The sequence below is a fragment of the Centrocercus urophasianus genome, unplaced genomic scaffold (assembly GCF_019232065.1).
Source record: "Centrocercus urophasianus isolate 14NV4802_14NV808 unplaced genomic scaffold, USGS_Curo_1.0 seq_16, whole genome shotgun sequence".
Lineage (NCBI taxonomy): Eukaryota > Metazoa > Chordata > Aves > Galliformes > Phasianidae > Centrocercus > Centrocercus urophasianus.
In genome coordinates, this window is record NW_024884711.1 from 19,875,902 (window position 1) to 20,020,080 (window position 144,179).

A 144,179-nucleotide genomic window follows, 5' to 3' on the forward strand; every position below is an offset into this window, starting at 1 on the left:
ACTGTGCAGGTACTACAAAGAGATGTATGGAGGTCTCAGGGATCAGATCACCCCTTTTTGAGGCTAAATATGCTCAGAAGACCTACCAAAAAAAGGAAAAGAAAAGAAAAAAGAAGCCTTTTGCATTATCTCTGGTTTGTTTGAAAAATCAGGGTGGAGCAATCCTTCACCTTGAGGAGTCTACATAGCTACATTTACCTGCAACCACGGATGGCAAATGAGGCCATGCCTACCTGTCCCCTCTGCTTTGCTGGGGGCTGGCATGGGTAATGCACAGTGTCACAGGCATCCTCAGTGACTTCCAGCAGGTAAACCAGGCACACTATGCATGCTCCAGAGATTGTTTTAGGGACATCCTCTGCTCTGCAAGCTCCTCTAAGTAACGCACGCAACAGCAGACTCTCCAACGCTAAAGGGTTTTGTTCTGCTCTCTTCCAAAGCAATGTATTTAAAATACAAGGTGATGCTCATTAATAAGCAATTCTGCCTTCAACACAGGCGCTTCTACATCCTCTCACACTCTGCCCTAGGGATTACCATCAGGTCCAGTAACTGCTGTCTATGAGAACTGTTTGTTCTGATGAGCAGTGATAAGACCTGCTCTCCTGCCTTACTTTCACGAAGGGATCAGGCTGTTATCAGGAAAGCACAGGCACAGCCTGCCAGCCCCGGCTCACCCAATTTCAGCGCTGCGCATCACCTCCAAGCTCGGCTGTCCAACACCAGGCTGCCAACAGGAACCATCAGAGGACATATTACCTTTCCAGAAGTGCTGCAAGAGGAAGCCATTACACGTAGCCCTGTTTCTTTCTATTTCTGTGCCATTTGAAAATAGATAAGGAGAAAAAAAAAATGCCTACAGTGCAATTGGAGATTGTACAGCTTTCTATTGAAAATACACCCCGAAACTCGCCCAGAAGAAAGCAGGCATCTGCCACCTTCGGGCAGGAGCTTCCCAGAAGATGCGTTCTGTCAGCTCGCGGCAGCAAGGCGGGCAGGCACGGCGCTCACCTCCCGCTGCAAGGCGCGCCCTGACCCCGCTCAGCTCCTTTGTGCGGCTCAGCGCGCCCACACGGGGCTCCCCGCAGAGAAGCACTTGTCTCAAACCCTCGCAACAACGGAGCCAATCCCGCTCACTCGCGCCGGGATTCCCCTCCGCAGAGCCAAACGGGGCCTGGCAGGCTGGAGGCCGCCCGGCCTGGGCTGAGCTCTGGATTTCGACCCCGGAGGGCCGCGTCCCCGCGGCGACAAACCCGAGGCGGCCGCCTCCCTTCCTACCCCGACCCACGCACCGTGTAGAGCAGGTTGAGGGCGCAGAGGCAGTTCTTGGAGCAGGCGAAGCCGCCGCACACCATCGTGCCGCCGCCGGGAGCCTCGCCGCGGGAGCCCGCCGCCGCTCCGCCCCCGCCGCCGGCAGCAGGTGAGCGGGGCCCGGCGCCGCGCCCGCTGGTTGGCCGCTCCCGGGTAAAGGTAAAGAGATGGAAATGACGCGAGGAGCGGGCTGGGAGGCGGCCGCTCTCCTCCGGGGCTGGGCTCTGCCGCCCGCCCACCCACCTCCAGTTGGGCTGACGGGGCTCGCGGGACCGGGGAGGGGGTGGTGGGGAGACGTGCCCTCGCAGCGCCCTCAGAGGGGGCGAAGGGAGGATCTCATGTACCTGAGGGCGATGGCGGGAGGTCTGGCATCTCCTCAGCCATTTTGTTGTTTGGGAAACTGTGGAGATTCCTCCCTTCCTTTTCCATGTTTACCTTTGATGGCTTAATTCCTTGTGTAATCAAAAATAATTACTCGGGGATTTGTTTTTCCAGGGCGTTTCAGCATTACAAGCAGTTTGTCTGTATATTTCTTCTTAAAATTATTATTGATTTTTTTTTTTCTGTGCTTTACTTTTTTTTTTTTTTTTTTTTAAAAAAAAAAAAAAAAAAAAAAAAAAAAAAAAAGTTAACCTGTGTGTATTTCCTTCCCTTGACAATTAAATACTTTTTTATTATAGGTAGTCTGATATAGAATAGAATAGAGACTGATCTGTCTCTATTGCACCCTAGCGGTTTTACCAATGTTCTAATGCTCTTTCCAGTGGACTGGAGTACTGCCACTGCTCACTGGCACTCTCTAAAAGCTTGTGCCTGCTGTAGAATCATAGAATCACTAGAGCTGGAAAAGATCTTCAAGGTCATCTAGTCCAAAAGTCAGCCCATCCTCACCATTCTCAGTGACCATGTCCCTCAGTGCCACATCGACATGGCTCTTGAACATCCCTAGGAAAAGGGACACCCCACCTCCATCAGGCAGCCTGTTCCAATGCATCACTGCTCTTCCAGATAATAACTTTTTCCTAATATTCAGCCTTAACCTCTCCTGACATAACTAAAAGCCATTACCCCTCATTCTATTGCTGTTACCTGGGAGAAGACACCAACCCTTATCTCGATCTCTTTTGAGCAATTATTACGAACTGCTTTGGTGTGTATACCACTGCAAGATTAGGGTCCAAGACATATTCTTATCTTTTTTGGGTTTCACAAGGAACATAGGATTCCTCCAGCCAGGATCGCCTTTGATGTTTGTGCTGGTACACAGCACCGCAGTCTCACTCCATCAGGGTTTGGTTCTAGAGAAGTTGCTGGTGGTGGTTGGTTCCTGGTCAGCAGTGGAAGCTGCATCTCCTTTCTGGTGAATTCACAGCAATTCTTAATAGGAACTTGTCATCAAAACAATTTAAGAAGGAAATTCTAAAAACATTTTGTTCTTTGTAATTTGGCTGGCAGCCGTCTGCTAAGGAAAGCCACAGCAAGCTATCGGTCCCTGCCAGCAGTGAGACAGAGAGGCTGAACAGCAGCAGCCTTTGTCTTTCCTGGGCTGTCACTCAGATCTTTTTTGGAAACATCTTTTTTCCCATGCTCTTTGATATTTTGCCAGACTTCTGCAATTAAATAAAACACTTCCCCCTCCCCTCCCCCCACCATCATGCAATGATGAAGACTGGTGGCTCTTTTGCTGATGTACTTCTATCTCTCAGCTGCTAGCCAGGCAACAAATTAAAAATTCTCCGATGTTTGTGACCACAAATTAAATCTGAATGCGCAACAGCTGCTGAAGCTTTCTGTCTGTTTCTAAACTTGTCAGATACAGCCCATCTCTGCTGCTGGAGCTTTGCAAGGTGACGGGTTAAGTGAAAAATACTTTGTGTTTTCTTTTTCCTTTGCTAATTAAGCTGCTTTGATTTTGAAGGCAATTGGGCTTACTGAGGATGCACATTTACTGACTTGAGTTACTGGCCTTATTGGGCTACCATTCTGTTCTTTTGGGCCCAAACTCGGCAGAAGGCAAAGCAGGTAGAATCACTTTCTTGGATGCAGTTTCCTTTTAATTTTGTTGCGAAGACCAATTTCAGAAATGGTTTGTTGCCTTCTCAATAGGAAACACTACCTCGAATGTATACCCTTTCCTAAACACAAGAAGTCATCAGCCTATCAAATGTTTTTGTTGGGTTTTGTTGGAAATACTCAGGTATAAAGTTACTGTACCATTGTTCCTTTTGTTATCAGGCTGAATTATTCAATACTATCAGCCACTGCCCTTCTTCTAAGAAGAACTCTTTCCCTATTAATTATTAAAAGATACACCTCCATGTTGTTAATTAATGCCAGTATTTCTTACTAAGGGACACAGCTCTTACAGTACTGCCTAGTACAAGATTACTTCTTCAGATCCAAGTAGGCATCCAGCCATATCCTCTGCAGCTTGTTTTGTACCCACTTGGGGCAGTTATAAAATCTGCAGGGCATATCACATCTGGTACAGGTCATCACAGGCTTCAATTAAGTAAATAGAGCTGTGAAAATGAATGTAGCCCAGGCCTGGGTTTTTTCCTCCCTTCACCTCTCTGGTTCTGTTCACAAGTTTTAGAACAAACTTGGAACAGCATGCTTAGATTTAGCATACAACTTGCTGTTCCATCACTGAGCGGTGCTAAGTGCTGTCACTTCTGGTGGTGGTCAGAAGTACATCAGTACTGCTGCTCCTATTAGGTTGAAACTTTCTTCGCATTCTGGCTCTGGCCAGAACTAGACTGTCTTAATTTTTTTTAAATGGATAATTTCACATTGTTAGTTTCAAAAGGGCTCTTCTGCAGCTGGGGAAGAATCTTTCCTTTGTAGAAAACTTCTACTTGATTTTTATCTTTTTAAAGCTTAGTATTTAAACAGCTGCTCCAAATGAGAACTCCGAGTATTTGTCTCTCCAGCCTTTTTCTCTATAGGGGACAAATATTGCACTCCAATGCTACAATAATCCAGAGCTGCCTGAAACAAGCAAGAGCAGAGTTTGTCCTTTCCTGCTCTTCCCCCACGTTTCTGATGCCTATTCTCCACTTCCTTGCACTCTCTTTGTTCTCCTGCCCTTCTTTGCTGCCTTTCAATGCCACTGGCAACAGGAGGAGCAACAAGCAGTGTGAATTGGCTGTTCTTTCATGGGAAACTGCAATAGGGGATTGTGCACCACACACTTGCGATGCTGCAATCCTCACAGATGGGACAAAAAGTAGTGCTCCCAGAGAGAGGGGGGAGGGATTCTGCAGTGCTACCAGGGCTCGATGCCACTTCTTGCAGTTCAGCAGAGCTTCAAACAGAGATGCTTTGGTAGTTCACTGTCTGTTTCTATTACAGACTGTGGTAATTTCAGGGAGGCTTCCTGCTTGGGGCCTTCTGCAGAAACTCAGTGAGAACTGAGCCCTTAGGGAAAAAACTTTTCTGTTTCTACTGCAATCCCATGTTCTTGTTACTGCTTTGTTTTATTTACTATGTGCGTGAAATCTTAAGATCTGTGTCACTTCTGAGGTACACATATGAAATGCAGAGGCACAAGAGTGTCTTAAAGTACATACCATTGACTTAAAACATGGTGACCCTTTCTCTTGCTCCCTGCTATTACGGAGCACCTAAAACATTACAAGTGAAACATTGTTTGCAGAAATTGATTTTTATCGCTTTATTTTCCCCAGGTTTTCAATGAGTACTTGACAGCACTGACTGGTTCCTTTCTTTCTTTGTCTCACAGTCATTTTTCTTCCCCTGTTGTTTGTATAAAGTCTCTCATGCACATCAAAACCAGGGAGGGGAAAAGCTGGGTAAAGTGAGCCAGGTGTTTGCTGGAGTAGGAATGTCACATGTGATATCTGTACCGTAATTAGTATCAGTTAGCATTCAGTTTGACTTTCTCTTCTAAAATGTGTAAACAAAGGGCCAGCGATAGTAGGAAAAAAGCACATAGAAAACACATAGTGAGTCTAAATGATATCAGTTGTGCTGCAAGACAATCAGGCTTGTTAAAAACCATTGCTAATTCCACTGGGATTTTTAAGGAACATGAAATGCCCCTTGTGCAACTTTTTTCTTTTTTTTTTTTTCCACTGTGTTTGCCAAAGTATTTCTGTTTGCTTTGTTGTGTGGTTTCTTCTTGCTTTATTTTTATTTGTTCAGCCTAACATCAGTCTTTGGATTTCCTTTGAGGGACTACAGGATGACTGCAGCTGATAATGTTACAAACAGTAATATCACATTTGTCAACATGATGATGCAGTATCTTGAAAATTTCCCATATTCCTTTCATACACACAAAGTGGTTCCATAGGATTGTTTTTAAGGCTTTCTGCATCAGCCCTAAGAGGAAGCCAAGCATCTGCAGTCTAAGTTGTATTCCTAATATTTACTGTATGCAGCTGATATCTTAAATTGTTAGTTTTAAGGTGCACACATGATCAAGGCGATGAGCTTCCAGCTAGCTTATCATGGGATATGCAAAGGGCTTATCCTGCCTTGGCAGCTGGCCATGACAGCACGTCCCTGTGCTTGGCACATAACTGTAGTTTGTGGGTAAGTGGCGCCTGTGCTATGGTCAACAAAAGCCTGCAAAGGAAAATGATGTGTATAATCTGTGTGAGTTCAATTGTGCCTCACCATGGTAAGCAGCATGTCCCTGTGCCTGGCCATTTCTCATCACTGTTAAAGGATATTTGAGTCATCTTGGTCACCTGAACCACCTCAATTATTCAGTCACGTCAATTAGTCACCTTGGTTTCCAGTAAAGCACCAGGAAGAGTATATGGAATCAATAAAGCATGCAATTAAAATGTTGTCTGCAGCAAAACAATTCTAAAGAGCTGAATCCAGTGCCAGTGTCCGGTGTCCACATCCTAGATATTTACTGTATTGTTTTGCAAGGAATTCACTGTACCACAATAGGCATTGGCATGCAGTCGTGAGTTTCTTCCTGGAATAAAACCAGTTTCCTGGCAGAACTACAGTACTTATGCCATTCCACCCCAACCTCAAGGCAGCCCTTTCTGGCACCAGGCAGGGAAGGACCACATAGGCAAGGCTTGCATGTTGGAGGAACCTTTGCTGTACTGGGAATGCCAGGCACAGACACACAAGGTGTTGCAGAGGTGCTGGCAGTGATGGGCATTACAAGCCAGAGGCAAGGGAAGCTCAAATCTAGCATATAAAATAAAATAGCTTTTTGGAATGGAAAATTCTTCTCTGAAGATAAAAAGCTCTTTGGGACCCTTATTTATTTATTTTTAGTGAAACACTGTAGACAGAGAAAGGGAAATTAGGACAGGAAAATATGCCACTGTAGTACAGTGGTTAGAGCAACCCACAACTAGGTCAGAAATCAGCTCCTCCTAAAGCACAAAGATGTAGCAGGTACTGGGTTTAGTAATTCTGGCAAGCAGTTACAAATGACAAACAATGAAATAACAGTTCAGTCTCCTTCGACTGACAGATGCTAGGTGTATTCTTCAAGAAACTGTCTGACCAAAATCACAATGGCACAAAGCTCTTGAGTTAAGCCTGGACAGTTAAATCACTGTTAGAAAGCTCCTTAGACTGGAATCTTTTTGCAAGAGAAACAGTGACAGGCAGGTGTGAAGCCATTGTATGGGACTGAGCCGCTGGGTGTCCACTCACTGTCTAAGCCTTTCTTTAAAATTCCATGATCTGCCATGCAGGGGGTGAAAATAACATTTGAGTGTAATGATAGCACATCTGCTTGTTAATTCAGCTGATACCCATTTCTTTTGAATTGTCCCATGAATGGTGCTTTCCAGACAAAAGATGGACTTGGTGAAGTTTGTCCCTGTTATGCTTCTAGACAGGTGAGATTTGAAGGAAAGGAAAAAAGAAAGAAAGGAATAACTCCAGGACTCTGATTTTAAAGGGAAAGTGTGTTTCAGAGGTCAGTCTTCTGAAAGTATTAAAAGAGGCAAATATTTAATGGATTTATAAACAGTCCTTGAGATTTTCTGAAGCTCTTATCTTAATTGTAAGAATTGCCGTTTTCTGCACATTTAAAATTCTTTCTGAATTAAGATGATAGAGGATTAGGATAAGGATAGTTTGTTACTGCTAATGTATTAAAGAAACAAGTAATCAGAGGCTGAAAATAGAGGTGTAACGGCATTTGGAATAGTAACACTTCAAAGGCATGAATAAGCTCATTCCTTCTGTCTGAGGTCAGAATTCAGGGACATCCCAGAACAGGCTGATCTCAGTTTAGTGGGGAAGGAAAAAAGGCAGAATTCTACACACAGGCAGCTGAATGCTCTAATGCCTCCTGCAGCCAAATCAGAAATTTCTTATGCCCTTAAGCATAAGGTATTTGTGCACCTCTCTGCAGGTGCAGGCTTGCTGCAGAGGCTCCCTCTTGGAGACAGTGCTCTTTGTGCTCAGCACCAGCAGGAGGTGGGGGGAATCATTGGGAACAGCGTGGTGTGCTGGCACCAGATCCCTGTGACATTCTGTTCTTCAGGTTGGAGATAAAACCAGCAAACTTCGGTGATAAACATAAGACAAGACCTCCAAGGTTAATGAGACAAGTGATTGCCTAGGACTAATAGTAGGGTGGAAGCAGTGGGGAGTATAAGCAGTTGTCAAATTAATTGCAGTTTTTATTGGTTTTATGTTGCGTCTGCTGCAGGTTCTCATAATCATCACATCCTAAAGATTTCCACTTTATCCGGTTCAGGTGGAAAACATCACCACTTGATTTGGTTTGGAGAGGAAAATGAGTACCATGCACTGTGTGCCTTCACCGGTGATTCCCTGGGAGCATTCCCAGAAAGCTTCAAGTAATCAAACATCATACGCTAAGGAGCAGAAATCTAAAATGTTTTTGGGGAAATGGAAAAGCAGGAAGGCCTGAGCAAAAGGCTTTGTGCTACATGAGCAGATGGATGGGGAGAAAAGCTTTGCATCTCAAATGAAAATTCCAGCATATACACTTGATGCGAGCTGTGTAAGTGCTTGTCACTGGGTCTGTCTGTTGCCTGTGTCCCTGACCATTGCTTGTTGCTGTGCCTGCCACAAAACCATGAGAAAAACCAGTTGGAAAGGACCCCATAGATCGTCACATTCAAACTGCTGCTCAAAGTAGGGATAACTCTTACGATGAAACACTGTGACAGGCCTGCTCTAGGCCAGGGTCACAACTTAAAAGTGTAGACAATAAAAAAAACCAAATTGAATGCTTAGTCTAAGAAATGTATGTATTTGGTTTTGGGAAAAAAAAAGCAGCCATTGCACTTCAGCTTCACTTCATTCTTTCAGCTGCTCTGCGTCATGCTCCAGATAAGCAAGTTCATTCCAAAACGCACCCAACTGATTTTTAATTTCTCAAGGGCACAAGCTGCCAATGAATGCTGTGTTTTTCCCGAGCACAAGGCCATTTGCTTAATAATATTCAGTGAATATATGTTTTGTTTTTCTTTATTCAGGGTCAAAACAAGCTGAGAAATAATAGAAAGGGAGAAGGCAGGCAATGCACAGGAAGATGTGCAGCCCTGTATACATCATGCATTCAGAAGGCAGAGCAGCCCTTATTTTTTTTTTCCCCCTACACCTTTATGTGCTGACATTTTCTTTGACTTTCTGCTCATCGCTTGTGAGAGAATGGAGTTGCTTGGCCCAAACTGCAATCACCAGATGAAAGCAATTCACAGAGAGAGTAGAAAGACTGAATGAGAAATCATAGTGTACCGTGTTCTGTTTTCTTTGTGATTTCTGCAAGGCACAGTCAACATGCTCACCCGGCTCCACTACCTTGGCTTACTTACATTAAAGTTACTGCACTCACACTGTGATGACGTGAGAATCTCTCAGAAACAGGAAAAAAACAGCATAGTTGTAAACAAAATCTTGAAAATATGAGCAGCAAATGGCTCAGAATTCAGAAGGTAAATTTAAAGAATCCAATTTCCTTCATAACATCAGTCTTAAGCTAGTGACATTACTCATTTAGACACTTGATGTACATTTTGAAGCAATTAGTACAGTAATAAATACTTGGTCTCTGCCCCTTGCAGTTCATCTTTCTTTAAAATACCTCCTTAATAGAGCCACTGAGCTTCTTTTCTTGCAAAGAGGAGCTGCTAATAAGCTGAACACAGTACTTTTAAGTATGCATAAGGAGCATATAGAAAAAAGCAACGGCTGTTTCCTCTCGTTAGCCAAACAATCTGCTGCTGCCAGCCAGTTCTGCTTAATATCCACCATCATCTGTGCGCAAGCTGGGAAGCAGTTCCATCATCTGGCCTTCTCTCTTGAAAGTATTGAATGAGTATCTGGCTCTTATAGACACACGGTAACACACGGTAAAAGTGCTCAGTATGGTCATCTGTTAGCACAGCTTTCAGTGGTCTTCTTGCAAGCAGATGAGGTTAATAGTGTGCTAAGTGCCAAGAAACTACCAAAGAGAAGAAAACACCTCTTACAGTTTGCTACTTGGAGCATCCGCTGACACCCAGAGTTTGTGGATGAAACTGCAAGCTCTTGCACTTACTTCATACTCACTTCTTCACTGTTGAGATGCTTCTCAGTAGTGTACAATATGTACCTCTGCACATTACAGGCTAACATAGCAGGGAAAGACAGCTGCTGAGCAGTGAGTCAGCATAACTAGAGGTTCAGTAACTTCCCCCAAACTGGAAGGAGTTTCTGCATCCTGGAGGAATACATGGTTTCCCATCATTCCCATTTCATGGAGTAGAATAAGTATCCTTGAGAATTCCAGGATATCTCTATGTTTCTGATACTGTGATTTCTTGAGAGAGCAGCAAGCATGAATTTTATCATACAAACAAAATCACATTTAAATGTAACCTACAGCACAGTTCAGACCCTCCCGTTGTTGGAGAACTTCAACTGGAAGGCTGTTCCTCTGCTGTCACTCTATCCTTCACGTCTGTGGTGCTTCTGTGCTTTCCCTGAGTTTACTTTTAGAGAAACTGAATTTGTCCTTCATGATTCTTCCCTTGACATGGGACAAAGCTGTACTTTTTTTTCCCTCTGAGGATTAGTATTCCCAAGAAGGCCAGGCTTTTCCTCTGTGCCTTTTTCATGTTCAAAGTCAGTTGTTTTGCAGCATCAGCACCACCCTGTGTTCCTTTTCAGTCAGTAGCCTGAAAGCTGTCAGTGGATACAGATCTCTTCTGGGCTCTGTGGAAACCATCTGCATTCTGGGCTCACGAGAACCAGTTGCTGCAGCACTTCTTTATTAGAGAAATTCACACACCTTTGATTTATCCACGCTGATCTTTCTTGCCCATGTCTGATTCTTGCCTTTCCTCTGTTCTATTTAAATTTAGAAGTGCACAAAGCTGATTTTGAACCCAGGCAGAGCATAAACAAGTGCTGTTTGCTTTTCTAGGCTTTCAGGGGAGGACTGTGTTATTTAGGCTTAAATGAATCACTCAGGCTTGTGCCAGTAACATTTGATCTGTATTTTGCCCTTAGAACTCTTCAGCTAAAGGAGCACCATCAGCTGCTGTTTCAGGATGGATTCTCTAAAGAAAAAAGATTTCAGGTACAGTGACAGCCACCAAGTCATCACATAGATACAATGACACATGTTACATAAATCACTTACAAAAATAATAGAACTACCCACACAAACAAAGCTAAGGAAACATGTAAGGGAAACTGAATCTCCATATGGACAAAAGAAGTTGAAAGCTGAAACAAAAGGAAATAAACAGAGATAAAGTTACTGTAACAGGACTCTGTGGCGTGACTATAAAAGCAGCATGTGAGTGAACCTATGTGGTGAAGAAGGGACAGCCCATGACCTCGATTTACACAGCTATTTCAAATTATTTCTGTTCTTCTTTCTGTGTCCTATGCTGCTCTCAGGAGTAACGCTGGGTGCTCCTTCTCTCTCTCACTTGGCAGCGTTTCCCGGAGTTGACTTTTCCCTTGAGAAGACACAGCCCCATTTGGGATCTCTAGAGGCTGCATCCATACAAATCTGATCGCTGAGGGTATTTTTGTGTTTGACACAGATTTTCCAAGCAAGGGACAAAGTGTGCCAACAGATGTGGTCCGTGTGCTCAGCTTCCCCTGGGCCCTGCCAAGGGCTGTGTGCATGCTACAGGGACACCAAGGGGAGGCCAAGGCAGTGCTCCTGCCTCAGTCCTCCCAGCAGCTGGCAGAGCCAGAACCTAGGCTCAGGGACAACATGCTCCAAGCCTTTTTGGAAATGTGGGCCAACCTGTAAGGGTGAGTTACAAGAGTTACCATAGGTCAGAAGTGATCTGACTGGGGGCAAAGGATGCTTCATATTTGATTTGTTCTTCTATGGTTGATCTTATTTTATTTGAAGGGACAGAGGCCGTATCCTTGGATACATCAACAATACTGTTTTATAATTCTTTCTGCTAAAATGTATGGTTGTCAGCATTATGCAAATGTCTCAGCAATAATTAGTAATGATATGGAGAAAATTATGTTAGCCTGTCAGAAAGCTTCATTAGGGAAAAATAAATAGAAACATCTCAGGCAGCTGATATACTGAAGGAGTGCAACACAAATGTATACTATCAATACAAAGTAGGCGTGGTGTTGTCATTTACTTGTTCTGGGTTGTTTTAATTTTATTTATTTTTGTATATGCTCAAAAATCAGAGAATGTCAGAGAAATAAACCAGGTTTATTTTTCCCGCAGCAGATCCTCTGTTTGCAGTTTCTTTGCAGCCCCATAGGCTGAATGGTACCAGGTGGTATGAAAGCAATTTCTCAAGTCCTGTAAAGCCACCAATTGAAGTGCAGGTGCGGAGTACAGGATGCAGGGGCAGTTGTTAATGCTGAACTGTTAAATGAGATACTTAGGTGGAGGTAAATGAGCTTTTGGCACCCAGAAGCCATGTGAGTGACAGATTCAAATACCAAAATGCTGCTGTCAGCCTACGGTGTGTCAGATCAGTGGCCGCAATGCCAGCCTCTTTCTTCCCGCTGACTGGGAGATGGTGGAGGAATCTGGGGCAGACAGCAGGGCTTCTGCCTAAGTGCAGACACGTCCCATATACTGAATATGGAGTAAGCATTTTTAAGAGTTATGTATTTTATTTATCTTTCAAAGTAATGTTCAAAAATAGTTCCCCATTTTCAAGTATTTCGACCAGACGATTAACGGTCAGGGCATTAATCAGAAATAAGTTACAATTCAGAGTATCTATTGACTGAACACATGTGACTCTTCACAAATATCTCCTGGGTTCATAAACTGTTAAATATTAACAGTGTAGCAGGCCATTATTTCTATGTATAGCCAGTGGATTAACATGCATTACCTCAATTGCAAGCTGCGCTTTTTTTTTTTTTTTAAACAAAACTACCAAGGTGGGGGAGGAGCCCACTCTGTGTAAGGCTGTGGTGCAGTTACACAGAAGCAGATATACTGTATCAATGACTCCCAGATCTCTAAGAAGGGCTTTAACTGAGAAGACCACAAAACTTGACTCATTGAGTGCAGGTAGAATACATTCCCTCTCCTGAAGAGCACTTGTATGCTGGAAGATTGTTTTAAAGCACTACCAATGGCTTTTTGCTTTGGTACCTCAGTATGGTCTCAGAAGAGAGGACCAGAAGAGGGGAATCACCTTCAAACTCAACAATCTCAATTTTAAAGCGCATTCTATTGCAATTTATTGCTGAGTAAAAGAGGTACTTACAATTCTGGTTCCACTGACATTTCAAAATTAAATGCTGTATGTTACGTGAAACACATTTTCTATAAAGTTATTTTCATTTTAACTTCAGATTTGAATAATATATTTAATGAGGACTTCTCTAGAATTACTAGACAACTTCTCCTTAGCAGAGAAATACTACCTAAGGTTTGTGTTGAAGAACGGCTTAGCATTGGGATTTTTAAAATTGAGATTTGGACTCTGTGAAGGCTCTTATATAGGGATGCTTCACCTGAGAAGCTGCAGCACCACCTCTGCCCAGATCCTGTTTCAGGCTTTTTGCAAAGCCCAATCATCGTATTTGTACTGAAATTCAGCCCGATGGTAGTAGTTCTGTTTGTAGTTGCACCTTCCTAGCTGACCTTCCAGCACATGTTCCAAACACAATTTAAAAATACGCAAGTCCACAGGTAAACTTATCTCAGGCATTATGTTGGGAAAACCACTGAAAAATAGAAATACAGCCCAGAAACATATGCTTTGTTGGGGGTGGACAACTGAAAGGAGCTTCCAGTAGCTTAGCTTTAGACATAGACATGAACACTGGAGATAAGGGGTGCTGAGACCCGTATGGCTGAGAACTTGACAACTCCATCTGACACAGGCCCTTTCTGACCCCAGTGAAGTCCATGCTCACTGCTAGTGTAGTGCTGCAGATGGCTCCTCCCTCGGTCTGAAACACAGGCCTCAACATGGTCAGTGGTGCCATCCTGGAAGTACCCATTTATCTCTGACCCAATCACAAAGAGATGGAGACAATCACATCCCACAGCTGTGATAGGTGCCTGGCTTCTAGGAACAAAGCTTCAGTGAAGCACACCCTGCTGAGTGCAGTGGAGAACTTTGTCTGTGTCTGCTGTACACTGGAGGCACAGATGCATTCACAACTAGCCAAACTCTGCCAGAAAGCAACATTTGCTAGCAATGTTTTTCCTTTCCAGCAGATGGCTCAGGCAGCCTACAGCCAAGCACATTGCAGCAGCCCATAGTGATCTCACCCACAGGTGTATGTTATTGTGTGCATTTGTGCATTAGTCTAGATTGGCTCCTTTGAACTGAGCTTAAGTTTCAAATTACATGGAAATGTAATTTTACATACACCCAAGTGAATCTTCATGCTACCTCTGAAAAAGAACACTTCTGAAAGCAAAACATTCCCAGCAATAGCAGCTCTGTCATTAACAAATCGATGCTATCACACTGCAGATGCACTGAAGAGATCCTCCCAGGGCAGCAGCGCCTGGCAGATTTATTTTCTGTAATAAAAAAGACTGAACTGGAAAGCATCCAGTTAATTCATCAATTCTACTTTTAATATGACTGCCCTACTGTCTGCCCAGCACTGCTACAAGTTACTGGAAAGATCCACATAATGTATTTCCTCTTTCCCAAATCAATACCTGTACAAAAATAAATATTGTTCTAGATGGAAAGCTGGCATTCAGCAGCACTTCATTTCTGCTTGATGTATGCTGCTTCCTGTAAAACCAGATGCTTATTTAAAGCCACATGATCTGTGGCTTACTACGTGCTGACTTTTCCCATCAGAAAAATCTACACTGTTGGATATCTTATTGGTTTCTAATTACAAGACACACCATTTCATTAATTAATTATGTTTTCATGCTCTCCCCCGTAAGTACATAAACCTCCTCTTTGTAGTCCTTACCAATCCATTGCTCATTTATCATAAAGGGAATGACACAGAGCATTTTAAATAACACGTTCCTCAAGAGAAGATGAAGTGGAATGCTGTGATGCAGGCAAAATTCACTGCCCCAGTCATTCTGGGCACAGCAGAGGGAGGAGCAAGGCAGAAGATGCAGAATAACTTGGCCTGTGAAAAGTGAAATGGCAGCCATCTGCCGTCTGGTGGACTGCTGTAAGACAAAAAAGTGCAAACCAGGAGACTGTGCTACATCACTGCTCAGCTTGCATCTGTGAACTCCAGCAGCTCTGATGGAGCATCAGGTGAGGATTCCCTCAGTGTCAGATCTCAAATTCTGGGCTTGAGGCTTGCATGTGTGTACAACACTGTGCACAGGCTTTGTGTAAACATCCTAGCCAGGTCCCAGGCACTGGAGTTGTAAATTACATCACATCAAGGCGTAAGGGAATATTAAAGAAAGCAGGATGGATCTCTTGACAAGTCTATACATTCATTTGCATATTTCAGTCAAACATCTCATAACCTGTAACATCACACAGGTATAAGTACATCTGATTTTACAGCGTCTTCTAGTCACACACATTTTCAAATTAATGCTTCTAAAATCAGGTGCTTTTTCTCATAAAACTTAGCCATCATCAGTACCTGAGTGCAGCCTGTACTGAGAGCACCATATTATTCTACTTATTTGCATAACTTGTTTTTACAAGCAAAATTAGGACTGCAGAGATTTGTTTCTTTGCACTGCTGCAATTAATTGCAATATCAGCTATGGAATCTCGCTCATCTGTCCATCGATGCCAATTAACTATTAATGTTGATTTTGTGAATAAGTATGAAAACCATTTCTTAACACTCTCGTGTGTAATTTTCACTTGAGGAATTGCGAAAGTTTGGTGAATTTGTAACACACACACCGACACCACAGAACTAAGATATAAAAGCCATTTATTCAAAAAAATGCGGTGGTGTCAAATCACATACACAAGCCAATATTGAGCTACAAACACAGACCAAACAGTTCTATAAACAGAAATTGGAGTGTTCATTACCATAGTACCTGAAAAAGACCGTTAATAAAAAGGAGTCCATAAGTATTTTGTTTCACTTTTCTTATATGGCTCCTTGATGAATGTCTTTGCCTAAGTTAGAGTACAATGAGCCAGAGGTAGAGTCCCAAGAAAAGCATCTAATGCCTCAGGGCTCCATTAAAAACCTTTATTCTTCTAAACAAAAGGAAAGCCTAGCCTAAAATTTTCTGTATGACACTGAAGTAAAGCCTCTTTGCTTGAACATTATGGCATTCCCAAGCGCATTTGGCATTAACCTAGATTGAGTCTGTGCTTGTTGAACCGTCTTAGTTCTCCTCCCCTTCAGATTCTGATTCTAGAAGAGAAGAAAGGTATTTCATGTGGGTTGCTCAAGAATAGTGATGCAGTTCTATAAAAAAAATAACCAAATATCCTTCCAAAATTCAAATGAAAGTTTTCATCACATCTAGTACCTCATAGGGAAAGTTAACAGATCACAGGATAAGTCAAAGAAGAGTAAGATTCAGACGGTCAGGTTCTACACTGTTACACTCTATAGGGTAGTTCTTGATTGTTACAAGTTATCAGTTACTGTGAGTTTCACTGGTTAATGTTCATGCATTCCTTCCAATTCAGGATTCCTATTTCATGATTCTTCAATTCTAACTCATCTGAGACACAACCAATGACTATCTGAGCAGAATTTAATGAAGAATTAGCATCATTTTCTCACTCTTTTAATCTCTGCAAGTAAACTGTAGTACTACTCTTTTAACTATTTGCTCTGCTAATATCAGTCATTATCATCACACAACGTATTAGTCTACAGCAGGAGATACAGATTTCCTGCTGTACAGATTCCTTATGTAATACAGCATTAAAAGCAACTTATAAGTATGAACACTGTTTTTGTCACCTAAAGCTACTTTGCATCATATTGTATTTCTGTGCATTCACCTGACAGGAAAGGGCCTGTAGACACAAACATAATATGTCAGATCAGATTTCTCGAAGCAAATATGATCTACATGTTTTAAGTACAACACTTTGCTTTTAGTAGTACTGAGCTTTGCAATTAAGTACATCTGTGAGATGAGCTAGGCAAAAAAGGGTAAAAATAAAGAGGAACAGAAAGACACACAAACAGAAGGGGAAAAATGCTTAATTTGACCAAGACTGGTAGTCCAAATTATGAAAGGAGCTACTATTTTTGTATTTCTACACGTATATGTGAATTACTAGTCTTACCTGCCCCTTACAATTACTATGTATTCCACTACGATTCTACTAGAATCTACATCAAAGGGATGCAAATGAACACTAATAACTATATCCCCATCTACTACTCATGGATGGATTATTCCAACTGATGCAGATTTCCTTTTCAAGGCAAGATGATAGCCTGTTTGTACAGTACAAAGAAAAACAGTTATGGACCAGAGAAAGCAGTTACTCTCCCCAATAACTGCTTTAAGGCAGTAAACACAGATCATATACCTTAGCCTGAGCTTTAAGATAGAAGCATTTTCAACTGCAGAGGCATGGGCAAACTTCTGTTCGTGCAGTCAGTGATAAGAGCAAGACTGGTATCGACAGAGAAGAGTGCTAGCCATAGTGACACACATCAGCACATTCCACATTTGCACGGTCATTTGGTTACGTAGATATGGCTAAATATTCTTTCCTTCCTGTAGAAGCTTTAAGAATATATCTACTGACAACCAGTGCTGATGATTTAAGGAGTTATAAGAACAACCTGAATTAACAGGCAGCAAGTGTTGTTAGGCTTCAGCATGACTGCAAACAACACGGAGGAGACATGTCTGCTGCTTTCCATTCCAAGTCTGCATACTTCATATCCTAACACAACTCAAATCTGGAAAAAAGCTCACATTTGATTTGCCAGGAGACTACCATATTTCTTTAGACATAGCCATACCTTCTTCAGCATTTTGCAGCCACTCAACAAACTTCTTCATCTGGTCAAGAAAGACGCTTTTGCCTTTAGCAACATGTGCTTCTTTATACCACTTGAGAATTGCTTCTTCACTCAGAACATCAGCTGAAATAGAGATAAGTGTTTGTACAGTCAGTATCTATTTTGGAGGTTAGAAGACAGTGAAAGAATGATACTGACTGTTGGTTTGAGTTTTTTTTGTTGATTTTGTTTGGTTTTGTTTTCCAAAGGCAGCACAAAAATAAGTTGGTATGATCACAACGGAACAAGCTTTGCATTAACTACATTAGGTTTCAACTACAGAGTATTTGATGGACATTAGGGATTCCAAATGCAGCAAAATGTGTTAGACTTAAAATCAAGTACCAGATATTATGCTTCCGTAAAGGAAAATTCTGTGCTCATCTGCTTTAAGTGCACGACAGAAGACAGTTGATTAGAAATGCCAGAAATCAGCCTGCACATATTAGAAGTCACCACAAGAATACAATCTTTTTTCTTGCTGTTGGATCACAGAATTGTGCACAGTTTTAGAAATCTGAAGTAATGGACACCACTTGGTTGCAAAATTTAGAGAACTAATAGGGATTTCTGACATCATTATCACCTAAAGCTTTATAAAACGCATTAATCAAAAAGAGTCAGACCACCATTCACTCAGACTGCCCATTTTAAGGAACTGCTCAGATGGACAGCACAGTTGACATTTTTGTCAAGTATCAACAACATAACTGTCAATGAGGGAACGTGAGACTGAATAAAATTCAAAACAAAGAAATCCTAACAAACAGCAAGGACACTTATTGTTTCCAACAGATGTAAATTTAGGTCTAGCAACAGACCTCTAGCCTCGAGAACAAAGCTTCTGTGATCCAGCCAAGCAGCCAAATATCTCAGTAATTTATGGCTGTGGAGACAAAATCTGGGATCCACAATGGCATTTTGGCAGTTATATAATGCAGGGGGGAAAGAACAAAAAAAAAAAAAATCAAACTGTATTTGTTCTATAAAAAGACTAAAGACAGCTTTCTGCATCTCATTAAAATTTCCATTCTTCTTGTCTTTGAAGAAAATTACCCTTCCTTGCTCTGCAAAATCAATACATTTATTTTGAATACTTTCCTGCTTCCTCAAACTCTTTGGTATCATCCCACCAATGTGGCATTCATTTGCTTAAACGTGGACCCTGACCACCAACTTTTTCTGTAACCTACAGGTTACAACAGATGTTGCAGTGAAGACAATGTGGGAAACTGAAATAAATGACACCAAAACTCCAAAGCATCTGACTGAATTGGACTGAGAGTAGTAGTATTCAATAGCACATGTGCTGTTGAATAACAAACAGATGGAAGCAACCTGGGATACATTTGAATTTCATCAAAACTACCCTAAGACATCCCACAATAACTGAATACAAAACACCTCCCTGAAAATCTGGATTTCAGTCAGTGCACGGAACTCTAAGTTACCTCATCTCTCAGACACTTCTCCAAAATAAAATCTCTTCTGCAGTTTGCTGTAATTGACTGTAAGCTGAAAATACAGGGAAAGCAAGACTGCACCAGCTGTGTGTTGTTTTTCACTACATCAACAGTGCACTTAGAGAACTCTACCAGTGACACAAAGCTGTATCTTTCTGAAATCCCGACATGCCACAATGAAGTTTTCCTCAACATTAAAAGAAACAGAGGAACTACGAAAGGTTTCTACTTTGCATTGAATACTTGCCAGCCATCTTTAACAGCATCTCAAAAGCACTATGGCATTTAAGAAAGCCAGATTTTCACTGAGCAAGCTTAGAATGCATTTCACAAGGACGCCTGTGAAGCTGGAACTTAATCCCTCTATGTAAATCCTTTTCTTGATTTACAGCCTATGAGCTTTAAGGGTATGTTGCCAAAGAGGAAGAGGAAACCTTACCTCTTCCCCCTGCTCAAACCCAATCTGATAATAGCAGCATACAACCTTCCAATGTGCCTTGAGGATTAAAACAATCTCAGTCATGTGGATGAAGAATTTGCCTGTATATTACAACTCCATAGCAATGAGCCTCCTACACTAACAGAGGAGAAAGCTTTCAATAACAAAAAGGGCAAATGCAACTCTCCTTTCATTACTGAGCAGTATTACCTGAACTGCATTCATGCCTCCAGTGCTCAAATAGATGGTATTCTCCCGTCAGCACTAAGATGCTCAACTAAACAATCAAGCAACAAGGTGAATTAATCATACCTCTAGGTTGCTGTGAAGCAATAGGAACACGGAGGGGGATAGAAGGTGGAAGGGACTGATTTTAAATTTGTTATTTCTTACTAAACTCAAATATAGATAGATTTTTAACAGCTGAACCTGAACTCCTGTGGTTTGTGGGCATGTGCACATCAGTTTCACTGCAGTCCTAGGTGATATCAGCTCCAAAGAACTTGTTCTCCTGCACATGCAGCCAACTGCCACATCCATTGCCAAAGCCTTCAGGCACAGCCATCTTGAAAGGCACAGTTGCAGAGCAGAGACTCAAGAGAGCCCAGAAGTAAAGTGGAACGTTACTTGAAGTTTAGGTCATGACTTTGGACTAAATCACCCAACGTGAATGCACTTCTGTTTTTAACTATATAGCTGCATGCTTTCAGCTGCCAACACAATTCACAAATTTCAGCTCAACTCTACTGCAGATAACTCAGCTGGCAGGACAGTCTTAAAGCAAGAGCTCTTTCAGTACAAGAAATGTCACCCGCTGTACAGTCATGGTCTTTTTTTTTCCCCCGGGAAAATTTTGTACTTGGCATTAAAAAATGATATTTGAATAATGAAGATTAAAGATAATTTTATTAAAAAAAAAAAAAAAAACCCTACCAAAGCCTGCCTGTCAAGTGGAACTTGAATATTCAGCTCTTTTAAGTGCAAGATTCCTACTATTCAAGATGACAATCTACGTATTTTATGATGGAAAATTGGAAGGTTTGAAATGGAAGATGTTGAATGCACTCTTAAGAATAGTCACAGAACTAAATTTGTCAAAGCATGGGTGGCATTTAGTGCCTAACATCACTGATGATCATCTTTATGCCCAGGAAACACTCACTCGTGATGAGAAATAGGCAATAAACTGTCCACATGCTTGCTGATAAATAGCTGCACTTCTGCTATCCATCCACAGATTCTCCAGATGACTCCATTTGTTACTAGAAAAAAGTCACAAGGTACTCTGAAACCTCTCCAGATCCTACACAAGTCACCGTTGAAGCAGAACAGGAAGGGCAACACAAGCATCTGCTGTTCCCTCACTGCCAACATAACTATTAATAGCTTTTAGGGGCTTCCTTGACTAACACGAAACACAAGATATGCTATCATCAGCAAAGGATCTATGGTAAAGCATGTGTCTCTAAAGGATCTGGATGGCTTGTTTCTAGTCGGTAGGTTGGATCTGGAAGAAGGAAAGGGTGAGAATCACCAGCATCAGAATGAAGCAGAGGCAGGCTTCAGTCCCCATTTCTGACTGATATCTTCCTTACAGCTCTCAACAAACCAATCACGAGCAGCTAAAGCATGATAAATGGGGAGAAATAAGAATGGGATGACTAGTGTTCCCAGAATCTTTCCTGGTTAATTCAGAAGTACGTCCTGACCTAAAGGACACAGCTTACTTGATTCTAAAGTTGACCTAAAACAGATAGACTTTCTTATTCTATCCAGGCTCAGAGAGATCCCACTGCTATTGGCTGTAACATCAAGCTTGCAATTGCTAGTAGGCAACAGTATATCTACCAATCAGCAGATAAAACAGCCTTGAAAAAACTTACAAGACAATTCTGAAAGGAGTGCTATACGAAATTATTTGTTTCAACCATCACTCACTGTTCAAATGCACAGCTGCTGCAGTGCTCATTTGCCAAGCACAAAGTAAATTCTCTTTTCCAGAGAGCTCAATATTAAGTACTTGCAGCAAGTTGTACTCGATTGCTGAGGCCACAGGATATTGACGTAAGGATTGAAATAAACCTCTCATTCACTTGCTACACCTTCTGAAGCCATCAAATTATTTTAACAGTCCGAACTTGTTTGCCTTGAATGTGTACTGGATACAACAGAGTGAACTAAGATCAATACTGGGCTGCTACTCCTGCTGATTTTTCTCCTTCAACTATTTATAGCAAGAATGTCAGAACAGACTGTTCAGCACTCACCCATTATACACAGTACAAGATCATTAGACTCTGACAACCTGATCTGAATAGACTTGCTAAGAAAGTCAATTTCACAATTAAAAGAAATAAATCCCTCGCTATGACGCCTGCAAGAAGAAAATGGAAAAAAGTAAAAGCATAAGGAAAGCTATATTCTGGCAGAGGGAATAAAAAAATCAGAAAGATCTTCCTGCAAAGAGGATTTTACTCCACCTAAATTTCTTAAAACCAAGCTTCAATATTTTTATGCCTTATTATATTTTATTATTAGTTTTACAGCTGCCAGAAATTGAATTTTTTTCATAGTCCTAGTTTTCTATTAGGACAAAAGCCCACTCAGACTGCAGACACCGCTGAGATCCTGCTCATGCTACTTGACTGCAATAAAAATGCAATAGAGAAAGAAAGGCTTGATTTGACTTCTCCTGCTGCCACAGGCACCTTTAAACTAAGAAAGCCTACAGTATTTCAGAGTTCAACATAATCATTGAGCATGCAGTTACCTACAGCACACCATTTCCTTTTACATCACAGGTGAGCAGCATAAAGAGCAACTATGCCACTGGATAATAACTTATGAGTTCAAAATTAAGATCTACCTACAAAGGAGATACTCAAGGGATCTCTTTCTGACTAACTGCTTCTAACAGTTCAGTCCTGCCTGTAATGCATGTCCATAATGTGCTTAATGACTTAGTTCAATGTGGTCAAGTCAGTGCCAGGCCCAATGTCCATGCAACGTACATAGCAGCAGATATATACTTTTACCTTTATAAAAGAGTACCACTATCTTCTGAAAGGCTTTCATGAAGTGGATGTTGTCATAACAGTACTCCTGCACTTTCTGGAGAAGGATCAACTCCGACTGGCCTTGAGTGCTGAAGACAGCAAGCAGAGGGGCATATTGCTGAAAGGAGGACAAGGTAAGACAAAATGCATGTTATGTTTAAGGCAACATGAAAATCATTTTTCAGAACTGAAGGGAAGATAAATTACCTATCTTCAGATCCACTGACCAAATATATGTTAACAGTACTATTTAAAGTGTTCTTACACTGATCAGATTCGTCCTTTGTTTTCAGAAGGAAAGTTGGGCATTTTTCAGCTGGATTTGCAATGGATTGATAAAATGGGGCAGACCTGTGATACTAGGGCTCCCAACAGATGTGACTACAACATAGCTAACACAACAGATTGAGTTCTTCCATTTCAGGCAGGTATATGCACATTTTCAGAAACAATTTAATATTTCGGAAAAAACAGGATGAAATTCTTGGAGGCTTTAGGCAACACTTTTCTTTTTCCCCTTTTGGCTCTTTACTCATCCAGCTGTTAGTTGATCAACTTGTAGGGAGGCAGGGCAATACACACTGCAGTTTATGTCCATTTAGTAGCAGCAGCAGAGCCCAATTCCATCCACAGATCTGTGATCTGCAACTGCCTGTAACTGTTAAGAAATGTATTTAAAAAAACTCCTAACTTTCCAGTTTAGAAAGAAGAATTCTTCATATTGCCACATTTGATTGACTTGCTTCACATTCCTTTCTAACTCAGTAACTGGTATAGATGTGCAATTGAAAGTCTCAGTAGCACCCAAATAACTAAAGTAAAAATAAATAAAATTATATTCCTCTTATTATTGGAAGATAATGCAGCTTTCCTTGAGGCAAATGGCTAAGTTATGTTGCAATGGGTCAGCAGCTTCAGTGTCACAATGCCGAGACCACAATTGTGTCTGTAGTCTGAAACTGTCTAGAGAACTCTCCCACCCACGAGAACGTCTTTTCTCCACATCACAAGTGGCCTAGGGGTTAACAATATTTAAACAAGGCCAGCACTGTTTCTCCTCCCAGTATTCAAATATTCCAATGACATTTGTAATTTGCCCTGCAGTACTAGATAACAATCAATAGATACCTTCTTACAGCTCAAGATCCATCATTACATCAAAAGAACAAAAGAATATCTCCCTTCTGCAAACTCTTATTCTTTCTACTATTACTTGAGTCACTGTAGCTGGAAAAGACTACAAGGCATTCAATTTTACCATTAAAGACTACACAAGATCTCAAGTGACTACATTTCTAGCATGACTGTTGCTCTTGAAAAACCAAATTCATATGAAAGGACATTAAGTGCAGGGGCCAAACCAACATGGGAACATGGTTCAGATGTAGAAATCCATCAGTACAAAGAGGAGGAATTCTGTCAAGCTTAACATCCATGCTGCCATAAAAATAATGGTACTGATTGCTCTGATTGTTTCTGCCTTTGGGTAAACATTTGCAGTTCTGGATACGAAGGAGCATTCTTTCGCTCATAGCTTAACAGCTTAAATGGACTAAATCTGCTGAATATCTTCTCTTCCCTTGTTCTGATTTCAAGTCTCTTGCACTGCACAATTCTTTCAGATTTGACTGAAGAACCATGAATACAGAGTAATCAGTCACTGCTGTAGTTCCACACCCACCTCCCTTGGGAATACGAGCTTTTATATCAATAAATAACTGATATTGCAATCTGTTATCTGGCTTTCTGTGCATTCAGTTCTCCTATCCAGAGTGCCTCACTTAAAGAATAACCATACTATACAGTGCAGAAACTCTCAAGTCAGTTCCTGTCTTAATAGTTTAGAAGTAGCTACCCAGCTCCCAGGATCAACACCAGCAAGACACATTTCATAGGTTCTGAACTCAGCAGCCCTGCATGGATCTAACCAGCTTTGTGCAAAGACAGGTGTCTCTTCACCATGCTCCCAAAATATCTTTCCTTCCGGCAAAGACACTGCAAAGAATTCCAGTTGGCTTACTAATCAGGTCAGTGCAGCTCGGAGTCTCAACAACTGTTCAGAACCAAGCCCTAGGCAAAGAGCCTCAGCATGCTGAGAACACAATGCAGAGGCACTCAAGCTACAACCACCTCAGTTTGCCCTGGTTCCCTACACTTAGGAGACTGAGTACAGCAACTCATAATTTGAACAACCTCATTTTTGCATTACTGCGACTGAAGAAGGGACATGACACTCCCTTGTGTGGTATCAGTTAGCCCTGAGGACCAAATTTCCTGGATTTAAACAGTTAGAACTTGGCAGCTATAGAATGTATTCTGTTATTTCTCAGCGAGCCTTTCCCCTCTTCATTCATGCACGCACCTTTAGATGTTTGAGGGCTTGCTCTGCAACCAGCTCTTCTTTCTTGTTCCATTCCACAGCATTCATTACACAGGTCCACAGGAGACCAATCACTGCTGGCTCAGGCAGCTCATTTCTTTTCATTTCCTCTTTTACATAAAGCACCATCTGAAGCATGAAATACAGTTTAGCAACATTTCCAGTCAACCAGTAGAAACTCTGCCTTATTAAGTACTTGCAGCCATTTACAGACAGCACATTTGTATAGAAATAACAAGAATCAAATTTAGAACAAGAATAAAAATGAAGCACTTAGAATGCCTATGTTTAGCAACATTACTATGGAGTATAAGTTTTCTCCTTCCTGCCCAAACTGACAGTTAAGAGTTACATGAACTACTTTCTCATCAAGCAGAACTAAACATAAAAACATAGCTAACTGCATTTGTAAACCCACAGGGTGTTTTCTTGCCTTTGTCTGTTGAAACCACTGACTGAGTTTACCAATAAATTAAAATAATATAAAGAAAAATAGAAGTAGACTTTGAGGTATCCACGTCTGTTCCTCTCTACTTACTGTGTATTTTCATCTTGGACTATGTTTATACGAATAGAAGTTGTAAAACACTCTTTACCTCCTTAATTGGGCATTCCTGAGAGAGACGTTCTTGTAGCTCTTTTTGAAGTTCTTTACGAGTCCCCAGTGACTGCTGAACTCTAAGAAAATCTGAGAGCTCTTTTAGACCTGCTTCAGTGAAATACTTGGCAAAATGATCCACATTCTGCCGGTTGGCAGGAAATAGTTCCTAGAAGTACAGGAATACTCTGTGTTAAATAAACCACAAATGAGGGCTCTTGACAAAATGGAAGGAACGATTTCAAAGAGTGAACACTGTATCACCAGTTACTGTTCTATTAGCAGTAGAAAAGTCAACACTCCATTCACATGATTGTATCGTTATAGCAGAGGAAAGAAATTATGGTCAGTTATGCAAAAAAAAAAAAAAAAACAACAACAACAACAACAAAAAAAAAAACAAAAAAACAACAGAACACAACAACCCAATACCTGTTCTACATTAAGGGCACCTACTTACAAAGAGCCATCAGCTTAAGATATTGAGCATTTTCCAAACTCTGTGAGTCTTGGGAAGCACAAATGAATAATGAAAAAGCCATTATATGCTAAGCACGTTTACTGTGTCCTCCCAGGGATTACACACGTTCACTCTCAGAAATACTTAACTGGCCCAGGCACGCTAGCCTAAACACTGCTATTCTGCTGAGCAATGATTACCATGAATGCATCACTATCTCTGCTAGGTACACTGCTAACATTACCTCATCTACACATTTCTGGCTCAAAGAAACTGCGTATGTATGATTTGTTAAGTCCAGCTGCTTTGAAAAATTAAAATGTTGCTTAAAAACTGCTAGAGCATGCCCCTATCTTGACAAGGATTCAAACGTATTTGCTTACATTGTAACTCTTGTGGAATGAACAGTAGTCTGTTTTTCTCCCCTTGCAGGGGACTAGAGACCCTGTATCTATTTGTTTACCGAAAAGCAGATGAAGAGGAAACTTCCTCAAGGCATCTATGCTAGGCAACAGCAACTGACACTTGACAGTTCTTTAATACAGCAGTGTAATGAGAGCCAACAGCTGAATGCTTTACTCAGTAAATTTCAAAATAGAAATAAGACAATTGGCTTTTCTCCTTCTTCTCTAATAAATGGTGTAATTTAGCTCATTTTCCAGCTTCGCTGCAATTTATTTATCATTTAGACTGAAAATTAGATACAAACTGAAGAGAGGAAGGGGTGTGGGAGGCTGCTTTGCTTTTGAAAGATTCTTACTTAATCATACAGTACTGCCATAGAACCAGGAAACAGTGCTGAAATTCTCTAGACAGTGCTACACAGGATACAGCACGTCTGATAGGATTATCACAGCAACCTTTTTGAAGATTAAAACTACTGATCTTCAGAAACACACTAGCAGGGAAAGGCAGGCGACATCGCTCCATATTACACTCTAAACACCGCAGGCTGCTGCTACAAGCCCAGAATGCAGGTTTTGAGACAGAAGGCTGGAAAGCTTTCCCTGTGCTGATTCCACTAGTTCTGCTGGCAGCACTGCAGGACCATTTATGCTACCCAGAGGGCTGCTGCTGTGCAAGACTGGCTTACTCTGCTGTCTTTATACTATTCAAACACCGTCACCTTAGAAAGCTATCTATGAATCATTTTTTGGTTAAACAAGCTTCTTACATATTGTTTCCTATTTACAATGGTGGAAAAAACATTACAAAAAAAAGAAAAAACCTTTATGCAGTCACTGGTGGTGTTGTTAGCAGTGGTTAGAAAGAAACAACTCCCAAGCCCCCCACAGTCAGCCTTTCAGAAGGCATTTAACTACGGGAAAAACAGACAAAAGGTGGATATACAGTATTTAATGCTCCTGAACGTGTTTCAGTGCAACACAGCCATAACAACATTGCCGTGATTCAAAACACTTTGAAAATGCGAAGGTAGTTAAGGGGAGTAAACATGCTTACTGCAAACTATCACCTGCATTTTATTTCCCTCCCTTCCTCAATAGGAGAGAAAGATGAATGAAAAGATATTATACTTACTAGCAATCTCTTATCAAGGTTGGCTTTTCTTAAAGCAGAGGTAACAGAATTGGCATCTTTCTCTGCCATCCACGCTTTAAAAAGTTTCACAGCAAAAGAAGCTGCAATCCCTGTTTGAGAAAGTGCAAAACATGTTTCAGCAACTTTCAACACAAATGAGAAATTGTTACAGCAATCCATTATGGAATGAAAATACACTTCTGACAACAGGACTAAGCATGTGGAACTGAAGTGCACTTTTTCTTTAATGCAATACTAATTTTCTGAGTATGTTGCACTGCCTTAAGAGCTTTTTTTTTTTTTTTTTTTACCTATTCACATTTAACTGTGGAAAGACTTTGCCTACAATTAATTTCTCTACCTCTGCGTCTTATAAACGATGTCTAAAAAACCAGAAAATTTTCTGTATTAAATCAGCTAGGAAATGAAGGCATGTAATAATAAAGGACAGGCAGGAGTAAGAAACAACTTCACAACTTCAAGGCAGCTGATTGTATCTGTACATCTTCCCACACAGTATTTAATAGCTGGTAGGACCAGGTAACAAATGCTATTTTAAAGAAAAATCCCTTCCTCAAGGCACACCTTAACATTTTCTGTATCAAGTCAGAAGAAAACCCACCACCACATCTTCATTTCGACAACCTGTTTTTGCCAGAGGAACCTAAGCTAAGCACCAGCCCTACACCTCTTGCTTCTTTTCAATGTGCATTTCTCATGCACCTCCACAGCTCTGCTCCAGCTTCTCAGCCAGTTGAGAGGGAGCTGCAGTGCTGGGAGCTGGAGACACAGTTCTCCCTTAATGATGTAGTCTCCTGCAGGCCAGTTATGCTTCTCCATACTACATTCACACCAACACAGTACTACTGAGAGCAGCCCAGATCATTTTTTGTTTTGCCTCCAAAAAGTCCTGAAATTCTACGAGCTGCACAGCTCCTCCTGATGCAAAGTAGCTTAGTCACTCTTACCCACTTAACTGATAACCATTCTTTTTATTCTTAGGATACACTGATTAAATGAGTCACCAAACAAAAATGGAATTGATTAATCCCCAGGCAGCACTAACTTTGTTAACATTCACTACAGATCTTGACTGTTATGACAGTTTTGCCAACCTTATTTCAAGAGCTCAGTAGTGAGGCACGATCCTTGGAGAAGTACTAATGCAACTCTGACGTGCGATGGCATTAAAGAACAGCTGAAAATGCCACTTTGGCTCATTCACATATCGTGTAGAAGGTTCTAAATGAGATGAGCATGACTGCAAAAGCTATGAGCAACTAGTAAAGACTGACAAAGCCTGTTTGACTAAGAGGGAACCTAAGAATAATGTTCACCTGTAATTCTAACCTGCAAACACCATTCAGACTATCTAAAATGAGCATCTGCATTCTACAGCTGTGGGTAAACTTGATGAAGACAAAGACATTTGTAGCGAGAAATCATTATCCACAGCCTATATGTACTACACAGTACTTTTACAGCTGTGATAATATAACCTATTCGTATCAGAGGGCAGATAACACAAACAAAATGCCCCCACAGCAGCACCTCTCAGCAGGCAGTGCCTGGTAGCACACATATTGAACTTTGGCTTGAAGCACTTATTAGATGTCAGTAATATCCACACTACAGCTTTTTAGGTCACATACTACTTTCTTACGAAAGGATGCATGGAACAGCAGAAGAGTCCAACCAGCTGTGGAAGAGCACACCACTAACAGAAAAGCACTCATTCTCAGACCACTGGGATGGTGACCAAACCAAATGGAGCTGTCTTTGCCACCAAATACCTGTGCCTTATGTCCTTCTCCAAGTCATTTTTTCACTATTCACATGTTGCCACTAGCTTTTCCTTTAAAATGGCTGTACTGTTTTTCCAGGGTTTTTTTTTTTTTTTTAAATCCATCATCTATCCCCCGCTGATAGAAAGCAACTTTATCCATTCATTTTATTGTTTATCCCCAGTGTTTTTTACTTTTGCATTAGTGTGAATGCACACTTAGATACACAGACAAAGACAACTAAATACTGACAAATGTTTAGAGCTCTCCCAAAATACCATTTCATGATATGAGTGCAGTTTTTCTAGCATTTTTGCATGAAATATTAGGTATAAAATACAACCAGTTACTTGAGCATTAAAAATTTGAGATTCCAGATGCATTGTGTTGCCATATCTATAAACAGAATTTGATCTAAAAACATGGCACTCCCATAACACTAAGATGTGATTAGTACTTTTACTTGAATTTTTCTCCTACTTTAATTCTGCTCCCAAAAGCTGTGGGCGATGACAGAGCAAAACAGCAGCTGTGGCTTTTCTTTCTGCAGCATTTAGAAAACAAGCACATACTGCATGCAAGAATGGGAAGTTAGAATCTTTTTAAGATTAGATTTAACTAATAAGTAACTTTCAAAAAAGATTTCATGAAAATTGTGCAACGTTGACAGTGCATCTGCAATTATTCCAAGCAGTCAGGAATTGACAAGAATTATTATTTTTCAAATGTTTGTCTGATAGAGACTCCAAAGTAGAAGAGTATAGATGAATAATAGAAACCTTCTGAAGCAAGGAAACACCATCCATCCCCTTATTCAAAAAAGCCTGCAACGAAACAACTCACCCAGTCCCCAACCCCCCTCGCTCTCAACACCAAAAAAAAAAAAAACCAAAACCTCATTGCAAAAAGGCATTAGTATCCTAAGATTGGAAGATTTGTTACTCATCACATAGTAAAGATGAGTCCATGGGAGAAGCTATCAAGAAACCATTACTCAGCATGACTGAGGGCTTGACCTCTGCCTTTCTGCAATGTCCATTTGGGCTTTATGTGCTCTCTGTTCCATTTCATACTCACAGAACATCAGCATTTGTAAACAAACAAACAAAAAAAACAACAAACCAGCAGTAGCCTATGTAAGGAACCGACGTTAATTTCATTCTTGTATTTGTGTTGGTTTTGCTTTTTGTTGTCATCCTACTTTTCATTGCCCTAGTTAGATCTCAGAAAGTACACTGGCCTTTGCTGTCCATATGTTCTTCTGCTTTATTGAACAGCAACAGGCTTCCAACATACAAAATATGGCACAACAGAATACATCTCCAATTAAAACTACTATGAGATAAAAGGTCATTTAGAAAATTACCTTCTTTGACTATGTTGTCAGTGAAGAGGCTTGTTAAAATGGTAGCAGGAAGAGTCCCATTGGCTAAAAGGATCCCAGAAAGCATCGCCAATTTCGTCTGTTCGGTTTCAGAGAAGGCTTTGAGGAACAGCAGGAGCTGTGGGTTAGATAAGATTAAACAGACACACTTGAGCCACTGGCAACAGTAACAGGTAGAGATGAATATTCATGCACAGTTAATTTTTTTGTTTCTTAACAAGTCCCAGTGTAACTTCAAGTAACCATATCAACATCTGTTCTGAAGCATTACAGTGCCATTCCACTGAGTAATTAGATTTTCCATAAGGATACAAGCATGTGGAATACTGCCTTACTCGATGACACAAGGTCTGTCTTCAGCAAGTAAGCGTTACATTCGTGGTTAAATAAAAATGCTTGCTAAAGGCTTAATGCTCACTGAAATTAAAAGGACCTATTCAGAAACACAGGCTTGCTGATTTCAACAGGCTGACAGGAGCCTGCCCATTCACATCATTAGATTTCGGAACAGAAGGAACTACATTATTGCTCATGCAAATAACACCACGAGAAAGTTCCACATTCTTCCTTCAGAGAAGAGAACACAGCACATTTCTGGGCTTGAAGATGAATTTACTCTGCTAATTCCATTTGTCACCACACCTTTTTTCCTTATCCAGAAGGCAAGATGCAATCAAAGCACAGGAGCTGATTTTGATGGGAAAATTGCACCCAATTCCCACGTTAATTGTAATGAATTAGTAATATCTATGGATACAAGAGACAGAATATCAGATATGTCCCTGTACTTGTATGTTACTACAGACAGTGACAGCTCTTGGACCCAAAGAGTCCATCATTAACTGTAAAGATTTGAGTGCAATATTTTAAAAGATCCATGTAACGAATGAAGTGAGTTCTAAAAAGACACACGTTGTATGAACAACTCTGCTCTGCATCAGCAAACAAAACAGAAAAGCTCTTACTCATGTGGCAGTGCTTACATCAGTTTTAAATTATAGCTTACATGAGGCTGAATGATTCAGTCACAGACGTGTCAGTTGGCTTTTTAAGTGGGATGCAGCCAAATGACTGCAATAGGGTTTCAGTCCAAAAGAAGAAATATGAAAAGATAAAAATCTTAAAGCACAATTTTATTTCAACAAACTGTAACTCAACCAAAAGAAGGGATGCAGACAAATGGAATTGTTATTTCTAAATACAAAGATAAGAAACAAGTGTTATGCTGTATTTTCAAATGTAGAAGTCAACTCCCATGTACATTAAGGGAGCTACTCTGAATGGAAAAAAAAAAAAAAAAAAAAAAAAACAAAAATAATCTCCAATAAAATTAAAAATAAACCTAACCAAAAAAAAAAAAAAAAAAGATGACTGGAAGCTCAGGAACTCAAGTTTTCTTTACACAAGCTTTAATCAGCAGCACTGTACCAAAAAGATGACTTCATGAGAAAAAAATGTTTAATTAGACCTTCTGATCTTTACTGTAAGCACTGATAACAACACTGACGGAAGAGGGAACAACTTTGCTGTTTTGTATAGCCCGCTTAACTCTTACTCCTGCTCCCATACAAGCAACAGATAAGGATTTGGATTAGTGGTCATACGAACTACTTTAATGCCACAAATCAGGTCCTGATTAATTCCTGCTGCATAACCTACATTGGGCAGTGTCAGTAACAAGCAGACCACGAATGGAGTTGTACCGATCTATGTCAGATTATGAAAGCAGCAGCACCAGTAAATCCAACTGCAAAGTGAGATACTCCACACAAGGTACAAGAATATGCCAACAGAAGAGCAATTTATCCACTCCAGTTTTGAGAAATCTGTAACTGTTCAAATGATCTGGAAGATATGAAATCTTACATTTATTTACAATTTCACATTTATTTATTTACAAGTTATTCACATTTATTTATTTACAAATTCACAGCCTCCACTTCTCTTTTCACTGAATTGTGCTTCTAGCAAGTTTCTTAAAATGAATTTAAATTATGATGTTCTTTGAACTCTACCCAGTGGCAATATCTTCTGAGCAGGAACAAGGCCTTCCATAGGTCCCTCAATGCTTTAAGTACTGTTGGTGCTAGCAACATAATTGGTTTTACTATTTTTGAAAAGCAGCTCTACTAAACTAATACATGCCATTTTCTGCTGTTCAAGGATATTATTCCATACTCTCAAGTAATTCAGGAGAAAACTGAGTTATGAGACAAATCAAAGCCTTCAACTGACCCCCTCAGAAATCACCTCAAAAAAATAGAACACTTAACTCAATGCAGCTGTTACAGTTTTTCATTACTGATTAAGAGCTCTTCTTTTACCATCACTATTAAAACCTGCGCAGGAAAGTCACAGAGCATTCAAGTTACCTCAGAACAGTAGCAAGCCACCCACAAGATGTTCCAGGCTGATACTTCCCTGCTATTACACAAGTGCTGGTATTACTGCTTTTGTTACACTGATTCTAAGCATGAAATGCGCAATTCTGGCCCACAGTTCTATAATTTCTAGCATAGTTATAAGAACTCCTGCCTATTTTAGTGGGAGTTTAGAATACCTAATAAGCACAAGACTAGACCTAATATGCTGCTGTGTTGTTTTTTCTTTTACAGAGAAGTCTATTAGTCACAAATTCTAAGCATAAAAATTACACACAAGCACACAAGTAAAGGTACACATAACAAAAAAATGGCATTCCTACTCTTCTCTCGCAATATTAAAATCTTAATAGTGAAAATTAAGGAATTCTAGACACAGCAAACAAGATAGCTTTTTATATTATCATTATCTGAAGTGGTCTGTTGCTTTTGTGTTTGACAGTTTGTTGCAGCTGTAGACAGCCTTGACAGCAACTGTCAGCAATGGGAAGGCATCTAACATCATAGTACATACCTGATGATTGACTTTTTGCTGGCTAGAAGCCTCTATATTTACTCCACATTTGGTGTCAAAATGTTATATTCCTTTTCCAAATCAATTCATGCTTATTTTCATTAGGAAAACAGGAACACAAAGAATGAAGCTCATCTCTCCCAGTTCTTTGGATATCCCAATGTGACTCAAATAGTACAAGGGCTGCTGCAAGAGTAATGCCTCCTATTTTATTATGATGGCCTACAATATCAGAGGCTGATGTTGGTCGTATGGCAGTAGAGGTTCAGCCTTCCTGCCAATACCCCTCTGCATTTTCTTGCTGCGTGACAGATGGCAGCAGAGGAACAGTCTGACAGAATGGCACCTGCCATGGAAGCGTGTATGAAGCAAAGGTGTGGAATTGAAATCCTCCATGTAAGCACAATTGCACCCACTGACATTCATTGATGCCTGCTGAACACTTTTTGGAGAGCAACCAGGGGATGACAGTAGCAAGGCAGCGGGTGGTGAAGCACCAGAACAGGTCACCTTCACTAGTGCAGATTCATAGGAGCATGGCATTCAAGCTCTTGTTCATCCCTATTGCCACTGGTGCTGCCTGTGTTGAAAAGAGCATTTTGTAACCAGGAATTTGTTCCATCAAGCAGTGTAACTGTGCTCTTTGGATCTGTTGTAGTTATCATGGAAATAAACAGGAGGTGTTACTTTCAGAGCAGCCTACGTATTTACCAGCACTAAGACTAAAAAATACTTACCTGTACCTTTACCACAATTTTCATAAAAGCAAGAACTACATCGAATCCTTCTTGAAAATGCCTAAATAGACAGCTAATAATACTGCAGACTTCATCTACTCATCTGAACAGAAATTTGGAACTGACAATTTTACTTAAGTTACAGTAAAACACTGTCAGAGGTCTAAGCAGGAACAGAGACTGAACAGAACTCGTATGAACTCAAGATGGCTACATTAAAAAATAGCAGGTGAGCAACCCTTAAACATCACCTCCTTCTGTTGAAATTGCTTAATTTCAATAATTAAGTAATTATGAAATAAACGTTTGGATATACAGTTTGCTTATGTCATTAGAAGAAGGAACAATATACAGTTGTGAGGGAAGAGAATTCAGAAAAAAAAAAACCTGAAAGCTAGAAGCAAGGCACAAAAAGGACTGGGAAATAATGCTGCTCTAAAGATAAAATTATGAACTAAAGGATATATAGTAAATACTGCCATCTAAGACAATCCCTCCTAAAAGAAGTCCCACTGATACCACCTGCTTCAGACTGAAACTGCTGGTATGGCCTTGTTTTGAGCACAACTTTTTCTGTGAGAAGAGCTCATTTCCCCCCAAATACTCTACCTGCCTAATGAATCTGCCAGAAAAAAACAAGTCATTGCTGGGACAGTGACCATGGGAACAGCATCCAGTAGTCACTTTCGCTTTTCTAAGAGCTGTGAAGGTGCAGTAGCTTCTGAAGGTGTAGAAATCCCTTCCAGAAGTATTAATACATCTACATCTATGAGCATATAACCCTCTTTATGGGCAGCTACTCATGCACATTAGTGCATATGTTGATTAAAGCGCTAACCAGGTAAAAATCCAGTACCATCATCAGGAGATGGACACTTTAAGTACGGGTTCACAAAAGCAGAGGGAGGAAGAAGATAAGAAGGCAGCTACAAATAACATCTATGAGTTTTAAGTCAGTGACAGTGAAGGGGTATTACACAAGCCCAAAACTACATTATAACCTTCCCAGTTTTTAATTCTGCAACATGGAGTATTAAGGGACACTTCCCCCCTCCATCCTCAGCAACGGCAGCTAAACAGCATCGTGTCCAAAGTCAAAGAGCGCAGAAGCCAAGCTGAGATTTGCACAAGAGCACAGAGCTAAGGATGGCAACTGAGGGACAGGCAGGAAAATTCAGCCCATTATAATAGGGCCAGTGTGCAAACCCACTCATGTGGTCTACTGCACAAGATGTAATCTGATGCTCAAAATCATATACAAAGTGCATATATAACACCGAAGTTTGCAGCCTGTAAGCTGAACAAGCCCTCTCTGAGCCCCACACTGTCAGAGCCAGGATCCTTCCATCAGCTTTACATCAGATTTCAGGACTCCAGCCAAATTGTACCTCAAATTACTGCTTTGCCTTAAAACTAGCATACAGTTAATCTTTAGATTATTGACATTTATTCCTCAGTTGAAGAGATGAATTATTATATATTAAGCATGGTTTCCTCTTGTCAGTACTGTGCAAAGTGAATTCTCAGCAACTCAAAGGACTCAAAAATCTGGTTACAGGAGAGCGAGGAGGCGGCCTGAATTGACATGACATTTGTTTAATATGCAGAACACTCTGAAACTTGAATGCTGTGAGTCAGCGTTTCTCATGTCAATGATTATAGTAATTAAGAACAAGAACATCAGATTTGTGTGGGAATGGAGGTAAATTTAGGTCTTCAGAATGATGTATTGAGTAACCAGAATCAGTTAAAAGGCATGCTGGTCACAAGTGCAAAAATAATTTCCTGCATGAGCAAGAATGTATAAATAACAGCCAAATTCATTCAGCCACAGGAGGTGGTGGTGAGGCATCACACTCCAGACTTATCCTCACTTGACCCCTGCAGCGATCCTACTGATGTTCAGATTGTAGAAAAATATACTTTTAACAGGGCATTTCACTCACAAGACAGGTTCTGGCAATACCAGTGTGCTCGTTAACTTACAACGCAGCACAGTTTGTCATTTACTCAGGCCAAATTAAAAATAGAATAAAGAAAGAATTTACCTCTGTTACCAAGAATTTAAAGCACTCTAGATACATTTGAAAAAAGAAATATATTTCTACATATGTTTCTCCTGTTTCCTTACAATTCAATACAACACAGAATCTACACCCACTACATCCAGTCGACCATAACAGGCAAATCCCGAGAACTCTGCAAGTGCAGTGATGACTTCTCTTGTACATATCTGTGGCCTCAAATACTGAAACTAGTGGTTAGGACACATTCCGTAACATAGAAGCAATTCAATACTCATACATCAAGTGCCATTTTGCACAGCACATCTGCATTTATTCTATAGGGGGAAAAAAAACAACCAATATAGACACATTATCTATTAGCAGGATAGTAATACCTACTCTTATTAAGAACTATACCCAAATCCTGCATAGAAAAGCCTAGAATAAAGTAAATTTAGTCAAAGCAACCAAAGGAAGCATTAAGTAAATTTAGTCAAAGCAACCAAAGGAAGCATTAATTCAAAACTACCCTAGATCAAGCACCACCAGCAGCATTCCCACGAAGCTAAAGTTGCAGATTAAAGCTGCCACCCCTGCCAACTGTAGATTCCACTCTCTTTTCCAGCAGAGCTAAATAAAATACACAACAGAGCAGAACTTACATACACAATTATATTAGAGTAAAAACAAAACAAAACACAAACAGTAACTCAAAAAAAAAGCCTGTCACCAACATTACCTTTTTGATTTCATCTTCAAATGCTTTCTCCAGATATTTGTATCTCCTGATAAGCTTGTTGAAGACCTAAAGGAAAAACCATGAGATAATTAAAATGTTTAAAACAACAACAACAACAACAACAAAAAACTTAGCCCAAAAAAGCAAAAAGAAACAAGTCTACCACTGCTGAATCCAAGAAAAATGCATGGCCAAACCATGACAAGACTTCTCATTTTTATGCCTCCACAACAGGAGAGGAGAAAGTAACACAGGCGGCTTACATTATAATGTTCCTTTAGATATTAATAAAGACTTTGTTTCTAGGAAATAAGTAGCCAGCAGTGTATTTCTGCCATCATCTACCTCACTGTATATCGCATGACTTACCACCAAACATTCTCAAGAGTGGAAAATATGAATTCTGCAATTCTGATATATAGAAAAATGCCTGAATCACAGAATTTACTACAGCTTGAAAAACTTTTCTTCTTCTTACTTCTCAAAATATTATTGCCACTCTCCTTTATGCCCTTATCCATAGATCAGAAGCAGAAGAAAGTGGGAGGAGGAAGAGGTTAACACACAGAAAATTTGTACTTTGTCCCCTTCTTCTGATAATGCAGCTCTCTGAGGAAGCTGTCCCACATATATCAATGGAGTGAGGCGGTAATGCTGGTTATCTTCATTGCAGACAGGATCTCTATTAAATCCACTAACATGAAGACTTAGAATAAAACTCACTACCGCCAGGGAAGAAGGAAGAAGCTTCCACAAAGCTTTTACAACTACTATGTTCTTGGAAATACTTGTTCTCCAGTTTTCACCACTTGTTCCTCATCTTGCGACCACAGATTATGAAAGCAGAAGCAGCACAGGTGCAGGATGGAAGAAGTGAGAGATAAACTAAATAAACAAGTAACTGCTCTCACTACTGTACAAAGGGCACAAAAATATGACTCACTGTCATATATAAAAAGATTTGTATGAGGAAAAATATGACATATCATCAAACTGGATGGGGGAAGTAAAAGGGGAAATGAAGTTTTCAGTCATTTTTCAGAGAATGTAAAATACACTCAGACATTCTAACAGGTACTGTTTTGGCTCTGAACAAGGAAAACTGAAATATCAAGTTGCAACCATATTAAGAGGTAAAAACAAACAGAAGTCTAATAAAATAAGACAGAAAAGACAAATGTAAGCCAGGATTTTGTTCATATTTTCCAATAACACGTATTTTGTTAAGTCCTTCTAAAATGACATAAGTACCTGTTATAAGCAAATAATCTGCTAATGCATCATCACTATCCCTTGCTTTTCCCTTAAAGACTTTTCTGTCTTTGTTTCCACAACTAGAAACACAAGAAGCAGCCACTCTACTAGCTCATAGGAAGACAGATTAAGAAAGTAAGAAGCTCTGAACAGCATTTTAGCCTAACTTCACTTTTTCATAACGCAATACAAGCTCTATTTCCAATATGCATGAAAACTGGCAAGGTATATAAAAAGAAACATCCTTTCAGGCATTAATTACAACATCCTGCCCTTTGGTTCAAAATGCAGAAAACACATTCAAAATTCTAGTGCTTCAGATCCTGAAACTTCTGTTTGCCAACAGCCAATATTTTAATATTAAGTTTGTCCCTAGAGACCTTGTACTGCCAATTTTTATTATCAAGTAGTTAAAGCACTAGAACAGAATTAATGCTTTTATTAATAACAGACTTTCCTAGAGCAGAATACCCTATTTTTAAGAGATGATAAAGGTAATACAATGAACATAATGATTTCCGTCCCAGAAGTTTGCATAGTTCACTTCTCCAGACTATCAAGGATGTATTTTTAAAGGAACTTTGTTATTTAGCAAGTCTTTGTTGCTGATGGAGATTCTGATCCCAGCATCCTTTAGAACAACCATGCAGCCGTTCAGCCACTTGTCGCTCTCAATACCTTTACAGGGATAGCAGCCTTTATGCTTTTGCTTACTATCTTCAACACCCCAATAGCAATTTGTTATATAAAAGAACGTACTTCTGATATCAGATTTTCAATGGTAAAAAATCTTTTTTTTTTTTGCTGTATTCAGAACTGCATATTGGCCTAAAACTTTCAATTCTTACTGTATTTTCTCATGTACATCTCCTAATGTAACACAACATTAATTTCCCTTCAATAATGCTTTAGAATACATTATTTATGCTAATTTCATACACACCAATTTGTGCAGGCCATGTTTTAATTTGAAAAAACTGTACAGCACGTATGTAGGAGAAATTAAAGTTCTCAGTATTTTTTCCAACATTTGCCCAATTTCTAACTAGCCATACAACTACAGGATGGAGGCTTGAGATGTGCATTTTTGTCATTCACACTTCATGTGTTTCTAAAAATATGTTTCTGCAAATCTTTAAGGCTGTATGTAGAAAAGGCCAACAAAACTAGTAAGAATGATGTATAAAATAATACGAACCCAAGCGTGAACTGAAAAAAAGACTTTTTTGTAGAAGAAAGAGCTCACAGGCATGATCAGAAAATCTCAGGTATCTTATTCTGTTACTAAATAGTTATGGTAGGGCAGACTACTGGTTAACTGAACTTTCAATTATCCTGAAACCAGCCAAGTGCAGCCTAGGCAGTCTGCAGATGTTCCACTATAATCCCTCTTGGTTCATAAACAGAAAACAGTAATCAAGCAGCCCTTTCTTATCCTGACCTGAGCATAGTTTCGGATGGCATCGTGATCTTCTTCTGCAAAAAATACACAGTGACGGGTCATCTTGGTCTTGTCATTGTCATCTATGCGTGTGCCTCCAGGAGCTAAAAGAAAGCAAAGGCAAAAAAGTATCAGTACAATTGAGTTAAAAGGAACGAGTGAGGGAGAAACCCATACAAGTGTTGTGGAGCTGTAACGCCACCTGACAGAAAGGACAGCTGACTGATGCTGCAACTGAGATCACAGACCTTGAAGGACTGAGAAATTCAGGTCACACTAAAGAATCTCAGCTGCTTTTGAGAGCAATGAGCAGGATCAAGAAAGTGTAGGTTGAAGCATAATTCTTCCATTTACTTTAAGTGCTACTTTAAACACCATAATAATGTAAATAACTTCCAAAGATAAAAGAATTAATTCTGTTACTAAGTTAAGAACTTAGAACATTTTCCTAACTCCATGAAAACATCCAAACAGTGCCACAAAAGCCTCCTCCTGGGTTATTTTGTTTGGAGCTTTTTTTTTTTTTTTTTAAATAGAACTTCCATTGGCTTTTGTTTCCTGCGTTATCTTAAAACTTTCAAAAATATCTTTGCTTCTAACAAAACAAAGAGCAGGAAGCAGTAATCAAACCAGTGCAACCGGTAAAAAGAGCCAAGTTATCCAAATTCAGGGGAAGGAACAAGTTAGGGAATTTTCCCATGCTGCCACTGATGCCTGGGGAAAATTCCCTATGAACATGCACAAAGCACTACTCGTTATCCTTCAGCTCCTTTAGCAACCTTGTGTTCCTAGGTCTACAAAGCAAACTTCGCAGCAGCTAATCACCTAGAGTGCTGTATGACACCTCCTTAAGCTCATACATTCCTGTTTTCCATAGTCAATGTCTCTCATTTTGTTTGCTATTGCTTTTATGTGCTCTTTCAGCTCAGCCTGAAGGCTTCACAGACCACTACACATTTTTTGTTATATAGGCAGGATGCCTCCTGACATTGTCAAGTCCCCAGGTATTTTGGTGACTAACAATAGGATAGTCTGTGACATTATATCCAAAAAGTATTTAGACAAGTACCATTCTAATGCAGTTTATAATTTCCACTTTCTAAAGGAAAAAAGCATCTTCAAAGAAACAGGGCTAATCCTCAAAATTCTGCATCAGGTACACTGCAACTTACCAAGCATGCTGCCAGCTACCAAAATATCAAAGAGAGTGTCAGCATAGCGGCGATAATCAAGCCGTGAGCCTGCTGAATCCAGGAACTTGGCTATGGCCTCCAGGTCACTCCCAGCTTCATTGAGACCTTGGACAATAGTATCCCTGAAGACTGTGGGTTCAAATTTCTCTTTTTCATCTGGAACAGGAAGGAGAATGTAAAGGAGAGATAGTTTCAAAATTCTTTATCAGCCAGTGACTCAAAATAACCACAGCACCTAAATGTGTTCTTCCTGTTCTGGTCAGGGCAGTACACAAAAGAGTGTTCAGTTGGCTTTTATTGCCTTTGGAAGTCTTGCTGTGTTTACCCTCGCTTTCCTCTCTCATTCATAGCCTCAAAATACCAAAACATATGTGGGGGACAAGGAAATACTGAAATTGCTTTCCAATTTTGTACTCTCACTGGAGATATTACTAAACATATGTGCCACTATATGTTGTTAAATCTGGTATCAGAATAAATTATCTGTCAGTTTTGTGTAAGTAGCATAACTATAGTGATATTATTTAATTGCTCATGTTTTCCTTTAAATAATTACAGTTACATATTTCAAAGGGACAACCTTTGGGGAAAGACAATAAGCTATTCATGAAAACAGCTCTTCTGTAAATATTTAGTATTCTACCACATGGTTTAACCAAGAATTTATCTTTTATTCACCAACCTGAGCTCTAAGGAAACAAATGCAGTGCTAACACCACACTTTCTACAGTCATTCCTGGTTGAACTCAGTTAAGGAACATCCTGAAACCCCACACAGCATTCCTAATGCCAAAGCCACCACTCCCAACAGATGCAACCACAACTTCCAAGTAAAGCTAGATGTTACAGATGTTACACATCTCCTGATACTATTCCTTGCAGACCAATAATAATAATTACAACATACAGAAGTTTCTGAGTAAAACAGGTCCTGACTTTACACAAGGGCACACACGAAACATTCATTACCATTAAAATAAATCTGAACTTCAAAAACACAACCAGAAATTCCTCCATAACACTCAAAAATACTATAAAGAACACACTCTGTTACCACTTGCTAATAAGCATGGATTAAAAACTTTAAAAACCTACGCTTAATGTATCCTGAAACAAATACAAATATAGAGATTTTAGTTACTAAGACAACTAGGTAAAGTTTCTGCCCAAATATGTCCTAATGAAATCAGAAATGGCTGAGATTCTCTCAACTCCATGGATACTCAAACCTACGGTGGTTACCTGTTCCCAACCCCAGCTTGTCACGTAGCAACGAACACCATCACAGTACCATCCTAGCCTCTCTCCTACCATACTCTCATCATTACCACACTGTAAACCTCTCCACTGGACTGAAAGTAGCTTTTACTTCCCCCCAGACTTTGAGATCTTCAGAGTATTTTGTTGTGTTGCCTCATTTCCTAGCTGTGATGAAGACTTAGAGTCTGCCATAGTCACATAACTGTAGTGCTGGTTCTGCCCATTGCAGATAAACCACAGAGGAAGGGAAACTGAAGGACATGTCTTTGCTCTGGGAAACTGTCCGTAGGTAAACACTCCCAGGAATCCAATTGGAGCTATCAGAACAGTTACCAAATACTTGCAGCTCTCTTCTAATGTGAAATAGTAAAACAACTTACCAGCCACCCACAAACAAGCTTTTTTATTTAAGTGTAAGTACTTCAGCATGTGTACCTCAGGCAGTTTTATCTGCACACTAGAAACACAGCTCCACCTATAAATATGTATCTGAAAACAATTCTTTTACAAGCTACCACATATGCAGTATTTATATAGTTAAAAAGCTTGATGACTCTTAAGATAGATGACAATTTTGTCTTAAGAGTTAAGTTAAATAATTGCTATATTTTGTCAAAATATTTAAGATGCTTACGTTTAAACTGAAAAGTTGTGTTTTGCACCATGTCCTCAGTAAAAACAAAAATTGTGATTAATATTTCTTGCTACTTAAAAAGAACCCTCTACTGCCCCAGAAACACTCCTCTCATTTGGTGCACCCTTCTATTTTCTTGTCTATGATAATCTAAAAATTTACACGGGAAGAGGAGGTGAATTCACTGCATGAAAAATGGTTTATAATTTTACTGAAGCATTTTTCTACCAAACTAACGCACTGAAGAATATGCTGACGTAGTACAACAGAATGAGTAAGAAGCCATCATCAAGAAGTGGTGACAGTATGCTGAGCTGTCAAGTACATAATCACTGAACAAGCACAGTTTCTATCAGGGCTAGCAAAGGCAGGTGTAGCTTGCAGATGTACTGCATACAATATTCAAGGCAGCGGTGCTATACATAGCTTTTCATTTTCATCAGGTCCCAGATCCTTACTTCCTTGTAAGGAAATCACAAAGTACATCTGTACCTCCCTCCTTAAGAATCTGTTCCAGCTGCTCAAGAGAAAGCCCACAGCTCTTTTTTCTAAGGAAGATAAATGAGCTGCCCTATTTAGTCCCTTTTCCGACTTCACCGTAACACTGACTTTACTCAATAATTCTCCTTCACGAAAGAAACTAAAATGCACAGCTTAGCTCAGCTCCTTCTTATGCCACCATTTATGTTTTTGCACAGTTTTTCAGCTGTTAATAGCTCTGCGATATCTATACCATGGGGACAAACATGGCTGCCAGGTAACGTCTATCAGCTTACTAGAACAACACTCACTGGTTGTTTCCATTAACATTTAATGACATTTTTTGTCCTTAGGTATTTGTCAACTGCCTGGATACGTACATTTTCCTCACTAACCACTGCCACTTTTGTTACTCCTATTTCCTCCCTTTCTACATCAGACTACACAAACAAGATGTAATGAATTTGCATGCATGCAAGTACAGTGAGGTCAATACATTTCCCATGTACCTGCACATCAAGCACAAACTGTGGCCAGACAACAACTACTGCTGAGCCTCATCAAAAGTCTTGTAACTGACAGGTATACAGATTATTCCTGGAACTAAGCATACCACCATCTTCATTCGGATTGACAGAAACCCGATAAGGATCTGCCTCAGAGGTTTTTTCCTTTACAACGTTAGTTTTCTTCTTTCACATCTTGGAAAGTGACTTCAATATGTGCCACTGTATACACTTCAGAAAAGCTTTATATTATATGTATTATATATATAATATATATACTATATTCTATGATTCTGTAACTCTTATTAGTTCAACTGATAGAAATGGAAGGAGGGGGATTTAAAAGTTGCTATCTCAGACTGCTCTTTTTTAAAAAACATTTTAGTCTCTGAACACCTTTTCAAAATTTAAAGGAAAAAACAAACAAACATTGTCATCTTCCTTTATTGCCTTCTGAAAGCTCAGAAATCATTCACATCTGTAGACTAGTTGCAGCTAGCTGAGCAGCAATGGACTTCATAGTGACAAGTATTTTTTATTAAACGTCTGACCACCATGCCACAGCTCACTTTCTACTCAGACAGCAGCATTCTTGGGAGCTGCAGAAGGAGAAAAGTGCATCCTCTGAAAATCAACTGGCAAGAAGCATTATCCATAATTCAACCAGTTTCCTTCAGCATTTGCATATTTCAGTCCCTCTTAACGGTCTGCCTGTCGCATACACCAGAAAGTCTCTAATGACTGAAATGCCAGAGTCAAACCATACTCAATGCACTCAGTCACAGAGTGGAAGTCAGAACAGAAACAATTAGGATTTAGATTAGAAGATGCTCTAAGTGCCTGCATATTAAGAGTTCAATATTCCAAATTCCATATAAGTTATCTCCTAAAGCAAACACCTCCCTCAGTCTTCCAACCACTGCTCCAAGTCTTTTCCTTCCATACAGTTAAGAAAAATATTACTTATAATTATTAGTGGTAGCATAATAAGAGTCAGAGTACCAAATCAGTGCCAGGACCTCATTGTGCTACATACAATACCAAACAAGGTCTGAAAAGAATGTCCTATCAAAAAAGAGAATGTTCTGAGACAATTTTAGTAAGTAAAATAACTACCAGAACTGACTGAATTAGACTTAACAATACGTATAATCAATCCAACGGTACACATACCTGGTTGATTTGACAGCATTACTCTTTAGGAACTGTTAATTCCATTGCTCTAATTACACCTCTGCTGTTGCTAGCTAATGCTGTTTCGAACCATACTGACAGAAAAGTTAATCTCACTAATTACTGGAGCACTATGACATTTATTTACAAACACCAAAGGTTTCTTTTTCAAATTAGTTATACCTGTAGACATTGTATGTGCATAAATAAAAAGGATATTTTCAACTGAAGAGGTTCCGCTTACTTGTATGAACTGTGCCAGCTAAGACAACAGAGGAAGCAATGCGTGCAAGGGAGGAAAGTTGAAAAACCTGGAACTGCTCTTTAACAGAACTGCAAAAAAAGCTATTTCACAATTCTCACCCAAGCTTCGTGACTTTCCTAGATTTTAATACATTCACTCAACTCCTCAGATTCATGGTAGAATTAGCAGCTTTCTGAGGAAGGCTACAAACTCTTTTTGTTTCTTCCATCCACAGTGAGAAAATGCTCTTATTCACATTATCTGTCACAACAAACTCAGATCAGGTGACAGCTTTTAATGGGAAACAGGAAAGTCAAGATGGAAAAAGTCTGTTACATGACAGATAGGAACTCCATCTGTGCATACCAAAAATCAGCTACTGCAACTGCAACACACTGAAATCTTCATTTCACAAATCAGACATTATCTTCTGAAAAAGTTTATTTTATTATCAATATTTTGAGTGTGTGTATACATATGTTTTTTTTTTTGTTGTTTTTTTTTTTTGCTCTCATCAAAGTGTCAAGCATTCACTTGTCTCAGGCACTCAACCACAGAAAATGAACTCCAAGATATGAACAAGCATGTTAGAAGGACCTGAGCATCCTTCTGGACAAAAGATTGGCCAGGAGCCAGCAGTGTGCCCTTAAGCCCAAAAAGGCCAATGGTTATCTTGGGGTGCATTAAAAAGATTGTAGCCAGCAGGTCAAGGGAGGTTACCCTCCCCCCCCCTGCACTGTGCCCTGGTGAGACCACATCTGGAAAACTGCATGCAGTCCTGGGCTCCCGAGATGAAGACAGACTTTTAGAGAGAGCCCAGTGGGGAGCCACAAGGATGTTTAGGGGCTGAAGCATCTCCCTTTTGAGGAGAGGCTGAGAGACCTGGGACTGCTCAGCCCAGAGAAGAGAAAAATGAGAGGGCATCTTATCAACGGTAATAAATAAGAAAAAAGTGGAAGGCTAAGAGGATGGGGCCACTCTTTTCAACAGTGCCCAGCAACAGGACAACGGCTGCAAACTGAAACACAGGAAATCCCATAGAAGCATGAGAAAAACCTCCTTTAAGTGTGACAGAGCACTGGAACAAGTTGTCCAGAGAGATGGAGTCATCCTCTCTGGAGATGTTCAAAACCCACCTGCACATTTTTCTGTGTAACCTACTCTAGGGACCTTGCTTTAGAGGAAGGAGTGTGGGGGTGGGAAAAGATATTCCATTTCCAGAAGTCCCTTCCAACCCTTACAATTCAGTGATTCTTGCTATATAGGATACTTGCATGATCAGTACAATCAGCACTATCTGTCTCCTTTAAAAATGGAATATATACAGATTGGTAGCCATTTTTGAAGAAAAATCAGTATTACAAAAACGGGGTTCATGTCATGGCAATTAAGTGTTTTAACAATCAGAATCAAACTACACTAACAGAGTAGAAAAACATTTGTTTTTTTGTTTGCTTTTGTTCTCTGTTGTCTTTGAAAAGAGCTTTCTGCTAAAGCAAATGAGTCCAATGAGATTATTTGATGTTATAATGGAACAGAATTTCCTTTTCAGAAGTGAAGGATTCATTTACAGAGACGGCGTAAGTTTGAATCAAAGAAATATGCATAAAAACAAGAACAGGCAATTTATGTAATCTTCACATAAAAGCTCACAGTTTGCTTTCTTAATCAAAAGGGACACATTCAGAAACAGCTAAGACAAACAGTAAGTTTTCTTCATAATACATAAGCCTACTGTAAACTCAAAACCTAATTCTTAAACAATCTCTGCAAGATTTAACAGCAAAGAAATCCAAACTTAAAAGTATCAATGAAGTCCTGAAACATAAACAAAATATCCAAAACCTTACAAATAAGTTACAAATAACATCTATATTCTTAACATAGCAAGGGGAAGAGGAGAAAAATCTTAATCCTATTAAATACCAGACATTGTATCTATTGTTTTTATTCATTTCTGCATGTAGGAAAGTAACAAAATGCAACATAACATACCCCTCTTCCTAGTTTTGAACCGCTGGCCTGTTAGCACCGGCTTCTGATTCTTATTCATAAAATTTCTGGAGAAAAAAAAAAAATATATATATATTTTTACAATGATATTTACAGACAACAGTTTACCTAAAGGCAAAAAAAAACAAAAAACAAAAAAAACCAACAACCCAGCCAAACATTCAATGTTATAAAATCCTGGTATGTGAAAGAGAAAACAAGTTCTTAGTATAATAATAATAATTAGTATTATTCAAAAGATTATTAAAGATACTACTGCACCTGTTCCTCTGCCTCTACCTCCTGTCTTCCAAAGAAAAAACAAAAAAAAAAAACCCAAACAAGAAAACAAAAGAGATGGTCAGCAAACCCAGCTCTCCCCACATGAGAAACAGTTCAAATCCAAGCAGGAACAGGAAGGAAGAAGCCTCTGCCTTTAGTGCAGGCACCTTGCCAGCCCAGAGCACCAGGACAGAGATGGTCCCATCACTGGAGTCACAACTGGTGCAAGGAGCCACCAAACTGACAGCCAAACAGAAAGAAATATTGCAAAACCCTACAGTGTGTCCCAATGGTCCTGGCCCTGTATCACTGCTAGGCTCTGCCAGTCACTGCTGCACACCCTGCAGGTCTTCAGGTCGCTGGCATGGACAGTTTGCTCATCCAGAGCTGAGCTTTACCATACAAGAAGCTTCATCCTTTGGATGTGTTCTCTTAAGAAATTTGGTTTTACATAAATCTGTATTTATGTTTCTCCATCAAGGACTCTCTAGCACAAATTTCAACATGGTATCTAGGTGAACTGGGCTGCAGGCCCATTCAAAAGTATGTCCCTTTGCAAGCACTTGCTACCACGTAAAAAGAGAAACTCGCTGGCTAGAAAGATGCCATCAACCACACATTATTACCTAAGCAATGGTCTCCCCTCCTCAAAAGCTTACACAGCAGTTAGCAGTGCTCTAAGAAACACTGTTCCCATTCACCACTCTCTCCTAGTTGCAGTGTCACCAACAAGCCACTTCAGTAGTGCTTCAGATGTGTAGCTTGGCAAACCACTGCTCTCTAGGGTAGCCCTGTGATTTATCAGCAGTCAGAAAACACCAGCATGCACTGGAATGTGCCAAGTCCACAGTCAAGACTGGTTTTGCTTTCCTGCAAGTCATATGAAAAATAGCAACCAAGCCAGTTATACTGAGAGGCTGACATTCATAACCGTGATTTAAAGCTACTGTCTTAACAGAGAGTATTTCAGAACAACCAGCACACTACACTGCCTTCTGGAAAACACTCCCACACATCTGCAAGGAGAGAAAGAACATCATACTGCAATACCACAGGATCTTCTGAAGTGCTGTCAAATCCCAGTCCCTCTTCACAAGGGAGCTCAGACACCTCTTTCCCCCCACGCAGCTGTCTCAGAGGCTGAGAAGAAGTAGGAGGTAGGCTCAGGAAATACACCATAGCCCTGAGCAACAGGCCAGACTTCAGCCATGGACCAACCAGATGTGACACTTACCTGCTGTGACCATTATTCATAGAAGATGGGAGTACAAAATAAACCCAGTGAGAAACACCTGGGAGAGTGTTTTGTCCCCCAACGCCTCAGCCCTTGCCCGTGAGCTTTAGACAGTTTTAAGCAAGTTCTTGCAGCCACTGGACAGGTACCAGCACTGTCTATTTCCTCAGTGAAAAAATTGCAGCTTTGAGAGCAAAGAACTGAACAAAGGCATCTGACCTCAGCCTAGGAATACTTACTATAAAAGACAGAAATGCATATGCTAAATTTCTACTGTTAGAGTTCCTCTGTAACATTGCTAAGACTGGAAAGATCCATCAAGTCCAACCACTGACCCTTCATCACCACATAGCTAAGTCACACCCCTCAGTGCCACATCCACATTTCTTCAACACCTCCAGGGACAGCGACTCCACCACCCCTTTGGGCAGCCTGCTCCAATGCATTACCACACTTTCAAAGAAGAAATTTTTCCCTAATATCAAACCCAAATCTCCCCTTGTGCAACTAAAGGCCATTCCCTTTCATCCCATCATTACTTACACAGGAGAAGAGCCCAACCCCCACCTCACTACAGACTCCTTTCAGGTAGTTGTAGAGAGATGCAAGGTCTCCCTAAACCTCCTCTTTTCCAGACTAAACAATCCTAGCACCCTCAGCACCTTCTCATAAGATCTGTGTTCCAGACCACTCACCAGCATCATTCACCTGCTCTGAACATGCTTCAGGATCTCAGTGTCTTACTTGCAGTGAGGACCCAAACCTGAATGCAGTACTCAACGTGTAGCCTCACCAGGGTTGAGTACAGGAGGATGGATCACCTCCCTGCTCCTGCTGGTAACACTATTCCTGAGACAAGCCAGGACGCCACTGGCCTTCTCGACCACTTCTGATGTATTTTTAAACTGCTTGAAGAGTAGTACACAGCTTAAGGTAGGCTATCAGATTTTAAAACTGTTCATAATTAAAATAATAAAAAATTACGACCTTTAGGACATCCGGGAACAAGAGAGAAAAAGGAAAAAGCAGTTAATGTAAGAATTGCCACTTGCGGCAGACTAAATGACTAGAGGTCAGCGCAATAGAAGAGACTCTCGAACAGTTAATTACTAGGAATGAGAGCTCTGCCTTCTATATTTAGCTTTAAATACACTGTGCTTTAATCTGTTTGAGTGAGGGTCAGGCTTTATAAGGCACTCCCTAAGGCACTGGCCCAGCAAGAGCAAAGGCACAGTCACCAAGAGGGAGCAGGAACATGAGCCTGAGCAAAACGAACCCAATGATCTCTACAAGCCCAGAACCAATCTCCAGTGCAAATGACACCAGGTACTGCGAGCAACAAAAGCTGCTGCCACCACAACAGGTACCTGGAATGATCATTTAAAATTTGAAGTGATTGCAATGAAAAACCAAAAAAACAAAAAAAACAAATAACCAAGGATACACTGATAACCAACTCTGAAGTGATGGCTGAAAGCTGTAAGTTCAGCACGGTAGTGTAAAATCTGCACAGAGCATTGCATTTGATAGACATGCTTAATGTGGTACTATCTGAGGTCATATAGTTCTCAAGCCTTGCAATCAGAAACCTTGAAATTCTACATATGTTTTACTTTTTGAAAGATACAGGATAGCTCAGTGCAAAGGCAAGTTTTGAAATGCCAGCTAGGTAAGTCAGAATGGTTTCTGAGGCATAGATTCAATAAGGATGGATAAGGGTAGGATGGAAACACTGCCAAAAAGAAAGCCTCAAACACTCATCCTGCTGTCCTGAAGTCAAACATCCTCTATGATTTGTATCAGTTGTTAGCAGGAAATAGAGCAACAGATGTGGAAATGACAGCTCCTTACCCTACTTCTTACAGACTCCACTCTGCTACAGCAGATGGGAGAAGCTCTGCAGAAGCCATTTCACTGTTCATTCTCTTTTGTATCTAGAAAATCTCCAGCAGAAAATTCATGTTCAAACTGCACATCCAGCTTCCCAGTGTTTAAGAAGCAGGACACAGATAGCACTGCTATCACACAGCCTGGTACCAGTCAGAATGGGTCTGAGACTTGCAGCTATAAAAGTCAATCAAAAATTAAAAATGATTTGACTTTAAACAGTTTCTCAAACTGCACTTCCACTTTCCTTGAGAGCCTCCTACAAAACAGATTCATACTTAAGAAACACTCAAGTTGCAAGAGTTGGTAATACAGAAGATTTTATAACTGAACAACCCTTGCAATAGAATTATGCATGCCACAGGGAAATTCTTATGATGATTAACTCCTCAATTATTTAAAGCCTCAATAAGGCTGATGTTTCTGCCAATCTGTAATACTGAAAACATTTGGTCTTGGAAATACATACCTCAAACTGAACGTATAAATACTGCAAATTTTTATCCAACTAAATCTATTTTTCTAAGCACCATTTCACACCTCAACAAAAATTTCAGAATCACTTGAGATTCTTCAAATGTGAACACATTCATGATGAATTCAAAATCAGTTGCTTCATAGCAATGAAACTTCCCTGGCAGACATCATGCCACACATCAGCAAAAAAAAAAAAACAACAACGCCACATAAAGGTAATATTTTTGTTTTAAAAAAAAAATTAAGGTCAAGCCTTTCCATACATTAAGAGGTTTTACTGGGTCTTCTTCATCCAGGAAAGCAATTACGCATTTTCACCTTCTCATCATTAAGTCTTAGGCTTAGATTTTTTTTTTTTTTCTTTTCTTTCAGCAACAAGACTACAGATACATTAAAAGCCAATTAAATACCTCACTCCAGCAGCAGGGAAGAAGGGCTGACATTCGTGCCCAAACAAGCAGCTCCCTTCACTGCTGGGAAGGCAGCAGGGGTGAGCCAACAGAACCTGAAGGTAGAAAGCCCTTAAATCATCAGCAGTGCAGAGGAACAAAGCATGTAACGGGACATTAGGACAGAAGGAAACAACGCAGCCTCAAAGTCTTGCCAAATCCTTGTCAGGCTTCCCACTTTCCACTGCGATGCTCAGCCCCTGATGAGATCTCTCTGCAAGTGTTTCACAGCAGCTGCAGGTGGCAGAGGAGGGTGGGAGCACATAACACCAACCCCACAACCCACGTGCTCACCTCACGACCACAGCGCCTTCACTGCTCTAACATGGTTGTCACCCTTGTGAGAAATTCACCTTGGGAGCCCATGTATCCTGGATGTGGTCAGCACGAAGAAGCACTGAGCTTACACCTGAGCCTGGATGGCAGCTTGCCAGGAACACAGCAGCAGCAATACTCTTCTGAAATTCACACTGACACAGTAAGGAAATAAAAGGCTCTGCCTGCCGATTCCAAGGTCCCACGTGCAGAGGATGTAAAAGAAGATGGGATACAGAAACATCTCCTCAGCCTCTTTTCTCTTGTTAATCACAACTGTGTCTCAGCCCTAAGGGAGGGGCACTTGCTGCCTTTCCACACGTTCTCTTGATTTGGGCTGACTTGTACTGCTTCATCATAATTTTCCTACTCTTGCCTCCACTCCTACAACACAATTCTCTTTTTCAAAAGGACTAAATACCTGAAAGGCTGTAACTTCATCCACGAGGTGAAAGAGCCATGCTGGGAGCTGCAGGCTTTATCTTGATACTTTCCCTGCAAAGACCACCACTAAAGTTACAGCATTGAGGAAGCCTTTATCTCAAGGACCTCACTCATCACAAAGAACCAGGAAAGCAGGAGCCAGGCCCCAGCCAGTTCAAAATTCCCCCACAGCTTTACTCCAAGTATGATCTTAATGGCTACAGGCTGGGATTAATAATTAACTTACAGTTGTGTGACTGCTTACCCACCTCCTGTTTCAGTATTTATTTGTAAAACAACACTGTTAATCCACACGTTTATTGCAGGAAAATACATCTTCTGTTACGGATTATTTTTGCTTACGATATTACAGTGGTTGAAGCAACCAGATTCTGACCTTTAATCTCATACTTGGAAGCATGCCATAGTTAACAGCAGATATCATGTTTGGCATTCTTAATATAGTGTTGTAGCAGGTATTCTACAAGAGCACTGAGTACACTCTGCCTTTCCTAAAAGAGCCTTCCAGAAGCTGTGAAGACTTGCCTTGGTTTTTTCATTTTAAATCACAGGACAGAGTTTTTCCACACCAGAGTAAGCACCCGCTGCCATAAAAGCACTTATTTCTTGTTTCCTCTCTTCCATTAGACTTAACAAAGAGCAACTGGAACTTGTTTCATTCTGTAGCAAGTACTCAACTAGTAGAAAACAAGAGTCAGAACAGAATGAAATCACACTAAAAAGAAAAAAATAAAGAATTGCACTCATGCAAAAATTAGTCCAGTCAAGAATTCTGTGTGATCTGTGATTAGTTACCCAGTTGACAAGTACAGAAGTGCAGGCAAAAAAAAAAAAAATGAGAAGACAAAGCTCACTGGAATTTGCATAAATCAGATCACCTAACTGCTAAACTGGGATACACAGAGATATTCTCAGAGAAAAAACCCAAGGAGCCCCACAGCTGCTAATTAACTCACAATCACAGACTGAATTAAATACACAACACAGTGCATGTATCCAGTGCATGTACTGCAGGCTTTTATTTGGTCACTAACCAAGAATGTCTCAAGAAGCTGCTCAGTTGAATAAAGAGGGGAAAACAAAGCAGAAACCTCCCACAGTGAAGCACCCCCAAAGTACTCCACAAAGTCAGAGAATTGCAAATTGAACCACTAAGGAAATGGTTTGAGTCACATCAGCAGCCACATGTAATATGCACAAGTCATGGCACAGTCAAAAAGAACAGAAAAAGATTCTTAATCACTGACAGGTAAAAATACAAGTCAAGCAAATGAAATCATACACTTGGGTTGACACACACAAAAAGTTATCTTTCAGTAACAAGGCTTCTTTCAGCAGCTAGGAGTCAAATACAGTTCTGAGTAAGGTATTATGGGAACTTTTGAGTTGAGAGCTCCCTCCCACTGCTGTGCTTGAACTCAAATACTCCCAAGAAAACAGAGATGATGTATTGCTACAGATCACTTTGGATCTGAATATCAATTTTAAGGTGACGGTATTCATCCAACTCAAAGCTTGCCAGCAGAAAAATAGAGGATAAAAAAGGATTGGCAGAGATTAGAATCAGGTTAACATAGAAAATGAGCAGAACGTAATACTTCTCCAAAGTTAACCAGTATTTTGTTTGTTTGCTTTAATGCAAGATTCCATTTTCAGTGGAATGAGTAGATGTTAAAACAGGACTGATCAATTCACAGAAGCACTGGCCGTGCTATTTGTCTTGGAGAAATAGAACCATCTCAATAGTCACTGTAATGACTTTGCTGAAGGAAAGATAGCCCAGTTGAAGTTTGGCAAAAACATAGCTACAAAGGCACTGCTGCCTCAAATTAGCTCAATTCTCCAAGCAATGTCTAGTAAGCTGTACTGTTGTTCACAATACACTGAGAAACAACCATTCACTGGAGCCACACTATTTCATGCCTTTGCACCAACAGTCTAATTTGCAACAAACCAAAATCTACAAGTATACAGCAGAAATCACATTGAAAAGTTATCAGAGAAGCTTCATTGCTAGCATGAGGCTCGTCAGACACAAGACAATGTAAGAACAGGTTGGTAATGAAGGCAAGTCCAAGAAGAGCAGATTTGTCACATGCAGAGCCAGTCCTCCACTCAAGTCCACCCTGTTTCTCTTTTTTAGTGCATGGTGGCAGCTGAATTTTCCATGTCAACCCTACTCATACAGCTCAACAATCACAACGGTCAAATCAGAGACGTGGTGGTTCTCTCTCTCTTGCTGTCTTAGAGTTTTGAGCAGCAGTGAGAACCCAGGAGCCCATCAGCACCTGCAACATACAGCACTGCAGGATTTGAAAACTCCAAAGCTGTTGTCAACACAATAATGGCTGGAATTAAATACATAAATAAATGCCAAGTGTCAATTCTGCAGAAAGCCATGCCTCCCAGCTGCTAACAGTATAGTATTTCATGGACTAAATACAGCAATCGGAGGAAGAATGTATTAATAGTCGGCACCTCTTACAGACTTGCAAGTGGTAAAGGCCTCAGCTTCAGCAACAACTGAATTTTTAATATATAATTCCCTAATTATTTCTTCAAAGTTTTTAGAAGAAAAGTAGTTCTCCAAGTTAACACAAGACTTTGGGTAGCGAATGAGCTTTCAGATACAAGAATTCAGGCATTTCTTGCTAAAAAGAGGTGGCACCAAGAGCCAGCAGGAGAAATGCACAATGCTTTGCACCATGTCAGCTATTCCAAACACAGCAACTAATGCTGTTAGCAGCATTCACTTGGACAGCAAACAAGCCTGTAACGGACTTGCATCACTGCATACCCAAAGCCTCCTGCTCCCTGGGGTACTTCCTCCTCCCAGCTGACTGACCCCACAGCACACAGTTATTGCAGGGATCACTGAACTCCTAAATGGGTGACACAAGCACTAAACATCCAGGCACCTTCCATATGAAAACAGATAACTGGCTTTCAGGCAGATTGATACAATCCTTGCAGTCTTAGCTAAGCTAATTCTATGGCAACATCACCCAGCAACAGTGAGATACAGAGCGCCTAAATAACCCCATTACCCTTGGCAGGTCAGAAAAATGACAGAAGAAACTGAAGTAGAGAGGGTCACAGCAGGTGCTATCCTACAAAAGTTGGCAGCCAACTGAGAGCTCTCAATCTTACTTTAGAACATAATTTCTTCTGCTGTGCACAGAAACTCTAAAGCTCTTAAGATGAATTCATGGAAGAGGCCATTCAAGAGATAGGCTATCAAGCACAAGGATGATACAACCTCCTACACTGAAAATTGCTGCAAGTGTGACAAATGTATTAACTGAAAACAAGCAGCACTCCTATCTGTTTATTTCTATACACAATATATATTAAAAACAACAGAAAACAACAAAACAACTCACCCTATCCACCTACCATGGGCCATTTTCAGGGACCAGACTCTGGAACAAAGGCCAACTTGTCTCAGTTTGTAAATCAAGCATTGTCAGGAAAGTTACAGGGATAATCTATCCCACATAGCTTCATAACATTATTCCAAGAAAGGCTGTCCCTTAAACCCATAAAGGCATAGGGCAAGAGTTAAACCACCACTGCAGAATAATCCGCTTGGGAATACTACACTTCAGAAGTACAGGGAGCTAGGTGACAAACCAACAAGGCCAGAGAGAGAGGAAAACAACAAAATTTACAAGCAAATCATAAAATCATTTGAGTTGGAAGGGTTCTTTAAAAGTGATCTAGTCCAACTCCCCTGCAAAGAACAGGAACACCTACAACTAGATCAGGTTTCTCAGAGCTTGACGGTCTCCAGAGATGGGACATGCACCACCAAGCTGGACAACATGCTCCAGTGCTGAGAACTGACATGAGTCAGCATGTTGTATTACTAATTTTGTAAGAGGATGTAAACTTGTTTCTTTTAAGAAGGAACACATTTAAATTGATAGTTTTCATTATGAAAAGACCAGAAGCACACCAATGTTACATACATACTTGCAGGCAGCTTTACTCTAGTTCCTCTTTCTCCTACTGTTCCATGTGATGTCAGTCTTAGCATTGTGACATCTGAATTTTCAGAATTGATGTCAGCATCATAAGAATATATAAAGATTAAAGAGCAAAAACAAACTCACAAAATAAAAATATGCCAAACCAATCTAAAGGAAAACCAAATTCAAGCAACCTCTCAAGCTTTCAAAATAGAGAGAAAAGCAGAGTACACACAGAGATGGATAGGCTTCCTACTCATGCTTCAGAATTTTTTTCTCCCCCCAGAAGGCCTCTGGTATTGGGCATTCAAATAAAGATCTATGGCAAGAGCCCTTTTTAAAAGAAGAAAACAACACAATGAGAAGTCAGAGCAATTCAGTTATGTTTCTACCTTCATTAAAAACACAAATCTACACACCTACACCAACTGCTCACACATCAGAACAGATGGAGGTCTGTCTTGGCACCTCATCTTCTCTCATTTCAAGAGTTCAGATTCTCCTTTCAAATTTTTTTTCACACGTTGTATCGGACATAAATGTCACTATGCTTATGTGACAATACATACGTATAAAACCAAGAATGTGTCTGTATTAGTAATCTGATCTTCCATTCCTTCAATATTCAGGAGACTTGAACATCAATCACAAAATGGCCAAGGTTGGAAGGGCCCTCAGAATCTCCAACCCCTCTGCCACATGCAGGTCCACCAACCTCCACATTTAACACTAGACCAGGTTGCTCAGGGCCCCATCCAACCTGGCCTTGAACACCTCTAGGGACAGGGCATCCACAGCCTCTCTGGGCATCCTGGGCATCACACTGTCCCAACAGCACTACAGTGACAACTATGAACGCTGTGTGTATTGATAGTTTTGCTCCTCAAAAAGAATCGTTCATGAGACATTCCGTAATTACAATCAGGTGATTCAAAGCTGCAGGCAGTGTCTTAAAGTTACTTCAGAGTAACTTTAGAATTAAGCACAGTCACAAAGCAGTGGCTGCTGTACATAGTATGAATTGAGAGTTCTGACTGTGGAACAGCTCCCCAAACTGCACCTGAAGCGTTGGGAAGAAATAATCAATTTTGCTCTATCAAATAGAACTCTACAAATCAATCCTACTCTACTCATCCTGGCATCACACAAATACCACACTGAGCCAGCTAGGGATTTCCACCCATGAGCCAGCATGCTGTCAGATATAAAACCCCATTCCACCATATAGACAGAAAATCCCAGCTGAGGACAGGAACAATGACACTGCAGCTGCTCCTGAAGCTGCTTTACGTCCACACACCACAGCTGCCAGCTCTGCTTGGAGCAAAACACAAGGAAATCAATGCCATTATGTGTGAGGACCAGCACCTACTTCACTGTTGATCACCTCACCAGGCAGTCACCAAACTCATACCCACTCTCCTGACTGAACAGCCAACAGTAAGACCTCAAAAGTAAAAAAATAACCAAGAATGAACATCTGAGTGTGACCTTGCAACTCTCGGCTCTTTGCACTATCAGTAGAAAAAAGTAAACATTTCTAGAAAACAGTTTGTCTAAAATATTTTGCTTGTCAACCTTTGGGTAAGATCTAATGCAGTCCTCCATAAACAGGCTTCAGCTTTTTGAACTGGATCAAAGGGACTGGGCCATAAGTTTCCAGCTTCTTTCATCCGCCTCTACAGCTCTACAGAAGTTCACATCTGCCCATTTACAGTCCAGAAGAAAACCCATAGCTCAGTGACAGGTAAAAGAATCTCAGAGCTGGAGTTTCAGTATACAGTCAAGGTTAACAACAGTGCAGTTGCTAATAGCATACTCTCACTTCTATAGGTAAATCAGTAAACTTCATTGCTTGTATTTCTCAAGTGATTCACAGAATTTCCACTGTGTGCTAAGAAGTTTCACAACCACTTCACCACAAACATTCCCAGTGAATGGGCTCAGCGTGAGACCACAAGCACCCACCCACACCCAGCTCACTTTCCTGCCACCAACAGCTAGCACAAGAGTTACTCATTTCTAACCCCTGCATCACAATCACAGGAACAGGTTTAATAACTTTCTGAATGAGCAAAAACCACGCTAGCCAGCACTGCTTCCTCCAGCAGCAGCGTGCACCCGGTCTGCAGTTGTTTGACCTGTATCAGTGTCAGTTCGGCACAATGGTACTTGACACTATTAATAGGGAAATCTATTTTATTGTTTGGAGTATCATTCTTCATGCAGTAGAAAGACCAACATCGGCAACCTACTTCTGCAGGTGGCATAATGAATATTCCACTGGGTGTATATCTGTAGGCATATACATGAAAATGAATCATTGGATGGCCTGGGTTGAAAAGGACCACAACGACCATCTAGTTTCAATGCCCCACTATGTGCAGTGTCACCAACCACCAGACCAGGCTGCCCAGAGCCACATCCAGCCTTGAATGCCTCCAGGGACGGAGTATCCACAACCTCCTTGGGCAACCTGTTCCAGTGTGTCACCATCCTCCGTGTGAAAAAATTCCTCCTAATATCTAATCTAAACCCTCCCTGTCTCAATTTAAAACCATTCCCCTTTGTCCTATCAGTATCCACCCTCGTAAACTGCCATCCGCCCTCCTGTTTACATGCTCCCTTCAAGTATTGGAAGGCCACAATGAGGTCTCCCCAGAGCCTTCTCTTCTCCAAGCTAAACAATCCCAGTTCTCTCAACCTTTCTTCATAGGAGAGGTGCTCCAGCCCTCTGAAACGCACATGGAAGTGAATGTGAATAAAAAGTTACACTAGATTTGTACAGCTGATTCCCTACAGGAATGCATGACACTTAGAATTTAGAAGGTTTCTTAATGAGATAGCTAAAGGATTTCTTGCCTTGAATTGAAAAAAGATGATGAAAGGCTTGGCTTGTTTCTCTGAGGACTTCATAAAGACAGACCAATTAACCCAGGGCTCCTCAACACGGATTTCAGACATCTAGAAAAGTTTCTATGAATTACATTAACTTTCAATGAAAAACAAGCACACACCATATTTCAGTGCTACACCTCATGACTTAATGAAAGAAACAGAAGCTTCTCCAAAACAAACCAAACAGTTAAAAGCCACTGCATCAATTACACTACGAAGGAGAGGAAAAAAGACAAAGGAGACTTTTCTAACTTTAAAAAGTGATCTGCTGCTACAATCCCCAAAGTGTAGACCTGTTCAGTCATGGAGACAGTCTCCTCACGCCACAACACCACCTTTGACAAATACCAAATCAGAATGCAAACCTACTTTGATCAAAGAACTTGTCAGCAGCTGTTAAACACAAAACACAGGGAAATGGGGAAAGGAGCAGCACCCAGGAGGTAGAGGAAACCCATGGAGGGCATTAAACTCCCAAGCTGATCTTCCGACCAAACAAATTTTATCTGTGTTGGCTAACACAGAAAGGGCTGCAGACCGAGCAGCATCTCGTAATCTCCACTTCTTTTCTAAAGGGCTCTTCTCAACCATTTAAAACAACAAATATATTTTGTTTATCTAACTTTGAAGGCAAACAAGTGAGTAACCCTCTGCCTACCACTGCTCAATAACATGCTGCTAAGATTTCACATCCTATGCATTATCAGAAGAATAACTTCAGTGGACCATTTCTAGAGAAGCAGAGGACTTTATTCATAGAAAGAAAAGCTAAAAGGAAGGGACCATTTAAGCCTGCAAGTTGCAAACTGTTGAGGTGCTTAAACCTCTTTTTCTGCATGAAAACATACCTCAAAAAGAACGAAGTCCACCAAAGCACATGAAACAGTGGTTATTACAAGGAACTGCAACCCCAAAGCTGTATTTAATTGTTTCATCTGGAGTAGCTGAAGGAGTTGCAGAAGGGTGTAGCTCACTGCGATTTGAGACATCAGAGGTTTCCTGCTTCTTCCCCCAACTGACCTTTCTGTTCCAGACTGTACTGAGCATTTTTCCTTGCACGTCCTGTCTGTCCTCAATTCTAATGCTCACCAGAGATAATCCATCCTTCTTACAGCTGGCTGAAAGCAATAATCTTGTCTGCTACTATGAGTCTGCAATAACTGCAAACAATTGCTGTACAAAATGTCTGCAACTGACATTAGGAGTAACTCAACACAGAGCAAATGCTTCTACAAGACTCCAACACACGCCTACATATGAAATAATCAATTTTAAATACTGTATAGAACAACCTCAATGCAAACACTGCTCCTAAACCACATTTCTAATTTAAAAGCTCTAAGAAGCATAGAAACAAACAGCTGTTACAGAGTCACTGTTATGGTAGGAATTACTACTAAGAAGTTTCTTGGAAATGTTTTCCTGCTTTCCAGGAATTTGAAAAACAAAACATTACTTTTAAAAAAAAAATAAATGATATAATGTATTTTACACAGAGGAAGCTTTTTGGTTATGTTCAAACATTCTTGGTGATAAAGGCATTCCTAGAGACTGAGTGGGAGTAAGACAACAGGAACAAAGCTGCTACCTACCATATACACCAGCCCTTACCAACATTCCAGCTTCCATGCCTGCTCATGCCCCACTCACCTCCCAACTGCTTCTCTCAGCCTAGGAGGTGCACCAGGGACTCCCTGCCTTCTCCACCCCATGGCAAAACTGTGACCAGATAGATTCTTCTGCTACCTACAAACAGGACTGCCCCATTTTTGCAGCATGCAGCCACACTTCACAGACCGTCAGAGCTGTTACACCAGTCAATGTTAATACTTCTTGTCAATTAATACTTCTTCCTCGAAATCTGAGCATTTCACTCTGCTCTCAGCTTTATGGCATACAGGAGACTCCACATACATTATGCTGCTTTAAGTACAAGCACCACACCACTGCTCTTATTCTCTGGTCACTTGATTCTTGTTTTACTTTAGACTAGCTTTGACCTCTGCAGCCTTCTGCAAGATCTATGCTTTGATTTAAGCATGGCACAGTGAGGCCAAAAGGCTTTTCAGGCACCACGCTCCACACACTGCTTTCTATAGGAAAAAGCAATAGACTGTCCCATTCGTCAGTTTTCTTTTGACATACCAGCATTACCACTGAGTGAACCTTGAGTATTTTAGTCACCCTTGAAGAGATAATTGCTATTTTAAATTAACAAGAGCATACTGTAACAGCTGAGTGGAGAACTCCTATTTAATCACCACGGATCAAGTGGAAAAAGAAATGATATCAGTAATCAAATCCAATCTTTAATAGGTAACCAGGGCAGTTCACAGATGAAATTCACTATAGATGACATAATCAGAATGGAATTTTTTTTACCTCCAGGGTTGGGCAGTGAGACAGACATAACAGCAGCTTATTACCAGATGCACAACACAAACCTAAGAATTCTTAAATCTGAAAGGGAAGAATAAAGTAACACAGGCTGTAAGCGCAGCCACGACAGAGGAATAGCAAATCCTAGGCTGCAACAAGTGAGGTTATGCTCAGTACAGCAGCCACAGAAACAAGGGAAAGAATCTGCTTACCCTTGGAAAGCCTCAGGTACACAACAATCACCAGTGAGATACCCTTGCCTCCACTGCCAGCCCTTACGTGAGGTTGGGGAAGGGGCGAATCCCGACTCCACCCCTGCTGGTTACTCAGAAGCAATATTGCATGCACCTGAGCTGCCCTGGGTTGGCCCCCCTTTCACATGAGGTGCTCAATCAGTGGTTCAAGCTGTGACTTAGCAATTCCACTACAAACGAGAACAGAAAAACTGAGAAATGAAAGTCTCTCTCAAAATAATCAGAACTTAATAGCACATGCCTATTCAATACATAATTGTGCTCATCTATCCTAAACAGTCACCTCAGGCCTGCCAGGTACAGCCCTCTAGAGATGATTAATATGTAAGCAGAGTTTAAATAATCTTAGCTAATAATTTATTTCTAGATTACATCTAATTAGATACTTTTACATAGATGCCTCCATCATCACCATTCTTCATCACATAAAAGGTGACTGAGAGAAAATAACTTGGAGTCTTTACCCTGCATCTGGGTGCACACAGAGGTTCCAAGGACTTTGTTCTTCACTGTTCTTCTACACAAAAATGTATTTCAGTTTTACATAATCATACTTTAAATCTCTAGAATTCTGAATTTATTTTAGCAGCACCAATGTGAAAAGGCATCACAGATCTATTCCTACAGAAGCTGTGGTATCCTATAATAGCTTCACAAGGCATCAGGTGTAGAGCTTAAGTGGGAAAGAACTTAGTTTTACAAAAGATGCTTTGCTGTCTGTCTGATATACATAACCCTTGTATGTAATTCAGAGCTTTTCAGCATATCGTTCGTTACATGTGGAATAAAATTAAAGACTCTACCCACCTGGGGAAAAATAGATATACATATATATGAAACAAATTACTTAAAGGCTGACTTTCTCTTAAAAAACAAAAAACAACAACAAAAAAAAAAAACCAACAAAAACCAACCTTGTAAGTTGGATAATAAAAATTAAAAAGTGATATACACAGTTTGCTCAGATGATATATCAGGTCCACCCAGAGGAAACAATTGAGTCAATCCAAAGTAGAGAAATTAGTTTGGTATAATGCCAAACAATTGTTGATTGTCCATTATATAATTGTAGATTATATAAATGCAATAGGAGGTACACAGAACTGAAAGCAATTTTGATTATTTTTTTATAAGAATCTTTTATCCAGGCAGTAAGTGTGTATTTATCCATGACACACACATTGCTCTCATCATCACCTCACTTCTGCATCTCAAAATCCTTTCTATGTACACTCCCTTCCCAGGGAAGACTACATGGGCTGACCTTGCACGATTTGCAATTACAAATACACCTAGAAATAAAAGCATATATTAAAAAAAAAAAAAAAAAAAAAAAATGCATTTCATGGCCAACACAAGCAAATTTGTGAGAAGTTTTTCCAAAAGAAACCTCTACAAAGATGGTAGCTATGCTACCTGTATTATGGGAGCAAAAACACCAGAGCTGGCTCTGCTCGGCCATATCAGGTCTAAGGGCAAACCATCACCAGACTCTCCAAGTCACACTAATGTGCCCTGTCAAAAGGGATTATACCAGTACATGAACCTTCAAGTCTCAACCTGATACTTTTGCATTGCTCTGTCCAGAGCTGGAAAAATACATCCAATAGTTCAGATCAGAAAGTCTGTAAGCACATTTTGGTTTCCTTCTGTCCTGCATGCTTGAGAATGCTTCCCAACAGCTGGAGTTCAAAACAAGATTAAGCAAGTGCCAGTCTCACCTTGGCATGTTTTGGATACAGCTAGATTTAAGTGCTGGGATTTGCTGCTAAATTTCTAAGTGTACAGAAGATCCAACTTTGTGCAAGGTGTCACAGGGAATTGGTAGCAGGCAGACATCTCTGTCCACGTCTCTGGGTACACCCCAGCTATAGGAATGCACTGCCCTTCAAAGATCTAGCTATTCTGTTTGAGTATATATCATGCATTCCAGCCCATAGCAGCTTTCAGTCAAATACCTTTGAGGTATTTTTGTAATCTACCTTTGGTACAAAATAAGTCTTAGCAGCATTGACAGATCAAAGCAGATTCAGCAGTTGTCATGAGATACAAATACAGAAGAAACCTCAATTAAAAGCATTTACAATCAAAAATATTTAAGGAAATTGAAGTTAAACAGTGCCAATCAAGTAGGAAAAAAAAAAAAAAAAAAAAAAGTAACATATCCAAAGTTAGAGAGGAAAAAACAGAGGATATTTCTAGCAAAAACAAAACAAAACAAAGCCTTGAACCTGCATCAGCTTGAAACGATCTAAATGAATAATCCTGTTAGATACTGTTCTCTTTGGCAGGATATCATTATCAGGATTGGAGTCAGTAGGTCCAGAACTCAGCAGAGATTCATCTCACAGGATCAGCCCTACTTTAAGGAGATTCCCCACAGCACAGGCTGTGCAGAAAGAGGATCCATTTTATGAAAGCGGACATGAGAGCCACGTGAAACAGTTATTACAAAGGAATGACTACACAGACTTCATACTTCAGGTTGGGAAAGAAAAAAAGCCCACAATGGTGTGGGATGATACATGTCTTTCAAGCCATGACTGCCCATCAAGGGTGAACAGGGAATAATTTTTTCATAAACTCTCAAAAGAGGAACTAGGATGCGGGAGAAAAAAAAAAATTGCAGCCATAAAGTGACAGGTTTAAAAACAAATAAAAGGGAATTTTTTGCCTTCTTTTTTTTTTTTTTTTTTTTCCATGCAACTATAAAAGGATGCTGCCAATGCAGAGTTTACATACATTCCAAAAAAAAATCCCCAAAAACACAACAACCCACAACACCACTGCAGGCTATCAAGTACAAAGGCAAAAACAAAGATACCACCCTGTGTTTAGAAGGTCCTTAGATACGACCCTGCAGGATGGAAGCCAGGAGAATAAGCTGTGGGAATACTTGTTTGATTTGTTATTATATTTTTCCCTAGATAAAATGCAGTGGGCCAGTGCAAGTTTCTGATCATCTGGCACAGAGAGAGGGTATATGACCTCTGAGCCAGCAGGAGAGCAAGAGAGGACAATCATCAGAATTCAAGCAAGCCAAGGCACAAGTGATAGTTACTGGACAGAATGGAAGAAAGCTTGAAACCAGTGAAACGAGTTCAGCATCTCCTTTTTCTCTTTCACACCCTACAGCCATTTCACAGCATACTCTCCAAAGAACAGAACAGCTTCTTCTGCCCAACCTTGATTCCCCCAAAATTCCTGTATATCAAAACAGAATGTTACTAATACTCAACCAAAGAAATCCTTGCTATTTTCTTGCACTAATCTCACTCCTCACAGTTGCAGAAAGCATCAGATGCTTAGGATCATCTATGCATTCATCACAATAACCATCATACACACCTCTCAAGAGCAGAAATGCGCACATCAGAAGCAGCAAAGTGGAGGGGGAAAACATGTCACCATTTGTGCCTGCTTCACAAACCAAAAGCATCAGACATATAAATAACCTGATAAGAGAATACAGAATTTCCTATATATGATATATGCTTGAAACCTAAACAACAGGGCATTGCACTGAGGATAACATTTGCTTCCCTCTCTGTAATTCTTAACATGAAATTATTATATTATTTACACAATACCTACAACTTCTATGTTATTTAAAAAACTGACAAAGTTTTTTAAAAATCTAAAAACAAATACATTATGCAGTAAAAAACAAGTGTTCAGAGCTTACATTTTCAGGTTCCAGTTCCCTGCCCTGACACAGACTTCCTGTACTGCTGTGGAACAGTCATTTGATGTCCACACACTTCAAATAAAATGTGCATAAAATGGAGGCAGTAGTACTTCATTTCCTCAGCAGGATATTGCAAGAATAAACAGAAGATTGTGAAATATCTGCTTACCACTGGACTGGAAGTCACAGAGAAACCTTTAATAGGTAAGAGAAAGAAACATTCTAAGTTACTCAGCTTGCTCTGGAAATAATGCCTCCTATTCATTTCCATGGAAACTACAAAAGATACAAAAAGCAAAATAGCACTGTTTGATAGAACAAATTCTCAGCTACAAAACACTCTTCTTCCACACAGCACCACCATTGGCTGTGCATTTTCAGATGTGATGAACAAATGCCTGAATGCCACATTCCTAGAAATTGGCATCCAGTGGAGGTGACCCACTGTTTCACGGTACAGCACCACCCACTGCCTCACTGTGCTCACATCCATTCTTTTGTCTCTATAAATGTTCAGCAAGTGCCCACGAGTGTCAAAAGCTGCCACTGTTTTCACATGGAGGAATTCAATTCCACACCTTTGCTTCATACACGCTTCCACATCTGACGCCATTTTGTCAGACCGTCCCTCTGCTGCCATCTGTCACACAGCAATACAATGTGATGGAATACTGGCAGGAAGGTTCAATCTACTGCCACACTATCATACTATTTACCTCTGACGCTGTAGGCCAACACAGCAAAATAGGAGGCATTATTTTCAGAGCAGCCCTCATATTATGTCTTTTCCTTTTACAGAAAGAGCACTTCCAGCCTCAGCCACCCAATGAGCTCCAGGGAAGAAAAACTTTTGCCTGTTCACCCTGTGAACGAAGTTGCTACGACTGTAAGAACATTATAGCACCAGGAGAACATATTCCTATACGTCATTAATGGTATATGAAAGGAAGCCAGCACGCTCTTATTTTTATTAGTAGATTATCAGAGCACAACAATATCACAAGATTTGTTCACAGAAGGTTACATCAACACCCTACAGCAAACCGACAAAAGACTACTTAAACCCCAAATTCAGCCCTCACGGTGAGCCAGTGACAGCCATCTGTCTACACAGCACAGGGAGATCTTTCTGGACCAGAGTATAAAAAGCACTTCTGCGCCAAGGGCATTTCCTTCAGGGTGTTTTTGGTCTCCCACAAAAAGCCAAAGGAACCTGTAAAACCCGGAGCACCGGTGTAAGCACGCAGCCCCTGCTCAGTGACACGTGTTGATTCAACGCCGCTCGCTGACAGCGCCGTCCCCATCTTCCCTCGATTTTTAAAGCACGCGGAGCTCAGCCGCTTTGTTAAATCACACTGCGCGGAACAGCCGCGAAGATATGGCAGAGCAGAGAGCGTGCTCGGCTCCGGGTCAGGAACCGGCCAGCACCGCTTCTGACACGCACCGAGACACACAGACAAACGCGAAATACAGAACAAGAGCAGTATGTCAGAGACAGTCCACAAATAAACACGTAATAAGCGGCCGGGAGATAACCCGCAAGCGCCGGTCAGGTGGGTGACGAGGACACATGCCTCCGAAAGCCACTGCCGGGAAGATGAGGTCCCTCAGAAGAGCAGGGCGAGGAGCGGGGCAGGGCCGCCCGCAGCCCCACGGGACGCCGCGCCCCGGCCGAGGAGCGGAAAGTCGGAGCCGAAACAAAGCGCGCCGCTGCTCGGGGCTGGGATTTCAGAAAGGCGCTAACAAAAGGCGCGGCGCGGAGCGCTCCCGACGCTCCATTTCCCTTCGAGATTCACGCAAGCCCGCGTCCTTTCCGCGCCCTCGCCGCTCCGGCAGTGGGGCGAGGAGCCGCTCCCGCGTGGGGCGTCCGCACGAGGCCGCGGGACGAGGCCACGAGGCCGCCCGGGCGCGCTTCCCCACACCTGCCACAGCGGCCGCGCCGTCCCCGCGCCCCCCCCCTCCGCCCCCCGCCCAGTACCGCGACCGGCCGCGGGGCGAAGCGCTGCCCGCGGGCCCCCCGCACCTGTCGGGTGGGTGCGCGCTCCGGGAGGGCAGGCGCGGCGGCGGCACTGGCAGCGTCAGACAATGGAGGAGTGAAGGACGGACACATTGACACACGGCGCCGCTGCGGCCGCCCCCTCCGCCCGGCCGTGCCACTGCCGGCTGCTTGCGGGGGGACGGGGCAGAGGGAGAGGGGTGGAAACCCGAAGGAAAGGGCGAAATGCAGAGGAAAGCCGGCCGTTCGGCTTTTATAGCGGGAGCAGAGAGGGACGCTGTCTGTTCTCTCGGCCGCGCCGAGTCCGGACGCGGGCAAAGCGGGAAAGCGGGAGCGGCTCCCCCCGCACGGCGGTACGCGTAGTGCGGCCCGGGGCCGGAACCCGGCGGGCGGGCGGCGGCGGTCGGGCCGGGGTTTGAGGTGCGGCAGTGCCGTGCCGTGCTCGCCTGGCTGGGCGGCGCCGCCCCGAGCCTGCCCTGAGGGCTTGGGGGACCGTCATGGCTCCCCCGCGGAAAGGCGAGTTGAGCCCGGAGGAGAAGGATTTGCTGGGAGTGATCGCTAAAGGTGAGCCCGGCCCGCGCGCTGCCCCGCGCTGCTGCGGGCCTCGGCGGCGCCGTGCGGCTGTTCCCCGCCGGCGGGCGAAGGGCGGGCCGCGTCTCCCTGTGCCCGCCTGCGCGGAGCGGACTCGGGCCGGGCCCGGCTGTGTGGGGAACCTCGCGTGGTGTGTATGTTGGCGTGACTCGTGTGCATCGGCCTGGCTGATGCGTGCTGAGAAAGTGTCCTTTGAAGATCTGCTTGTCTCTAGCCTCTGGCCTGTCACGCTGGCATACGGGATGTCTCTACAGGCAGAGCCTACTAAGATTAACAGAACTTGCGCTTGGCCGGGGTGTCCAGCAGCTCTTATCACTGACGTAGTTTTATTTTGTGCTTCACACGTGAGTTGCTGTTTCCCCACATCACACTGCCCACATTTTTATTGCTGGGAGGGTTTTTCTCATGTTGGATTTCATGGGCCTGCACAGATAATTTACAGCCCTGTTTGAACATTTGTACTCAGAACGCTATTCTGGAAGTTGTGAGAGCTGTTAGCTGGAGGTAAACTGAAGACACCCATGTTACATGCACTTGTGTGTGTAGTTCTGAGCCAGTCTTGTTAACGTGTGCCTCTATGTCAGAGACAAACTGAAGTTCATCACTGACTGTCCTAATGTGGTTCAGGATCAACTGATTGACTCACCAATCAATAACCAATGTGAAACCTTAAGTCTTGCAAACGCTCTATCTTACCACATGCTTATAATTAAGGTCATAGAGGAGTTCAGCTTGGAAAGGACATCAGGAGTCTCCTGTCCAATCTGCTGCTAAAAACTGTCCAGCTGTGAGTCTGCCATAGGTTGCTCAGGGCTGTATGTGATCAGGCCTTGAAAACCTCGAAGGATGGAGACTGCACCATCTGTCTGAACAACCTCTTCCTCCTGGGCTTATAGTTAAATGTTTTTCCTTGCAGAATCATACAGTTGTTTGAGTTAGATGGAACCCTTAAAGGTTATCGAGTCCAACTTTCTTGCAATGAACAGAGACACCTACAGCTGTGTAAAATCATAGAATCCTTAGAGTTGAAAGGGACCCTTAAAGGTCTAGACCCTTATGTCTAGAAGGAACCTCTCTTTCTTTCTAATTCTGCCTATTGTCTCTTGTCCTCCTATCACACAGCATTACGAATGGCTCAACTCCAACTTCCAGAGCTAGCCGACCCTGGAACTGACATTTGCCAAAGTTTAGTGCCCTGTTTGGAAATCCTCAGGTGATTTTTCATACAGAGCTCTGAATTTGTAAATGCAATTTTGCTTTGTATTATCTGCCCAAAAGTATGCTTTGACAATCATTTCTTGAGGATTTGCTCTAACAAACACCTGTCCTGTTGCTAAAATATTCTTCTTAAAACCACGTCAGGCCCTAAGAAGCTTCTTGTACGTTAAGGAAAAAATTGTTTGGGGGAGCAGGCTAGTTGGCAGTGCCCTCACCTTCAGGCATTGTATTTTGCTGGATTGTCATCCAGGTGACCCAGATTACTGGCTCTTTTCCCTCAAATAATTAATTTTCAGCTAGGAGTAAAACTGAGATTGCAAAAACTGCTGAAAAGTTGCTGAATGATCACCTTCTTGTGATGTAGTGAAGTTAAACGTGAAGCCCTTCGTTAAATGAGAGATATCGGGCTTATTTTTATTAAGCAGGCCACTGTTAAAATAGTTTTACTTTACTGATCAGAATTGTCTGTCAATTGGCAATAAATTAAATTTCCCAGTTTGAGACTCAGCGTTCCTTAGTTTCTATTTGCTTGAATGGCTGATGCATATTGAAGAGACATTGCAGGACTCTTCAGCAATGTCAGCGGGCTTTGACTGAAGTTCTTACATCTTTAGTTGAAAAGGTTTTTGTAGTAAAGTTTGATTTGTAAAAATCAAACAAGGTACAGCCCATTCTTTTTCCTTGTACAGATTTTTCAGACTTCAATCTACATGTGGATTTGTTTTTGTTTCCTTTTTTGAAATGTCAGTGATCAAGTTAAATGGTCCTTGTACTCACTTCCTGCCTTTATTCTGTGTTACTGTAAGCAAATTTCATCTACATTAATGGACTTGTGAGGTGGGAAGTTGCAAACCCTGAATTTAAGCACTAAGGGAGATTGAACTTTAAAACATATTTCATTCAGACCAAAAAAGTGAGATGTGATAATTTCCTTCTTTTAGATGTAGGAGATGTAAGGCCTCCAGAAATATGGAATGTGTTAAAATACTCAGTATTATTTTATTCAGTTGTTCTGATACAATTTATGAGGAGATACGTCCTGTTCTTGAGTGTGTGTGTAGATCAGTTACTTCAGAAAAATGAATGCATACTCATAGTGCACTCTTTCAGACTACTCTTTTAAATTGAGACCTTGGCCTTTAAACTTCTAGAACATAATACTGTTCATTCCTATGCCTCTTCACCAGGTGTGATGGATTTATTGATGCTTAGTTACAAAGGTTTTTATTCTAATCCCAATTATTCCCTAACATTCCCAAATGGGACTGTTCTTTGTCCCCTAATTCTTGATTTCTTATTCTCATCCCCTTTTCTCTCTTTCTCTTTTTAATTAAAGGGAATGTTGAAGAGGCTGGAAGGCTGCTGGGCAGCAAGAATGTCCATGTCAATTGCTTGGATGAGGTATGACACAACTGTGCAAGCGTTGTACTGGCTTTAGCAATTGCAAGACTAGGTCCAAAGGCCTGTCTGGTGTTAAATAACTTTGCAATGCAGACTCTTGGAAGTTAAAATTCCTCTGAAGTTTCCAGCCTGCAGCTGAATAATGAACCTTTGAAGAGCTCTAAGCTTTTTCTAAAGGAAGTTTAATGTGACTTTGTGTAGTGCATGCTGTGTATTTTCTCTGAAGTTACTACGTGAGCTTTGGTGTCTATAAGGTAAGTTGAACAACACTGCAGCAAGATAAATGGAGGCATGCCTGGCTTCTTGTCACCCCCTGCCTAACTGTGCAACCCATCTGTTTGTGCAACAGCAGGCAGTGTGAATAAAGAGTAGCTGTCCTTATTTTTTATCCATCTCTCATTTGCACCTCATCTTTGCAGAACCATAAACAGAAAGAGCAAGCAGCTAGGTCAGAAGTGGAAAACGCTGTCTTTTGCAGAGACAGAGGTGATAGTTTGTATAAAAGACATAAGTCTAAAGTGTGACACAAAGATGGGAGGAAATTCTTGAAGAAAAGTCTCTTGTGGCAGATTCATGTCTATTTCCTCTTCTTTCTTTTTACAGGGTTGTTCTAAAGCATACAGCATGACTGAAAAATGTAACATGAAAGCAGAAATGTAATTGTCCTGTATGCATGTTGGATCCCTGAGTAGTTTATTAAATTTAAACATCCAATGGCTTGTGTCTGTTCTTGATTAGGTACTTCATATCATTTTGTGCTTTTCCTGACCTTACCACTTGATGAGATCACCAGTGAGTTTAGGCTAGAAAAGACCTCAGAGCTTAATCTCATTGTCTCTTGCCTTCCCACCACCATAGGTGAAGACTCAGGCTGCTTTTAGGTCCCCTTAAAGCCATCTGCTCTCCAGCTGACCTAACCCAATTCTTTCAGCCTCTCTTCACAAATGCTCCAGCCCCCAGCCTGGGAGCTCCTACCATGCCTAGGTGGTAACTCTGCTGCACTTGCTGCAGTTATCCCTGCCTTTGTTGTAGTGCAGGGCCTGAAACTACAAAAAGTATTCAGGATGGGGTTTCATGAGTGCTGAGGGAAATGATCTCTTCATTACAATGATTACCAGTATCATAAATTGGTTATGTTCCTGGGATGCTATTAGCATTTTTTGTACTAGTGACAGATCCATTTTCTGATTGTTTTTAAATACAGTTTACAAATAAAATTTTAAATGTTTATGAATTTCAAAAGCTTCTGACAAAATAATCATGCTCAGATTTACAGTAAATTTTAGGAATCCAAGATAAATATGTTTGTAAATGTGTTTTTAATTTATGAATTTACACAGCATTTATTTTTGTGCAGTAGCTGAAGTAGTGCACCCATGATGCATTATTAGTGCAACATGTAGGATTACTGCTGAGAGGATATGGTTTATTAATAGGCACCACAGCTGAGTTATGCCTCAGGATATTGTTAAAGAAGAAACAGTATGTGCCTGGGGTATATTTAAACAGCTCAAGCCGTGGACTTCCTTCAGTCTCCTTCCTCCCTGCATCCCCAGCAGTGATAAATGTAATGATGCATGTTCAGATTTATTTAGGATTTTCAATCCAGCAGTTGTCTCATGTCAGCTTTAAATTTTTTTCTGTTACAAATTGTTTTGCCTGTAATGTGTTATTCTAGTAACTGTACATAAATAGTGTACGAAATACCAACTGAACATTAGCTTTCTTATCCAAGGTCGCCACAACTGGAGACTGCTCTGAATGCATCGGTCTTATTTGCTTCCTCCACTGCCCTCGCTGTTATCCTGAACTTCACATTATTACTGTTTTACTGCTGTTATTTTTTATTCAATTTTATTAATTCAATAAGTGAGGAATTGGAGCCTTGACAATCAAATGCTTAGATACTGAAAGGAAAGCATAATTTAGTTGGGAGCTAGGAATTCATTTCCTTCCTCACAGTTCTTTTTCACATGAGAGAGTCCACAGAATGAGCAATTTTCTGTTTGCATTTACAGCAAACATACAAACACAATTTATTAATTTCATGCTCATAACTCACTCTTTGATTTAAAAAATATATATTAATACATAAGACAGTGTCCTGTTAACTTCTGGTTTGAATGTTTCTAGCTTTGTATTCCAACTGCTTAGGTCTACTTTCTTTTAGATTAAAATTACTGGCAGTCACCAGTCTTTTCTCTGGGTATCTTTAGACAAGGGCCAAATCAGATTTCAGTACCTTTAGTCTGATTTCAGTACCTTTAGTACACTGACTTTCAAAGTGTCATACCTAAAGTTGTGCATCCTCCAGTAATTGAGCTCTCTCTGTTTCCAGAGGGGTTTGACCTGAAAAGGCTTCACGCTTTTTCCTTGTTGAAATAATGTTAAGGTTGTTCAGAATCGTAATACAGAGTATGCCAGTGACGTTGGCTGCATTACTTTTTTTTTCTAGTTTGATAATACTGCTGTTCTTCCTACAATGTAACACGTGTCTTTTACAAACAGTCTGCATCTCTGTGCTAGCTACAGAACTGAAGAATTGATTGGAATTGCAAAGGCAGCTTGCCTGCTAGTGTATTCTCTCCTATTAGTTATCTTCTATTAGTTATCTTTGCAGTCACTCTGTCTTGCTACTCCAGTGTGAATTTCCACATTAGCAGAAAAATTTTCAAATACACGGCTTTCATTCAGGAGAAAAAGTTGTGTCTTCTGATCTTTTTATGTAGTACTTCAAAATCCACAAACTGAACAAAATTCAATATGTATTAAGCATTCTGCGATTTTAATGTAGGACTTTGACTAGCACAGAATTTAATTTCTCATTACTACTGTTAAACAGTCAGAAATGTAATGTGTTACACATGTGAAACCAACAACTCAGCAGGATGGCTGAGGAGGAGGAAGAAGAGTGTACTATGAGAGGTATCTGCACTCAGTGAACAGTATTTCATGTTAGAATTAGTTTGTACTTAGCTGTAGATAGAATGATTCATTCATATATCTATTGACTGCTTTCCAGATCCAGCTTGTAGCATATTTAAGTGGATAAGGAGGATCTTACTCAAAAGCTTTAAGGCTGGAAATTCTGAAGGCTTTCACTGAATGAAAGTTCCAGTCATACACTTGCCAAAACCAGGACACAGGACAAGCAGCTTTTCGTGCTATTTCTGTTAAGTCAGAGGCATTTTTACAATTTAATTCAAGTATCTAGCTGAACTGGGCGTCACCAAACTGGCCTCTACAAAGTTTCTGTTTGTAATGTATTATGCACAGTAAGATAGAATGCTTTTCTTTCTATTACAGGACCACAAATGAAACCTAACAAAAACAGTCACAGATTTGTTTCATGAATGCCTCTCGCTTCTCTAATAGCAGTTTGTATTGCAGTGTGTGAAAATATTTCAGATTACTAAAATAAAGTGCTGCAAGAATTGTTTTTAATGTTTTCGTTTAGAGCAGGGAGTAATGAAATTATACTGAAAATTGTTGTCATAATTTTAACTTGCTTGATTTCTCTCACCTCTAGGATTTATTTTTTATTTTTTATTTTTTTTTTGGAAATGCTAATTAAAAATCTAACTTTAGGTTTTGTTCTACAGAAATAAAAATACATTAAGGTTCAAACTGACTATTTCAGAACATCACATCACCCTGCATTTATGGAGCTGTGGTAATAGTGTATAAGAATGTAGCTGTGCACGTTACCCTGACCTGCAAGAACAGGGAAGAAAATGTCAGTTTGATTTCTTTATGGGACAGACCAAATCACACGTCCGTGTGTTCAGTGCTGGAGAATGTTTTTAGGCAGTTACTGTGTCTTGGCTGATAACTTACGTCCTGACTTGGCATTAAGTGAAAATAAACAGCACATTGGAAAAAAAAGTTTATCAAAGTTGAAGAACGTGAATGTAATTCAGTTTTCTCAAAAAGAGCTCAAGAAGATGCTCCCTGCTCTTTGAGAGTAGGTCTGTATTAACCATTCTTCACTGTTTGGAAAATTTCCCCTAGGACTTGCCTGCCTTTGCATTGGTAATTACATGATAACTCATGGCCTTTCCTGCTCAACCTAATCATTTTTGCTCTGGTGTGGTTTATCAAAAGGCAAGAATTGAGGCTGTGTGGTTGTTAAGGTCTAGTTAGAGCTAGGCACAGCTTTATAAAAGGCATTTAGGGCTCTGGCTGATGTAGGACTGCAAACACAGTGCCACCAGAAAGATAAGTGGGAGTCAGGACAGTACAGTTACCAACAACATGACTAACCAAGGTGCGTTTTAGAAACCACAAATCTTTCTAATGGCAAAAACAATAAGACCCTATTCCTAATTTTACTTATCATTTAATGCAGGGGGAAAAGTAACAGTTTAGGAGCGTGACAGATTTTCTAAAACAGGCTTCTACTGCTATGACAAGCACTAGTTGTCTATGATGCTCATGTCTTACAAAGAAGACTAATGTTTAATTTGTGGGAAATGGTTTTCATTTTTTTAAGACTTGTCTGTTTTCACACGTATAACAGTATCATCAGAAAACAGTGACACTATGGAAAATGGAAATAATGCTGCATGTTAGTAACCCCATTTCTTCATCGACATTTTGTGACCTTTTTTGTTCTTACTCCCTGAAGATACACGTGCTTTGGCAGGAACATGCAGTATGTGTGAGCAAGTGAAAATTATCAATGGCATGAGAAACAAGAGATACAACTAATTCTTTTTGCGTGCTTCTTCCTTCCTGTTTTTAGCATGGCATGACTCCTCTAATGCACGCGGCCTACAAAGGGAAAGTAGACATGTGCAGGTTGCTCTTGCGACATGGAGCCGATGTTAACTGCAATGAACACGAACATGGATACACGGCCTTGATGTTTGCTGGGCTTTCAGGTAACGTAGTAAGGAATTTATCTCACTGAATTTTGAGACATTGGTGTATACAGTTTGACTTAATAAGTTGAAGGAATGCGTTGGCACCTTGGTTTGATTCAGGCTTACTGTTACTTACGTGGCTCATGTTAGTGTGTTGAGAATCATCAGGACAGTGCAATAGAGGAGTTGCTGTTTTTTTCATACAAAATTTTTCTTTGTTCAGCTTTTTGAGGCCTATGGCATATCTGTACTTAGTTCTGTTCAGTCACATGTCTAAATTCACTCTGTAACCATTTTAGTGTACAGTAGGATACATTGTTTAATTATATTCTATTATACTGAAAAGGATACTGCACCATGCTGCCTTCCTTAGGACTTTGTGTCAGTAGCTTTTAGTGATACATGCAGCTTATCCAATCAATCCAATATTTTTTCAAACGTTGTCTCTCTTCTACTCTCTTCTACATTATTTTTGCAACTATGTTGTGAGATTATGCAAATTTATTTGTTTTAAAAATATGGTTTTTTTACTTTTTTTTTCTTTCTATTTCTCATCCCTTTTTTTTCTTTTTTCTTTTTTTTTTATTTCTTTTTTTCTTTTTTCTTTTTTCATGAGAGTGCTTATAGTAATATATATCTTCTCCCAGTTCGGGTGGAGCTTTGCAATGTTCCTCTTGCCTTTCTCGTGTTCCTGATGCAAAGAGCAATAATTTTCTCAAGTGAGCAAAAGGCATTACATGAAGACAATGTTTCTTCCAGAATAAGAGTTAGAATTGGAAATGCTATATTACTTTAAGTATCTTTTCTAATAGGCCACTTACTTCCCTAGAACCTCCTGTTTGGGAAGATGTAACATTTGTTATCAGGTAGAGTTTAAACTCTGCTTTCTTTCATTGTAAATTCAGAAGAAAAGGAAAAAAAAAAGGCTTTGATGCCTTCACTGGCTCAGGAGGCTGCTCAAACTTTGGTAAAAAGATTTCAGCATTTTGTGGCATTGAGCAATATCCAAAGTGCAGCAAGTAAATAGGAACAAACTGTCAGGGGCTGTTAAATGCCTGCAGCTTTATTGAAATTGCAGGATTTTTACCATTTTCTCCCAGCTGTGATTTTAATCTGCCATCCTGGGTTTTAATGCTTCTTAATGTTGACTTTAAGATCTGATACCTGTGAGTGCAAAAGGTATATGAGCACTATTGACACAAAGCCTTTCTTTTAAAACCAGAAATATTAATTTTTGTCTACCAGCCCCTTCTTTTTTTATATTGAAATTTTCTTTTCAGTTAGCATGTGCACAGCAACTGTTAAAGCAAAAATAACTTTGAAAAGAGAACCAGCACAAGTGGTGACAAGTGTCCTAAATAGCCTCTAAGGGCACCAATTATGTCATATAATCTTCCCATCAAATTTTAGCTTCATTTTATTTGGTATTTAGCCCAGTCTGAACACCCAGTTCCTGCTGAGGAGAAAGGAACAATCTGTTCCCTTCTCTAAGCTCCTGCTACATAACAGTACTGAGTTTTTTATTCTTAGAATAGCAAACGTTTAGTTGAACTGTCAAACGAGATTAGTAGAATTTGCTTCTGTAGTGCCATCCAGGGGGACCAATTGTTAGTGGAATTGTATGTGTGTGACTCCCATAAGCTCTACAGGGAGCTGAATGTATATTACAGAGGGCAGAGTTTTAACCTGTGTGAATTTAGTTTCTACTTTGATGTAACCCTGTGGGACTTTAAAGAGGGCGGCAGCAGTGTGCATTTCTCTTAGTTAATTCTTAATGTACTTAAAATTATTATTTTTCCTCACTGTTACACATATTAGGTCTTAGTAAAAGTTTGATTTTGCTCTGACATGAAGAAATACAAGTTCTGGTTTGTCTTGCCTAATTCTCCATATCCTCCCCCCCAAATACAGGAAACAAAGAAATCACCTGGATGATGTTGGAGGCTGGAGCTGAGACTGATGTTGTCAATTCTGTGGGAAGGACAGCAGCTCAGATGGCTGCTTTTGTGGGTAAGCTCAAAGTGTGGCATCATTTCCTAAATCCTTAAAGTAAGATGTCAGATCTTGGTGCTTTTTATTGGAGAAATATTGTTTAATGACCTGTTTTGAACTAACACCATTATTCATCATTTTCTTTTTCACATCTCATCCCCTTACCAGAGTCAGTTTGTGTTTTATAAATACCCAAGTGACGGTATCTATAAGAACAAATGCTGCTGTTCTCCAAGTGTGCAAATGTATGCAATGTCATCACTTTTCAAACAGAGGAAACTGGTCACATTTATGGTTAGTCACTTCCTGCTCTTTTCCCTCTGCGTGTGTGAGGGAGAAATCTCAGGACCTGTTCTGAGATAGGTTGGCACTGATTGATCAAAACTTGGTTGCAATACAGAAAGCGTTGTCACTGCCGCGTGCTAAGTGATCCTGGGCACAACATGCAGCCAGGCTTCTTTCTGTTGTTGTGGCTCATTTTTCTTTTCTTTTTTTCTAAACTCCTTTTTAGTTCTTTACCAACGTTGGCACAGTGCTGGAGATTCCTGGCTTAATATTCCCAAATATAACCCAAATGTAGTACTTTTTATTTATTTCCAGCAAAGTTGTGTGATAAAATATAACCTGAAAAAGCAGTGTCTTTTTCAAAAATCAACTATTGCTTTCCAGATGACCTCCCCAGCAACTAAAAATGAACATGTATTTCCATTTGAACCCAGCCTTCTCATATTCTTTAAACATCTGAGAACTCTCTCAGAAGTCCGTTAGTTGTTCCAGAAGAAGCTTACCTTGACATTTCCGTTTACATCCTGTAACAGTGAGTTACTGGGGTTTAAATTTAGATCATATCTGCTTTTATTCCTTTTTGGAGAAAAAGATTGCCAGTACTTGCAGCAAATCCTTAACTATGTACTTAATGTGCTGTAGAAGTCCACTTCTATACTTGGAATTTGGAGAATGGATATTGTTTTTGAATGTGTTGTTGTATTGGTGAATGGGTAATGATGACTCCAACATAATTTTTGAGAATTCTTTAAAAACTCATTGATCACCTCTGTAAGTATTTCCACACATACTGAGGTAGGCTGAGCATTGGAGTCCATTCTCTTTTATTCTCCGTCCAGTCAACTTTAAGTCATCTGTCTTTGTGTGGGAAGTGAGGATGTTCCCCCATCATTTGTTTGACACTGTGCTCTGTTACCTTAGGACATCTCTTCTAAAACACTTAAGGATTTTAAATGCTGGAATTTGGTTGGTTGTCTTCTGCTGCTGATAAAGGGAGTTAGTGCCAAGATAAATCAGTCAGTTTAAAGAATGTGGCCCTGAAGTACAGAAACTAAATGCTATTTTCTTTCAGCCTAGTAATCCACCATTTTGTCAGATGCAGAAAACAAGAAGAGGATGTAACTTTTCTCATCCTATTTCATCACAGTCCTTTTTTTCTGTTTTTTTTTTTTCCTAGGACATTTTCCACATGTTCTGTTCTTCTGGTTAATACACTGCTCTCTGAAATGTATCAGAAGTCACAATACAATTTTTTCGGACTACAAAGCGGACAAAGCTCTTGAGAAATTTTAACACCTATGAGATGCTATTAGGATGGTTGTACCTCAGAGTCAAAATACTGACTTTTCTTATGGCTTGATTCTGAAGACAGTGAATGACTTTGATAAACACTTATTTTAATTCTGGCTTAACAGGGAGAAAAAGGGATGGAATTCTAAAATGAAATGTCATTAAATTGTTTCCTTCCAGAAGCCAAAAAGTCACACACCTTACAGAAGAAAAACAAGAGTTGCTTCTTACCAGTGCAAATCATGTGATGCTTAGCTTCCTTGTGTGTAAAGCTCACCTGTGTTGCTTATATTAGCTTGTGTCTCAGGTCTTGTTTTTTTCTCATTCATGTTATGGTTACATGATTATTTTTTTTCCTTATGTACTTTTAGGTCAGCATGACTGTGTGACCATCATCAACAACTTCTTTCCACGTGAAAGGCTGGACTACTATACTAAACCACAAGGCTTGGATAAAGAACCAAAACTGCCAGTAAAGTTAGCTGGGCCGCTCCATAAAATTATTACTACCACGAATATGCATCCTGTTAAGGTAGAGTGATATGTAAATTGAACGTGTTTGTTGGCGTGGGAACTGGTTTCATTTTTATGCCAAAAGGCACTCAGTTCTTCAGTGAGTCCAGTTAAGATGAAAAGCATTATCCTGTAACTCAGGTACTTCTGAGATGACGTAGAATCAGGCCTAACGTCTAGACATGATTCAAAAGTGAAGCAATTTCGGTGTTCGTACAGGTCAGAATTCCAAAATAATGCAATTTATCAGAGAGATTATTTTTAACATAGAAAAGCATAAATTGTGTGCTTTTCTGGATTTATTTTTTCCTAGCCTTACTTCAAATGGAAACAAGACAATTCCCTACCTTGACAAGTTGTCAGTGTTCTCTCCATGCTTGTCCCAGCATGCACCTTTCTACCTTAATCACTGTTTCACCATAGTAACAGCTGTTGCTGTTTCTGGTAGTATGTGCAAGAAATGTTTATTTTTATTTCCAAGTATGTTTGCTGCTAAATTTTTTTTTTTTTTTTTTTTAGGATTTTTTCTCCTGTGTAGTTCAGAGAAATTAATACACCTAATTTCAAAGACAAGTTCCTTGGGCTTGCTGTCCAAAGTTGGGAATTTGTCAGTGGTTGCCAACCAAGTATCTGCAGCATGTACGAACTGGCAGCTAATTTAGTGGGTGTATGGGCTCTTTTGAAAATGGTTAGCTCAGTGTGTTATCAGTCTACCTAAAGCATTCCAAGTATATGTGAGGTTGGTGTGTTCTTTGAAGCCACTTAAATTATGCAGATCCAGTTTATTCAGGTTTTCAAAAAGGAAATAGATTTTAGGACAGTCTATTGTAGTTTCTCTAAATGTTTCTTTTAAAATGCTTTTAATTCTTCAGGTATCTCTATTTCTTAGATATATATTTTAATACCAGTCTTAATTTTGAGCGTTTCATGCATAGGAAATACAAATACTAAATAATGACACTCACAAAAGAAGGGGAAGACAGCATAAGACTGCAGTACAGAAATAGTAAAAACTCCACTGAAATTTAGCTACAAAGATTTATCTAACAAGTTTAAAAATACTAGCTCTGAATTGGATTACATTTTTTCTCATAGATTGTGTTGCTGGTAAAAGAGAACCCTCTATTGGCCGAAGTAGAAGCACTGCAGAAATGTTACAGGGTTTTGGATCTAATTTGTGAGAAGTGCATGAAGCAGAAAGACATGAATGAAGTACTTGCTATGAAAATGCACTACATCAGTTGCATCTTCCAGAAATGCGTCACGTTCTTAAAAGAGCGGGAGGATCAACTAGATGGATTTATCAAAAGGTACGTATTTCTGCAGGAAGGTCTATGTATGCACTAACTTTACAGATAGCAGAAAAAGGCCACTGGAATAATCGTAGTAGTTGGACTGTCTCTAGTAAAAGCTCTGCCAAGTAGATTTTGAAATTATCCCAATAGCAGTCACTTCAGGGTTGCACTGACTCTTTTTTTTCCAGTGGTATTGTCCTCTCCTGGGGTACGAAGGAAACAATCCTTGGGTTTCAGCTCTGTGCTAAAACTGGTTAGAACTTGGCAATCCCACATACACTGTGAGGTAACAGAGAATTCCATGGTGGAAAAAAAGAGGGAGTGATAGACTTGGAAAAAAGTATTTCTGAGTCCAGTATGGATCATCTGGGAACACTTCTTTTGCCGTCTTGCTCTCTAGCAGTGAGACTGAGATTTCTCTTCAAAACAGTGAAGCAAGTGAGAGCTGCAAAATCCCACTGGCTTTAGATGAGACTTGGGCTCTTAAATCATGTAGGCTGAACCTCAGAATGCAGTCAGAGTTACAAAACTAGCTGCCTGATTTTAAAGTAAGTGGCCTGACCTGTAGAAAGGTCATATCAGAGCCCAGTGGATCTTTAGGTGATACTGAAAATTAATCATAAATCAGTTTTCGTATACTGAAATCAAGTTGTTCATCACTGAACCGCAGGAGCCAACCAAATAAATATAGAAGCATCAGGACTATAGCTTGTTACTAAATGTAAATAAAGCAGAATTTTTATTTTAAAGTATTGCTGTTTATTCTTTACTTTTTACTTTCACAATGTTCATTTTTAAATACAGCAAAGAGCTTTGTTACTTGTCCACCTATAGCTGGTTCTCTTTCACTGGTAATGGAATCTGTAAGCAGGCTTTTCAGAGCGTACTTTTAGCTAAATGTGGGATAGGACAGAGTGAGGAGGGCAAAGTACTGGATGCTGTGTGTTTGTCCTTGTCCCTAAGCAGTTACTGTGTGATTTCTTATTCTATTTTGAATTCTTTAAAAAATTTAGTCTCTTGAAAGGGAGAGATAAAGATGGTTTCCCTGTATATCAAGAGAAGCTAATTCGAGAAAGTATCCGAAAATTTCCTTACTGTGAAGCTACATTGCTCCAGCAGCTCGTGAGGAGTATTGCTCCTGTTGAACTGGTAAGTTTTTTCTATCAAGATAATATTTTCTAACAATTTGCATAGTAAATTCAGCTTAAAATAAGCTTTCTTACTTTCTCTCAGGTTCTTCAGTGTCTTATATTAAGCAAAGGCTTTGGATGTCCCTGAACTTTCTGATAAGCTGGAATTTTATTTTACGTGTTGCAGGAAAATTCTCTAATACCGAATGCTTAAATGCCTGAGCTGAGTCATTTCCTAATTTAATACATTGATTATTTATAGTGTATATGGAGAAAGTGGTAATACATGGTAGTAGAACATTCTGTGAAGCTCCCTTTATCAGAGGGAGAGACGAGAGAATGCCATCTACTGTACAGTGTGTATCTGAATTAGGAGATCCTAATTACAAGTAAAATAGCTAACTTCAGCTTTTCATCTTTGCCAACTCACTCTTCAGTAGCTTTCATTAGTTTATAATAAATCTTACACAAGAAGTTTTGTTCTATTTTTTTTTTTTTTTAACATATGTTTTCTCTGGTCTCTGAGAGCAAGATATTGTATGTTCTAACACTTGGAAAAAGGCAGAGTTTTGTCTCATACTTGGATTATGCTGAGTGAGTTAAAAATAGCATCCATCTTAAGTGGCTCCAGTGAATGAAAATGTCCTGAGGCTTAATGCAATGCCTCCTGTTTGTCTAAGCCAGAAAAATAAACACAGTGTGAAAACAGACTTTCATGATGCATTAAGAGTTGCTTTAGAGTAAACGCTTTCCTTCCTGTTTCTTCTTAGAAGAGCTTGCAGTCTTTTCTGCTTTCTTCCTTTAGTTAAACTGTATTTCTGTCCATTATGCTAGAAAGGAGATGCACTAAAGATTGAATTTCCTGGAACCCTTGACCTTCAGCACATACAATTACTTGGATTCAGTCTGGGCATCTCAGAGTTGCTGCAGTCATTATAGCCCTGCATGTTTCTGCTGGTCTAACTGTTCAATGATTTATTTAGAGACAAGGCAACCTGATATTTTCTTCCCTTGTTGTTTACATCAAAATAATCCGTAGTTTATGTTTACCAGTAAAATATAGTAAATCTTATTGCTTGTGTTGTACGGGAAGGATACTGTAAATAATATCTAAATAATAATAGGCAAATAATTGTCTTGAAAATTCCAAGTTCTGACCATTTGGTCTGTATTCTGAGTACTCTGAGTACAACAGTGTATCAGTGCTAAATAAAACCTTTTTAAAAAGATGTAACTGTGTGCCAACACAGAGACTAATTTGCAAAAACCTGCTGCGTAGGATCTACAAGTTGGTGACTTTGAAAAGACCACTGAGTTCTTGAATGGGATTGAGTATTCATTAATAGCATTAATTATAGCATTAAGAACAGGTCATTAATTCACTCAACAGACACATTACAGTGACATTCAAATACAACAACAAAAGGCTGTGGGATATTCCCATAGCAGAATGGCACAAAGAACAGACAGCACAACAGTGAGAGTTGAAAGTGAGAGGTGAAATAAATGTGCATGTTTCAGGTGTTATTTCAGATGAAAATGAGGGAAGTAAAGCTATCAGTAATATGTTTGCTAACCTCAGAAGGTACAAAGCTTCTGAGCTTTATTTCCATGTTTTAATGTGACTAAATGCTTAATTTGGAGATCCAGGCTTATAACTTACGCAATTATCTTCAGGACTTGACAGAGCATTAAAAGTAGAGCCTGTTCTCTTCACTGAATGGAAATCTACTGCCTAAATGCAGTGACATCAGTGGGGAATATTTACACTTTAAATTATCTAGTTTGTCTGTCCAGGAAAATAACAGGTTTTGAATATATAGACTTAGACAGGCACTTTGCATCGTATTATATTTGTTGCATTTAAATTTCTGTCTGTTGTACCTGAAAGCAGCAGTTAGTGTATCATTTAGCTGTTACTTGGGACTATCCATTAAATGAATCACCGCTTACATCTTAGGTAGTGCTGCTGTTAGTCCTGCAATAATAACACATTCTTCCAGAATCATTTTCTTAAATGTCAGTATTTGTTCAGTTAAGGAAGGGGTAAATTCTTTATAAAGGACTTTGCAGCTAATCCCACAATATGCAGTTATTAAAAATCACTAGTATCTTCGCCTTCAGATTTTAGTTTCATTGCTCTGTGCTCGTGGTTTTGATTCAGAACAAAGCTACAGACTGTGGAGCCATTCTGTGCAGCCACTGATTCTTCAAAATGTAAGCACGTGTTCACAAGCTGAGTGCTAGTCACCTTCAAATAAGACTCATTTTATAAATAAAAAAATGAAATGTTTTTCTTCCTTTCTACAGGAGCTAAGCTCTAAGTTCACTCTGTATACAGAATGTATGTAAATGTGTACTTGCAAAGCTGTGCATGTTACTTGAAGTTGTATGTTGTAGTTTCATATTGTGCTCCACAGCACCTTGAGTGAGAGCACAGCTGGCTCCATGGAAGCTTGAATTGCTTTTTGTTGTTTTTCTCTTGTTGTTCCTCTTTGTGATAGTGCTTCTTTTTTACCTGAAACATACTGTACAATTGTGGTATTTCCTGTGTTTTACAAAATTATTCTCTTTACCCCTTCTTGTCTTTCAGGGTTCTGACCCTACAGCTTTTTCTGTACTTACACAAGCTATCACTGGCCAAGTGGGTTTTGTGGATGCTGAATTCTGTACCACATGTGGGGAAAAGGGAGCAGACAAAAGATGTTCAGTGTGTAAGATGGTAAGGAGCCATAAATTGTTTAATGGATCACAAAAATTATTGGCATTGAGATGATGAGGATTTTGAATGTTTGACTACTTACTGTGTAGATTTATGAGGAATTTCACACATGCCTACGCTGAAAATGTGCATGTCACCTACTTCTAGGAGAGATGGCTGCAGTTCACAAGTGGGAGTACTTGCATTTCCAAGTGTGTATGTTTAAGGATGAAGAAAGAATAAAATTTCTGTATGTTCAGAGTTAAGCAAAACAAACTGTTCCTCTATAGCTTTATATAGGTTGGAATCCCTGTATGATTTGACAAATGGCTTACAAATATCATTAAGTAGTATACATAGAGATTTAACTTGTTGCACTAAACATTTAGGAGTAGTGTACATTTTTCTAGTACATCATGACAAATTGATGGCTGTGGTAACTTTCAGGTGATGTACTGTGACCAGAACTGCCAGAAAATACACTGGTTTACCCACAAGAAAGTCTGCAAGACCTTGAAGGAAATTCATGAGAAACAAGAACTAGAAGCTGCCAAAGAGAAAAGGAAACAAGAAAAAAAGCAAAAGAAAGGTTAGAATTTTTAGTTTCCTTGCTGACACTAATGTAGCACAAACTGTATCAAAAGGAACAACAGTAACAAGCCTTAAAATCTGTAACAGTTGAAATATTTTTGTTGTCACATAACAACATACTTGCATTTGCTGGAATTCTACTCTTCCATTTTGGAGGTGCTGAATTACACTGCACTGTTTCAAAATCCAAATTTTTAATCAAAGTAATGTGTAAGTTTCACGTTAATCAATTTTGTTAGAGACATTAGGACAAACTGGATAATATGACAGCAGATTTTTCCTTCTAGTTGTGAAGGCTAATGGAAAGATTAATTCTCCCTTAATAGTTTCTTCTTCAGAATCACAGTATAGAGTTAACTGCATTGTGTATTTTGAAGGATGGGTGTTAAGGAAGTCTGCGCTAAGGAGGTTGTTAGCTCCATAGCCAATTGGGACCATGGTAGGTTTTGGCAGGACTGTGGCTGGTTATGATAGTGTTTACAGCTGGCTACCAGTCATAAGAGAAAATGAGAAACCAAAATTAATAATTTCTGAAGGTTTATTTGGCTTTTAACAAGGCCTCTTTCCTTCCAGAATTGCTACAACCCAACCCTACTTAGCGGAATCAGAGCAAAAAGTCATTTAACACTTTTTTTTTTTTCTCTAAAAAAAGTTATTTGAGAAATAAAGTTGCAGTTGCTGATTCTTTTCTGTATAGTCAGGTTAGAAAATGTGGGATGACTCATTTAAGCTAAAGTTCAGTGTGGTCAAGTGTTAATTAGCAAAGAATTTCTTCAGTATGTTATAAGTACTTCTTACGTAATCACATAAATAGCTTTTTTTTTTTCCTTACAGAACACCTGTATTCTACATTTAAGTAGCCTGCAGCCATTCTTTGAAAGGCTAACCATACTGTCAGTAAAGCATATTTGAATTGGAAGTTGAAATAGAGTCCTACTCTGCTCCTTTATGTATTAAAAGGAACTGTGGTGAAATTGTGGAGAAATTAATGAGAGCTTTGTGTAGGGTTAGTTTCAAAATAATCTTATGGAAGCTTAAGCAGAACTCTTACGTCTTCGGCCTTTTTTTGTTGAAGCTTGCTGAAGCTAATCACTTCTGTAACTGATGCAATCACTTCTGTAACTGATGCAGTTTCTTAGCGTTTATTATTCTTCCAGAGGAAAAAATGGTTTACTTGCCAATGAGTTCCATGTTTACTGGTGATGAGTTTTCTCTTTTGTCTAGATGAAGCGCAACCAGAAGAGGCTGGTTCTACAAGCGAAGAACAGTCAGCTCCCGGCCCAGATGCTACCAAAGAAGCAGATCCAAATCCATGGATCCAGACTGCCCGGACAGAAGAAACTGAACTTACCAAAGAGTCAGAAGCACGAGTCCCACGTCCTGACAGCCAGCTGGAAAGGGAGACTGGCTTAGCTGACATTGCTCTTCAAAAAATTCAGGATTCTGAGGAATAGGAAAGCTGGGAAGGGACTGAGTGTTCTGGTAAAATCCCCCTACCCCAGCAGTCGTAAAGAAATCTTTATGCTGACCACGTATGAGTTCTTTACAGCATGGCTTTTGCAAGGCTTCCTGTAAACGACAGCATAGCTTTGTTCATCTTGAGATGAAATACTGGCTAGTTTGTCTTCAGGTTCTGTTGTAGATTGTAAAAATAGATATTTATTATCTGATGAAAACTAGAGTGACATAGATCCAGCTATATGTATACCAGCTGTAAGCACAGTAAAATCTATGAGCATCTGGTCAAACAGCCACTTAAGTTTGGGAGTATTCATGGTTTCAGAACCTGAAAATTATTTTAAATATAATTTTTAAGACTTTTTTTTTCCCAAGAGTACACAGAACTACAGCTAAAAGTATTGGGAAGCCAGAACCCCTTTATGAAGCTTTATTTAAAGGAATTCAGTAGCAGTTCAGCTTCTGAAGATACTCATCTGAATTCTCAAATTTTCATGAAATTACTGTAAATACTTTGACTATAAGTGCACAACAATAGTGTGTGGTGGCAATTTTATTAAGTGATGCAGCTGTTTTGTAAGTCTCAGACTGACTGTGAAATGTGTGTGTTTCAAGAGATTGATTTCATTATTTATTTGCTCAAATATATTCCAAGCTTATTAAAGTTTGATGAAGGGAACATCAGTAGGATTTTAACTATTGTGAATGTTACCAATAATGGTTTCCAAATCTCTGCTTTCTGGTCAAGACGCCTTAGAGCACACTGGGATGTATATGAATGATTTCATAAACATATGAGATGTTTAATATTTTACATGCTGAACCTGATCACAATTAAATGGGACCATTTATAAACTACAATTGGTAAATTGTATCAATGCCATTTATGCTATTGATGTTTCACATTGGCTTTCAACTAAATACTATATTGTAAAAACCAGCATCCCTTAAATGTTATGTTTTTACTCAGTTTTACATTTTCTCATGAAAGAAGGGAATGTCATGACCTGAAATACTACTTGCTGCATAAAGATGGTAGAATTTTATATTCTCCAGTTGTTGGATGAACAATGTGTTTGGAATACAGCAATATCCTTCAACATAGAGGAATAAATAAGCCACCTTCCACATAGAGGAAAAATGCTATTAATTTTTTACTATTTAATATATTGAACATTTTTGTTTATTATTCTTAAAATTTTAAGAGGATGTATAAATGCAGGGAATGTACCTTTGGTATGATCAAGAGTGTTTTCATTTCAAGGATTAGAAGAATAAAATGTGAATAATAAAGGGAAAGTTTTCAAAGACGAGAACAGAGTGGCAGTTCTGTTTACTGCATCTTTAATGCCTACCAGGACATGTTGTGATGTTCCCACTTGAGATCTACGGGCTTCCTGTAGCTCAAGTGTTCAAGTAGAAGGCAGAAAGCAAGAGAGGCGTCTGGAACACAGATATGGAATCATGATACTTGGAGCTGGGAATCAGAAGTGCTGCTGGTTCCTAATTCTTATCATAGTAGGGCCTGACTGGGATATATTTCTCTTCAGTGCTTTTCTGATAATGCCATTTTTTGGGGACAAACAATTCAGGTTCCCAGAAGTGTCATAAAATCCACCACACAAATTCTGATTTCATTCCATTAGCCAACACCTTTTCTTGGTGAGAAAAGCCTAAGCAACAAGGTAAAGTTTGAAAATTGGAAGTAGTTGTGAAGCACAGGCTACCACCCAGTGGAGATTGTGCTTGCATTTGTCCTCATTCTAACTTCAAAAGGCTTCAGAACCATGAACACAGGATGCCATGCTTCTTTTTGCAGTGAATCTCAGAAGAGAACAAGTGCAATCTAAATGAGGGTCTCAGTGCTTTGCTTCAGCCTTCCTCAGCTGAGATTGTTACATCGTAGACTACCTCTGTGAGAACAGTCAGCTGTAAAAGCACAAAAAAGTTAGGTAAACTAGGGATTGCATACACTTAGTGAATCCTAATGGGTCTTAATTTAGACAGGACTGCGTTAAGAAAAAATGTTAGCCAGAGTTTCATTTAATCTGGCTTGTCTTGAAACCTACCAAGGTGTTGATCTCCCTCCTAAAACCATGCTGATGAGAATGACTTCAGGGCATTTACAAGATGCGTAAATATAAGCAAGAAAACTAGGAAAGCTGAAATTAAAAAAAAAAAAAAGGAGGAATCTAACTTTGAAAAGGTGAAAGGAATTACAAGGTTTAGCAGAGATGAAGTCACATATCTGGGATGGAACAATCTTAAGCAGCAGTACAGGCTGGGATCTGTCTGGGTCTGATGAAACAGACCCAGGAGTCTCGGTGGGCAGCAAGTTGACCCTGAGCCAGAGGAATGCCCTGGCAGCACTGATGGTAAAGACAGGAACATAATCAGCAGATCAAAGATGTAATTATCTCATTTGGCTTGGCACTTGTTCAGCCATGCCTGGAATACAGCATCCAGTTTTGGTCAACCTGACTCAAAAAAAAAAATACCAAAAGAGGTTCCAGCCGAGGTGCCACCATGATGATCAGAGAGTTGGAGGAAGTGAGCTCATTAGCTCACAGAAAAGCTCAGATCTAATCACAAAACTTACAGTACCTAGAGGTTGCTATAGAGCAGATGAGCTATCTTCACAGAGATGCATAGTGACAGGACAAGAGCCAACAGGCCCCAGTTGTTGCAGGCAAAATTCCACCTGGATATAAGAAAATTGCTCTGGAGTGCAATTAAACAGTGAAGGAGGTTGCCAAGAAGTGGTGGTCTCTCCCTCACTGGAAATATTTGACTTGCCTTGACAGAGTGCTGGATAACCTTATCTCAGGCTTTCAACAGCAGTTGGGCCAGATAAACTCCAGGAATCCCTGCCAGCCTAGACCATTTCATGACTCAGTGCTAACAGGAGAAAAAAGAAAGAACTCAGAAGACAAGCCCCAGGCTGCTGAAGGACTTTGATATAACAAATAGCACTGACTGAAACTCAGCCTTTGGCAGAATAGAGAGAGAAAGTTGTGAAGAAATGTATTACTTTCCATTTACATACAGGTCTGCTACCTCCTTTAGTGATAACTGGCTTTAGAAGCCAAAAGTGTCAGGTGCAGTGCCACAGTGCTGTCAGCAGTCCTGGCACAGTGCATTCTGTATGGCACATCTTGTCTCCCCATAAAGCACCAGTAAGCAGAGACACGTCATGGAGAGTGTAGGCAGCCTCGGACAGGAACCACACTGCAGCACCCTTACTTGCCTGTGCTTCTGTGGGCAGTGAGACACAGTGCAGTAGTATCATAAAGCTAAGAGATTCCAGCACATTAGTGTAGCACACAAATTACCAAATTGGAACTGCTCTTAGAAATAAGAATGCTATTCACCTCATATCTTTATTTTGAAGGAAGAAGATATATTATTGGTAGTGAACATCATAAGTCTAATTATGCAGTAGAAACTATAAAGAATGAAATAATGTATCCTATAAAGTACTTGTTAAGAAATTAAGATTTGAGATTAAAAAAAAGTATGATAGAAATTGCATTTCAAACATTTTTTTGTTATAACATCACCACTGTTTAGCATTTGATTTCTTAATTTGTTGACCCTAGATATTATATATTTGATGATAAAAGGAATGTTACACTAATACTACTTTTTTTTTTTCCTGGAAGATCATTTAATTAGATGCATGTTTGAGTGTAGTTACATTATAGAGATAGTAACTTACGTAAGATGCTTCCATCTACTTTAGACAGGGGAGCAGTGTTTTTCTTAAGGAAGAAAGAAGTCATCTAAATTGGATTGTCAGCTTCTCAGGGAATTCCTCTGCTTTGTGTTTAAGCCCTCTGTCTCGACAGGTGGGTACTTTGCTCCAGTCAATAGAGGAAAATTCCATTATAGATCTTGTCATTGCCCGTAGTAAAACAGCATCTTCTGGGTTCTCAAATGGAACTCTGCAAAAAGAACAAAACAAATGAACATTATCAGAATGCTCTCAACCTACTTTGGAGTTATTTCACTAAGTGTGCTTTCTATAGTTAATGAAGTTAGAAGTCAGGAGTGAGGATTGTAAATTGTAAATTTTTAGAAGGCTTCCTTCTGTTACCAAATTTTAGAAAGCAAAACAAAACCTGAAAAGGTCAGCATTCCAAGATTCTAAGGAAAAAACATGCAGTAAATTATTTAAAATGTATTTAAAGCACTGTTGTCCACTTTAATGTTCTGATTCTTACAAGTATCCAGTGGAAATCATAAAACTGTGCACTGCATGATTTCATATTGATTTGATTTCATATTGATCAAGCTGAGTGGTGCAGTCGATACGGTGGAAGGAAGGGAGGCCATTCAGAGGGACCTCGACAGGCTGGAGGGCTGGGCTCGGGTGAACCTAATGAGGTTCAACACGGCAAAGTGCAAGGTTTTGCATTTGGGCCGGAAGAACCCCAGGCACCCGTACAGGCTGGGAGGAGTGGTCCTTGAGAGCAGCTCGGCAGAGAAGGACCTGGGGGTCCTGATGGACGAGAGACTGAACATGAGCCAGCAGTGCGCTCTGGCAGCTCGAAAGGCAAATGGGATCCTGGGCTCCATCAGGAGAGGGGTGGTCAGCAGGGACAGGGAGGTGATTGTCCCTCTCTACTCGGCTCTTGTGAGGCCCCATCTGGAGTACTGTGTCCAGGTGTGGAGCCCTCAGTACAAGAAAGACATTGAGATTTTGGAAAGGGTCCAGAGGAGGGCGACTAAGATGATCAGGGGGCTGGAGCACCTCCCCTATGAGGACAGGCTGAGGGAGTTGGGCTTGTTCAGCCTGGAGAAGAGAAGGCTGCGCGGTGACCTCATTGCAGCCTATCAATACCTGAAGGGAACCTACACCCACGAGGGGAGTAAACTCTTCAAAAGGGCTGACAACAGCAGGACTAGGGGAAATGGATCCAAGTTGAAGGAGGGAAGATTTAGGTTGGATGTTAGGGGGAAGTTCTTTACAAGGAGAGTGGTTAGGCCCTGGAACGGGCTGCCCAGGGAGGTTGTGGATGCCCCGTCCTTGGATGTGTTTAAGGCCAGGTTGGACGGGGTCCTGGGCAACCTGATCTGAATGTGTGTGTTTGGTGGCCCTGCTAGGCAGGGGGGTTGGAACTACATGATCCTTGAGGTCCCTTCCAACCCGGGTGATTCTGTGATTCTGTGATTCTGTGATGCCCATTAACGCAAATGCAAAATTTATTTCAGTGTGAGTCTTTTAAATAGTGACCATGCAAGAATCCAGGACACTGAATCCAGAAATCTCAGTTGATGTTGTTCATGTGTCCTGATACTTGTGAGAGAGAAGTGGCAGACTTGCAGTATCAGTTCCAAATCAACAACCAAAACTTTAAGCTCAGATACAATATTAAAACCCTAATTTGTAAAACTTATTCCCTAGAGGTGTAGCTCTATGTGACACACAGTGCTAGGAAACTAACAGAAACCACGTGACTGTCTCCTTGTCTCCTCTGTGTATAACACAGACTGTCAAACACTTGGGTACCTCACCAACTCTAAGTACCTACACAATTCAGATGGAGTGGAAGCTGCACATCCACTGCATCAATGAATGAACTCCACGAAAACAGGAAAATCATTTATAAACACAAATTAAGCTGACTGTAAAGAGCTGTACTGAAAATGAATAACTACGTAAAAATCAAATTTTTAAGGGAAATCATCATATACAGGCTGTTATTATTTCCTTTAATAAATCTGGCAACTATTTTCATACGTGAAACTCAAAAGTCTGCTATCTTAAGATTTTAAATATCTTATAAAGATAGCATCTAAAAGTGTCAACATATTAAAATCCATTAAAAACCACCTCAATCCAGGCAGATATCACAGAAATAAGCTTTTCCATTTATTTCTGACGTCGAAATTTTAACAGAATAAAGTTAACTACATGCTTAAAACATTTTGTTCTATAGCTCTGTAATGCTTTCCAGAGAGTATGTTCTTCTGAGCAACCAGAAAGCAGAATGCTGTCTGTGCCACAATACAGAACAGCTATTGTGATGCTCCAATGCTTCAAGCACACTTTTTCTAGTTATTGCTATTTGATCTTATAAAATAAACAGCACTTTTATAAAATAAATAGCATTTTTATACACCTGGAATACCTTTTCATATCAGAATTAATACAGCAGTGGGTTGGCTATCTTATCAGAATGATACAGCTTCAACTTTTCAACTGTGTGAAACACAGAACACCAGGAAATTTGTCAAGAAATTATTTTTACTGTTTTTTTTTCTGAAAAAAGCACACACACACACACACACACACAAAACAAAACCACAACAAAACCAACAACAGAAAGCTCAGAGAAACACTTACTTATTTGTGTGATTTCCAAACTCCCAACCTGTAATAAAAAGTTCAAATTTAGACATCAATGCGCATGCAGCATTTTGATGAACTAAGGATTATCATCCTGAACCCAAATTACTTGTTCAAATGAGTCAAAAAATCAGCAGATTTGATACATGTAAAATCTTTTCAAATTCAGTTACTCATGTTTAATTTTCCCTAGACAAACTTTTCCATGCATTGGTTTGTAGGTTTTTCATAGAAGTACATCCAAAAAGCAGACAACGTTGTGTTTTGCTCTGGACTGCCTCATGACAGAGCAGTCACAAGGTTATGGGTACTCACTGTGCTGTCTGACAGCAGTAAATGTTTTAAGGACTCTTTAGAAAATGACTTTATATGCTATTATCAGACATCATGAAAATATTCTCAGCTTGGAAAGCATAAAAAGGAATCTGCTTACAAAACTAGGCAAGATGTACAAAATCTACAACAGTAGGAGAAAATATTTTCTTCAAGAGATCATTTTATAAAAGCACTAGAGGGCATCAAAACTCAAGGATGCTGATCACCAAAACAGCATTACGGTGTACTGAGATGCTCTTCAATAAAATTTAAAAAATAACAATGTGATATATGTTGAAAAAATAAAATGCTGTTTGTTCAGCTGTTAAAATACTTGTTTAACTACAGGGTGTAGCAGGAACTACAGTTGGACTAGATGATTGTGGTGGTCTTTTCCAACCTTTACAATTCTGTGACTCTATGAACGTATTTGTCATAATGCACACAGCTGAGGATTCATTCATCTGCTGTTCTGAGTGCTGCTCCTGGCTCTGCGGAGCAGTTTGGTTGAGTTCCCAATGCATTGATATTTTACTAACTAGGACACCAAGTTTGTATTGGATGAATGAAAAGAACTTCAACTGAAAGCACCCCCAAATGGTTGCTTTTGCTCTTATGGTTATGATTACCTGGGGGCACCACCAGTCTCCTGGCTGGCCAAGGGCCCCTGCTGCTCCTGATGGCAGTGCCTGGCACTGAGTCCACTCTCTTCCCAAAAGCAATCGACTCCACAGCGCTGGACCTTTCACAGTTACAGACAGGAAATGCCAACTCCCGTTCTCTTCGTGTAACTGCTGTTAAAAGAGATATAAAAAACTATTTCCTCTATCAACTAAAAAGGCTGGTGCTAACTGCATGCAAACTTCATTTTGTGCAGGTTTATAACAACAGTGATGTAAATCTGCATAATTTCACAGAGATTCAGAAGAAGATCACGGAGTGATGCTTGCTACAGCTCTGGGGCACAGCCCCCTCTAACAAAATAAAAGTATTTATTTTGGATGCAGTAGGATCAGGAATTTTAAACGAAGAAACTACCAGACAAGGCTTTTCATTACTACAAATGACATCTACTCCAGAAGTCAGTGAAAACTTGGAACTTTCTTTACGAACAGCGTGAACAAATCCCACTTCAAGGTCAGTTTAATTCCCATTGCTCAATTATGGAGGAAACTGAAGGAGTGCAGTAAAAAGAAAAGCTTCACACTTTCTTGTTTTGTGCTTGATTTCAAAAATAACTTCACATTTTTAAGAAAGAGTTTGAGACTGTAAGTTAAATGAGGGATTTTAACTAATGATATGACCTGCATACTGATCTAAAACTTCAGATAGGAAAAAGGAAGAGAGCTGTAGGTTTAGAACCTAACTCTGGCAGGAACATTTCGAATTCGGGGAGTTTCTAAGTTGTGGTATCTGGGGGACTCATTAGAAAGGAGCTGCAGCATCCATGTCTGGAGGTAACAAAGTGTGAGCACGTGTCCTGCATAAAGACGCCAGCCAGGCCAAAGCTGTCGGAATGTTCCACAGATGGAACATTTTCCATTCAAGATTGAAAGAGGAAATATTTAATTTCACATTACAGTCTTTGTAACGTTAAATAAACAGTTCACTAAATAGAACACCCAGGGTACAGCTTGATAGAAATTAATGCTACAAGTCCTGCTCCAGAGCTGAATACAGCATAACTGTACTGAAGACAGGAGTCCATGAAGTTTTGTGGAATTGTTTTTAGAACTGTAAAGGCAGCGTGTATTTCCCAGTAGATTTAGCTTCAGACAGCCAAAAGTGACTGTTAATAAAACAGTCTGAAGAAAGTGCCCCAGACCAAGTACTGAAGAGGCTGGAGGTACACAGGAAAGGTGTTTCACTTTCCAGTATAGGAAATGAACGTACAGCCATTGGCAGATGGCCACGTGGTCAACCCAGAAGCTCAATAACCCCTAACACAGACCATGCCCATCTGCCAGCTCTCCTTCATGGCAGGGCTGCGTAACCTGCAGCCAAACAGTCATCCTGAGGCTGCCTTCTCAATTCCCGCACTGTTTCTCCCACAGGCTCAGAGCAGGTTTCCAAGATGACAGTTTCCCCTCACTGTTTTCCCATGAGGAGAAAGTCAGGTACAAATCAATACTTTTCTCAGCACTTCACAGTAACGTTCAATCCTTTTGTGCATCACAGCTCACCAAACATCAAAGACACAAACACCAAAGCTGATTTTCTGGCTCCACTGTGGCTTGTTTATTAAATTGGTTTGTCTTCAATATATTTACTGATACATATCTATATATTTGTTCTCAATATAATTCTTTTCTTTTTAAGACAACAAGTGAAAGATCTGATGATTCATGAAGATTTCCATCTGACAACTTGGTCAGCATGGATGTGCATACATTCTAGAAACGCACAGAAACACACAGTTATCTGAGAACATCACACCAAATGGAGGCACGTGTTTCTAAATGCAGGCTTATATCTCTTACCCAACAACATATAGACCAACTACAAGATAACCATACACAATTTAAATAGAAAAAGATGGAAATTAACAGCGCTGGGTGAACCAAAGGGTTTATGCCAAACAAAACTTTCAAAAATGGTTATAGCAAAAGATCTAACAAACTGGTATTAACAAATGTACGTAAGAAACGGACAAGAATAATTCACATATCTTTCCAAACTTACTAAAAATCAAAAGCAACAGTCAACACTTTGTGAAAAGAGAAAAATAAATCCTTACGCTTCCTGTCCAGGAGCTGCACTGAAGGGAGGCTGTGTATCACATAGAGACGGTAGCCTGCATCATATGCCAGAGGGTTGTGAAACAGGTCTGCAAAATATATACAAAACAATGCCATCACCAAAACTACAGAGAAAAGTAACAAACTCAGCAAGACAGGAAAATTAAAGAGCACTAGTAGACAAAGATTTTGTAGAAAATGTTTTTAACTTCAAATTATTTTTACAGCAGGTAAACAAAGCTTGGTTCCCTTATACTCACAAAATCACTCAATTGAAGACAGACTGCAAGGAACTGGCTTATTGCAGAGCGTGCAAAATACCACAGGCAAGATTTGAGGAAAGGCATCATTGTGCACTCGAAGCCTTTGAAGTTTTTTTGTATTTTTTAAGACATACAGACAAAACCGCTAAATACTCGCCTTTGATTGCCTTGAGTATTTTTGGTGATGCCTACTTTAAATTGTAGCAGGTTTTTTGTTTTTTGTCTGATGGCTTAACGATAAGACACAAAATTTGCAGCAGGAGAGAGTTAATTAAAAAAAGATGAGCTTTAGGACTCCTAAGGCTTTATCAGAGCCGATATAAAGGTTTTATCCCATAAATGCAATATAAAATAAAAATGCTGCATTTTCTGATTTCTATATGGATTATGAGTTTGAAAAGTGAAAAACTTGAAGATTAAAATGTGTAAAAGGACCTGTGCTTCTGGAAATGAAGTGCCACACACTTTTATTAAGTTATAAGACCCTAAGTTCTAAAAGCCCATTAGCAACTTGACTGAAATACTTATTATGCTCAGGTTCACATTCCCTGAATAACCAAACCTTTGCAACACAGACAAGCATCAGTCCTCTGTTACTGCTTTGGCAAATGTGGAACATCCACCCAACTCACACACCAGACTTGGTTTGGTTCACGCGAATGACATCTAAAGTTGATTAAAGTAGAAACTGGCTCAGATAAAAAAAAATAGAATGAAAAAAAGTTTATTTTCTAAATTAAAAAAAAAAAAAAAAAGCTATTTTTCTCTTTAAAGAAATACTGTTTTTCTTAAACAGTACAAAAAAAAAAAAAAAAAAAAAAAAGATCAGGATACCTTAAGATCACAGCAGGCAAAAAAAAAAAAGTTAACAGTTTTGACAATTTCTACGAAGATCTACACTGATCTGTTTTGAAAGAGCCTGTGGCCAATATTCCCTGTAGGTCAAAAAATCCCCTGGTATACCTAATCTTAACAGGTAAGGAGGGCGAGGTGAATGGCAAATAAGAACTCTTGTATTTCAGAGATACTAAAAGACAAAAAAGATTGAGAAATATTCTACAGCGGCTTGTGAACCACAGGATTTCATATTTTGTTCACCAGGCTACATTTGAGTTTCACAGAGTGCTCAGAGTTCAGTGCTACTAGCTGACTGTTTGGAGGCTCAGTAAGGCTGGAGTGGGCAAGTGGAACCTTGTACGTGGAAAATGCCTGCTCAGGTATTCAGAGAACAGAAAATGTTTTAACGTTGTAATGAATTTTCAACAAAACCACCATATTCAGGAGTAGTAAGCAGCCCACAAGGTGGCAGCAAAAGAAAGTTCTGTGTTTTTACTGCATCCAAGACTATAAAGCCATTTTTGCTAGGAAGCGTTAATCAGAAATAAGATGATGTGTTTGTCTCATGAGAATGCTTTTGAGTCAAGAAAAAAACACTGTAGCATTCCACAGAGAAAAACTTCTTAGAAACTTCTCTAAAAGCAGGTAGGTTTGTTGTTTGAGCAGTACTAGAATGGTGACTCAAAGAGAGATTTTTCCAAGACAAAGGGAGGAGCTGATACTAAGTTCTTCTGAATCTAGATGCTGCTTGGAGCATGTTCCTCATTACCAGCACTGATTTTTAACAGTATACAAATTTTTCTGCTGCTTGATCTTAAAGTAAATCCAGCCACCATATAGATCAAGATGGTCTTATTTAACAAAACATCTGGAATCACTTTTTGGCTCTGCTTTCTAGTCAAGATAACGTAATTTTCCTTCTACAAATTAGGGATAATGCTTTCTTCCTCCACAGGTTTGTCTCTTTTCCCAGTTCAGAATGTAGGAAAAGAGCGTGCCTACCCTACGCGGGGTAGAAAGGAACTATTGTGACAGAAGCATAGTGAAAGACAAAATAACTTTTTTTGAGCAGGAAGATGTTATCAGATGTGGACAATAAATCAGTTGAGGTAATGTGCAGAGTACACAGAAATCTTAGATTCCAAGAGATGTAGAACAAGGTGAGCCTATAAAGAAACCCTATGCATCTCCCAAAAGTCTGCAGTTGTGAGCAACCCATCCAGTAAATCTTTAGAAACTGACTGTTTTCAGTTAATGCATGATGAAAAATGGTGTTATGCTTCAAATCCTTAGCAGTGCAGTGGCCAAAAATCACAGGAGAGCTTTAAGAAAAAAGAAATGCAACATTCTGGTAGCTGAATATTGCTCCCAAAGTGAACGATAATAGTGTACCCGACTGCCTCAATGTAACAGCTCACAGGAGCTACACAATAATAAAACATTGTTATATATCCAGAAATTCTATTGATGCTTTGCAAGATATTTTGAAAATCAAATTTTCCAGTGATAAAATAAATAAATTAAAAAAACAAAAACTGCCTCACAACAGTGAGAAGCTTCCCATTTCCAAAACACTTTTTATTTTATAAAGATGGATCACGGGCACAGGCCTTTTTGAAGTTACGCAGCTGAAATGCTGTGCTCACTTCCCAGTCCTGAATACTGCAAGCAGATGCTATAGTAATACAATTTGATATAAATCACTTTTAAAACACATTTTGTTCATTTCTTACTGACCTTTATTTCAAATACGATGAGGCATTTTATTAAACTAATAGACTCCTGGCAATTTGGGAAATCATTTCTATTAAATTTCTTTAAAATGAAGGCATTGAAGTTTGGGGGTTTTTTTTAATGATTGTAAAGGTTAGAAGGGAATGAATACCGTAGAGTAGAATATTACACTTCTTCTACCTATTTATTGTCATATCTTTGAACTGAAGAGCCTTTTTTAAAAAAGTTATTCTAAATAATTGCTTTTCTATAATGGTGGCCAGTCCAATATTCATTCAGTTTTCACAGAGTCTTTGTGAACGTCACTCATAATGACTCAGCAGCACTGTAACTATCTGCTATTCCTCTCTATTTCCCACAGTCAACTGCAATGAGCACAGACTCCCTGTGCTTTCTGAAGCTCCATATTAATTGGTAGAGCTATAACATTCAATTCAAGTGACAGCACCATTCATACATACAATGTCTGAATCTGTCTGAATCTGTCCAGACTTTGCCTAATCACTTCAAACAACTGCATTCTTATGTGAGCTCTTCTTCATTCTTGCACATAATGAAAAAAGAAAAAGAATAATTTTGCCAGCACGTTGTCTTCCTAAAGACTTGGTTTGTTTGTGAATTTCAGACCAACATCAATTTCAATTAAAATTGTACTCTGCAAGCCATTTTTTCCTTTCCTGTCATTAAGGCAGTCAATTTTTGAATGTGTAAGGAGGTATGGTTTGATGATATTCACCTTCAGTGATTGTGACAGCAAGACAAGAAACTTGTTTCCTGTGTTCTCAAAGTACTGAGAGATTGGCATGATCTATGACAATATTCTGTCAGGAACCATGCACAAAGACTTCCCATGCTTTCAATAGCTTAATAGCATTGAATTTTACTTTCCTGTAGGCTGCTAGCATAGTGGTGCCAGCACCATCTTGTATAATGTAATTTAAAACTTCATTTCCATCTAGTATATCAAAATCATGCCACTTAGATACTATTATATCAGAGTATGTTTATTCTCAAGACTCTAAAAGCCTGTATTTTCTGCATCTTTCTGAGCAGATTCTAAGTTCTACAAAGAATATGATTAACAAGACAGGAATTTCTGTTCCATAACCTATCACCTTCCATGCACTCTCAAGAACAGTGACACCAGTTTCTCATCTCCCGTCACTTCTATGATAATATCAGCACTCTCCCATTTTCCCCATACAAACAGGGAGCAGCACATGGCTTTGATTGCCTCCAAGCTACTTAGGCCAAAGGCTGGTTAGCTAGCAGCCAAAAGCTTAGTAGCAGTAGTCTCTACGAAATTTTCATGTGTTACAGGTTGCTTCTGTCAAATTTGGTTGAAATTGGTAATTGGCTTTAGAAGCTATTGGCAAGTGATGCACAAGCAGACAAGAAACATATCCTGGTAAGATATTCTTAAAAGCTACTGCTCACTGTTCTGCAAAACAAAAATAAGGTATTACTTAGGGTCCGCAAGCTTATCATTCCTTTTAATTCCTTCACTGTTTCACCAAGTTGTTTTAACTGGTTGTTGTGAAGCAACAGAATCTGTAATGAATGCAAGTTTTTCAGAGCACCTGAAATGAAAAATAATTATTCTCATTATATGTCATTACATTTATCTAGATAACTATTTTGTTACATCGCACGCTGAATTTTACATTCTTGTTAAAATTGCTCACAGTAGAAAACTCCAAAAGGAACAACCTCCAGAAAGAGATCTTTTCCCAGAGGCAGTCAGCCCTTAAACGGGTCTAGGAGAGGTGCAGCCAGGCTCCACCCCTTCCGGTCACACTGCTGAATTGCCTTCACCTGTGGCTGGCTCCGTGCTCCCCTCAGGTGATCAATCAGTGGCTCAGGCCACGACTCAACAGTTCCCATAGACTCCTATATCCCAGTAATCTTTAATTCCACTTCCTTTTATCCTGACCTAACATTGCCTTTGCCTCTCAAGCAATTCATAGATTATACCTATAGAAAGTAGCTCCATTTCAAGCTATTATTAATGTATGAAGAAGTTATTCCAAGCATGGCTGTGGCTGACCCAGACTACATGTTCACACTGTCATACCACAGTTGGTTTCAATAGCTCGTTTTCCAATTTCTACACAGTTTTTCTCATCCACATTTCTCTGCTAATGACCCCCACGCTTTGTTAAACCCCTATGTTGGTGTCTACTGTAATGTCTCTTCTGCCTAAATATTTTTCTTTCAAACATTCATTTTTCCACAAGATCTCACAGAAACTAATCAACACAATTTCTCATTTTAATAATTTATAGGAACTGATAAAAGTCAAATAGTAATATTTCAAAAATCTAAAATCCACAAATGTGTTGATATGCTTTGGCCTCTTCATTCAGAAATTCAGTGGTGGTCTGGCACAGCTACTGAAATCTACAAGAACATGCGAAATATATACAGATTTATAAGTAACAAATGGAACTTTGTGATAAAAATGTTTTTCTGCAAAACACTTCTGATTATAAGTGTTACTACACAATGCTGAAACTACAGGAAATGAGACAACTTATTAATCAAGTCTCTTCCATTTCATGCTAAGTCTATCAGCACTACAGTTTTTCATCATCTAAATACGAATGGCTCCCAGGAGATTCTTCTATCTGCTTCTTCAATGCCTGGTCAGCAACAGAACTGAAAATCATCCAATAGAAAAACAACTTCAAATATTCATTGAGAACATAAGATATGGTCATGCTGGATCCAAAATATTTTACAATTGCCTGATATTAAAGTGTATGATATTTCACTGCCCTCAAACCAGCACTTGATCTGAACTTGTAGTCTATTGCCACTCAAGTATGCTGGAACAAATCAAATCCCTAAGAAAATAATTAACGTTTATGCATATATGTGAGCTTTCAACCATTAACTTACTGGCTGTCATTCACTGTTATAAATTTGAATGCCAATACACAAAAAAGAAAGTACAGCTCAGCAATCTGAAAAGGGAAGATTGATACCTGATATATCTGTGAGTTCATTGTTGTTGAGGTAGAGCTCAGTCAAACAGTAGTTTTTTTTTAAGAAACTTAAATCTTGAATCTGAAATTAGAGTTAGAAAAACTATTATGTAACAGTCTAAATTTAACGGTAGAGAACATAGCCTTTTAAAAACTGTCTTACTATAGGAAGTTTTTAATCTTGCAGTCTTGATATGAATGCAAGGTTAATATCTGGAAGGGGATGCCTATCTGGCCCTTGAAACAGCTGAGAGCATTAGTGTCGCACAGCTGCTTATCCTTACAGTTTAAACACAAAGACAACAAATAGAATTTGATTCTCAACACTATTTTGATTTCTGTAATATAATTTGCTGGTGCAGGAATGATTTTAGATCTTGAATTATACCACTGACTTTAAGACAAACGTGTTTTGCTCTATGTTGAGCAAAGTTGAAAGTTCTGAAAGTTGAAAGGAAGAGACAAAGTAAGTTTTCCTGTTGGAAATTAAAAGTTACTTTAAGGTTCAGAAAAACAACATGGTTGAGTGAAAATAGCAATCTGAAAACATTCTTTGTTCTTTGTTCATTCTCAATTCTTTCTCACATTCTTTGCAGCGATTACTGTACCTTTTGTAGTGTGGGTACACACACACCTGTAATACAGCATGGCATTTCTCCATCTTTGTCATGCTCACAGTCAATAGGCCATTTCTCCTTACTCTTTAGTGCCTTTTAGAAGTAAAATGGAAAGCCTTATACTGTGATTTTAGTTCAACCTCTTTGCATATCCATGGTTTTGCTTTTCTTTAAGAGCAGTTGGATAACCACAGGTCTTTCAACAAAGCTGACATAAGATGCTATATAATTGATGTTAGCCTGGGGCAGCAGATACGCATATACTCCTCAATTACATGGAATGTAAATTTATTTTTTTCTCTCCTCACAGAGCTACTTATTGACCTGAGCAAGCACTTCTGGTGTTTTAAGAATTCATGTCCTTTGTGAAAGTTATGTAAATTACTGTATAGTAAGGAATTTAAAAGCAGGTTAGAAAATAGTACCTTTTATAAATTTCCCCTTTTTAGTAAGGTTTGGATTCAGTCAGACACTTGGTAATTGTTGGCTAAATATTTGCAGATTTCTAAATCACACAATCCTCCTACTGCTAAGTAGCTGATTTTTTCTAAAATACAACATGCTGAGACTTGGTTGAAAACTGTAGTGTTCGGCTATTTTTACAGAGCATCATGTTAGAACTCATACAGGACATAGTAATTATGATCATCTAGACTTGCAGAGGTGGAGCATGTGCAGCATACGGCTTGTGGAATTGTCTTAGGACCATGCTGCAGAACTTAATGTGGACATTGTCATACTGAACACTCTCCTGGGAATGTCCCTTAATTCAAACATATGTAGGTGACACTACAGCTTTATTACATTACCTTATTGTTGTTAATCCACAAATACCTCAACCTACGAAACAGTGACAGACTTGGAATACTCCTTAGTCCTCTAGTGGAAAAAAACAAAGTGGTGCTTAATCACTAGGTAAGCAGTGTGATTTCTGGTAGCTAATATTATGTAAGCACTAAAAAGCAACAATTCTGTAGAAAACAAAAAAAGCACAAAAGGGAGAGATAACATATGCATGATAAATGTGAAAGCATAACAAAGCAGCAAATGGTAAAGAAATGGGAACTCAGTTATACATTAATTTCTTCTTCCATAAAAGCATATATTTTTTAGTGAATACAATATTTCATCTACTTTGCAGATGGTGGAAACTCTACTGAGAACACAGAAGGAGGATTTTTGCATTCTGGGGGACACAAACAAAGGAAAAATGTTGTGAAAGGACAATATGGATTCCTTGGCCATGATGCTAAGAGAAGGTAGACAACAAGCACATTGCTGTCAATTCCTTATCTTTTTTATTAATGCATGTTGTGAAATCTTCTGCCCTTCTTCAACATTTTTCTCCTATAAACTTAGTATTCACATTCATTAGCAGTCTTGTTTTAAATGAATACCTTGACTGAGGTTGGATCTCTCTCCCATGTGCTTGTAGGGATTTTAGTTTAATTGTGTACCTTGCACTTTGAAGCTGAGCTTGCTGGTGTGCTCTAAATAACAAATTACCTACTAACCAGAGAATATGGGTGAGCTGTTAAATAATTTTCACTAATTGTTGCTGTTTTTCACTGCTTTAAATAAATGTTCTTGATTTCCTCTCAAATAATTGTAGACAATCTTTACAATTTTAATTGATATAATAAAATTTTCATGTCAGTTTTGAACATTCTGATGACCAGGGCCAGTGGTCCAGAAAGAATTAACCAGATTGGTAGGAATTAATCTCACACCATCAGCCTAATCCGCTCTGCTCGTGTTCCAGCTGTGAAGCCATGTCCCTCTTCCCAGGTGTTTTGTGTTTTTTCTCCAGGAACCCTTCCAGGAAGGAGTGAGCACCTTTTCCATCTTGCATTTGGAAAAAAAAAACACCAGGAGCAAACACCACAAAGTTGATGTGATGTATTTTAATTCATGCATTTTTCTGAGCATGAGCTTATCCCAAGCAGCTGCTCTGGATAACTGGCTATTTGGTCTCCTCAAATCACCTCTAAAAACTAAGTCTGCAAGAACATTTTGTATATATGTGTTTATTTTGTTGTCACAAGCAAATACATTTCTGCAGGTAATAAAGATAAGTGCATGAGAGCTGACAGAAAATGCAGAGCTCTTCCAGAGTTATTTTTTCTTTTTTTTTTTTTTTTGTAGACTTTTACCTACATACTGCCAAATTATGTTTCACATAGCAAAGCCAAAATTTCCCAATATTTTGTCACTGCCATTCTACACAGGTTTACATTTTAATTGGCTTTACTCCATTGTAACAGCCAAGATGAGGCTGTCTATCTCCAAGTTCTAATCTGTGGTGTTTTTTTTTCTTTGCAGTATTAAGGCATTTAATTTGCCCCAGGTAGAGCTTAATTTCTCTAACATTTTAGAGGAGCACGTCCCTTTCTGTATGCCTTCCAGCCTTTGCATGTCTCTTACAAACTGATACTTTCTGGCCTCCAGCCCTCTTATCCTACCTACTGCTAAGTTAATCAGTTTTCCTAGGATGACAGCTTTCAGTGACCAAATGTAAACTTTTTGACATGCCTTTAACAGTAGTGGTTTAAAAGTAAAATTTGATTCCTTCAAATTTGAATGACTTTATTTTTTTTTTCACTTTCTTCCTACTTTAGCCAGTAGAAAATTATGTCAAATTAACACTTGAGAAAGCATATTCTGATACTGAGATTGGCTGAGGTTCAAGGTAATTTGGGATAGAATAAAAGAAAACTCGTTCTCTTCAATCATCAAAGAAACAAGCTTGCATCATCTTTCTCAAAATGGTTTCATGGGAAGACAGATCACCTCTATATCTGTCTCCTGATTATTTCTTTTTATTCTTTTATTCCTTCTTTATTCCATAGCAAGGAGTATTTCAAAGCCAGCGAGAATATACTTTTAAGTATTTAACATCAGAAAATACACTTATTAAGACTCTACACACCATCTCAGTATGTATATATCTTCCTTACTAAGATTTTCTATGCTTTCTTCTTTCTAAAATAAATGTTATAATAATTTAACAGTAACCAGATGTTTCATACTTTCCTTCCACTGTTGAGTTTTGAATTCCTTCCTGGTGTTAATCAGGAGATGTGCTAAGGGGATACACTGAGACTTTCAAGGCCACCTTCCACGAAAAGCAAACGAAATAATTCTCAAATTCCCTAACACCTGTTTTGTTGTTGTTGTTTGTTTGTTTTTTGCATTCAAAGGATTTAGAGACCTTGAAGGCCTCATGGCTGAATTATTACACTATGTTAGCTCTTTACACGATATCAACAGCACAAACTAGACAGAGCTGTGAGGCTGCAGACAGGTATGCAACACTTGGAATTGTGCCCTGGCCAGAAATTCAAAGTATGCTTTTCAAAAACTTGGAAGTATGTCCTGTCATGTATCCATCTTTCTGGTAGCCTCTCAGCATGTTCATCCTACAGCTCTATCAACCCAGATCACCCACAGGTTCATGAAAACTTTGCCTTCCTTTCCTTCACATGGTTTCTTCTCATCTGCCCCATCTCTTCAGCTGCTTCACAAAGCTCCCAGAGATCAGTTCTCTGATCAGTGCTGCCTACCTCAAACAGCTCTTGTACTCACTTCATGTTGCCCTGCCCTCCCTTCAGTTCTTAACAGCCAAGATGCAAGCAATATCAAAGGTGCTACCATTTAGTTCTGCTATTGCAACAACAGATTTCTTCAGGGAGGTCAGAAAATTGGCAGTTCTCAGACTGGGCAGGTCCTGTGTTTCTTCATTTGCTGTTTTGATACTCTTTCCACCCAGACTTACAAGCCAGTTAGAACAGGTAGAGATCAGCCCATTAAGCTTCATGTCTCTGTTCCCTGTGGTAGAAGTTCATGCAAAACTCTGTGAACTTACAGACCCTCAAGCAATGCTGGGTTGCTAGAGAAGGACCGCATGCCTAGGGCTGAGGCATTTAACTACTTCACAGCTCATGCAGCTCTGCTCCCTGTGTCCCTATGTTTCTTTGCCATTTCACACAGCATGCACAGACTAGGTGTAAAGCTGGTATTTCACATATAAATGATGTTCAGGGACAGTTACAGAAAGCACTGTGGTTACCATGTACTGTGTGTTCCACTTCTAGTAAAAGTCAGAAAAACATTCTACTTACTGTCCAGCCAGATACAACACCAAGACATCCACGTTCCTCTTAAAGCCACAGATCTTCAGCTGTTTCTCTACTGCCTGACAGTACACAATACATTTTTAAGTACAAGATCCTGCATAAGTCATTACATTGTCACACATACATATTCAGGCTCTAAATTAATACACATGCCAAAGTTAACCGATGAATCATGGCCCCTCACAAACTATAGCAAAATTTAAAACAAAGAAATATTAAATTAATAGTTTCTACTTTAAATTGATAAAAAAAAGACACCAACAATTATGTTACGCTCACTCTAGATTTTTGTTTTTTAGGTTTTTTTTCCTGTTGAGAATCATAGTTCATAGATGTGAGATAGCTGTTCAAAGAAGGGGCTCCTCAGCTCATGTCAGGCAAACTGTACAGCTGACCACCAGGAGAACAGCTTAACTTGCAATACATTTGCAGATTTATTTTATGCATACGATTTTTTTAAAGTATGTATTCAGAAAACTGTATACTTAACTTTGAAAAACATAGAAGTAAATGAAATGTTCAGAGCATGTTAGTGATATGCCATAATTTGTAAAGGCAATTCTTTTAACATGAGTATTAAGATCTCAGTGACAGCAGTTAAGAAATGTTGTCTCCACAGAACAACATGGGGTTAGTAATACTACGCCCAGCATCAGTAAGATTTTTGCTTACAACACAAAATTGCAAATTGTTGAGCTTGTTTAGTTTGGATAAGAGAAGGTCCCTGGGAGATCTTGCAGCCTTCCAGTACTTGAGGGGAACTTACAATCAGGAAGGGGAGTGGCTTTTTACATGGTCTAATAGTGATAGGACAAGGGGGAATGGCTTTAAAGTAAAAGAGGGGAGGTTTAGGTTAGAGGTAATTCTTTATTCAGAGAGTGAGAAGGTCTTGGCAGAGACTGCTCAGCGAGGTTGTGGATGCCCCATCCCTGGAGGAGTTCAAGGCCGGGTTGGATGGGGCCCTGGGCAGCCTATCTAGTAAGTGGCAATCCTGCCCATGGCAGAAGGTTGGAGCTTTGAGGTCCTTTCCAACACAAGCCACTCTGTGATTCTATGACTCTATAAAATATTTTTGCAAATACAAAACAGCTTCCAAGTACTGATGGTACGATTAGAGCAGCCTGTACTAGCTGCATGATGAGTCTGTGTAGCGTGTTCTGGAGCTTAAGATAGATTTGGGTGCAAACACAAGTGCATGAAACCTGCAGTACTTTCCCAGGGGATCCAACGGGGCGTATGGTGTACACTGACTCAGAACAGCCGGTGGCCAGACATTTGTCCACAACTTGATATGGCTGCAGCCTGATTGCAGCCGTCAGGCAGGGAAAGTCCTGGACAAACGGCCCACACAATCTGCCAATGGAAAAGGAAAACTGCCTGGAGGAAGGCAGCTGTACCCGGGGAGAGCAAAGGAGAGCAGCTGCCAGGCACGCAGACGGGAGCATTCCTACCTCCAAAACGGAGCTCAACAGCCATGCTTAAGGGAAAGGGCAGTGCCCGAAGTGCCCGAGCACTAGCTGGGCTTTCCCCATCTCCTCAACCCAGCCGAGCCCCGGCCCTCTGCCACGCCGTCCCAGCGGACCCCCCAGCCCGACCGCGGCACGCCGCCCGCCGGAGAGGCGAAGCGGGAGGGCTACGGCGGCGGGCGGCTCCGAGGGGCCGCGCCGGGGCGGCAGAGGCGATGCCGTCCGCTGCGGCTGCGGGCGCCGCTGGTACGCGGAAGTGCCGCGGCTCCGCTCACCTGCCTGCCGTCCGCGTCGGCAGCTGCCGCCATTTTAGAGTCGCGTTCCTAGGCGACCAGAGCGAGGGAAGGGGCGCCCGGAGCGATGTTTATGACATCCACATGTGCAAGCAATTGTTGCCGTGTTGTTATTTTTAAAACCATTTTATACACGGCACAAAAGCTGAAGAATAGAAAAAGCTTTTTCCAGGGTGCGTGTGTGCTGATGTGCGTGCAGGACAATGGAAAACGTTTGATTGAACTACAAAATAAAAAAGTCTGAAAACTTGGAGCTTTATTTAGAACATAATTTACAGAGAACACTCGAATTAACAGAAATAGCCATTGTAAATGACGTGCAACTGATAGACAAAGAGCAAGAGCTGCAAGTATATGAATAAGCTGTCCCTCATGGAATTAATTATGTGCATGCCTTTGCTTGTTCAGACCGCTGAAATGACATCGATGGAGTGCGAATGATGGAGGAATGGAGCTGCAGTGCAAGTATTATATTGCAAATATCTCATTTTCATAGAAAAATGGTGTGGGTGGCTTCCATTTCAGCTAGTTAGATTTAAAAAGTAGAAACCTCAAATAAGAAAGGCTTGACATCTTAAAGGTAGAAAACTGGCAACAGAAATGTCTTTAATCACTTATTTTAACTCCTATAAATATCCCTAGGGTGTTAACAAAAAAAGAAGAGGAAATGTGCTGGAGATGTAGAAACTTGTACACAGATCTGTAGTTCTTATGTTGCACTGGAATCTTTGGATTTTGGAAGGTGAGGTGGTTATTAACGAGAAAGTCAACCTTAATATTAAAATTGTTTTATCAAGTAGCCAAATCTGAATTTGCTTGTCACACCATGTTTAAGTATGAAGAGCAAGGGAACCTCTAGAAGGTATTTTGTTGCATTCCTGTGTGACATCCATTGGTTGAGGTTTGTTTTCATTTGTTCTGTTGAGATGCTTTTCATTATTAATAACTGATTGATACTTAGTCTGGATACCTACACGTATAAAGCTAAGTATGCCCAAATGTATGAAGTTGTTTAAAGTTAACCTCTCTTATTTTTCCTGCTACCTATTGGCACCTAAAATTTCCACTAAGTTTAAAGAAATTTGGGTGGAAAATTTTTGGATTCACATTGAGTTATCAGCATGCTTTCTTCTACCACATGTTGTCCTTTTCCAAAACATATGACCTATTTAATCTTACTCCTGGATGGCTGTGCATAAAATGAATAAATGATCACTTACTCTTCTGGATATTCACAGTAATGGCTAACTTACTATACATATCTTGCCAAAAAAATCCCCGTTATATTTCTATACTAAAAATACTTTATTTGCTTATACACAGGTGTAGAGTCACAACAAGACACAATGTGATCTTACAGATATGATAATAGAACATGAAAAGAGGGGAAGCACACATCTTGTTTTCACCAGCAAAGGTGGTAGGCCAGCTCTGGAAATTGTTCATTTTATGAACCACCCAAACTGCAGGTACTGCAATTCATCTGACACACAGAGTTACACTGTGTATTCCCTGAGGTATCTCAGAGGCATTATTGGGTACATAAATATGACTGTGATTCAAGCCCACGCCATGGCTAAGGGGGATTGCCATTGCATTGCTGTAGAGACCACATTACAGAAACATGTTTGATTTGGATAATGAAGTTCAGGTTAAACATGGTTTAGAACAAAACCCATTTCTATATATATTGCTGTACCCCTGCATATGGGCTTTCACGTCCTCAAATCCAGTTTCCCACATTCTCCATCTTGTCTGAGGAAGATGCAGTGGAGAGAGTATTAAATGATAAGGACGTTCATCCCAGGAGCTGGGAAGGGAAAAGACTTCTTCCCAGAGCCCAGACAGTTTCCAAGACTACTTCCTTCCTGCAAATGCAAACAATCACTGCTCTGCTTTCAAGCTCAGTAGTGGGGAGGGGAACTCTGTACTCCAAGTTCAGCCTTAGTGAGTGAGTCTGATTACCAGTTGAGACCCCTGAGTGACAGCATATGCACCAGTGTCAAGTAACCTCAGTGGTTTTGGAGATGGTGTAGGTTACAAAGCATAGTAAGGCTTAGCCTAATTAGCCACAAGAGATGGTCCCACACTCTCACTTTAATCGTAACTATGGAAGTATTTTGATTTTATTTCTCAGTTCATGGCATTTACTTAATTCTGCTTGCATCTATAGTTTGCCAGGTATTCTCCAAATAAATAAAAGACAACATGCTTTCTGGAAGTGACCTTGGTAAGTTTCTTTAGGAATTCTATTTCAGCTACCAAATTTACCACCCACCTTTTTTTCCTTCTCAGTACAGCAAGAAGAAAAAGCTACTGTTTTGTATGTGTATACAAATGTAGTGCTGTTGTCTAAATCTCAAGTTTTGGGTTTATCTGGGTTCTGACAAAATTAAGTACTTTATGATGAAAAAGTGTTAAAACAAGAATTATGCATGATGTCTTCTTATGGAAATCCTACTATATGTGAGTTGAATATACTGAAAAAATGTGTTTTTTTTTTTTTTATCTTATGCTATGTCCCTGTAAAACTTATAGTCCAGTGAGAATTGTTAATATGTACAGCAAACAAAGACAGAATCTTATGCCAAACACTCGTCTTTTCTAGCAATAAAACAGCAGGCTCTCTGTAACATTTCTGTCTCCAAAACCCTAAACATTCTTCTTCATGGTGTGATTTGCATAGCCAAGATGTAAGTTTTGTGGAGCTGAAGTTAATCTAAATCTAGCTATTCTGCAATTACTGTTTGGTAGAGATAGATATTACATGAATTACAGAAAAGATTCTTATGTCTTTGGTTGAGCTTAATTATTCCATCAGAGAACAAGCTATGCTGCCATCCTATTTTTTTTTCCCTAAATCATTTGTTTTAATGGGCTGTAGTCACTAGAATGACCTCCTCATGTGTTTCAGCTTTAATTTTTCATGAGGTTCATCTAGCAGGTAACACTCAAACACTTAATAAATGATGGATTAAGCCATTCAGTTTTTTTAGTTCTGATTTTGATAGTGTATTGAAAAGCTGAGAGCAGAACACAACTTTGTAATTTAACGTATTGTTCAGTAGGTATGAAAGATGCAAAATGCAAATAACAGTGTCTGGTAAACAACATTTTAAATTGCCAAAGTATAAAATATTCAAAATTCATTTTTTTATGCCTTCTGTATTATCAGATGATGCTCTGTATTTTTCAGGGTTTATTTTCAATTTCTGTATAATTTCACAGAAATACAGTTGTGAAGGTCTACATTCCTATACTCATTATACTACCAAGATTTATTTTTTTTAAATAGAATTTCGTGCAATGTTTATAAGTAAAATTATTTATGTTTTCATTTAGGTAATATAACATATTTGCATGTTAGTCTCATCTTTGTAGTCTTGTTGACCTCTGATTTAATTATGTTACATTACATCTTCCTGATGAAGCTGCCTTTTTACAATGTATTTACAATGTAAAAATAAATACTGAAGAATAAAATAGTGAGATTGCACTCACCACTTTTAAAAAGAAATCAGTGCAACATACATCATTATAGTAACAGTGCTTGCATGGTTCTTTCATTTATTATTGTCTACAATTAAATACTTATCATCAAAGGTACTATGGTGTATGGCTTTTTCACAAAATATATTTTTAAAAATTGCATCTGCATTTTATAGAATCAAGTAATTTTTGTTGGAAGAGATCTTGAGTTCATATAATCCAATGCCCCAGTCAAAGCAGATCCCACTATTTGCTTTCACTTCCATGTTTGTACAGTTCTGCATGTTAACTGAACATCCATAAACAATAAGAAAATTATCTGCAGTTTAGTAACTGGGACTATTTTAAATTGTTACAGCAATGCTATGCACAGACTGATACAATTAAATTGCTTTTGACATTGTACAAAAAATTCACTTGAAAAGGTGTGAAGTAAATTCAATATATTGTAGATTAGTGCATATTTCCTTTTTTCTTCTTGTTACCGGAAATATTTTATCAGTGTTTATCAGGTGAAACCTGGAAGCCTGAGGAAAGATCAGTAGGATATCCCACCTGCATTCCAGCTATAGCTCCAGAAAAGCACAGGTCTCCCGCAAGCCCAGTAGCTGCAAGCCCTGTGCAGATGTTTCAGATACTCCACTCTAAAGCATTCAGGCATTTGCATGATTTGAATCACACTATTAATCTTACTGATAGCACTGATGATATCTCAGTGACCTTAACAACTTCAGAAGCAGAACTGTGGGAGAACAGTTATTTTTCAATAAATACTAAAAGCTTGACGCTATATTGAAAAAGTTAACAGAAACATGGTATTATCCCAGGTTGGAAGGGATCCACAAAGATCACTGAGTCCAACTCCATCCAAAAATCTGACCATATGTCTGAGAGCACTGTCCAGATGTTTCTTGAACTCTGGCAGTTTGGCACCATGACCACTGCCCTGGAAGCCTGTTCCAGTGCTTGACCACCCCCAGTGGAAAACCTTTTCCGATATCCAACATCACTCTCCCCATTGCAGCTCCATGCTGTTTCCTCAGGCCCTGTTGCTGTCACCAGAGAGCAGAGATCAGCACTGCCCCTCCACTCCCCTCTTAAGGAGCTGGAGATGCCATGAGGTCTCTTCTCAGCATCCTCTTCTCTGGGCTGAACAAACCAAAGGACCTCAGCCGCTCCTCTTATGTCTTCCCCTCTACCTTCTTTGTAGCCTTTCTTTGGACACTCTCTAATAATTTTATGTCCCTTTTGTACTGTGGTACCCAAAACTGCACACAGTATTCAAGGTGAGTACCAGTGCAGTGTAGGGTTGTACAATCCCTTCCCTCAGCCACCTATCCATGCCTTTCATGATGCACCACAGGATACAGTTGACCTTCCTGGCTGCCTGGAAGCACTGTTGACAGATGCTCAATTTGCTGCCAGTGTTGAACCCCACCACAAGACAGATCACATCTTAAGCGGACTGAGAGGTGAACATCTTCCTCTGTCAGCTTTTAAAAGAAAATTAAAAAAAAAGTCTCTGTGTTATTGACAAAGCAGTTGACAAAACAGCCCTTGCTGTTTCTTCTGATCCCAGAAGAGGCAATAGATTCATAAGTTTATTTCCACGATCAGAAACCAGCCACTCATGACAGTGCTAATAAAGCAAGCATGGGCCTCAATAAACAGAAGATGTAATTCGTGTTTTTCTAATAATAATACAATCAGGTCTAGGCCAATTTTGTCACATACTGCCAAGCTCCAGCTACAAATCATTAATGTTAGTTTGATTTTAGGCAAGTGAGTTGTGTCTTCAGACTTCAGATTAGTTAGTCTGAAATAAAAACTATTTTGTCTTGACTACTTTATATGGGACAACTCAGATCTGAGCTCCTAATTGAGTATTAGATTTTGAAATCCTACTCAAGGCAAATCTTAGATAAACTAATGCCAACTAACCTAATGCTTATCTTCCTGTAGTCAAACACACTGAAAGTCTCAGCTGCCATTTTTCTTTACAAAGGCTTTCACAGTCAGTTTTCACCAGCTGTTTTCTTGACACTTCCCCCTTATGCCTTCAGAGCTCTGTGAATTCTATCCTTTTTTCAGAACTGAAAATTTACTGCTACTCATGGGTAACAAATAAAGCAAGTAGCACTTACTTTTTGAGCATCTCCTTAGAGATTTTTTCTTTTCCTGCATGCCATTATCATTAGATTGAAAGGAACAATTTGGAATAAAGAGTCAAAAAAAAAAAAAAAAAAAAAAAGCATGTTTTTAAGTCTGTGAAAAACATTACAGAGAAAGTTGATTGCAGGCTTGCAACCCACATGCAAAAGTTTGGCCACCCAGTTTAAATGCATTAAATGCTTCTGCTAGGTTTGTTACATCTCAGTCTTTCTTTAAGAAAGTGAATAGGGCTTCATCACTCAGTGAGTGGAACAGGTTGGAACACGAGATTATTCCCAAACTGGATTATCAGTTATCTGCACCAGACACTGGATTATCAGTTATCTGCACCAGACATGCCACGGTAAGTGAAATTAGCGCACTGTAAGAGATTACCCGTGCCAGGAAACAAATGGAACTGGACATCATGGCTTCCTAGTTTTGTAGATATAAATGACTAGCTGGAAGATTAAGCAATAGAGTGCCAAAGGCCTTTAAAATTCTGAACAAGGGTACATGACAGTAAGCTCACAATTGCTATCCAGTCTGAATGTTAGCGGCCACTTCTCCCACATTGTCGAGGTGCAACTATCATTCAAATGCTGATAAATAGTCATAGACTTGGGAAAGTTCCACAAGGCAGAGTCAGCTAATAGTAACAAGGCACTGAAATAAAATACAGGGTATATTTGTGGCTGTCATGGGAATTAAAATGAATGTGAGTAAAGTGAAGGCTGTCCAGAGCTTATCCTGAGTAGGTGACTTCTCTGTTAAGTTTCAAGACAAAGAGGATCTCGTGTTCAAATGCTTTTTTTCCCCTTCTTTCTTTTCTTGACAGTTTGTGTCCTCAGGACTTGCTCCACTGCCCCCAGTGACAGCAATTATCTCCTACTTTTCCAAAGAGCAACTGGGATTTCTATGAAATTGCTCAACTCTACTGCTATGGCTTTAAGAAAAACAACAACAACAACAAATCACAGACATTTCTAACTAATGAGAAAAATGAACAAAGCTAGTGTTTTGTTAAGAACGTCTCTCATTTAGAATCAGATATTATCATAGTTCTTAACAAAAGTCTAGAAAGAAGGATGGATTGTTTTTTGTCAGAATTATAGAACTTGGACATAGTGCTTTGCAAATATGAACCAGTTAGAGGAGGCATGTCCAGCCTGTGTCCCAACACAGCTTGTAATGCAGCCTGCCAAGGGTGCCAGGCACACAGCCATCACTCAGTAGCAGTCAAACCATCAGTGTGGTATTAATGTTGTCTGAGCTGAAACCAGGACAGGGGGAGGGCTCAATGCAGTGTTAACTCAGGCTATTTTCAGTTTGAAATTGGTGATTAATTTGAATGGATAGACTATTGCCTGGGAAATAAGAAATATGGGGTTTTTTTGTTTGTTTTTCTAGTTTCATGTGCAGTATAATTTGATACGCATTGCACAATATTAAGGGAATAAAGCAAAACAGTTCACATGCGGGCTTAGGCAGAATAGTTCCACGAGCCTGCATGATGTGCATGAACTAATACATTCAAAGCCAGCTTCAACCTGATGACATCTGAGTTCTTCTCTGGAGGGAAAAGACCACCAACACAATTGTGAAAGACCTCATGGAGAAGCATTCAGACAGATACATTCACTCAGCATTACCTCTCAATCAGCAAAGTTGGGATGTATCACTCATTTCAACATACTAACTCATTACATCATTTTTTTCCTTGGGAAGCCTGATTTAATAGGTGGCAACCCTGCTCATGGCAGTTGGGTTGGAACTTGATAATCTCTAAGGTTCTTTCCTACCCATTCTATGATTTTATGATTCTACTTTGTTTTGTGACCATTTTGTGTGCTGGTGTGCAGTGCAGCCTCCAGTAAAGCATGGAGGAATGAAGATAGCACAATTTTTACTAAGAAGGAATCAAACTAGTGGGAGCCTGGGGAAATATAAATACAGTAAGTGAACTGCAAATGCTTAAGCTAGCGCTCAGAAATTGTTCAGTCACGAAGTACTTCTTTTTGTCTAATATGAAAAGACGCAGCTGTGAGAAGTTAAGCTTACTGCAATTTTGGAACAATTACCAAATATATGTAGAAGAGGAGAAATCTGTATTATGCATGAAAACAGTGTTTGTACACCAAACTGTAAAAAGGTAGAAGAGCTCCCTGAGAAGACAAATTCCTTTCAAGGTCTGCAGGTACATTTTATGGAACGTATCTACTGCTTCTTTCTGCTCTGATCACCTTTGAAGACCTTGCAGTTGTTCTTAATGATGCAGCTTCTCATTATGCTGTGGCTCAGCAGATGCATTTGTATCAGTGGTCCTGTGTCCCTTTTGCTGTACAGTCTATGTCATTTTGTGTCACAAGAATAGTGGAGAAATGGTAGACATGAAGTAATAAAAATTTTAGATGGGAACTCACAGAAACATTAGGCTTAGAAAAATAATTAGAAATAAGTGCTCCTTATCCCATCAATCCCATCAAACTCTGCAAAACTGTCAACAATCAAACTCTGTGAAAGCAAGAGGAAAGGAAGGCCTTGCTCCAGTGCCATTTTTCACCCAGGAAAGATTCTGTCCTTTTTATTTAACACTCACAAGCAGAAGACCTTAGGCTAGATTTAAAAGGGCAGTATGTGAGTAATGAAACTTTGTAATGCTGTGCCTGACTTCTGGAAACCACATTTCGCTCAGAGGAGCTCAAAATTTCCAGTGAGTTTGTTATGCACAAAGCTTTGGAAATTCAGGGATGTGGGAGGGGATTAATTGAGATCAGTTTGCAGGGCAGAGTGTGAACTCAGCTAGGCAACAGAAAATGCAGCAGTTTGTAGTTGTGACTTCTGTGGGAGTGAAATGCCCAAACCAGCCTGGTGCTCTTTGCCTGTGAGGAATGAAGAAGAGAACTTTCAGAGATAATTTCTGGCCAGGGACACTGTGCTCTCTTTCTGTCCCTGAGACCATTCAGCATTACCACAACATGCCAGTAGCATTGCTCTTTTTGTCTGCACTTTATCCTGAGAAGGTCTTCTTTCTATACTCTAACTCCATTGACTGCAGAAGGCTGCCAGTCACTCCACTGCCCAATTTGCTTCAGGAATTTCAATCAAAACCTTCAATGAGTGTAACGTAACTACCCACTGAAATGGTGAGGCTCTTCCACTTAAGTAAAAACTTGCCACACTTTTCCCTTCTCCCAACTGTTCTAGGGTACTTAGATGTCTTAAAGATTCCTATACGCCCAGCAACCAAATTAATCTCATACTTTGTTCAGAAAGATGCTTTAATCAATAAATCCTGAAGCTTTAAACAAAGGAAGTTATTTTTATCCTTGTTTTACTCATTGAGAATTCAAAGCACAAAATTCTAAAAGCACAAAATGGCAGGGACAGAAATAAAATTAAAAACTACTGACTCTCAATTCTATGCTAAAATAATAGGGTTCCATGCAATTAGAAAGAAAAAAAAAAAAAAAGATTCAGAGAAATCTTAATAATGTGCTTTTACGATGTTTTAAAATGCAACCAATGCAACTTGAGCAGAACTTTTTGAAGAAAAATATTCAGTGTCTGAAAATCAGTCTACTAAAAGTTCTCCTACATTCCTGCTTGACAGAGACACTCAAATGTTCCATCAAAAAAATTTAAATACTTTTTTTATTCCAAATTTTGTCTCTCTGGTTTTCAGACAGAGAAGTAGTTCCATATTAACACAAGGAAAAACTTCTTTACTGTCACTGGGCTCAAGTGGGTGCCTATCTGTGCAAACTGCTGTAAGGAACCTGCTTTAGCAGGGGGTTGGACTTAATGATCTGTAGAGGTGCCTTCCAACCACTGCCATTCTAGGATTCTGAGATTCAGGCTGTTGTTGGTCAGAGTGAATCTGGTCATTCTTGATAGATGTCTGCATGTTTATTACTACCTTTCAGAACAATTTTTGAATGGGAACATTGCTGCATTTTCTCAGCCTCGTAAACTAAGAAGACAATTTCCTTTATACGCTTTGTATCTTATTTTGAGAGGATATATACAAAAAAGAAAGGGAGTTGAATTAAATCCAAGTCCATACTGTAAGAACACATTTTCATATCTATACGATAAGGACTTAGACAAATAAGCGATTTTAATTGAAAAATGCCAACAAGATGCTATCTATTTGGATTGTGCAATCTGTTTTTGATTTTGGACATAAAAGAATCTTAACTTTATAGAAAAGGCATAATGGAATTGTGTATTATTCAAAGTTCTCTATTTTCAGTATAAATATTATGATCTTACTCAACAGTGAAGGAATTGTATTCATTTTGGCAATACTCAAAATGCAGTCAACCATAGATTATGAGTGCCTTTAGACACCGTGCAATGATGCATAAAACCAATCAATTATCCTTTCTGGCTAGGTTAATCTGGCACTGAGACTATAAACCTGTTATATTGTGAATTGTATGCACCTCAAAATACATACAAACTATTTTCTTGTTTCTGTTTGCTTAATTAACACGGCTTCCCTAGTCACACTGGGCATGGGAATCTTAACCACTCAATTTTCAAATGTCCTACTTCTATGAAATTTATCTAGGAATTCAATGTACCCAGTTTATTTATCAGTCTTTAGAACCTTGTTGGATGTATCTCCTTGTGTCAGTCTCATGTGGTACATTACTGCCTTAGGTAACTAAGATGTTAATGAATGCATTTAGCACGGAATTCACAACTGCAAGGTTGTCACAGTTAAGCCAAGTTTGGCCTGGTTCCATGACTTGGGAGAGAAGGGAGCCACAGATCCATTTCTCGGGAAGGCTGGGGAGCAGAGATGAAAAAAAGGTAGAGGGATGGGCCTAAACAGGGAAAACAGTGGCAATGAGCTAAGGGAAAAACTTAATTTACTAAATATATCAGTGCAATGTGAGATGATACAATATAATACAATATGACTGTAATTGAAGCTCATAAAACAAATAAAATGTGAAAGAAAGTTTCCAAAACTGAAGTCCTTACTCTAGTGCTGTAGGTGAAATGCAAAAGAGGAAAAACTCATGACTTCCAGTCACTTTTATCTTTTCCTCAAAATGGAAAACAGAAATGGAAAAATGAAGTCTGGGAGCTGTTGTTCATACTTCTCTTCTGAGACCAAGGGACCGGAAATATCAACTGTCTATGGAACTGCAGCATTAACTTTTTAACTCCCAGTGCACTGCATGATGTTATGATGTGGAATATCGATGAAAACTGTACAACCATTCATAAAATTAAAACTGTAAAACCAGCATACAGCAGGGTTTTTGCAAAGCTTTGAATTCCATATGAAAGTAAAGGACTAAGTGTGTTTGTGTTCAGATTCCCTGGAGAATTACTTGAATTATTTTGTCAGCATAGGTCAGCTTGGATCTTTGCCACTGCTGGTATTTGCAGTCCTGAACAGAAAGAAGACAATTGTGCCAAACTCCGCATCCTGTCAGTCTCCTCATATGGAACTCAGCAGGATGAAGGAAATTTCTTGAATGCTGTAAAACGGCCTTCCATAGCAGACAGAGTCAGAGAAAGATACCATAAAATCACAGAATTACATTATTAAAGAATGGCTTGGGTTGGAGGAAACCTTTAAGACTCTTCCAACCCCTCTGCTGTGGGCAGTGTTGCCATTCATTACATCAGTCTGCCCAGGGTCCCATCCAATCTGGCCTTGAACACCTCTAGAGATGAAATATCTGCTTCTCTGTGCACCCTGTTCATTGCCTCACCACCTTCTGAGTGAAAATTTTCCTTCTAACATCTAATCTAAGTCTCTTCTCTTTTACTTGAAAACCATTGTCCCTTGCCATATCATTATCAGACCACGTAAACATTCAGTAGAGGGGAACAATCACCACCTTCATCCTGCAGGCCGCCTTCCTTTTCATGCGGCCCAGGATACTGTTGGCTTTTCAGAGTTGCGAGCAAACACTGTTGGCTTATGTCAAGCTTTTCATCTACCCCGACCCCCAAGCCCTTCTCCACAGGGTTGCTCTCAGTGAGTTCTTCGCCCAGTCTGTACACATATCTGTGATTGCCTCAAACCAAGTGCAACGCCTGGCACTTGGCCTTGTTGAACCTCATTACATTTACATGGGCCCGCTTTTGAAGTCTGGCAAGATGGCATCCCTTCCTTCTATTATATCAACTCCACTACTCAGCCTGGTGTCATCTGCAAACTTGCTGAGCGTGCACTCAATCCCATTGTCAGTGTCACTGATAAAAATGCTGAAGAGCACTGGTTCCAAGACAGATCCCTGGGGGACACCACTCATCACCAGCCTCTGCCTGGACAAAGATCCATTGACCACAACTCTCTGGCTGTGAATATCCAACCAATTTTTCATCCACTGAATAGTTCACCCTGCAAATCCTCATCTCTCCAGTTTAGAGATAAAGATGTGGTTGAGGACCATGTCAAAGGCCTTGTCATATTCTCTGAGCTTTTTATGCATCATTCTGCTTTATACAAAATTGTAAAAATCCCTCTCTTCTTGGCTAAATAGGCCAGTTCATTTATTTTTGATTGCAGTCAGTAATCCAGTTCACCATTATATTAAAAATGGCACAAGCCATTTTATCACAACAGTAAGGCTTAGAAGTTTTCTCCACATTCCTTACAACGTATTGCATTTAGAGGATGCTCCCTTCAATCATACTACTACTATCTTGACAGTTTAGTCATTGTTATTCATGAGGACTTCTTGATGCTTATCTGCAAGATGTTCAAACTTGTCAAGAAGATCACATAGCCATGACCTTGAAATCAGAATGAATGAGGTCTCTGTATTCTATAAATCAAAAACATTCAACACAATGCTTGTATTTTTCTCCTGGAAGAAAAGAATGTTGCTATCTGTGGCCAGAAGCTTCTGCACTCTTAGATAATACGCAGAACTAACTCCTTACACTGAAGAAACACTGCTGTAATGAAAGGGAAAATGAAACATTTCAAAACTAGTGTTCAGCATAATTTGTTAGAGCAGGAGAGATACTGAGTAGCAGAAAAGGCAGATTCACAGTCTTTGAGGAAAACTTTAAAGACATTCCAGAAAAGCCTAACATAATTGAAAGTGCTTTAGAAACTTTAAAAGAATAACCAAATAGCATGTAAGAGGGAAACATGTTACTGAATCACAGCAAAATATATTAGCTTGCTACAGCAACAATAAGGTACTCCTCAAAATTTTAAATTTGAAGTTAATAAATACCATTGAATATAAAACAGTAGCTTGAAAATAATAAGGAGAAAATCAAACTATACTCCTCAGTAGAAACTCGAGTCAACCCTTATCAATAAGCAATAAAGAAAAGTAACTTCTCTTACTATAAAGCAAACATCACATTGATAACATAGAAACAGTCACTATTTTTTTTTCAGCAATGTAACAATTGGATCCCCAAATATTCTGAAAAGTTCTCAAAATTATTTAAAAAGTATTGGCATTCTGAACAATGTACAGCTCTAAGGGCAGTTGAAATGAATGCAGAATTGAGCTGCTATCTTCTGAGGAAGACTAAAAAATTTGGGACTCAGCAGGGAAAGAAGAAGGGTGGGGAGAAAAGTGATGGAAATACAACATAAGGTGAAAGCACTGCATCCAGTAATATGAACATTTGATGATAATGGTAGAAGAGAGTTTAAAAGATAAAATAAAGCATTTCTTTAAACATTAGTTAGTGGCTTCTGGAACTTGCTATCACATGAGATTGAAGAGTCAAACTGTAACAGGAGGTTCAAAATACAAATAAATGGGCATTGCCATAAGGTGGGGATGTACGTCTTGTGTCCCTAACATAATAATGGAAAGTGATGAGGAACATACGACTGAAAACCATGGGGTCTGTTATTCCCTGTGAATAAAGGCTCCTATATTTAGTACTGAAGACTGAAAACTGAGCTGGCTAGACCATTGGACCTCGAAGGCAAATGGCATGCTGGGCTTCATCAAAAGAGGGGTTGCCAGCAGGTACAGGGAGGTGATTGTCCCCCACTACTCTGCTCTTGTGAGGCCCATCTGGAGTACTGTGTCCAGATCTGGAGCCCCCAGTACATGAAAGAAACAGAGATGTTGGAGAGGGTCCAGAGGAGGGCCACAAAGATGGTCAGGGGACTGGAGCACCTCCCCTATGAAGACAGGCTGAGGGAGCTGGGCTTGTTCAGCCTGCAGAAAAGAAGGCTGTGGGGTGACCTCATTGCAGCCTTTCAGTACCTAAAGGGAGCCTACAGACAGGAGGGGAATCAACTCTTTGAAAGGGTAGATAACAGCAGGACAAGGGGAAATGGTTTTAAGTTGAGGGAGGGGAGATTTAGGTTGGATGTCAGGGGGAAATTCTTTACAGAGAGAGTGGTGAGGTGCTGGAACAGGCTGCCTAGAGAGGTTGTGGATGCCCCGTCCCTGGAGGTGTTCAAGGCCAGGTTGGATGGGGCCCTGGGCAGCCTGATGTAGTATTAAATGTGGAGGTTGGTGGCCCTGCATGCAGCAAGGGGGTTGGAGATTCATGATCCTTGAGGTCCCTTCCAACCCTGGCCATTCTGTGACTGACTCAGTTAGGTCTTTCTTACATTCTTAATATAAAATTAAGAGCTAAATTGCAATGCATGCACCAATCTGATAGACATTACTAATCCTAAAAGTGAATGTAAAGCTTGCATATTTGAATTTGTTCTTAAAGTAACTTTCTCAATGTTACTTATCTTGGCCTCATAAATGTCACAGCTGGGTATGCCTAGTAAAACTATCTCAGTAAACGATTTCCCCATTTACAGGAATACTGCTGATTTCTTAATTTTAAGCATTTGTGCTTACTTCATTTTAAATATATGGCTTGTAGATTTTAAGGTTCAATATTATATCACACAAGGTGAAATACTACATGGTTACATGCACTTACAAATTTACAGCCAACTTTAACTTAGTAACCAGCATACATTTATTACAGCTCATCAGAAATACAGTTGGTGCAAATAATATTTACTATGAATAAGACATTATTTTATTTTTATATTTATTCTGTAGGAAAGTCCAGGCTATAAAATATCTGGATTTTTGGCATATAAATGGGGTGACTGTGTGAAGTTTTGCTGAGATGAACTTAAAAAAGATCAGTACATTTTTAGCACATTAGCCATCATAATTCACAGACGTGATTATTTCTCTTTCTTCCTCTACCATTTTTACTCTTAGAAAAGACACCCTATCTTTTAATTTGGTCGCTTCATGAGGAATGTTAAAAATATATATAAAAATATAAAGGTATAAAAAGCATTTTTTTCAAGTGAATATGTAGCATCTATCAGAATGTTGCCTTCCAAATGATAAGAAACTCAGTAAAATAACCCTGGATTCAAAGGAAATCTCTCACCAAATTCAACCTTTTGCATCACAAAAAAAAAAAAAAAAAAAAAAAAAAAAAAAAAAAAAAAAAAAAACAAAAAAAAAAAAAAAAAAAAAAAAAAAAAAAAAAAAAAAAAAAAACATGTTCTAAAATGAATTCTTTGGACTCTTTTTGACTAAGGAGAAAAGGCTGATCTGGAACACTTTCTCAGCTACTAAATTACCTTAGAGCCATGTTATGAACCTCAAGCATATAGAAGCTTGCCCCGTCTCCATTTTGAAGTTCATTTTGTGATGGACTGAAGTTTCTAGTTAGAGCCACAAAGCCCATCTATATAGGCTCTGTTCTGTAGGTAGGTCCCAGTGGGTCATATGAACAACATCTACTTTAGCAAATAGTGTAGGCTAAGAAGGAAGGATCTGTGGCATGAAAGTTTGTGCTGGGAGCCCAACATCCACACCACAAAAAGGCCTGGTCCTGTGGCTGGAATGCATTAAGTGTACTTTTGGAGCATATCTTCTATTTTAATCTCATACTAAAGGAATCTAGTTTCTCTGCTTTGGGAATGCTCCTTGATGTGAATAAAAGCACAGTAAATAACTCCAGAAGTACATTCTACAATGCTGATGCCAAAATGGACCCATGGGTATCTCAGCATTCAAAATGTGTTGTAATTCAGTACTTAAAGCACAAAGCTCATTCATGGTTGCTTTTTGAAGACACCATGCTGGTGAAGGATTTGCATTTGAATAGTTCTCCAACTTCCCTTTATTATGAGATTGGATAAGGCTAAGGAAATTGCAGGGTATCTGAGAAAATATGAACCTTATAGAACAAAAATCAACTTATTTGCACCTATAAGTATCTGCTTTAGCTGCATTTATCCACCAGATGGTGTCCCACAACATAACGTTCAGGAGCTGCATGAAATAATGATGAATGGTTCCACAGTTACCACCAATAGATTTGTGGAACTCAGAAATATTTTTCAATACTTGAATGTTCAAGGGCAAATGTTATACTTTACCCAAATGCCATATCTGTAAAAAAATCACTCTTTAATGTTACAGTACATTTTGACCATTTTTATCTTTCAATGAGTCACAGAGGCAGAAAGCTGTTAGGAATCCATATTTTATTGAAAGTATAGGAAAACTACATGATTTAGAAAATACTGACACTAAACTAATCCATTTGGGCTGATTTGGGAAAAAGTCGGGCACACATAAATAGAAAATATTCAACCGTCTACTAAGTATCAAAATTTTGTAAGATGGAGACTACTAGAAAGTAGAAAAAGTTGTTTTGATTAATGACTCTGTTGTTGAAAAAATTTGCCCATGTCCATCTGTGTCCCAGACAAACTGAAAGAGATGCTTTATATCCTGCCAGGACAAAAGTCAGCACAAAAGAAAGATCTTACAGTGAAGAATTTTGGTGAATTTTCACTTATGGTATCCCACGGAGTCTGTAGTAACAATAGGGAAAGGAAACGTGACAGACTAAAAGAAATGGAAAGCCACAGAATTAGAAATGTATGCACCCCTAGGTAGCCTAAAATGTCAACATCTTACTACTTTTATTCTGTAGTATGCACCTGGGCGTAGCACTCCTCTGCAATGTGGAGTATCCACATAATTTTTAAGGCCTTCTTCAGATACAAGGGTTTGCACTGATGGAATACATAAGGAACATACCCCTAGGGAATGGAAATTTTGGTCTGTAATCCTGAACTCACCCAAACATTTAACCTCAGTTCATATTAAATGTCACTAGCCTTCAACCCATAAGTTCAAGGAACACATTAGTTACATGTCCATGAAAGAACCAGCCTCCTGATTTATGTATAGCTTTAGACTCATTTTTTTTTCAAGGTCTTCTAAGAATCAAAGACAACATCTGTATTATTTATTCATAAACCAGTACATTTCAACAAAACCAATGTAAAGACTCCGGAATTTCTGCTATAAGATGTTTCTAGAGAGAATGCATAATTGGACTGAGCAAACATAAACAGCCATTATCCAATGCAAAATCATCAACCAGCCTGAAAAGGGCACATTTCTTGTTATATAAACTTTATTATGGGTAACTTTCAAAAACAGGGGCAAGGGAGGTTGGGTTCCACCTTAATCAAGTAAATAATTTTCCATCAGAATCTATCTGCATGATCAAGCAATGCTTGTAAAAGCTGGGGGCACATATAATTGTTATTATTGAGCAATGATTCATTTTGATACTGCTGGAAAGTTGACAGCATTGTTCTTAAATTAGATTTTTGTCATGAATACCTTGATGTTTTTGCTCTGTATACAGCAGGCCTTCTACCATATTCTTAGAGACAAAAATAATTTCTTTGTGTTCAGCTGAGTAGCTTAGGAAGGAACTTTTTGAGAGACTGAATGGTGATAAAGAAGAGAGAAGTAAAAGAAGATTTAGACAATACTGAAATCTAGTACACCTGTACATTTACAAGGCAAAATATTGTATGGGCCAAAAGATGAAAGCTTAAACCTTCCAAATATAAGTGAGATATACATACTTAATGGCAGAAGTAAACGTCCAAATGAACAGAGGAGATGGATTTGCTGAAGTCTTTCTAATTTCAGTGCCACAATGAAACAAATGCTTCTCAATTATAGGTTTAGGAAGTTCCATAGAAAAGTACCTGGATGTGTTGCATATAATTGCCTTAACATATTGCACATAATGGTCTGACAATCACCTCTGGCCTTTCAGTATTTAAAAAATCCTTGGGAAATGCAATAAAATTGGATCTATGCTCTGGTAATTATTCCATTTTAAAAGAGTAACAATGTTTTAAATACTTTTATCATGCACATAATTTTGCCTCATTTGAGCTTCCAGATGCATGCATGTTTTTGTGTGGCTTCCATAGCCTCAGATTATTGGGATCTAACTAAAAATAGTGTCTTGATTTAGAGGCTGTCATTTTATAGAAGTGTAAGGCTGATAGAAACTAAACCATCTCGGTGAACCAGATGGAGAAGACAACTAATTTTGTCTCTTTTAAAAACTGTAGCAAAAATCAGTTTTTCTTTTCATTCATGCTTTTCCTCCAACACAGTTCGAGGAACAAGAAAAGTTTGCATTCGTTCCACAGAAAAAGAAACAGAGTGCTTTCCTTCTGTTTTTCTAAACAGATATCTTTGAAACAAAGAAATTCTATATGAAAGACTTTATAGCCTGTGGCAGAGAACACACAGCTTGGCCAGTAGACTTTGTGTGGAAGAGAAACAAAAAAGATTTGTATGAACAACAGATCCCTGGAAGCAACATCAATTGTTATAATGACTTTTTAAAAATTAAAATAGTCCTATTTTAAGAGACTTCTTCTAAAACCTCATACACAAGAAATGGAAAGACTGTAGATTATAGTCAACTATTAAAAAGAAAAAAAGACAAACGTATATTTAAAGTATTTTATATTGTTTATATATATAACTTATCTGTACCATATGAGTTATACTTTGTATACAAATGTTCTACTGATAATTTAATTAAAATACTTGGACAAGGATTGACCATTTGGCAAGAATGAAGTAGCACGGATAACGTAAAACAACAATCTGTCATCTATTTCTTCTGGTGAAACAAATTTTTATTTGTTGAGACTTCTTTCTCAGTGTAGTAAGTGCAGTTTCAATTTGATTTAATATTTTTAATGCTACATACTAAATCCATTCTTTTTCCAGTCTTTAATAACTGCATTTTAGTGAATGACGCAGCTACTTCAACAGCAGTATTCTTCAACAAGCTAGATCCTGCCTCACAAAGGCAAATTTCTGTTGAACTCCAGTTGAGCACTTTCTTGTAAAAAAGTAAATATTTGAGTTCTAACTTGCATTGAGCATTTTTGGACCTTTCAATATGCAAGATGCCAAAACATAAGGCTATATGACAGTTTTGTAAGCTAACAAAATGAGCATTCACTATATCCTCCCTTTTCTTTCCACTGTAATGAAAAAGCCCACATTCTTAACGTAAACATTCACCTAACATATTACTTGCCTTAGTTGCTTGTATGCAGTTCTTTTCTTTCTAATATATATAGTGTTCTCTGATTGTAAAGAAGCCTGCCAGTCTGGGAAGTGTAACTTTCAGTCTGTCACCCTCTTGCAGGAAAATGTTTTTGTTTGTCTGCAGCCTCACTACAGTTTTGTACCTGAAAACTAACTCATCTGCATGCAGCACCGTAAAGAGCTGGAACAAACATCCAGAGATATCCAACAAGGAAAGCCAAATGCAGTATTTATAAGATACCCCAGCTATAATTATTCCAGTCCAACCAAATCACTTATATGCTTTTACCTTCAAATCACTCAGCTGAGTGATTTGAAAAATCCAGGGTCCTGCACATTTCATGCAGATAAAAATATGTAGGCTTTTCAACAGTGATGAGATTTTAGTACAGTGTTTTCAGCCAAAACTTCCATAGCCCATTGTGTGCAATGTACCTCCATGTCTGGCTGTTGTTCCCCATGCAATTCAGTCACATTTAGGTGATGGTGAATGAATGCAGACTGCAAAGCCTGTTGGGATTTTTCAGGATGAAAAGCACTTTATAAATACAAAATATTGTATTATTACAGCTGCCTCCAAGAGAGAAGTTGTGTTAAGCAGAATATTCAGAAAGAACATTTACAGAAATTTATTGCAAGTTTAATTTTGTTTCCAAACCACAGTCACTAGAGATTCAAACTATTTATCTTGAATTATACCTGCCAAATTTTGATGAGATGAAACTCCCCCTTCCCCATTCAAAAAAGCAGGATTGACCACAGTCATACTTTAGACTTTAAAGTAACCTGCATTGTTAGGCTTTCTCCACATTCCAGCTCATCTGCCTTAGGGTATCAAACCCTACTTTCATCTCTGTGAGGTTCAGTGTTTCCAAATCCAAGCCATAAGGCCATGTCTAGACTACAAACTGAAAAGTGGGTTTGACTGCAGACATGCGCACACTCAGCCACAGGTCCCACAAATTTTCCATCTGTACATTTGTATGTAGCCCACTCACAGCCTGGTTTTAAATAATCTACACTCTATAAGGAAAAACAACCTCTCAATACTAACTGATGAACCATTACTATGATTGATTTTGCCTGGGTGAAGTCCAGGCAGCTTGCCTGAACAAAAGCCTGGCCCACACAAAACCACTGAGTGTAATCAGTTTCTGAGTATTGTAAGTGTTTTTCCACCTTCTGGCACTTATGCTAAAATAATTCCTTGCTATTAGTTTAAGGGTTTGTGGTGTGAATTATGGGAGAGTTAGGTCTTGAGAATATTCTGAGATCCACATATACTTGACAGTACAAATGCAAATCCTAGACATAAAAACCATCGTAATGGCCCCAAAGTCACAAGATTAGATTAATGAGATGTTTTCAAGCACACTACCAACATTTGATGCTGGGGCCCAAACCAATTAAGGTTTGGGATACGGCCTGAACTTTTACCATGAAAAGACTATGTGCACCACAAAGCTGAAAGCTGAATTTGAAGGACAAACTCAGTGCTCCTTCTTAGATGTTTTGCTGAAGGTAATAAAACAATGACTGACTTCAATCCTCTGCAAAATCCCTAGCCAAAAAAGACCTTAATAACCAAGAATAATCCTGAAGTATGATTACATTAAGCAGCCTCTGTATTTCTGGGACTATCTTCCTTCCTTTAATCTTTGTGTGTGGGATAATTAAGATATTTTGAAGTTCTTTCAGGTATGGTAGTTTCACAAAGTAGTGTTAAGTCTTATGTGGTGGTGTGGTATCAAGTCAGTGTCACATTACCTATTGTATCAAAATAAAGAATGGTTAGTAATACAAAAAGAAATCAAATGGGACTGGAAGATTCCCAAGTCTCCTTTTCAAGGAAGCCCTCAGATTTCTTACATTGGCCTTGAGATTAAAATCAGAGTCTTGGTGCTGAACATCCATAGGAAGCAGTGCATCTTGGAGAGGAAAGGTGCTTTTAAGAAAAAAGGGACTGTATTCACTAACGACATTTAAGCAGACTAACCTTTTTGTCAGGACGAATGAGAAAAAGTCAGGATAGGATGGGATAGGATGGGATAGGATGGGATGGGATAGGATAGGATAGGATAGGATAGGATAGGATAGGATAGGATAGGATAGGATATCTCGAGCTGGAAGGGACCCAGAAGAATCATGGAGTCCAACTCCAGGCTCTGCACAGGGCCACTCAAAATTCAACCCTTGTGTCTGAGAATATTGTCCAAACACTGCTTGAACTCTGGCAGGCTTGCAGCTATGACCACTGCTCTGGGGAGCCTGTTCCAGTCCTGCATTATACATTTGGAACAAAGATTTGGGAAGGACTGCTACCATATTATAAACATAAGCGTGCTGACATTAGTAATAAACATTAAGTAATGGAGAAACTGAAAAATGTGACCTATTTCTAACTAGATGGGTAAATCAAATATTTTATAACTGCTATTCATAAATGTGACAAGTTCTTTTTAACATGGAAATGTGAATCTAATAACGCAAATTAAATAAAAGCTAATAAAAAGACCACATTGGTTTCTGCATATAGACTCTTAAAGTTCATATTGGTCCTTTGGATGTAACTGATGAAATACCATTTTCCTGGGTTGGTGGTGACATGCCATTGCTTTATTACGTTCCTGACTATGAGATCTCATATGCCACCTACTGGACAGATGTTTTAAGTTAATTTAATGCGCACACTGTGAACAGAGATTATAGGCACACTGCCAGCCTGTCTCTGTGATTGTTTTACTGCATGGAGACTCAAAATCCAATTCCCACTTAGAGAATTGAAAGATTTCCACTGACTTCAACGAGGTTTGAATTTGACCAAAAGTCAGTGCTGTAGGAAAAGCACGCGTTGTTCTTCCTCTTAATTATTTATTTATATAAAAGATCTATTTTAACAGCTTATTGTAAACAATTCTTGACAGCAAGTTAACTAGAACATACAATGAAAAGAAGTATTTCATGGCCGTATGTATCACTGCCCATCATATCCATCATATTCATTCATTTTGTCATACTTTTTGACTAAATGAATGGTAATAAAATAACTGCTTTCCTCACTTCACTTAAGAACAGAAAGTCTTATTAAATGATTTCCAGTAGTTCCATTTTTGTGCCTTTTAAACAGACTTCATAATAATGCTGACTACATAAAAAAAATTTAAATAATAATAAAAAATAATGTCAGCAGAGATGCCCTCACAATACTGTTCATTGCTAAAGGTGCTTCCTGTGCAGAGCAGCCCAACAGGCAGACATGGAAATGCCCAGCAGTCATCACAACTCTTACATTCCAATAGCCTGCAATGGACAGGATGAAGTCAGTATGTGACATCCACAACATGTGGATGGAGGTGAGCATCTGTGATACAAAATTCAGAAGGGAAACCTGGAAGGCAGAATTTTATGGTGTTGTCCACCCAGCCAGCTACAAGAGGTAGCAGGGCAAGAGAAAAACAAAAATTAGGTCAGAAGCAGATACCAAAACACCATCTAATACTGGATGTTTGATACAAAGCTGGATGTTACATTCAGCTTTAAGAAGGACAATGCATCCCCTGGACTTGCAGGAGACAACTCTAGCACCCACCAGGGAAGAATTATGCCTAGGGATTTTTCACTTGCAGGATTTTCCATCTACAGCAAAAATTACTGTGTTGTTCTTATCAGGCAGGCACGAGTGTGTGAGATCAGAGCTATGTTTTAAATGAAAACTACCAGAAAGGACACTACTCTGTTTTTTTCTGAGTGTAAATTTACTGGAAGTACCCCTCCTGGAAAACAAATTCAGATGTTGACAGTTATGAAGGCTTTATTTGTACAGTGTTTCCATGAGAGGATCCATTTGAGAAAAGGAACCCTGCGAAAAGCTTTGAGGAATTACAGAGAGGCCAAGTGAGCAAACAAAATGTTCTGAAATTTCCTTTTTTGAACAATGTTAATATATTATTTAAACCAGCTTGTAATTCCCAATGAAGACTGAAATCTCCAAACAAATCTGCCTCATGACAACCATGTCTTGCTTTGGAAAATTAATGTCTTAATTGCCTTAAGATTACAGGCATAAACAGTGGCAAAGCCTTAAATGGGGGTAACACATGTTATGGAGCCTATTTGCCTTCTTATTGTTGATGTCATGTGCAATAATAATGACAAGAACTGCTGTTATGGTCAGCATGGACAAAGCTTAATCTTCGGAGAAGCAGCCATTTTAAATTCATCACTGCTGATTATCTGCGCTGACAGGGACCTCGTTGTTTTGTAACTATATTGCTTTAACTACGCTTTAATTCTAAATGCTAATCTATTGTGATCATATAGATAACTAAGAAGAAGACCGAACAACCCACTGCACTTCAGGCTAGAGGATGGTTTTGCTTAAAACTCTGTGAATAGGCAAGTACAGCTAATATCTGTTTATTACCATAAAGATATACTGAGAGACTTCCAGGCTTAGATAAGATAAGATAAATAATCCTTTAAAACCTAATGTCATGCTTAAGGCAGGGATTATCTTGCTGCTGTTAAACTGCCATTATATTAAATTCAAAAAGTCAAGATTAATCAAAGGAAAAAATCACCACTGAGCAGTAACATCTGGTAAGATTTTCTTTTTATCTTTGGAATTTCTTCTGTAAGGAGGCTGAGAAAAATATGGTGTTTTGGTTTTTTTTCTGACTTGGATTGGAAAAAAAAAATTGAAATCTCATCACCTACTGCTGCAAAGAATTTCCATGTTTCGTCCTTCCCTGAAGAGTTTTGGTACTAGATTTTATGTGCAACGTAGAGGATAAGTAGACTGTACTGAATATTTATTCCCATCACTCAACTTCATGGCAATAGCATTTTCAACACTCCTAGCCAAACTGAGTGTGTATGTGTTTCTGTACATTTTGATAGCGTATGTGAGTCAACAGCAACTGCAAAATGTTCTCACCATAAAAAAAGCTTAAAAAACTGTTAAATGTTAAGTTTTAGCTCAAGATTTTGCAGTCTTGACTCTCGGTATGGATTCTGCCACCTCATTAGCTAGGGCTGAGCTGCAGTCACACACCAGTAAAAATGCAGTTTCATTTATTTAAGACAGATCCTAGAGCATTTCAGATAATAGATCTTCTACTGGCAGGGTTCTATTAGCTTTTTTCCTGCTAGATTTTCTTTTATTTGTGAACTCAGGGCCCTTAAAATTGCTGGAAAGGAAATCTGTGTAGACAAGGGATCCTCAGTTCTGTGTCTTCATTTCAATCAGCCTGACACACTCATTCATTGGATGGAACAGTTTGGGACTTAGTAGGTAACTGAAACCAAGCTCAGGAGGGATGGACATGTCAGTAAAAGAGAATAAAGAAACCAACCTGCTGAAATGACATTCTTATAGACATATATATTCTTACTCTTTGAGAGGGAGACAAAATGAAACCCTTAGTTTTCATTTTGTGAGGTAAACACAGTGTACATCAGGTTCCCAGTGTTTAAAAAGGATTTGGGGTGAAAATGGAGAAACATTCTCCAGATTATGGAAGTTCCTACAAGTGCAGCAAATAGAGATTTTCAGTACTGTACAAATGCACTGGGATAATGGATGGGCTCATTTTAATAAAATAAGCTGCATATACTCTGTTCAATTATTTTCTGGTTTGTGTGTTATGAACGAAACCCTGTTACCACATGCGTGGTAAGTCTGTGAATGCGTTGTGCAGGATGGGCCATTTCTGTCTCTTGGCAGGGAACAGATTACACAGTATTACAATTATTAAAATTCTAATTTGGGGCCAGGTTTTGCCCTCAGGTACTTCCTTAATTTCAGGAGGAGTCGTGCATATTTATCTGATTGAAGAATTTGGACATTAACATTCTTTTATTCTTTCACAAGAATATGCACTAGCCAAACCTAAAATCTGAATACAGCGGGGATAGGATTCCAACCAGGAGACAAATGTCAGTAACTGCTCTGTTTTGATAAGGTAAAGTGATTTCCTTGTAAGGGAGTGGGAGATGGAGCAGAAGGAAGGAAAGAGGGATCTTCTTCCAGATCCCTTGTAGGCTTGTTTTTAAATTACAGCTTCGGATCTAACAACAGGTTTGGCAAGTGTTTGCTTAGCGAATGCTGAAACTATGCCAGGTTTTCTTTGCTGGTTTGTTGTAGAGTGTGCATTTTTAAAATACGCTGTAATCATTTCAGACCACGTAATTAGAAACACAAAGCAGTTTACTGAAACATAGTGATATATTAAGAGTTCAGTTAATTACATGTAAAGAAACAGGATAAACTTCAAAACCTTTACGCAGTTGCTATTTTATTTGCAACTGGGGCATGTTGATGGGACTTTGCCTGCTTAACACTGAGTAGGAGTTTAGAATTTTAACCTGAGGGTAAAATTTTCAAAAGCATTTAAGTGACTGGCTCAGTGAAAATCTATAGGACTTTTACTCCTTAGGGCAACATTTTAGAAAGTATGTAGACACCAAAGTCCAGTTTACTTCAAGGTCTATGTATATAAAAAAATGCCGCCTTACTGCCTCAAATATCTTAAAAAAAAACCACACGACATTTCAATGCCATCTGAGTTACCCCAGTGTTACTCCAAATAAACAAGTTGTTGCTCTCATTGCTTTATAACTTGTAAAACCCTCTTTTGTTTTTATTTCCTCCTCAGTGTAGGCAGAAAATCACAAAACATCCTTTGGGGAACAGTAAGCCACACTGTCTTCAGTCTGGTATAAAAATCTACTTTACATTTTCTGATAATTTCCAAATAAACTCAAATATTTCCCTTTTCAGTCTATATTTAACATTGTTTTTTGATGGAAGTGATGAATTGCTTCCTTTGAAGCCAAATCCTGACCTAAATTATTCTGTCTACATTACGTATAAGAGAAAGTGGAAATAAATAAAACTGAAATGCAAAATCTTAGGGAGCGGAAAAAGACATAAATCAGAACTAATTAACCACTCTCATTAATGAAAATATACGTTGTGCTTTCTGTTGAATCTCTCAAATGTAATTTACTGAGAAAATGAAAAAGAGACATTTAATTCTGAAAAAAAAGTCAGTATTCAAAAATTCTTTGGTTTGGGAATTTGCGGGGGTTCTCCTCCTCCTCTAACATGTTTTCTGCGTGAGCTTTAAAAGTATGCTAACTTGTTTCACAACAGCTTACAAGTTCTCAACAGTTACATTTATTACAATTTTACCTCACTTTCAGACAGACTCTCTTATCATGCTCCAAATCACATTTTACACTGCTTTGAAGTCTGTTACTAATATGCTTACTGCTTAACAGAAAATAGCCTGACAGTCATCTCTGTTTTAAGGTGCAAAATAATAAATGTCAGTCTGTTTTTTGAGCTTATATTTTGGAAACAAGTCAGAATTGCAATGCTCTAATTGTCTTCTCTGTGGGTTTAATGATAAAAATGCAAAAATGAATTTTATTCCTTTTTTCCCATGCAGCCTTCATTCTAATCCTTGCCACTCCATGCCATTGTTAACATAAGACAGGTCCAAATTACTGAAAAATTGTGAATTCCTTCTTCTTTTGTGCATGTTCAGTGATTGCACGGGTTGCAGTGACAAGGCTCTCTGGTAGTCGTTTGTCATGTCAGTGCATTCCCTGCTATTCCCTGTGGCTCTTCTACGCTGCCAGACAGGTGTGTGTGCTCTGCACAAAACTTTGCCCTTTGGACATTGTTACAGTGCCTAAGAGACGTGTAGGATAGCACCCTGTCAGCCTTAGAAATGACCATGGAGTCATCTGTGCAGAAGGGAATTCTCTATGGGTACCTTAGCAGAACACATGTATTGCGTGTCATGTATTCTACACAAGTAGAAAGAAGTATGTGTTTTTCCATCACAGAAAATGACAAACACAGGATTGAAGGGGTGAATAACTCTGGATATCATTCTCTGTAAGAGTGACGAATTATTTTACCGCTATATTCAGATCTATGAGAAGCAAGGCTGTTAAGACACAAGAAGCAGTTAAGTAGAAAAAAAAACCAAACCCACATAGTTAAGATGTACCTCTTTATCCCTGGTACATGTACAAACATTTACATTAATCCAGTTAGCAGGTGGGAAGCCTTCCCACAGCCACCTTTCCAGGATCTGAGTAAACACTGGGCTTTACGCCACGCCAAGCAGCAGAAGGGAGCTCTCATGGATCTTTAAGAGCTGTGAAATCCAGCCTTCTGTGCCCTTCACCCTGAGCATTCACCCCTCCCGATGCAGATACAGCCACTGTGCCCTGGCTGATCTTAAGTGTCATAATGACAGATAAAGAAGAGAGAATTTATTGCCTAGGACTCAAAGCATATAGGTTTTATAGATCAATAAGAACATCCTGAGTTATGCCCAGAGGCAAAAAGGAAGCCAGTACAGACTTCAAAGACCTTGTGTAATATATTCCTCATGGCCAATATTACAGATTAAGCACACAGCAATGTTCTACATGAATCTGACTGGAATAAGGACAGACTATGCATTGTATTAGTCCTTTTTTTTTTTTTTTTTTTGGAAGCTACAAACGCATAGGTAACTTAGAGCTTTCACCTTGTCACAGTTATCTAAACAAAGAGAAAAAATTGCTGTAAGTCTAGGAAATGTTCATCAGCTGAGCATTTTGATCATTGGTTTTGCTAAGGAAGGGCATTACAATTTGATAGTCCAGCATTTCTTCCCCTCATGCGACTTCTGATCTCTTTCAGGAAAGCAAACAAAATGAAGGACTTCAAACTCATGGTTTGACAACACAACGTATAAAGTCAGTGAAATGACAAACTCCTCAGTAGCCTGCTCACGTCTCAAAGAGGCAGGCTAACAGTACTGACGTGGGCAGTGAAATCATGAGATTTTGTACAGCATTTGTACTAAGTAGAAAATACAGAAGAAATTAAAATAATATCTGCAGCCAACTTGTGCACAGAAAAATGCTTTCTACAAAGGCTGTCTTGAGATCTTCCTTCTCTAAGTAATAAGAGCAAGAGAAGCATGTGACAAACTTTATGCTTGTATATAACCCAAATCTGAAAGGATGAATTTTAGCTTTCAGAGAAAGCTGAAAATGTTAAGCTGTAGCAAGATGCAGTCCTTGCAGACGCAGTCCTGCGAGCAATCCAAGTTCCCATACTTTTTTCCTGGAAGAAGATTATATGCCTTATTTCAAAGAACACAACTATCAAGGAAACTTCTGACTTTCCCAAGTCCTGTGTAACGTGGGAAAAGCTTTCTAACTAGGAAGAGGTTCCCTGGCTGGTATCCACAGGTACTGCAAAAACTGGAAAATGAGTTCCATGTTTTTAGTTATATTGTGTCAGTTCAGCACAGAGACTATCCTACAGAGCAGGTGAGATATGTGAAGCTCTGTGAACATGAGAAAAAGTGAAGTAGAATGTGAACATACACACAGCAGATCTTTGGTTAGCTGCTGCTGAAGATAAATAACATCAGATATTAATGTTCTGTAATGTAATTCCTTGACAATTTGTTTAAGGAATCTTTCATTTTCTACTTAATTTAGAGGGAAGGTAACATTCATACCTTCACTTTGGTGGCTAAATAAGATGTTCCACAAGATCAGGGGGTTAGCATTGATCCCATTCCTCCACACACTGCCCTGCTGAAGGATGTCTGCCTTGCAACATTCTTGTTATTCCAGAACTGGGTTGGGCTAGTCATAATAGATGCAAGCAATCAACTCACTTCCCCACACACAGCTCCACCAGTCAAACTCACTTCACTGTGCAACACTCCTGTTTTTCCCGTGTCTTCTAAGCAAAAGCTATTAATTTGGTACTGACTAGATCTGTCCTTACTCCTGATTAAAGCCATGGTAACTTCTGTAGTGATGCAAGAGGAACGTAGTGCCGATGAAGATGAATTGTGACTAGGGGGAAACAAACTTGTCTTTGAATTTCTAGGGTTTTGACCCTGTAGAGGTGACTGATCTGTGTTCCAGTTCTGCTTTCATTACAGCTAATAAAATACAGGATGACTCTGTAGATAGCAGTGAGATTAGATGCTAATCTTTACATGATGTTGACTCTTGAACAGTTGTGCTTTTTGCAGAGAAAAAAGTTTCCATTTATTTAGAACACTACAGCTTTCAGTGTTGATCACAGTTGTTTTATTTATAATGAAAATCTATAGAGCATTCAATACTGATGCAAACAAGCAAACAAGCGCTGGCCTACTGACAGCATCTCAGCTTACACCAGTGTTTGGATTTGGGCCATGAATTTCATGGAAAATCAAATAAGTGTGTGACATAGTAAAATCATATGTCAAAATAAGGACTATTCTTTCCTCTTTGTTTTCCTTTTTACATGAAATAATAAATTTAAAACACAACAATGCTCTAGGCAATGTACAAAACGACAAAAAGATGAGTTTGGTGAATGAGCATAGCGTGAGGCTATGAATATGGATATGTTTGCACTACAGCCTAGAGGAGATGCTTTTTATGCGTGGTGATACAGAACTACATACTTGTAACTGTGCACACCAGGGAAAGAATATTCCCCTAAAACAAGGAGTTTCTCTAGCAGTGCTCCTTGTTGATCAAAGCTGCATAATTTAAAGCAGCTAGAGGCAACTTTTAATTATTCACAATACATTTTTTGCGAGTGATCTTGGTATATAGCAGACAGCTTTTGGGTTACCAGCAGTTTCCTGTAACTTCTGTAAACTTTGGCATCCTTACAGAACCGCCGAGTTTTCTGAAAGGCACATTCGAAAAGAAGGGAAGTCACTTTGCACAACAGTAGCCGAAGGGACCCATTCTGCCACTTCGTGTTAGTCACATCGCACGGCGATGCTGCGCATGCAGGGCGACACGGGACGGCGGGCAGAGCCTCTCGGTCCCAGACCCAACGTTGCCGTGCGGTTCGCGACAGCTTCCCGATACCCTCAAAAGCCCCAGGCAGGAATCCTGCAATTAGCGCATCTAACTCCTCCTTTACTGCAAGCTTCTCTCCCATTGGTAAAAGGTCTTCCAGGCTCATGTGGGGATCCCACCCCTTTTGTGGGTTTTCATTCTGAAGCTATCCACAACTTTACACCTGAATGAATGCCAAGCCTTTCTGAATATATAAAGGAAACCTTGAAGAGCAATTTCAGAGTTACCGAGAACAAGCAGAAGAACAACATTTCATCTGGCTCCGTCAGACAGAGACTGAACCAACCATGCTTCTCCCCGCCATTCACTTCTACGGCTTACTCCTAGCTTGCACCTTCACTAGAAGCTACTCGGCTTTCAAGAACGATGCCACGGAGATACTTTATTCCCACGTCGTTAAACCTGCCCCCGCGAGCCCGAGCAGCAACAGCACGTTGAATCAAGCCAGAAACGGAGGAAGGCACTACGCCGGCACGGGCTCCGACCGTCACAGTGAGTATCCCACCGGCCGCCCCTCCACCGCGGCCTTTGGTCCCCGGCCCCGGAGCCCTCCGAGCGCAGCGCCCCGGGGAGCGGGCCGAGGGAAGATGCTGCTGCCGGTGGCTCTGCTCCGTCTCGCCCCCGAGCACGCCGGCCCCTGCAAGTCCTGCAGGACCGGCTCTCTCGGGCAGGTTGCGTCCTGAGGGAAGTTCAGCCAGATTTGGTGGGTTATCCGGCAGGGAAGAAAGATAAAGGGAAAGGAGCGGGAGGCACTTCCAAAGCGCTCGCTTTCCTAACTCGCGTTCCCGCTGCGGGCAGGGGAGGTGTCTGGGCTACTTCTCAAATGCAATAAAAAACTCTAAATTTTGTTCCCGCCGTTTAGTTTTACTTCCTGCTGTAGCACTCACTGTTTAACACCTCCAGCAAAAGTAAACAAATCAGCTCATCATTTACCTATGTGCTCTGCTTTAACTTGCCTTTTTGTTTCTGGTCCTTTCCCGTGAGTTTTAGGTCTGTATGTTAGGTACATGGGGATCTGAAAACATTCTGCTTTCTGTTCCCTTCTCTGCCCGCCTCCTTAAAATGAAAGAAATCCAAGCAGACACACCCACCCACCCACCCACCACGATTTGATTAAAAATAGCGTCATCCCTGGAAAGTGAAGGTAAAAAGTGACACGGATACCTTTCAGCTAAGCCAGGTGTGTCAGCTTCTATGAATGCTAAGGGTTTAAGTGCACAGGAAACATCTCATCATTACGAGATTACTGGTGCAGCCCAGTAGGCATTCACTGTCAATGAGCTGTCACTAGAGAAAAGCTGAGCCAGCAAAGACATAAAAACAGGAGAGGCAAACTCAAATCTTTTACTGGCTGCTTCCAGGTACATTCCTGAGTGCAGCTGCAGGAAGGCAAGCGTGAATTTCTTCTGTGAGTCAGATAAGAGGCCCCTGCTGCAAATGGCCCCTCAGTTCAGCCCGCAGTCTGCAGTCCCCACTGTCTGCCCATCCTGAGACACAGGCCAGGGTGAAGTAAACTCATAACCTCAGCTCTGTGCCCCAGTTCAGAACCTGCTTACAAAAATCCAAGTAGAAACAGAAGCAGCCTGTAGCAGTGATATGTAGATGTACCTTCAAAGCGTTTTATGATTCACTCTGAAATGTTTCTAGTAATTACTCCTATTTTAAAGGCGTTAGTTAATTGCATTGTGTGTAGAATCTGTGCCATAATTGTCCTTCAGAAAGAGGGAGAGCATAGCCAGTAAAAATTGCTTATTACAATTAAGTGCACTGTGGGCGTTTATTTCAAAGTGTAATTACTGAAATAAACAGTTGTGTTTATTGCAGGGTGCAGAGCTGCACATACAGACGGGTACAAACTTGCCTGTATTAGAAGCTCTATGTTTTGCTTCTCGGTCGATTGCCTGAGAGAATTTGCAGGATCCTCTATGTTACCTATAATAAAAAGACTACTACAAATAGAAAGATGGTGTTTCCCTGTGGGCAAGTTGGTCACACTGAAATCACTGCTGCTAACCATTCAAACTGTATGCAAAACACCATTCCCCGGGAACTTCAGCTGTTGTCACTTTTACAGAACCTGTGCTCAGAGCAGTAGAGCTCATGGGAGACTCAGTCTGCTGAAACTGTGGAATGAGAAGAAGCCCTATTTAAAATTAATTTAAAAGCATATAAACAGTTTCCAAAGCACCGTTTCCCACTTGCTAATGATACAACATTATTGTTGTAAACATCACAGAGCAAGTTCCCTAGACTGAGAACAAGGAGGAAACATTTCTTCCCTTGGGGCATTTTTTCTCTTCCAAAAGGTATGTCCCTGAGAAGAAGAACAGAGAATAAAATTGCCTCTTCTACCACAACTGCTGAAGTGCATATAATTACCATTTCTTTATACTGTGGTAATACCTAGAGATATCATCAGCGCTCAAGGCCCTTGTGTTGGGGGTCACAACACTAAAAAGATATCCTAGCTTACTTTAACTAGGGGGAAAATGACCGGTTAAGGAAATCTTTGTGTTCTGAATCTCATTATTTATTATTGTGTGCATTCTGCAGATCGCGTTCAAGTTGGCTGCCGGGAACTGCGATCCACCAAGTACATTTCAGACGGCCAGTGCACCAGCATCAATCCCCTGAAGGAGCTGGTGTGTGCTGGTGAATGTCTCCCTTTGCCACTTCTGCCCAACTGGATTGGAGGAGGTTATGGAACCAAGTACTGGAGCAGACGAAGCTCGCAAGAGTGGAGATGTGTCAATGACAAAACTCGCACCCAGAGGATCCAGCTGCAGTGCCAGGATGGAAGTATAAGAACCTACAAAATAACTGTGGTCACAGCCTGCAAGTGCAAGCGATACACCAGGCAGCATAATGAATCCAGCCACAACTTTGAGGGAACCTCTCAAGCAAAGCCTGTCCAGCATCACAAAGAGAGAAAAAGAGCCAGTAAATCCAGCAAACACAGTACAAGTTAGAAGTCAGAGGTTCTCTCCTCTCCTGCTCCTCCTGCCAAAACTGAACTCACCTGTAACCATTTGCTTTACAGTTCTGACTGCTTAAAGACAAGTCTGCCATTGCTTTGTTCTCAGATGATACTGCACGCTTATTGTTTTGACCAAAATCAAAAGGGGCATTCTCAGCATAAGGACCATTTCGGGTGATTTTCCAAAAGCTCAAGATGGGCAGTAACACAAGCCATCCAAACCCTCACTTCAAAGCTTTACATTCCCTCCAGTCATGGAGGCAAAGAAAAGTTGCCATGAATATTCACGGAAGTCTGTTTTGTAAAATGATGCTTTGTTGTATGTCTTCACAACAACAGTTTATTATCACGCCTACTGTCTTCTCTATCATGTTTTAGGAACTTCTGACAACAGCTTACGAATGCTACACCAAGTATCTGCTTTCAGATTCATTCTAAAAAAAGAATGCCTTGCATGCTGATCTTTCTCTTGTCTCAGTATACCAAAAATGAAAATATGCATGGCAGCAATCAAAAAGTAAAGCTGAACAAACTATTTATTTGTTGTTGTAATTATTTAATGAGCTTTTGTATGTGTTATTTCCCTCCAAAATGTTCTTGTGTTTATAGCTTTTCTCATGTATCAAAGTATTCTGCTATGATTTGTGGCTGGATTAGTACACACATTTTGTAGATAATGTAAAATAGATGTTCTAGCATTCTTGGTATATATATTTTCATTTTGAACATTGATAGACTTAGGTGTTATTTTGAACTACCAATATAAAAATTTGTTTTTTCATTCTCCACTTCGTATTATTTTTGTTTAAAAGTGTGCAATCAAAAGACAGATACGACTTCCTTTCAAATTCATTGGTTTCTTTCTTTTTTTTTTTTTTTTTTTTGTACAAAAAATAAACACTGCTAAGAAACAGTATTGTCTGTCTCTATGTATAAAAATATACACGTTTTAATCAGTCACAATGCCTTAATCTTAAGAAGTGGGAGAACAATCATCATTTCGTCCAAATTATCTACCCATGAGATTTAACATAAATAATATTTCTGCAGATTCTTTTGAGATGTAAAAATCTTATATGACGGATTAACAGATGGTGCTCATTAACAGTCCACGCCAAGTTCATATCAACCAATTGTCAAGTTGTATATTGCAAGAGAAGTGTGTATTTGGGAAGTTTTACAAGCTAGTAAAACATCACTGTTTTTCTTATAATAAAGATGATGATCAATTCAAAAACAAATGGCAAAAATAACAGTCTGCTTCACCTTTCCAATACAGCCAATGCAGTCTTCAGCATTATCTACACATTACTATAGGACATATTTGGGAATCGAACCAATTCACCTCTCAGCTCAAAGTCCACGAATCACGTCCTTATCTTTCAAACTGTATTGAGATAATATGGGTAAGATTTCACCAAGGGATGGTAGGGTTCATAAATTATTAACTTTTACAGCCTATTTGCATCCAAAGATAAGACAAGAACAGTGTAATGCAGAAATCTTACCTAATAAGGTGTCACACAAGCTCTCTTTAACCCCCTCTTTGTTTTCTCATTCTACCTCGCACTTTAATTTCAAAAGACTCATTATGAAGTTCTCAGCTGAGATCCTCCTTCATTGTGTCAACAGAAACTGTTTGAAAACCATTGCTACTGCTTGGCTTACTGAGTCCCTTTATGTACAAAATTTGATGATTTTCCTTGAGAATTCTGTGTAGGGAATCCAGCAGAAGCCTTATGCATTTGTAGTGATTTAACTTCGAAGTGCCACCTGAGGTAGCTAGGCTCTTTCTTTGGGCAGCACTTTGGCCTTTTGCATAGGAGATGAACAGGAAAGCAGAGTCAGAAAGAGGTGACACCTTGTCACTCATTTCCTACACAATCTGCCTTGTATTTCATCCTGTTACATGTGAATTCATGTGGGCCCATCAAGGGTCCAGAAAAAGGCATTATATAAGAATTTCCAACTAGTTCCTTCTCCATTGAGCTCCTTCAACATGTAAAGTTGTCAGTAGTACGTAGACCATTGGTCTTATGTCTACAGTGGAGAATCTTGCCAAAGCTTCAATGAGAAAAACAGTACTGTTTAAATTGAAATAATGAAGCATATGATATACCTGCTTATTTTTGTTTCAGAGTTAAAAAGGAAGGACATGCTAGATTTTTCTTAGTTTTCAACTAAAATATTAAGTCATATAGACGTAGTAAGCATGTAAATGTTTTGAAAACGTACATTGTAGAGGCAGATCTGGAAGGTAGCATTTGCACAGATTAGACCATTAAACAGTCCAGATTTATTGCAATGGGAATATACAGAAGTTGACTTTCTCGATAACATTCCAGCTTACGAGCAGAGCACTAAATCTACAGAATACTTAAGGAAGAATTTCTTAACAGTAAATGTAATTTTATCCTGCAGTGTAGATTAAGCTCATTCATCTTACCGTCTCATCTTCAACAAGGAAACAAACATTTGTGATATCCTTCTTGGTAGATGGACAATCGGTACCAAAACAAAGGAAGACAATCTCTACTTCCACAAAATGCAGATTTTCTCCAAGTTAACATTGGAGA

At 39.5% G+C, this 144,179-nt stretch overlaps 5 protein-coding genes across 6 annotated transcripts in view; 2 read left to right on the forward strand and 3 right to left on the reverse strand.

Moving 5' to 3' along the window:
• The window catches only part of TSPAN13 (tetraspanin 13), a 15,346-nt gene extending 13,953 nt beyond the window's left edge, over positions 1-1,393 (reverse strand). Inside the window, exon 1 of the mRNA XM_042817484.1 lies at positions 1,293-1,393. Within this exon, the coding sequence (XP_042673418.1) occupies positions 1,293-1,355 (63 nt within the window). The 5' untranslated portion in view covers positions 1,356-1,393. The remainder of the gene's footprint in view (positions 1-1,292) is intronic.
• A 14,229-nt stretch (positions 1,394-15,622) lies between these two features.
• Positions 15,623-67,761, reverse strand: BZW2 (basic leucine zipper and W2 domains 2). Its single transcript, XM_042816792.1, has 12 exons — positions 67,659-67,761; positions 47,361-47,425; positions 41,048-41,224; positions 39,876-39,979; positions 37,181-37,246; positions 30,786-30,921; positions 27,636-27,745; positions 25,635-25,805; positions 25,021-25,167; positions 22,638-22,776; positions 17,662-17,784; positions 15,623-16,077 (listed from the first exon to the last, which is right to left on the reverse strand). The coding sequence occupies exons 2-12, from the start codon at positions 47,416-47,418 to the stop codon at positions 16,049-16,051; spliced, it is 1,260 nt and encodes a 419-aa protein (XP_042672726.1). The 5' UTR covers positions 47,419-47,425; positions 67,659-67,761; the 3' UTR covers positions 15,623-16,048.
• A 287-nt stretch (positions 67,762-68,048) lies between these two features.
• On the forward strand, positions 68,049-88,274 carry ANKMY2 (ankyrin repeat and MYND domain containing 2). 2 transcript variants are annotated; one of them, XM_042817090.1, is made up of 11 exons: positions 68,107-68,195; positions 69,345-69,435; positions 70,777-70,841; positions 75,586-75,724; positions 77,618-77,716; positions 79,645-79,805; positions 80,882-81,096; positions 82,095-82,230; positions 84,805-84,933; positions 85,360-85,501; positions 86,728-88,274. In XM_042817090.1, the coding sequence occupies exons 4-11, from the start codon at positions 75,592-75,594 to the stop codon at positions 86,955-86,957; spliced, it is 1,245 nt and encodes a 414-aa protein (XP_042673024.1). In that variant the 5' UTR covers positions 68,107-68,195; positions 69,345-69,435; positions 70,777-70,841; positions 75,586-75,591; the 3' UTR covers positions 86,958-88,274. The 2 variants fall into 2 exon arrangements, with proteins under 2 accessions (XP_042673023.1, XP_042673024.1); XM_042817089.1 differs by lacking the exon at positions 69,345-69,435 and having other exon boundaries at positions 68,049-68,195.
• A 2,287-nt stretch (positions 88,275-90,561) lies between these two features.
• LRRC72 (leucine rich repeat containing 72) lies at positions 90,562-107,062 on the reverse strand. The gene is given in 9 exon segments (XM_042817497.1): positions 90,562-90,905; positions 93,311-93,338; positions 94,258-94,422; positions 96,366-96,455; positions 100,667-100,780; positions 102,188-102,269; positions 102,796-102,897; positions 103,614-103,683; positions 106,926-107,062. Coding segments are annotated over 9 exon segments (954 nt in total). The 3' UTR covers positions 90,562-90,739.
• A 31,702-nt stretch (positions 107,063-138,764) lies between these two features.
• SOSTDC1 (sclerostin domain containing 1) lies at positions 138,765-142,356 on the forward strand. The gene is made up of 2 exons (XM_042817337.1): positions 138,765-139,118; positions 141,180-142,356. The coding sequence occupies exons 1-2, from the start codon at positions 138,914-138,916 to the stop codon at positions 141,593-141,595; spliced, it is 621 nt and encodes a 206-aa protein (XP_042673271.1). The 5' UTR covers positions 138,765-138,913; the 3' UTR covers positions 141,596-142,356.
• Positions 142,357-144,179: the final 1,823 nt, after the last annotated feature.

What these genes read in the sequence shown, in the direction of transcription:
- BZW2 (XM_042816792.1), bottom strand. Translation starts at nt 47,418, where the DNA reads ATGAATAAGAATCAGAAGCCGGTGCTAACAGGCCAGCGGTTCAAAACT. An exon ending in CCATCCGAAACTATGCTCAG is followed by an intron (nt 37,247 to 39,875) that starts GTCAGGATAAGA and finishes TTTTTCCTTTAG; the next exon opens with GTCTTCAACAAGCTTATCAG. An exon ending in TGACAACATAGTCAAAGAAG is followed by an intron (nt 27,746 to 30,785) that starts GTAATTTTCTAA and finishes TTTCTCAAACAG; the next exon opens with GGATTGCAGCTTCTTTTGCT.
- SOSTDC1 (XM_042817337.1), top strand. Translation starts at nt 138,914, where the DNA reads ATGCTTCTCCCCGCCATTCACTTCTACGGCTTACTCCTAGCTTGCACC. An exon ending in CACGGGCTCCGACCGTCACA is followed by an intron (nt 139,119 to 141,179) that starts GTGAGTATCCCA and finishes TGCATTCTGCAG; the next exon opens with ATCGCGTTCAAGTTGGCTGC.
- ANKMY2 (XM_042817089.1), top strand. Translation starts at nt 68,129, where the DNA reads ATGGCTCCCCCGCGGAAAGGCGAGTTGAGCCCGGAGGAGAAGGATTTG. An exon ending in GCTGGGAGTGATCGCTAAAG is followed by an intron (nt 68,196 to 70,776) that starts GTGAGCCCGGCC and finishes TTTTAATTAAAG; the next exon opens with GGAATGTTGAAGAGGCTGGA. An exon ending in GATGTTCAGTGTGTAAGATG is followed by an intron (nt 84,934 to 85,359) that starts GTAAGGAGCCAT and finishes GGTAACTTTCAG; the next exon opens with GTGATGTACTGTGACCAGAA.